This window comes from Arvicola amphibius, chromosome 5, assembly GCF_903992535.2.
Source record: "Arvicola amphibius chromosome 5, mArvAmp1.2, whole genome shotgun sequence".
Lineage (NCBI taxonomy): Eukaryota > Metazoa > Chordata > Mammalia > Rodentia > Cricetidae > Arvicola > Arvicola amphibius.
The window spans coordinates 72,649,525-72,774,544 of NC_052051.1; the positions used below are offsets into that span (position 1 = coordinate 72,649,525).

Sequence of the window (125,020 nt, forward strand, 5' to 3'; positions counted from 1 at the left end):
ATGTGCCAAAGACTTGATTACCACTAAAATTTGGACTTGGAATGTCCTCCTAAAGACCCGTGTATTCAAGGCTTGGGACTAATGGAAACCAGCGGAAACTCTGAAGAGTGGGTCTGGGGTAAGGGGTAAGCTCTCGAAGGTGAGTGAGAGTGGGAGCCTGCCTCCTCCTCCCTCTCCCTCTCTCTCTCAACAGGGTCATAAAGTGGGGAGCTGTGGACCCCATCAAGTGCTTCATCCTGAGTTTGCTCCACTGCCTCAGGCCCCAAAGCAATAGCATCAACTCACCTTGGCCTGTAAAATTCAGCTAAAGAAACCTTTTCTCTTTGTAGTTGGATTCATCCTGGGCATTTCCTCCAGGAACAGAAAGCCAACAGTCGTATTACAGAAGTCTTCAATGTCCTAACTCCCAGTCTACAATTGCTTCTCTTATACTTACCCCAGATTAGTTTTTTTTTTTTTCTCCTTGCTTCTTCGCTGGTGACAAAGCAGCACTTGGCTCACACAAATGGATGGATTCGCACTTTTGACACACGAGTGATGGGATCACGGTCCTACTCAAGTTTCTCCTTGTCTGTGTCATCCTTGGAAGGCCTGGCTGACCTTGGTTGAGTTGTATCTATTCTAAACGTTGAAATATTCCCCTTGACTCTGCTTTTAGATGTTTGCCATCTTAAAGAAAAACAGTAACCAGGAGTGTACTGTTCAGCATGCCTTCTGTAATTGAGATTTTGGTGACGTTATGCGTGTGAATGGGACCCACATTGTGCTTCAAGGGAAGGAAGCATCAAATGAAATGTTTATTTTCACCAACAATTTAAGTAAATTGTCAACATTTAGTGACAAGAATTATGCTGTGTCACGTCTATGAATTTCGATTACTTAATATCAGATATGCGTTCCTTTCCTCTCCCAAGAATGAAAGAGAACTAATCCATCCCGTCTATCAGTGGGGTGCAGTGTGAAACAAGAGCCTGGCACTATCTGGTGGGCGTTCATTTCATAAGCACCTCAACATGTCTATAGCAATCCTTCCTTTGAAGACCTTGAGTTTAATTTCTCGAACATGAACTTTTAATGCTTGCCATGCAATGCCCCAGGGATAATTGTTCTAATTCTCTTACAAGACTGAATATGATTGCTCTGTTGGGATACCAAGAAACTGTTTGACTATGTCTTTTATGGACTGTTTAAGGAAATCAAGGAAAAGTTTCATGTCCATTTTCTTGCCATGTATTTGATGAAGTTATTCTTGCTCCTTGAAGGTAGGCAGAGCTGTGCCACTTGCTTTGGCCACTGAATCGTGAGCACTGAGGGTGAGCATGGATTTTGTTGTCTTTCTTTTTACCTGCATTGGTAAACATGGAGATGGTCTCCCTCCTACTTCCTGTTGTGGTTTGTATGTAGATCTCTCCTACCCAAGGTTCATGTGCTAGAAGCTTGGTCCTAAGTATGAAAATGTTAGGGGATATGGGACCTTTAAGAGGTGGGATGCAGTGAGAGAAATGATTAGGTCATTTGAGATACTACTCAGAGACTACTGTCTGCTTATAGGCAGTGGATGAGGTATCACATAACTTGACTGGTTACCTTGAGGATGGGTGGTTATTGTGCAAGCGGGTGTCATATTCCTTGTGTTTGTCCTCTTCTACACACTATACTGACTGCTCTTGCTATCATTTCTCCTATGGAATGTCACCTGCTTTGGCATTATGTGGCTCTTGCTGACTGTAGTCACCTGAACTTGGACATTTCAACTTCCCAGAAAATGATCCCAAAAAACGGTCCTTTCCTCACAAGGTATTCATGTCAGATGTCCCAGAGAAGCCCCCAGTGGACTGAACACTCCCTGGATGAGGATAGCGAGGAGCAGTGTTTTCTAGCTGAGTAGGGTTGATATGCTGCATGAACAGGGCTTTTAGAAGCCTCTGAGGTTAGGGGCTAACCTGTCATGGCTGGTTCACCAATGACATATCCTAACACCCAGCTCCACTAGCTTTACTTCATTAGACATGACTATTGTATACTGAGGTTTTCCAAAGGGAAAAAAAATGTTTATTTGTAATACTATAGATTTTGGTCCATAATTTAGTGATCCTTTTATCACAAAGATCACTAAAGGTGTAACTAACAGTCTATAACTAAAAGAATAAAGAAAGAAATGAAGAATAGGCAACCACCAAGAGAAACTGGAATCCACATTTATTGAAGAGATATATATATATACACACAGAGAAGTTAAAACACTTAGTGAAGGATTGGATTCCCAGGTTATTTCCAGCAGATGGAGAGTATCCAGTTATTTTACACAGAAAATGTTACAGTCATCAGTCCACATCACAAAAAAATGCTGAAGACAAACATGGGAGACCTCTGCTACCCAAGATGTGCTTTGCCAGCAATATATTTCCTAGTACCATATATAAGAAACAGTCTCCAAATTAGTTGAGTTTCTCATCTTTTTCCATTCATTAGTCTTTAAATACCACGTGCTATTATAGATACACTATGCTACATGACATCAGACCAGCAGGGACTGTGAACTTGAGGGAAACCATTAATCCCGCCTACAGTCTACATTCCCTTCAGTACAGTTCTCATCCAGAATTTGAAGGACCCAGACACCACATCCCCTCACTCCACATATCTGGAGCAGCCCCTGGAAATTAATGTACTTCACATCTTCATCCTCTCTGAAAGAAGGAGGGGCTACGGGAAAGACAGAGCTCCCAGCATGGTATTCAGTGAGAATGAGGAGGGATGTGGTTTGAGCCATCAGCATCGAATTGTCCTTATTAATCTCATTCTCATGAACTTCACACAAGCAAGCAGAGCATACTGGGTAGGGAGATCAGACTCTTGTCACATACTTGGGATCAGTGCATCAGGGGTTGGTCCTCCGCCGCTGCCAAGGCTGGCCCCTGGCCGTGCTGTATTCTGTTGTTTTCTGACAAATGTGCAAATGCTGCCAGAACTGTGCTTTGGGGGGTGGGGGTGGGGGGTTTCACCTGCACAGCAGCTAATCAGTAAATGCACCCCTGTTTTCTGACTCAAGACGTCAAGGGGAACACGGCTCTTCAGAGTCTTAGGTCACGAGCATCATGTCATGATGAAAATCTGACAACCAGGAGGTTGACCCTTCCCCAAAGACATGATTTAAGCATGCCAAGGAGCAGATGGAGCCCCCTTCTTTTATCTCTATAGGACCAGCTCTCTGGTGAGGGAGGACAGGAGATGAGTGTCCTCATCCTAAACCTCCCTCTGCCTTGACAACCACAAGTTCCCCAGTGCACTGAATGGGAAGGATGCAGGCATAGGATGACCTTTCACTGTGTGGCAAGACACACATTCAACCCCATCCCTGCTCAGAGCTGTATTTACAAAGGTGCTGAACACAAAGATTTGCAAACAATCATCAGTACGGAGGCTTCATAGGTAAGTTCTTCACTCAGATTACATCAAGAAAGAGAAATAACCCCTAGAAAATACCTAAGATGACAAAAAAGTTTTCCAAACAGCAATCAACCTATCTATTGCATTTAGATAAACAGCAAGAACAACATTTAAATTAAATTACATCTATACACCATTTCACTGAAATTACACACAAATACCTACATTATCGCTACACAAAGTGCATAGGCACTGTCTTCATGCGTGAACCAAGTGTCAGCGTGTACACACAAGAATGTCATGCTCTGACAGATAGCTGTGCTTGGAAACAGGTACAATCTTAGCCAGTGGAGGGCACATCTAATCTGTTCACTTAATGAGGAGCAGGTTCAAATACATGCTAGCATGTGTTCTATTGTAACAGACCACCCTTTCAAACGCGGTAAAATACTAGCCCTGCCACCTCCTCAGAGAGTGTGTTTGGTGGAGGAAAGACACTGCGTGTGTTCCGTGGCTACCGGTTTACCTTGAGGGAAGGTTACATAGTTTGATGTCTACCTGAGGATAAGCTATTTGGGTTTATTCTAAATAAACTCAGTGTGACTCTAAATCCCACCTCCAGTCCCCACGTGACACAGTATGGATTCTGAGCGGGTACTAAAATATGTTATCTTTAATTTTCTTTAAAAATATATGTTCAATTCATGCAACAATGTGAGGGTTTGCTCTCGTTTTGCTTGGCAAGACTCAAAACTGCACTTAACCTGTTCCTAATTCTTGTCCTACCACTCATCCTCCGTCTTTGCTATTCAACATTTTCCTAGGCCAATTTTCACATAAGCATTTAGGAATGCATAGAAGATTCCGATATAGAAAAGATCCCACTGTTAGCACCAGCCTTTATCTTATGGGAAAGGAAAATTAGAACGGTCGATTGGGAAAACAAGGCCCAGTGCCGGGAGAAGAGAAGTTAGCCCCGTTCCTTGGCATTGGAGGATTAGCTGTCCAGATGTGCATCCTGAGTACCTAAGGGGGTTGAGCAATTCCTTGTGCCTAGTTTGCTCATGTTCCTCATTGCATCATCAAGGACCGAGTTCCTAAACTTCACAAATGTGGCTGTATGCTCAAGAAACAGCTGATAACCCTAAACTGCTATAGAAACTTGTGCTCAAATTAGTTACACTTCTATCTATGTGGTTGTATAGAAAATATCATAAGAAAATATCTGTCTGAAAAATTACAGATACTAAATACATTATTTCGGCCTACTCTGAGTCTTTTACGATTTTTGAAGAATAGATATAAACATGCGTAATAGTATTAAAGGCTAAATTAAGGTTAAACTTGTAATATCAAGGACTATAAATATTTCTCTTTATAAATAATAGCAAAGAACTTTGGGGATTCTTGTAAGAAAGAATGTAAGATTGGGCCAAAATAGCTTTGTAGACTTAGGGTGCAATACTGATCAGAGGGCAATATGCTGTCCCTAGTAACACAGGTTCTTCCCAGGAAGCTAAAATATATCTGCTGGCATCAAGATAAATTCAGTTCACAGTTTGCCAGCTCTCTCCTCAAGCTGTAGAAAACAAATAGAAAAAGAATATACAAAATTTTTCACAAAAGTAGGTTTGTTTTCATATATACAAATCTCTATATGACCAGATGATCTGGTCTGTGATGTGCAGCGTGAATGTGGGATGCTGAACTCTCACAGAGGAAGGAAGGAAGGAAGGAAGGAAGGAAGGAAGGAAGGAAGAAAGGGGAAGGGGAAGGAGAAAGGAAAGGACAGACAAGGGAGGGAAGGTAAGAGGGAGGGAGGGAGGGAGGGAGGGAGGGAGGGAGGGAAGGAAGGAAGGAAGGAAGGAAGGAAGGAAGGAAGGAAGGAAGGAAGGAAGGAAGAGGAAAGGGTTGAGGTGAGCTGTAGAAGAATCTGGGTACCAAAGACTCTTAAGACCAGGAAGGGAAATATGGAGGAGTAAGTCACCAGGGAGCCAAGTTTCGGACTGTGTATCAGAGAATTTGCTCCAGCGTGGAGGAACCTTGGGATCTGTTTGACCAACTTCCTTGGCTTCTGAGTGTATCTTTCCCCTAGGAAAGGCAGCGGGCTGTTTCCAGGCAGAGTAAATGGTTGCCACGAGGAGAAACAGAGCCCAGAAGCAGCAAGGCTCTGACTGCATCATGCCCATGTCCCAGAGGGTGATAACAAGGAGAACAGTGGTTGTCAGGTTCCAAAGCTCATCCAGGGATTGGGTGTCTCCAGAGGAACCCATTGTCTAGGTTACATACTGACTGCAGGTCTATTTCAACGGTAGATTTTGTTCTCGGCACGGAAACTCCTCAAAATACCACCAGAAAGACTTCTAAAAAATACCAAAATGGGTAACTGGATCACGGGATAAAAATTAAAACAAGACTGGGAGATGGCGTAGGAAAAAAAAAATGATGATGGGAAATGATTTCGGGTGGTAGTGTGAACCTTATTTCCCAGGAACCTTATCTCTCGCTTTTCGACAGTGACCTCAAGTGGGTCAGTTAAGAAGCATTATCTTTCTTCTCTGCTCCCCGGTCTTCTGCTATCTCAAGGCTGGGGCAGGGGGACATGACACCGGGAGCGGGGGAGACACGGGGATGGACACGGGACACCCAACCACCATCACTACCACCAGCAAAAAGTAACCCTTTAGACCTGGTTTTCCATCTTGTGCTCCCAAATCTGAAGAGCTGAAATCTTTTCTGGCAAGAACGAAGTCCACTGCACTAGACATATCAACTCCACTCTAGCAGAAATTTGGTCAGAGGTCAAACACGCAAGCTATGGCCTATTACAACAGAACAGGAGAGGGTAAGCGGCCTTGCAACATCCTAACTAGACACTCTGGGGGCACAGGCAAGGGCTCGAGCAAACCGGAAAACTCTCCTGTTATAAGTGACAGGGTCCGTCCCTACAATGTTCTGTCCGTTATGCAAGCAAACCAAGAGGAAAACTTTCGAATGAAATCAATCAAATCCGCCTGCACGTCCCTCTGGAGAAAAGGCTCGGCTCCCTGCCTCAGGAATGGATGTACGTGCATGCACAGCATGCATGTGGAGGGAAAGGTACGTGGAGACGGTTGCTATGATTGTGAGAATCTCGCACCAAATGTCAGGAGTGTTCAAGCTTGTTTGCCAGAGCCTCCCAAGTTCCCACACAGGTTTGGCAATTAGGGCTGTTTGGGGAAAATGGTGTGGGCTGAGTATTTGGAGTGGGTTCTGTTGCCACAGCATGCATGATGCAAGAGCATCTGTGAGGTGCCTGGTCCCTCACCATGACTCTAAGGGCATATCCCTGGGCAGAACCGCCACTCCTGTGAGAACAGTGAGTTTAGGTTAAAGGAACCTTTACAAAAAAATATTTACCGTGGGTTAAACTATGGGTTAAAATGGCCACTCTCCAAGCTTGTTGTAAAGAATGGGATGAATAGAGGCTTGAGCTGGAGTCGCCCAAAGAGAATGAGGGGAAAAAAAAAAACCATCTAAACCAATTATTCATTATTGTGGGTATTTACAACTTAAAATGCAGATGAGCCATGCTTTAGAACAGGAAGCCTCTGAAGATGGAAGAAAGTAAAGCAGAGGATCAGAAAAGCACATGCGCAGAGCTAGAGGGAGACCAGTCATTTGGTCCAATCCCTTCCCTTCTCATACGGAAGAGAGAAAAGCACAGACAGACAGTGGACTGTGTAAGCCACCCGGCTACAAGGGGGCAGTGTCTAAATCAAATGTTTCCTCTCCCAAACCATGCTGTTTTTAAGCATCCCTGTGCTGTTGCCTAATTATGGTTTAGGCAGTGAGACTGGATATTACTCAGTTAAGATCTGCTGTCTCCTCCCCGGCTAACCCCCGCATAACTACATGGCCATTTACCACCCTGACTGTTGAGCAATGGGATGGAAAGAAAGGAAGGAAGAGATCAGTGAACTGGGAAGAGAGTTTTAGGGGAATTCCTAAACCGATGGGTGTTTTTGAGCAGATTTTATATCACTTCACCCGTGGGAAGATAGCTGTCACCTTTGCCACCTGGCTTGGTTGGCACGCAGTGACCCTTCTTTGGGGGTTTAGCCAGAAATTTCTACTGATGCCAAAACCGTGAATATTCAGTGACAACTTGATTTAGGAAACCCTCACTTGAGACATTTTATCTTCTTACGGTCCTTGGCCCTGGGGTCCCATAAGTATCCCAATACCGGAAAATCCCATCTGGTCCTTCTTCTCGGCTTATAATGAGTTAGGCTGGAAAATAAGCAAAAGTGTGAAGCCGGCGACAGAGAGCAGAAGCTGTGCGAGCTGCCCCTGGGGTGTAACTGCTGCAGTCTCAGGCATCAAAGGTCAGAGCTGCTCAGACTTGTCTACCCCAGTCGCGAGTGTGGGAACTCCTGTTTGGATTTATTGCTCTGCTGCATGAGAGAAACAGCGCAAAGGCAAGAGCCTGGATCCTGACAAAAACGAAAAGTTATAGTAATTGGCTTTAGAGGACAAACGGGGGATTATTTCTACAAACAAGGCAGGATTGGGTTTTTTTTTTTTTTTCTGAGGACCCCAGAGATAAGTTTCCCAATCTCTCAGCGAGAGAGGCCCTCTAGATAATGGTACTTGTGTGCAGCATGATTTTCCAGCCACCGCAGGAAATTACCCGAGACCTAGTCAGCTGACCACTGAGATTCCCAAATTGTCCCCCACACTGAATTCTTCCTACCCACTTCTCCGCTTTCTTAGTTTCCATCCGGGGACATTTCGGTAGCCTTTCGCTCTGACTGTCCGAGCTGACCTGAGCCATTTGTCTTGTATGGAGCATGAAAACTTCTACAGGCAACGAGGCCACACAGGCTTTTTGCTATACCCAACAGGAAGTAAAAAACAGAATCTGGTTGTGACCTTGTGGTCCTAAAATTACCTCCAGGCCTTTACTAAGGTTTTGTGTGCTTATATCCTGATGACTGTATATGGAGAGGCCACCCTTCAAAACAACCATCTTATTCACTGACTGGATTGGCTTTGCTGGGTTTTACACAATAGCTGAATAATAATTCTTCTTGCTTCTCAAAGGGAAAGGATGAGAAATGGAAGGCTGAATATCTGCTTGGTTGGTTTGCTTCTAAAATGATTTTGTTTCCTAAGAAGTAACAACTGAATCCATTTAAGGAATAGGGCTACCAAAGCCCCAAAATACAAACCTCCCTAGAGTTAGTGTATGTGATACTGTGTCGCATTCAGTGTGTGTGTGTGTGTGTGTGTGTGTGTGTGTGTGTGTGTTTGAGAGAAAGGGAGTGACAGAGAGAGAGAGAGAGAGAGAGAGAGAGAGAGAGAGAGAGAGAGAGAGAGAGAGAGAGAGAGAGAGAGAGAGAGAACTACACAGAAGAGATTGGACATTCAGATCTACAATTCTTGTGAGACCAGGTATTTATTCTGAAATCAGCAAAACCTGACTAGGGAAGCAGTGTCCCTTGGCTCTCCTAAAAACACTGCCCTCTGACATAGGTTAATGGGACACCTAGGGACAAGCTGAAGACAAAACACACTAGAAAGGTTTTCAGGCAGACTACAAAGCCACAGCACACATTGTCATTATGTGACTGCTTTTGAGAAAAGGTCAGTGTATAAGTAACGAGATGGCCTTCCATCTGGGGAGAACCATTGTATGGAAAGACCTCCCCCAACACACATAGCAAAACCCAGCATGCTCCCGGATGCCTTCGCTAGATACAGCTACACAGGTAGGAAAGCGTTTCCTACAGGAGTAGTGGGTACCACTTTCAGGCTATCTGGAATAGTTCCACAGCTACACCAAAGACTGTCATCCTGGTCCCTTTTGTCTTCTATAAGGGATTCATTGCCTGTCACGTCTACCCTGCTAACTGTCCTTCAAATAAAGGTGAAAACAAACAGCACTCAAAAACCATCTGCCAGCTGGTACGCTGGTGCCCATCTATAATCTTAGAACTGAGGCTGAGCAGGAAGGCTGTGAGTTTGAAGCTAGCCTGGGCTGCATAGCAAGACCTTGTTTCAAAAGCCAAAAACCAAACCGAAAAGATAAATAAATAATTCAGTTAATACTGCTCCATGGTGGTCCTTGTTTAAAAACAATTAAGGTTTATGAGATTAACACAAAATAAAACAAACAAACAAACAAAACCTAGGAATCTCTTGTCTTTTGTATGTTTCCAAGCTGTCTGATTTGAAGGAGAGAAGTCACAAGAGAAACTAAAAGGAGAGGCAATGTCGCAGTACCCTTTCTTAGAGACACTGTATCCTACTATTATTTATGAAAGTCTCCCCAGCTCTACTTGCCTCGGAAGACACATGTACTCTGACCTATAGACCGGGTTCCATCTGCTCTTTAGAGTCAAATGTGTTCTGTTTCTCAGTTACTCAAGTTCCCAGCTAACTCTTAAATGCAGGAATCTTAGGAAAATACTGTGGGTTATTCATCAGAAGATAATAGTGGAGACATTCAGAATTTTAGCTTGCACAACCGATCATTAAGGAATCATTGGCTGCATATCACAGGCAAACCACCACACTGTGCCAATTATATTATTTCTTCCTTCAGACTTTCACAGCCCTTGGAAAGGATTCTACCTGGGAGGTTATGTGGAGTCATTCTTTGTCCCTACTTGATGGTTCGAGGCTGCCTGCACTCTGTCTTGGGAATATCTATCACCTTTATAGGATTTTATATAGAGATTGGCTTGCTGTTCCTTTCTCCCTGAAGAGGAAGAATGCTTTTGTGTCTTGGGATGGCTTTCAGGCCCTTTATAAAATGGAACACTTTCTACATATTATAATATCAAAATGATACGAAAAGAGGCATAGTCAACATGTGTCCCTCTGTGTGAGGAAGCTAAGATGCTCAGCAATGTAGACAGGTGAGAATGTGGTGGAAGCAATTTGGATATTGAAAATCTTTTTGCTAAAAACGCAAATGAGAATCTTATGCATGGAACAAATAGAAACAGATCCGACAATCTCACAACTTCACTCTACTGTCCGAATGCAAATCAAACAAGTGTGCTTGAACATTTAAGTCTGGTTAACAAGTTAGACTGACTATGTTCTTTTACTTTTCTCAAGGTATGTAGTAGTTATGCACTGATAATTCCTAGTTCATTTTCAAATTTTAAATTCCACATTTTTCATTTTCACACACACACACACACACACACACACACACACACACACACACACGGAAGGCAGAGCAGCTGTTGATGGGCTCCAGGGTCACCTGCCTTCCAAGAGTATGGGCACCCACAGAAACTCTGAAACATTTAACTTAGACAGTACACAAATCGTAAGTCGTCAGAGTTCGCTACAACAGATGCTTCCCATCAACGCAGGTGCTGACTCTACAGGTTGGAGAGGAGGAACTTCTAGAAGCTTCTAGCAGAATCTTTAGTGCAGAACCATGAGCCATGAACACTTTAAGGAATACCATACTGTGTGTGTGCTCACTGTCTCCAGTCCCTGGCGTGTACCACACTGCTTTTGTCCTGTCTCCCTGGGGAAACAGCACACACAGGTCTGCATCGAGACACGGGGAAGCTTGCGAGAACGTGTCTTCTTTTCAAAGCGGTTTCTCCAGCAGCATCCATCCAGACAATAACACAAGTAAGAAAATTAGACAGTTATGAAGCATTATTTGGCAAAGACACAGCACGGTGCCTGTCATCACGGTGCACAACAACTCCTCTAAGCCTCGGCTAACAGATTAAGTAAACATAGAAATATATGCATTTTTCCTTTTGCAAAGGAAGCCTGTTTAGAGCATCTTTTACCATAAGATACGCTGGGGAGTTTATTCAAGAATTGGCTGAGAGTCAGGTCATTATTTTTCACGTTTCCAAGGCTCTTCCTCAACACTGCAGTCAGCTGACTTTCCATTGGCCGCCAGAGTTACCTGAAAACAATTACCATCAACATCCAACTTACAGGCCACGAACCACAAGAAACACTACCCATGGGTCATGTGGAGAAGCACCAGATCCAAGCTTACAGTGTATGCTGAAATCATAGTTTTAAGTGGTATTCCTTCAAAATTAGTTTTGAAGCCATCCTGGTGTTCAATAGTGGATAGAGAATTAAATTATATTTGCCTGGAGGGTATTGAGGGATCACAGATACTCAGCATTGCAGAGACAGCTTCAACAATATTTATAGGGTTGTGGGGAATCTCAGTGCCCAGAGATTCATTACATATTACTGTAATCCTTAAATTACAGTGAGTGCCATGTGCTACTCCATACAACCATACAGAAAGAAATCTAGAATTAGGCAGCTACTTCTACTCATGCATGTGAAAGGTTCAGCCACAGTGAGGCCAGGTGAATTTCATACATGTTTAGTCTTAATTACTGAAATGATGATGTTTTGTCTCTACTAAATACGTTATCTTGACTTTACAAATGAAAAGGGGGAGGAAAGGTTTAAAAGTTGGAGATCAGTAGCAATGTACTCCAAATCATTTCAACGCAGACACCTAGGGACCTATAATTAGCAAACTGTACATATTTTTTTCTGGCCCAGAGCAAACTGAACCTTTATGCAGGAGGGAAGTCTTCCCATCCACTTCTAAGCAGATTTCCTAGCTTACCTTCTGTCTGTCTGTCCTCAACGTCATGTGCAAACTTAAACCCAGGACTGATATTCCACATAATGAAGAGACTGGATTTATGGAAGCATTAGAATATGGAGACATGACAAATGCAGCAAAGTTTGAGAGAAGTCTGACCTCCTTTTTACCCAAGTGGAAATGAAATGCATGCATCTAGAGCATGCAGCATGCTAGGAACAGAGAACCAAGTGACCTTCGTGAACCATGCAATGAAAATAAAAAACTACCCATTCTTTCAATTCCCATTAGCACACCCAGCCCCTCCCCCCCCACCATTAAAAAGCCCATGCAGTTAGCAGGGATGCCTCACATGCTGTTAGTCCAATGAGAATGAATAGACTATTACATAGCTCCAAACTACCATTAGGAGGTAGAGACTGGCATGACATAACAACGCTTGAAATGTTTTGACCAGAGCTGCAGCAAACTAGTTTCCCCTTCAACAAACTGTCAATAAAGACTGCCATAGACAGACTGGAGAATCCTGCCCATTCCTGGTGTCCTTGAATGTGCTTGTTTGGCTCTCAGTGGTCAATCAGATCAACAACAGTACATAGTTATCAATGACAATGTGGCATCCTGGGAGAACCATACAGCATGTGGGATGTGTTCCCTTTTTGTGTGTAAATACTGGGACCTGTATTTCAGAAGTAGTGGGAACAGTGGCTTTTCTGGCACTTGTCCCCCTGCTGAACCAAAGAAAGCTGAAAGTCCTCTCCCTAATCCACTCTACACCTGTCTTGCTCAACCGAGGGTAAGGCCTTGGCAATAAGCATTGATATTCTTCCTGCTAGGCTCTAAAAACTGGACCTAAAAGGTGATGAAGCTGAGAGCTGACTGGAAAGAAGTTCAAAGAAATGAATGAGTGCAAGCTGGATACTCGTGGAAAGGATGTGCATCTGTGCACATAGCTCTGGCTGCCTTCTACATCAGTGACAATCAGGTAACTGACAGAGGGAGAAGACTGAAGATCTGCTCCTCTTCAAAGAGCTAAAGTCAATCACCGCCCTAAAAATGCAAGCACCTGAGATACTTATGAAACCGGTACACCCAGATACATTATCCTCAGGGCCTGCTCAGATTGAATATTGACACCATCTAAATGCTAATTATCCAAGACAGATGCAGGTGGTTGATAGGGCAGTCAATTTTATGGAGAGATTGAGCAACTCGCTGTACGATACTGTGCAATAAAAAGGCTATCTAAACACGACATGGAATCAAGATGCTAGTGGGGTTTATTCAACAAATATGCATTGAGTGCCTACAACAGCCCAGGCACTGTTGGGGAGTTTGGGCACGATAATGCTGGATGGAGACCACATGCCACTATGTATGGGCTTGTTATAGCGACAGGATCAACTTATTCCCTTTATTTACCTTTGCAGTTTTCTTTAAAACATGTAGTAAATACTCTGGCAATATTTTGCTTTGCTTTGTTTTGAATTTTGTTTTTCAAGACAGGGCTTCTTAGTGTAGCTCTGTCTGTCCTGGACTCAATCTATACACCAAGCTGGCCTTGAACTCAGAGATTTTCCAACCTCTGTCTCCCAAGTGTTGGGATTAAAAGCTTGCACCATCACTTCCCAGCTTTTTGCAATCTTTAAGAAGAGGAAAGTGAGTCTGAAAAAGAAAGACGTTTCCATACCTCTACTCCTTACTTTTCAAAAAACATTCAGTACCATGAAGCCCTTTGAAAAGCTACCCAAAGGGTCCCTGCATTAACTGGGATTCTTCTTCACATAATAGCGAAACAAAAAATACATATGGTTATTCCACTGCGTCTCATCCTATGTTCCTTGAGTGAAAATAATCTGAGTTCAAATCTTTTTTCTTGTGTCATATTGCATGTTCTTGTTTGCATAGCCCCAGGGTGTAATCCTTGCCTTACAGGTACAGGCACTCAGTAAACACTAGGTGAATGACAAGAACATGCGATGTCATGGGGGAGGGGGACACACACCACTAAATCATACAAGGCACACAATAAATACCTGATAAATATAAGATAAAAATCATTTCATGAGAATGCTGACCCTTTGTGATCCAAACTAACGTGTGTGTGTGTGTGTGTGTGTGTGTGTGTGTGTGTGTATAAAGGAACTTAACATCTTCACTTGGATGTGAAAAACACTAACAGTGCAAGAAAATGGATTATTGACCCAAAAATTTGTCTGAAATTTAAAAAATAGACATCACTTTTGCCTTGCCAGTTGATCAATGAGTAGTCTCACTCCTCAGTGTATAGCAGAGCCTTGGCTCACCTCACGTGTACTTGATGTAGGGGGAACAAGCAAGGCTCTCTGGTCTACAAGTACTATGGACCCATCATCCAGCCTGGTGAATGGAATTGCTCCTGTAAGCCTTAGCTCTCTGGCAGAAACCATGGAGTTATTTGGAATAACTCAAGATTTACCACAGTGAGAAGATTAAGCAGTATCTTCCAGCAGCAGTCAAAAAGGCAGCAGGGATCTCTGTTGACTCAAACCGGCCTCAGCCACACACGCAACCATTTCAGCAAGCCAGCCCTTCTCTCACCACCAGGGTCTCCAGGTTTGCATCGCTCTGGTCCCAACAGTATACCTTTAACAATGTCAGCTTAGCTACAGTGAAGGCCAGCAGGGACCCATCAAGCTTACAGACTTGACACCCAACAGCTTGGAGGAGAACCCAGAACACCCACAGTGCAGGAAAACTGGAGTGTGTGATACCTACTATTTTAAAAAGACTCTGGGTAACTGTTTGGAAAGATGGTTATTCTTGGAACTGCATCCCTATTTGGGATGCAAAAAGAAAAAAAAAAGAAAAAAAGCCAGACTAAAACTTACCCTTCCACCCAAAAACAAAAAATAAAAGGAAGACAGCCAGTCAGACTTTTTTTTTAAAAAAAAAAAAAAAAGAAATTTATAATACAGAGTAAGGGGGAATACTCATGCTACATAAAGTCAATGATACTTGATCAACATTTTTGTTGACCCTTCCTTTGAGGAAGAGAATATCTGAAGGCCATCAAAGTTCTAACGCTCACAAATTCTTGTCTCAACAAGTAAAAAAAATTGGCCAAATTAGAGGAGTGAGGCAAATGAGGGAATCTGTTGAAACAAGCAACTGCTTGGTTCTTTTGGTGTTAGATTTACTGATTTCTCCACCATGCAGAGTGGGATGGTCTGGGCCCCATGGAAGCTTGGGTTACATGATTCCTTACAAAAGCATGGTAAGCATGGATGCAGGGTTTTGTGTTTTGTGTTTTTAAGTAGTCCAGCATGCACTATTTATATGCAGGTCTCGATATCCAGGAATGGGAAAGGTACCTTGCATTCATCTATTATGACAGAGTTGTGTGCAGCATAGACACACTGATTAGAGTTGCTTTCCCTATGGTTCTTCGTGTCGTCGTAAATGGACTGCGTTTTGGTCATTTCAATGTCTTCATGCATCCGGTGTTGTGAGTCAATGGTATCCAGTTCCGACTTGGAGAGGTGATAGACGATCCCAGCCCCAAAAGAATCACCCACAACATTGACTGAAGTTCTCATCCTGTCCCTAGGGATGAAGCAAAGAAGTTCAGTGAGGAATTGCTCTTTCTATGAACCTAAGAAGAATATTTCAGAGTGTTTCTCCAACCAGCAAGTATCCAGAATATCTTTCCTTGTGTCCTATGCTGCAAGTTATGAATTTTTTTAAAAAGTGGTTGTTAATAATATATAAACTCACTTCAGGGAATAAGCACCAAGAAAGCTCACTGAGTTCTTAAGAGTAGTTGTGCTCGCTCATCAGAAAGTACAAGCCAGTCAGTGTGAAGGAACTTTTGACTACATTGCCTACACTTCCAAAGTCCTGTCAATGAAGGTGCCGGAAAGCTACTAAAGAACTAAATAAATAAACAAATAAATGTGAAAAAGGAAAGAAAGGAGACAAAGTAATGTTGTTGCCAGCACAGTAGTAGTTGAGGACACTCGCTTGCCCTTCAGATTCTATGAGTATGATTAAGGTACAGGAAGAGTGGAAACCTTAACTTTAAAATTCGAGCAATGACTGTGAAGAAATCCTAATTGCTGGGATGCAGTCTATCTGTCATCAGGAAGTAGGAATAATGAAGCTACACTCGAAGGAACCTGACATGGCTCCCTTGCAAGTCTGGCTTCCTGATTTCAATCAGGCAGATCTGCCCACGGTGCTGGGGGCGCCTGTCAAGTGATCAGCACTAAACCTGAGTTCTTGGGTGTGTCCCTGTCTTCAAATGTGCTGGTCCCTCTTCTGCTCTTGAGAATCTGACTAAGGGATGCTGGAGTCTGTATCTGAATGAAGATTTAGGCCTGAGGACATCCACGGGCACCTGAAGCTGATAGTGAAGAAACCGCAGCATAAGTGTCCAAGAAGGAACATGGGACAGGAGTTGCCAAGGCATTAGAGACAGTCAGATGAGAGTAAGAAACCCCGCTGTGCTGTTGCAAAACAGCAGAAATGCCCTGTACATTTCAAAGGTAAAAGAGGGATGTAGTCAGTTTTAGCATAAAGAAATTAGTTCTGAGAAGACATATATATTTAACTTGACAAAGATACTACCCTATATATATTTATATTTATATATATATACACAATACATATACATGCAATATATACATCAATATACCAATATATATACACCATATATATATATATATACATCAAGATATTATGTGGTACCTTTCTAATATGTGTGTTTTATATTTTAAAACATAAAATTACGTGTATAATTTTTGTATACAGCAGAGAAAATAAATTACTGGGCTGCAGTTCTGAGACAAAGGACTTACCTAGCATGTACAAGGCTTTGGGTTTTATCACAGCATAAGAAAACTCATATATTCCAGGGTAGCCTGGACTGGAGTCAAATGTGATCTTTGTCCCTTACCTACTGGCAGCTCTGAGCATCTTATTATGTGTGGGCCTTTTCAAAACTGAAATAACCAGAGATGCACAGTGCACAGAGTTGTTAGGAAGATAAAACAATAGAACCAAAATGCTTAACACAGTTTAAGACACTTCCTAAAAACTATAAAAAGTTATTTAACCTGATGATGACATACATGTAATATCACTACAAGTTTTACTAAGTCAATTCAAATGTATCTTGGCAGTTTCTAGGCGGCACATCCAAATATGACTGGTTAAGCTGCCATCTCCCCCTGAAAACATTAACCTTACCTTTACCCCAACTCCTATAACAGGCAGGATGTGGCAGACAGCGCCAACTACCACCTTGAGTCCACAAAAGAGAAAAATAGCTCTAGGTTTTAGGAACAAAGAGACTGCAATTGATCTACCAAGAGCAGTCTATAAGGACAAAACGTGGCTTTTACCAGTTGAGAGGAGTGGGCACATTACGTATATAGAAGCACCTTCTCCAAAGGTGGAGAAATCAAAAGGAATGGTTGATTAGAGAGGCAGAGAACATGGGTTGTTTTTATTCTAAAAGCAGAACACTTGGAGTTGATTAAACATTAAGTGAAGCCCATTGAGACGGCAGGACTAAAGGATGGAGAAAAGATGATGCTCTCTGGTGACGAGTCCTGGATAGATTTAAGAGGATGGGACCCACAGTGGAGATGACAACTGTATCTTTTGGTAGAGGGACTCAACTCTATACTATGGAAAAAAAGGGACATAGCACAAATTCATGAAGATGGGTTCCTCAGGAAGACAGCAGGAGGTAAAGGATGTAGGTCAGACAGCAAGATGCCAATTTAGATTAAGCCCCATCTTGCCAACTTCCCAGGATACCCAGTCAGGAGATCAATCATGGCCATTCTGTTTATATGGTTTTTTTAATTAAATAATTTTAAAAACACTCTATCTTTTCTCATTTTACATATCAATCCTAGTTCCTACTCCCTCTCCTCCTGTTTGTATGTTTTTTGCTCCTCCAAAACTGCAAAGTCAAGCAACTTCCAAACCACCGGGGAAATGTCTTACTGAGACTCTAGAGAGAACTGTAACTCTGGCCCAAAAAAGGATATGAGAATTTTTGGTTCATACGTGGAAAGTTTTCTACAAGCAAATAACTTTCATTTTCTGTCATGGACACCACTGACCTCTTGGTAAAGTAGCCTTCCATGTTGACCCCAGTAGTAGAGAGAGAAAAGAGGGAGAAGGGGGAGGAGAAGAAGGGAGGAGGAAGAAGAAGAAAAGGAGAGGAGGAGAAAGAAAAGAGGGCAAAAGAAGAGAGGATTTAAAAAAATAAAAGGAATAGAATTATTTATGCTACCTCTGGGATTCTGTCTGCCAGGAGGGCAAGAAAACAAAAGAGGCAGGAACAGAATTTTGCATTTAATGAATTCACTACAAATGGCACAACTCTTCCTTCTGGGCTGGCAGGAGCCAGAAACAAGAGGGGTCTGAACAGTCCTTCACACCAATCACTGGACCTGGCTTATTTGAAGAGAAATAATTGCCAAGGTACTCTGGTTCTTTTTTTGTCTTGGTCCAAGTCCTCTGGCAGGAAGATGTGAGAATGTCTAAAGGTCCAAGTTCTCACAGGGATTGCTGGGTCATCCTGCTCTTCTGGGTCTTTGTAATGTGTTGAATCCTGAGAAATGGTTATCACTATAGATGTAAAGGAACCCAAGGCTGGAATCTCAGAGAACTTCACCAAGTAGAAACTAAGCATAATGTGAGCTCTTAGAAGACAGGGTGTTGAGGGACTGTCTTGAGGGTCTCTGTGTGGCAGCAATGGGTCACATAGGGTTCCTGACCAGGCTGGCATTGGAGGGCTAAAGTCACCTGGGGTTCAGGAAAGAAGGACACTCACCTAACTGTTAGATGAGATTGGATTCCATCCTGCATAGCCATCCTGTTCTAACAGGTTTTTCCAGTACAGCTTTTTCATTTGTTCCAGTCAGAACGGGTATGCCAACCAGTGGAGAAGATACTAGCTGCCGACATGCCATCTGAGAGGCTCACTACAAAATCCTTTGCATATGAAAGGCTGATATGGCAGAAAATAAGTGCCATTCCATTAGCTGCTCATGGTATTGCTATTATTAGTCAAGTGATGAGTTTATTTCCTCTTTAACCCCCCATGAGATGCACACTGCTCATTCTGCACTGAGTATACTGTTGGGATTTCTTGAGCACACCACATCTGGTTGCTGTTTTGAAACATCTTACTAGAGTGTAAGTTCTCTGAGCACTGAGACCATGTTTTATAATTTCTATGGAGGAACTGGTTTCAGGACCACCCACGGATACCCAAATCCATAGATGCTCAAGTCCCTTACACCAAATGTCCTAACAGTTGCTTATAACCAATAGGCATCTCCCCACATACACTGAACCACCTCTAGATCACTCACTGTGCCCAATACAGTAGCAACACCACATCAGCACCTGTGCCATTTTGTTTTGAGAAGACTCAGAAGACAAAAACATCTGCACATGATCAGTTCAGATGCAATTTAAAACAAATAGTTCCTAGCTACATTTGAAGTCTGAGAACATAGAAATCAGAAAGGGTTGTGAGCATTCAGTGTGGTCTGGGGCAGGGTGGGAGAATTGGGAAGTAGCTAGGAGCAAGAGGAAGAACAGAATGGATTGTTCATCTGGATTAGAAGCAGATGAATTTAAGAGAAAGAAAAGATTGTTTGTTGTTTAGCAAAACATCTGGCAGGATTTGCACAGTGAAAATGGACGATGCAGGCATCATTCAAGAGGAGGAGGAAGTCACGGAAATCCAAACTGAAAGGGGTGGACAACGAGCCGGGAAAGACACAGAGAAGAACAAGAGGATTCAGCAAGACAAAAGATGGAAAACGGTCAAGACAGGAGCAATCACGAGAGGTGTGGGTGCTGAAGAGTTGTTTTTCCTAAGGAAAGAGATTCTCAGTACTAAAGTTTTCATTGCTGACATAGGCTTGGCAGTTATGAGCCTGAACTGCTCTTACAAAGAACCTGAGTTTGATTCCCAACACATTTTTGAGGTACATCAAACTGCTTGTAATTCCAGCTCCAGGAGTCCTGAAACCCTCCTCTGGCCCAGGAGACCCCACTCATATGCATATACTTACACACAGACACATACACATAAATAAAAACGAAGCAAATCTCTTTTAAAATTTAATTTCTAGGCTGATATATCATATCTGATCTATCATAGGGTTCAGAGAACACTGAGATTCAACTGCAGGTGAAAGAGACTTTCTATTTTTATTTTCTTATTCTCCTTAGCTTTTGTGACCTATCAAAACTGGTCTCGCTGTGTGGAGTTTTATGTGCAACCAGCTCCTGGATCTGTGATCGCCTTGCCTTGTGTTAGAGACCCACTGGTTAGGAGGGGAGACCTTGGTGGACCATGGGTCACATTTTAAAGTAAAACTGGCACAGGTTAGAAATAAGGTAAAAACGAAAAGAGGAGAAATCTATGTGCGTGAAGAATGAAAGCCACAGACTGACATAAAAATGGGCTTCTAGAATCTTCAAAGACACGGCAATATAGGAATTAGTTTTCTTTTCCATCAGGATAGAAGTGGAAGTTAAGTATGTTTTGTAAGTAGTAGTAGTAGTAGTGTGTGCACGCACATGTGCTCATTCATATGAGCACACACTTAAAATTATGCACATGGCTTAAATAAGGATCAGAGAAATCATCTTCTTGGGCCTAGATCACCCAAGAAACATCCAAGCTGTCTGTATTTGAATGAAAGCTTAGTCATTTAATAGCCACCAAACAGGATAAATTATATCTCTGTTACCTCAGCTACATGGGGCATATACTATTAGATTCCTTAAAAATTGCTATAACTTTTAAGTGAGCAACTGCTAAGCGATCAGAACAATGGCTAATACTTAATACATTAACAATTTAATTTCGTTGAATGGATGCATAAACTGTCACCAGTCATTCAGTATAGAGTGCTTAGATATTCACAGTCAGGAAGATCCTGGCTGATCACAAACTCCCTCCCTCCTCTAGCTTGTTTTCCCAGATGTGAGACCCCTGGACCCCATCATCAGCACCGCCTGGGAACTCAGAAGACATGTCAGTTCTCGAGCTCCATCCTATACCTCCTGAATCCACATCATATTGGGTGCAGACTCCGTTTGAGAACCAAAGCTCTGCTCCCTCCAGAAAGGGGTGGTAACACATGGAGTGTCCCACAGGGTGGAGACCATTTTAGGTAGCATTTCTAGATGTCATCTCGGTCACACCTACCCTTGCTTAGTAAATATGAGTCCAGAAAAGATCCTAACCAAGTGTCTTCTGAGATGTGGAGCACACATGCATGTTGATGTCACTGTATGTGGTTAACCGAGTGTCTTCTGATACGTGGTGCACACATGCATGTTGATGTCACTACATGTGGTTTTCCCTTTATAGCTCTTGCCAGGCCCAGGAACTGATTTTGGTATTGGGTCTCAGTTTTCCCTTCATCTTCCATCTTTACCATCCTCTGACAGTTTCTTATAAATATCTGAGTTTAAATACAAAGGTTTCCTGGGTCCCAGGAGATGGCTCAAGTATTAACCAGGCCTGATTTTTTTCATACTTCAGGACCTAGGCATTTGGAAATGCTCTAGAACCTTGGTTTTCGCCATGACATTTACAGAGCAGTTAAGCTTGCCCACAGACAAGCGCTGGGGCCTAGTGAGCTGTAAGGAGGCTGGATCAGCTCCAGCAATTGGCAAACACTGTGACACATTAAATGTCTCCACAGGCTCTGTTTGGTTTTAAATTGAAAAACTGCTAGCAGGAAAAAAAAAACCTTACAGATTTTGCCTAAAGAAGAAAACACCACTGTCTCTTTTTCTTTGCTCTTCCTCCATCGACTACTTTTCTAAGGACCAGACAACCTCCCCTTACAACCCTATCTCAACCCAGCCCCCTGCCCCTCTTAAACACCAGTAAGCAGCATCCAAAGGATGGAGCTTAGCAAGTACGGGCGTTTGTTTCCAGAAAGCTCTCTGACAGAAAAGAATGTGGCATCAGTACTGATTGAAAGCAGATGTGGCCCAACTCCGATGCCCATCTTCCCAAGATCCTCCACTCTTCCTTCTTCTTGGCTTCTTGACCACATGGCCTTAGTCCCTCTGAGATTAGAGCCTTAGAACTAGAAAAGAGCTTTCCATTGGTGCATTGGTGCATTCAGCTCGGGAAGGTTTGTTTGTTTGTTTGTTTGTTTGCTGCATGATTTCCTCAAGGAAATAAAGCCAGATGGATCATTATTTTTGTTGGTCAATATCCTTCCTGCTGGCACACTGCAGGGATACAGTAAGGACACCATACCCTCCCACACAGTGTGAGCAGGTGGACATTGCATGGGGTGAGCAGAGAGAATCCAGTCCTCCTATTCCATTTGCTAACATTTAGGTCAGACATAGGCAGGGTCTTGAATATCTCATGAAGTGACTCTCAGACAACAGGCTTGAGAGCAGGAGACTGTCAAGAACTCCAGGGCTCAAGGTGGTAGACTTGATGGGGCTGGAGAATTTGGATTGTAAGAGTAGCTAAGGCCTTGATCCTACGTCACTGTCCTACATTATTAGGTTACTGGTTATAGTTTAATCATAGGAGGGAAAAAAGAAAACAGGGAAAACAAAAGGTTCTTGGTTTTTAGTACATAGACTCAAGAATGTCTTTGTCCATTTGTAGTACCATAACAAAATACTTGAGACTGGGTAATTCATAAAGAACAGAAATTGATTTTTCTTGGAGCTATAGAGCCTGATAAGTCTTGGATGAAGGCACCAGAGTCTGGTGTGGCTATGCTCCTGTGCCATCGAATGCTAGAAGGTGACAGGACAGATCAAGAGGAAGAAGGGACTGAACTCATCATTGTATGGCGCTACCAGTGCCACTCTTCCTGGAGCAGGCAGATCTTAACGTCCCATCTCTCAATTCTGCTCAAATGAAAGTGAAATGCCAATGTGAGTTTTTAAGAGGAAAAACAATAAAACCCGTGGGGGAAGACCATGTAGGAGCTCCATCTTCTCCAGCTTTCCCCCTCCGGGCCTCTCTGCTCCCCTCTCCACCGACAGACTTTGTGATGACAATTAAGAAACAACAGACATAAAGCAAAGAAAAACCAACCTACAATTCACAATCCCAGAGAACCTAGACAACAGAGAGGACCCCAAGAGAGACATACATGGATCTAATCTACATGGGAAATAGAAAAAGAAAAGATCTCCTGAGTAAAGTGGGAGTGTAGGGAATCATGAGAGAGGGTAGAAGGGGCAGGGGAAGGAACGGAGCGAGCAGAGAAAAATATACAACTCAATAAAATAAATAAAGAAAAAGAAGGGAAAAAAAAAGAAACAGCAGAGAGACTGGGTGGTGGTGGTCCACGCCTTTAATCCCAGCACTTGGGAGGCAGAGGCAGATGGATCTCTGTGCATTTGAGGCCAGCCTGGTCCACAGAGAGAGTTCCAGAACAGACAACAGAGAGTCATTACCTGTCCTGCTAATACTAGCTCTACTGTGACTCAGCAAGACACTGACCCTTGTGATTAGCAGTGTCCTTGTCTAAGACATCCTCCATAGAGCCGACACAGAGATGCTGCCATACCTGCCAAACGTGTGTCTCTCCCTCATTCCTGGTGATGTGACTGCTTACTTGCCACTCTAACACCCTAGCGTGACAAGGGGAACTGCTCCGCCAGCACAAATGTTTAAGAGTTGAAATTGTGTGTGCATTCGTGTGCACATGTACAAGCACAAGTGTCATCGTTCCTGTATGTGCAAGTGTATATGTGTATGGGAGACATGCCAGAAACCAACCCCAGCTCTCAGCCACTTTTATCACAGACCGCCAGGCTTGTTTGTGAGTCAGGCTCTCTTGCTGCTCACCAGCCTGGAACTCACTGATTTGGCTAAGATGTCTGGCCATAAATCTGCCTGTCTCTGTCTCCCCAATGCAGGGATTTCAATGCATGCATCACTATGACCAGTTTATAACTTTTTAGTGTGTGCATGCCACAACGATGCATATGTAGAAAGCAGAGGACCACTTTGTGAAGTTGGTTCTCTCCTTCCACTTTACATGGGTTCCAGGTGTGGAGCGTGGGTTGCCAGCTTGCGCAGCAAGTGTGTCTTTTCTCCCTGAGCCATCTGATGGCCCACACCTACTATTTTTTTTATATATTTTGGAGACTGAACTCGGGTCCTCAGGCTTGCAAAGCAATTACTACATGAGCCATTCCCTAGCCCTGAAAGATTAATTCTAATTGCGGATTTCAGGCTTCAGAAAAAAAAATACAAGAAGAGATGAGGCAATGGAGTTGCAGCAAACAAGAGACTCCACATCAGAAACTGAGGAGGCTCAAGAGGGAAAAGCTAGAAGAGAATGAAAGCAATGAGTGACAGGGGAAGGGGGACAGAATTGGGTATCTCCTTTGTCACATCTTGTATGGTTAAGGTTAGCAGACTCCTACTATGTCCTCTGTCCCCAAACACGGACACTGTCTTCCTCTCCCCTTGGTCCTTTTCCTCACCCACATCTCACCTCACACCTTTGTCTCCTTCATCTGACTCCCTCCTAGTCCTTCTTACCCTGGGCCACCACAGCCTCATGGCTGCCTCACTTGAGTAGATACCACAGCCAACACAGGGCACAGAAAAAAGGAAATTGTCAGAGAAGGGCTGTCCATCAGAATATGAGAGGCTGGCAGAGACAGACATGAGGTCCTAGTCAACATATCTCTGACATGAAAGAGCCAACCAGAAAGTGACATGGCTTCCTGGCAGCCCCATGGGATTGAACAGATTGTGTCCACCGAGCCTCTTCTTGCCCCAAACCAATCCTACTATTCACACAAACATCAGGCACAAATGTGAAGAGACCAGAGTTCATTCTAGCCTTCCCTATGTCCTTCAGGTTTTGCATTTCTGGAACAGTGTGCCTATGAAGGATATACACACTTAAGTCTATAAAATGTGGCTTCTTTATCCTGAAAACTGAAAAGGAATTGCCGGCATTTTGGCTTTCCATCTCTGCCTGCGCTTGTCACAGTACACCTCCCATGTTAAGGCTGGTGACTCTGTCCAACACTCTGTCACTTAACTGCAAAAGTGGATGTGATACCTTGGTATGATGCTCAATGAACAGCAGTGTCCTTTAAGGCCTTAGAGAGACTCTATTCCAATCTGCCTGCTTAGAGATGATCTAGCTCGTCCACATTTATAAATGGGCTATGAATCTTCTACACTAGTAAAATGTTCTTCATTGGGAAATGCAGCCTGGCTAAGTGCACACAGTCAGATTCAGCCTCCCTACATGGTCTTCAAGGGTGTTGTCCACCTTACCTCACCTTCTATCACGTAAGTCTCCACACAGTTTGTAGCCCCATGCCTTTGCACAGACGGCTTTGATAGGGATGTCCTGTTTCTCCTCCACCCAAGGAGCTCTGGGCTTCTTATCAGTATGATTCTGCATAGCTAGCCCTGCCTTCTGAAACTTAAATCTGACCAGGAGCAAGAATATGAAGGGTTCCAGAAGCAGGCAGGCCTAGGGTCAAATCTCTGTTCATTCCTAAATCCAAACCTCAGCGTTCTGACCTACAGTATGGCAGTGATAACAGCAAACTTTCAGGACTGGCATAGCCTGTTACAGACACATAGCGTGCACCCAAATTCAGCAACCACTTTACTGCTTTCTGATAGCACCTTTCTGCTCTTTCATTTTAGACTGACATAGAGAACTCTTTCCAACATTGTGCTTTTAACTGTGTGTTGTCTTAAATTATGCTTTATTTAGTTGTAACTTATGTACATTAAAATGTACCAACTTTTTAAAGCACATAGTTCAACCAGTTATGACAAATATAAACACCCGTGAATACTGGATATTTCTATCATATCCTTATGCCAAAGTTTCCTTATGCCAGGGAACCAATGATAACTTGTCACGGCTATGGCTTATAGTGTCTTCCCTGGGAGTTTCATGTAACTGCAGTTACACAGTGCACATTCTTTTGTATATGGCGCCACTCACTCAGTAGAACGTCTTGATATTCTTTGCATATATTATTAGTTGGATCATCACTGATACATTTTCTTTTTGATACAGGGTCTCCCATAGTCCAGGCTAGCCTCAAACCCACTATGTAGCCAAGAATGATCTTGGCTTCCTGATCATCCAGCTGTGTTTGCCCTGTGCTGGTATTGCAGCTAGGAACCATGTAACCTGGTTTATGCAGTGCTGGGAATGGAAGCTAGGCACACACTCTGCCAACTGAGATGTAGCCCAAGACCCTCTCATTGCTATATTTTATTCTTGTATTATGATTTATCTGACCCCGCCACTAGACTACAACCCCTCAAATTACTTTTTAATCCTTTAGACCTCCTGTGTAGCTGTGTAGATGATGTGGGAAGTCCTTCTGTATATGGGTTGCTTTTATTAGTTAATGAATAAAGAAGCTGTTTTGGACTGTGATGAGGCAGAGTAGAGCTGTGTGTTGGGGGGACTAAACTGAATGCTGGGAGAAAGAAGGTGGAGTCAGTGAGACACCATGTAGCCTCCACAGGAGACAGACACGCTGGAACCTTGACAGTAAGCCACAAACCTCCTGGTAAAATATAAAATAATGGAAATATAGACATAATAACTTTTATAAGAGAGGGAAGAGGGAGGACACCAAGGGAGATTGGCTAAAATCTTATCACAATCTCGTCACTTGTCTACTCCTAGAAGGCAGCACTCACAATCCCCAGAAGAACCCAGCCCACAGGCACTTACAAGAGCCAGTCCACCGCCACCAGCAGACTGATATCCTCTGTTGGCAGGCCCACGGCTGTTAGGATGAGGAGCATGGTGACCAACCCGGCACTGGGAATACTGGCTGCACCAATACTCGCCAGGGTGGCTGTGAGGCTGCAAGGACAGAGAGAGCCAGGTCAGGAGAAGAAAAAGAGACTTGGCAAACTTACCTTTGGCAACCTTGCAGATAAGAAAAAAAAAATCTTCCAATTTTCCTATGGTCATTAAAAATCTCTTTCTTTCTCCAAGGAACAAAGAAATGTGAAATCCAGGAACTGAGCTCAACGATAATGAAAGCTTATAAATTCATGGATTGGAGTCGCATCCCCTTTGTGATGCCCAATTAGCTTAAGGTATACAGTATGAAAGAGGTCAAAGTTCTAAAACAGGCATGGAAATATTAATGATGAAGAAATAAATCACCCTCAGCCCTCCTGTGGGAACACAACTGCATTCATTTCTGTTTACGCCTCCATGTGTCTGTGAGTGCCACAGCTCTTTGGACTGCGTGGCAAGAGTCTAAGGAGATCGTTGCCAATATTAACACGAGAGCTGAGGTTAGAAAATATCCAGAACCGACTGAGTGGACATCAGGGGAAGCAATCAACACATTCCAGGAGACATTCAGCTTCACTTGCCTGGACATGTCGCCCAAGGCTGGAAAAGACATTATTCAGAAAGAGGGTGCCACGTAACGATAATGGAATAAAAGGAAATTTCTCATGCACTTTCCATCAATGTTTCAAACAACATCAGGAGTATACATGGTACCATTTTGAACTCTCCCCAGAGTTCAAAGGTTAATCTTGGGTTCAAGTGTCCCATGTCTACATATCATAGGGTTCTTGAGGCTGACCAACTGGCAGTGACTTTTTATTTTTGTATGTCATTTTATATAAACAATCATTTCCTTTTTAATTGCCTAGGTGTGTGGGGGTGTACATATTCCTGCTAGTTCATACACACAAAGGTCAAAAAACAACCTTGGATGTCATCTTCAAGGACATCACCAAGGATACCACCGTTCCCTTTGAGGCAGGGCTTCTCATTGGCTTAGAGTTCACTGGCTAGCCACTGTGTCCCAGGTACCTGCCTGCCTTCCACGTTCCAATACTAGGATGAAACACACTTGCCGCCATGACTGGTATTTTTATGTGGGCTTGGGGATCGAACTCAGGTCCCTGTGTTTATCAGTTAAGCCATCTTTTGGGACTTGGAGCTGCCCCTTCTTAATGGAATGTTGTTTCTTAAAGTAAGCCTCCCCAGTGTGATTTTGTGACTGCTGAAAAAAATGGTGGCTGCTTGCTTCAGTGTTAAAACGTTAGAATGTTTCTAGAACAGGTACTCAGGCCCCAAACCCCAGGCTCTCAGAAGGCTTTAACCAAGTCAGACCATCAATGTGACCAGGCCTAGAATCCCAAGACCTGTAATTGAGAGGGACGTGAAGGAAAGAAATGTCCTTGGAGTGCTAGTGGGCTGGCATATTTGTTCATGGTGTGATCTACAGAACATGTCTGTGCCCTTTTTGTCACACCAACATGGAGCTGGTGTTGGGTTTTAGAGAACTACATGGCTGAATTCATTTGAGAGAGCAGATGGTGTATAGTAACTCTTTTTTCTTTTTCTTTTCTTTTTTTAAAAACATCCTAGGTTCAAATCCTAGCTCCATCACTTGTCAACCACATGACTTTGGGCAACTGCATTTCTTTGTACCTTGACTTCCACATCTGTGCAAAGGAGTGAAGAGAGGATCTCACTCATGAGGTAGCCAGCAGCTTTTAGGAACCAATAAGTGCAAAGGCACTTAAGAGAGGTTGGGCACATCACAACCTCTTGGCCAACAAACTGCCATTCTTATCAAGAGTTGTGGGAGTGAAACTTCCCCGAAGCCCCAACAGCTGGAAATCCTCAGACCTTCCCTAGTAAGAACAGAACAGAAGGGAAGAGGGGATTCCTGGGTTCCAGTCATCCTTAGCCTTGGTTGTTTGATGTACAGCATCGGTTGCTTTGGTCATGAGTCACTCTTATGAGTACTGTGGCCATTTCGATCTAACTAGCTTTTAGGTTCTGTGAAACAAAGTCTTATATGTACATAAATTCTTGTTGGGAGTCAAATGTTAACAGTAACTTTGCCCTCCTACAGATAGTGTTCTAGAGAATTCCCAACCTGCCCCTGGTCCCTCGGCCTGTTCTGCTTTGTCTGATATCCGACTTCCCTGGCTGGTTTCTCCAGAGGCAAGTTCCTGGAGGCTGTGCCAAGTTCTATGCACACAACATCAAAGCGGAACCTCACAATAACCATGCAAGGTACACAAGCATGTTATTTCCACCATAAGACAACCAGGGATTGGATGGGCAGGGTCACTTAAGGTCACTAAGATCTAATGTGGTCTTCTGGGATTTGAACACTCCTCTGCTTGATACTGTTGCATGCTGACTCTTGAGGACCCTGGGATGTCGGTGACTTACTAAATATACATAAAGTTCTTGGTCATTGCTCTCACACATGAGGGAGAGGAGAAAATGAAGGATTTACACAACAGCACAACATAAAACTACACATGGCTACGTTTTCCCCAGACACATTGCAGGCAGAGAACTGCATATACGCCTGTGGGAGCCTGTAGAGGCAGACCTTCCGATTTCTACAATTAAGGAGGATTTGACTTAACTTGCCCAGAGGCCAAGATTTAAACATATATGGCCAACCTTATCCAATTGCTCAGTGAAATTTCCAAACAGTAGCATTGTTAATATAAAATAAATCCCAAGTAGATTAAATTATGTAATGCCGATGAAATTCCAATCACTTAGTCATTGCTCTAATTTTAATCTCACATTGTGCACTGGAGGGTAAGCCTGGTTGCCATCAAGGCTAAGAATGAAAGAACATGAAGCCATCATTGCTTGGCCAAAGGCTTCATTAAGGCAAGAAGCCCTTTCACTTAAGAGTTTCTAAGCACGGGAAGTTGGAAGTCTCAGGTGATATCTATTAAAACAAGATCCATGTTTGATACTCTGATCTGAATCAGGCTTCCCATTGTGGTTAATTTGTGGTACTCATTGTGCCGTAGCCACATTTTCACTTACTATAATACTGTTTGACCTTATTGATTGTCATTAATAGGGTGATATGTGCCATGTATGATGCTCCCAACCACCTCGATTCTGTGACTGCTGCCTTTGTGGTACATATGAGGATGATGGAAGTTCTACTCTAGCATATACAGCAAAGGTGTCTGTAAGGTCAAATAAATCAACACACAAAGGCAGTCCAATAGTATATGCCAATTATAGCAGAAGCAGTGTGACCCACTTTGAGGTGGCCTGGGTTCAAGTCCTACTTCACCAGTTATAAACATGATCTTGGGAAAGTGTTCTTTTCTTCATGCTTTATTTTCACCAGCTGAGATACATAGACCCCATTTTTCTAAAGTTACCCCAAAAGCCACAAATTAATCTTTAGTAAGCAGAAAAATAAATCCAAATTTGGGAACTTGAATTTTAGCCATCCTTTGGATGACTAGAGTCTTTGAGTCTCAGGTTCCTCATCTGCCAGATGAGATGGCTTCACAAGGCATTATTTGTATTTCCAAATCATATGTTAAGCCTGGTAAGGTTTCATTTTGTTCTTACTTAGTTGTTCAGCCAAGATTTGATATATATGGAATGTTCCTTAAAATATTCTGTAATGGCTATAAGGAAATGAAAGGAACTAGTAACCCAACAAAAATAGCTCTAAATTGGCTAAAAGACTCCCAGATATATAAATGAGGCAGGGCCCTGTGGTGGCGACTCTCTGGGGTGTCTGGGATGTCAGCCCCTAAAACACTGCGAACCTCAATTTCCAGTGCCTGAGCCTAACCTTTCAATAATCTCAACATGGGGAGAATCAGATACAAATGACCCCCCCTTCCCCGACTTACGATTGTCACCTAAAGTGATCCTAAGACCACCAAAGGCCTCCAAAAGAATGAGCTACAGGCCAGACACCAGCTGTCATTCTAGAGTAGAGAAGACCTTATTGTCAAGGGTTTGAAGGGCAGAAAGTCCACTGCGTGAATCTGGACACAAAGGGTGTGGCCTCTTGTTAATATGCAATGGAGGCAAGACCAACAAAACCATTATTCTAACGGCTACATTTGAGTTAGGGAAAGGGAAGGGGTAGGGAGTGCCAAGAGGTTGCCTCAGGGGTGAACAATGGGGACAAAAGCCATCCTTCCTTTGCAGATTGCTGGAATGTCTGAGATGTGACATGAAGAACGCCACCACAGGGGCACCACATGATGGAGGAGGGTCATCTATGTGTTACTTTTATTGGTTAATAAAGAAACTGCCTTGGCCCTCTGATAGGACAGAAAATTAGGTAGGCGGAGTAAACAGAACAGAATGCTGGGAAGAAGGCAGTGAGGCAGATACTTCGGGCAGTCGCCATGATTCTCCAATCCAAGATGGGTGTAGGCTAGAATCTTTCCTGGTAAGCTACCCGGTAAGAAATGGGTTAAGCAAGATATGAGAGTTAGCCAAGAAGAGGCTAGAACTAATGGGCCAGGCAGTGTTTAAATGAATACAGTTTCCGTGTAATTATTCTGGGGCTAAGCTAGCCTTGCGGGAGCCGGGCAGGACGAAAAGCAGGTCTGCCCGCAGCTCCTTCTACAACCACAAGCCTGGAGTTCTTCTCATTATAGAAGCTGAAAATTATTTCCATGTCAATCTAATCTTTTCTCAAAAGGAATCCGTGGGGCTGTGGTTGTTACAGTTCTTTGGATTTTCTTTTGTCTGCAAGTACCTTAATTATACAGAATGTGATCCACCTAGCCGTCACATTTACCAATCTCACAGAATCTGAGAGAGAAAGGGAACGTAATTCACAACATCCCAAAGTAATCACTTTAAATGTCTTAAAGGGACAGGCACTGGTGGTAGGTGACAAGGTCAGGTCTGGGTGGTGAGGGCCAAGGGTGACCAGTCAATGGAAAACACCTGTCTGAAGAGACACTAACATTCTAATTATTTTACAGCACATTACAGAACAAACAGCAAGGCTCCCAGCTGGCTTCAGCCCACCAACTGCCAATTCAACAGTCCTCAACTCTGAATGTCTTCCTCATTTGTAGATGGGAATTCAAGACACTGCGAGAGGGAGTGGGACCAGGAGGAAGCTCAATGGATTTTTGTTGTGTTTTCTATTTTAACTAAAGCCGAGAACTGGCTCCTAGTAAACAGAAGTTCCTAGTTGAAGTAGCAGTGATGATACTAAAATGATTTCATAGAATGATGTCAGCACAACATTGAACAGTTTGAAGGCTGAAGCCATCAATGACTCTACCTACAAATAAGATCTTTGTTTATGGAGAAGCAATGCATTTTAGATGACCTCTCGGGACCACATTCTCGCTGTCAAAACAATAGTAAATACAGGCAATAAATGAATGCACTAGTGAAAGCACAATTGTGTGCTACTTATTTACACTAACATGTCCTATGTCATACTGAGGAACCTCAGTAGCTCATCATGTGTACCATCATGCCTTGGAACATTGAAAAGGGAAATTTAAAATGTTAATCTTGCATGTGTGTGCAAATGGTACATATCTGGAGATCAGAAGATTTGGTTGTCTCTTTTCATTGTGTTGGGCCTGAGGATTGAAGTCTAGGGGCAAGTACCTTTATCCAATGAGCTAGCTAACATATTCAGAAGGGAACATATTTTAATGACAGAATAATTGACCCAGAATTAGTAAATGTCACCCCAGCCACAGCCATGCCAGCTCAGACGAGTCGTATAGCCTGGGACAAGCCACTATCCTTCCAAGCCTAATTCTCCTTGTGTGTTGAATGAGCATACAACTAACTGGTCACATCACATCTGGTTGAATGAACTAACTGGTCACATCGCGTCTGGGCTGTGACGTGAGTGGGCATGTGTACTATACCCCTAGCCCTTTCCCTTCCTGTCACAGTCTTTCTGCTTTTGAAGTCTGCCAGTCGTTCTTTCACTGTGCCTCACTGGAGCGGCAACTCGAGCAGCTTCCATCAAGTGGAGTTCGCACGGAGTGAGAGCAAGGAAGATGGATGTTTCTCCGTTCCTTCCGCGGGCGCTTTGCTCACCTTACAGTCACAATCTGCCCTCCGTCCAGGATGACACCGTTCATCTGGGCTATGAAGATGGCAGCCACGGCTTCGTAAAGGGCTGTACCATCCATGTTGATGGTTGCTCCAACCGGGAGGACAAACCTGGTCACACGCTTATCAATCCCTAGATTTTCTTCCAAGCAACGGAAGGTGACAGGCAAAGTCCCAGCACTGGGGGCAGTGGAGAGAGAGAGACAGAGAGACTCTGCTTTAGAGACAGGACAAAGCCCAAACCAGAATGACACTGCAAATTTTTGCTCTGTTTTCTAATCAGTGTGACATGCCAAAAATAGTAACTAGAAACATTGTTTTTAAGTGAGTTGGGAGTTTAAATTCAATCTTAGTAAGCTGCTGATAGGAAACAAAATATTTAGTTGGTTCTGGTTCCTCAGAGCTACCCAGTGCCTGCCAAGTCCTCTATTCTTCAGTTCCTATTTCCATCTTAGGACAAATCTTCGAGCACATCTGATTGTGCACATGAACTGGGCTGCAAAAGAATTATGTCAGAAAGCAATCAGCTGTCAACAGCAAAAGAGAATGAGGAATTTCTGAATGGCCCATAACTTCATGCCAGAAATGCTGTTCCAACAAAATGCCTGCCTGGACTGCATCAAGCCCCTGGGAACTGTCTTGCGTGGGGCTTACTCATTTGGAGAACGCTGGGCAAACTCGGTATGTACCCTTCATCAGGAACACAAGCTTTACAATGGGGAATTTGACATACAGTCAAACTCCCAGAGACAGGGCCACCAGCCAGCCCTAAGTCTCTACAAGGACAGGGCAGGAAATCGTGCGATCTGTAGACAAAGGCCTCAAAGAGTGACTTCACTTTCACTCCTCCCAGGCATGGGCTGGTGATCCAACCACAGGACCTGCCCTTAGAGGCGAGAAGATCTGCCATAGTCCTACATCTAAGATAGAACACCTCAGAGAACAAGGCTTCCTCAAGGCCAGAACATTACATAGTTTTAGACGGTAGTGCGAAGGAGATTGGGTGGACTTTTTCAAAGTTTAAATAATGTTGAAATCAAAAAGAAAGAGCCAGACAGCATGGGACTGTGCTGTGGTTTGTCTTGCTTTGACTGTTTTTGTCCTGTTTAAGTGAATTGGAAATTCTCCATCGCAGGCAACATTTGGAGGTGCTTTCAAGCCTTAGTCAGAGTTAAACCCTCATGCTAGTTACAACTGGGGCTTCAACAAGACTGGACGTGGGAGAAAAGGTCAGCTTAGGGATGTGCTGGTCTCAGGACCTACTCTGGATCAATAAATCTGAAAGCTATAAAATAAGAGACACCAAAGTCCACACCTTAAGCTGATCCAGGAGTCATCTTAGCAGTCAAAACATCCTTTGTGGTTACAGACCAGGGCTCTGCTGTGCTTCCTGCTGGTCTTGGGGTAGGAGAAATCAACTAATTGGGCCAGGGGGTGTATGTGTCTCCTTTATAAAAGCCTTATAAGTCCAAGGAAAAAGTGAGCCTTTGTTCTCATTTGCATGCAGGAAATGCCATTGTTCTTGGCTTGCTGCCTCAGCTGCTGGAATTAGAAGCTGGTGTCCTTGTATTCCTCACCCCCACCACATCTCCCCATTTCCTGGGACTGTTTCAAAGGTTTCCCAGATACCGTAACTGATCTAAAATGGATACTCCGTCATTTTTGGTGGCTGGGATTCTGGCCAGAGAGCCTGGCACAATGGTTTGTGAAGCATGAAAACAAAAAACAGTTCTTATTCTTCTGCTGAGCAGGTTTTCTATGTATGCCCTCCAAATCCACATAACCTCAGCTAATCCAAACTAGGACTTGAGATCTTCGGTGGCTTCCTGTGCTAACAGACTGGCACTCCCACATCGACTGCTTTCCCGCTCCCATCGGAGAGGTCCTAGGATGTTGCTAATAGTCATATCTAATACTTGAGATTCTTCCCATGATTAATGACATTCACTGAAGCCAGAGAACTTCTCTGATACCAGCCTCTGTGTCCGCCAAGAAACGCCAGTCAGCCACCCTCGGTGTTGCTATGGTTTGTTGTGGTGGCCCTGTTTGGGACGGTTTGGAACCTTCGGGATGGAAGGCTTAGGTGGATATAGGCCAGCTGGATGGATCGTGAGGCTTTTAGCCTTGGCTCTGCTTCTGGCCCCACCTCTGCTTTGTGATTGGCACCAGGAGAAGGCATCATCATGAGCTCCTGCTGTCGTGAACAGACCTCTTCCAGCTTCCTTGTCCTCCGCCCCATAGTGAACTGTGTCTCCTTAAACCCTGAGCCAGCATAAACCTTTCTTCCTCAGGTTGTTTCTGCCAGTGTTTCATTACAGTGATGTGAAAAGTAACTAGCCAGGGTCTGCCTCCAGTAGAGCGAGGCAGGGCAGTATTTGATGAGCTGTTTCTGAGTGTTGGATATTTCCCCCTTGTGCCCATTATGGAAAGACACCATGACTCAATTTTTGGAATGTGCGTCTTGCCTGTTGCCTTTTAAGAAAGGGAAACTCCACATCCAGGCAAAAGCCACATTTTAAGTGAAGATGAAAACCATATTTTTCTCCCTATAATACGGAACAGGGGAGGGGAATGGGTCTAACATTTGAGGCTTTCTTTAGATAAGCATTTGAGTTTGATTTAATACCATCCATATTTCCTGAGGATTTGTCTTGCCTCTTAAAGTTACTAGGATAATGGCCTGACTGTTCAAAGAACAATAAAAATAATTTTTAAAACAATTTAATGACAAAATTCACAAGAGTACTAGAAAAATGTGAAGCCTTATGTTATAATTCATATAGAAAAAACATTTTTAGCAAAATTGAATTTCTAAATAAAAAAGGGTATTTACAGCTTTCGATGTATACATATAAAAAACCTCCCAGTATCAAACATCATTATTTATTTTCAAGACAGATGTCTAGTGGGGAGGCTTCTTAGCTGTCGTGTGTGATGTAAGAGTTAATAATATGCATGCATAAAGCGAGTCTGAAAGCCATCCAGGAAAGGATGAATATCCACAAAGGAAAACAACGAGCTGGCTCACACATGACTCAAGAGGCAAGGAATGGGGAGGAAAAGGCAATAGGAAATAAAAAAGATGTTTTCCCTCGTCTGTAATCAAATACATGCAAATTTGCTGAGTAGCTTTCCCATCAATAAGACTGGAATGCATCAGAGCAACACATATGCGGACTAGCCAGCTCTGGTGAGTGGGTGGGGAGAGACACTCTCTGAAGCACAGTCGGTGGGGACATTAAATTCGGGACTTTCTGCAGTGTTGACTGGTGATGCATCCCTAAATTACCAGTGTGCACTCCTTGACTCAGCAAGGTCAGGTCTAGACTATGTCCTGAGGGGACCATCAGAGAGCCTGACTGGGGTGCTTGCCGAAGTCCTGTTTGATGGGCGTGCTTCGGATTGACACCTCTGCACACCGAGTGCACTAGAGTAAGGTGCTTCATTGGTATTTCATGTTATTTTACGTGCTTGAGTGCTCTGTCCACATGCATGTATGTGCATGCCTGGTACCTAGGGAAAGACAAAAAAAAGAGTGTGTTGGATCCCCTGGAGCTGGAGTTACAGGTGGCTGTGAGCTGCCATTTGGGTGCTGCGAACCAAACCCAGATCCATCAAAGCAACACAGATGCGGACTGTCCAGCTCTGGTGAGTGGGTGGGGAGAGACTCTCTCAAACACAGTCGGTTGGAGCAGCAAGCACTCTTAACTGCTAGGCCATCTCCCCAGCCTTTCATATTCTGTATACTATAATAAAGTTCACAAAAATAGTAGCAAAAATCTATTATATTAATAGATAAGATTTTCATGATCTCTTGGCCCATGGAAAAGAATAGAAGTTTCTAGAGCAGCATATATACTTAGAAAAAAGACAAGGTTATTGCAAACTGTTATTATCTGAATACCTACTTTGCCTGGTGAGGCTCAGTGTCTTCCTCAAAATTTTATTCTCTGTCTGAACTTTGTCACTAAAGAGATATTTATGATCAAATAACAAAAAGAAGATAAATAAGGTTGGTTTCTATTTGGGGGTAAATGGTTGCTTTTTCTCTGAAGAGAAGTGTTTTCATGGATACAGACATTTATCTACAGAAAATTTAAAGCATAAGGAAGTAAAAGGGAAATTTTGAAGTGTTTCCCTTCATCTCGCGAAACAGGATGCTGAGTCTGGTCCCCAGTACTGTTCACATTTGAGCCTTTTCTGAAAGTTCACATTCTAGTCTTACTGAATTCCTGCTGGCTTCCAATATGCAAATATAATTTGGCTTCCCGTGTGGCTGCTGGGTCACTTGAGGCGACTTTGACTGCCTGACTCTCCAGCCATGCTATGCCACTGAGTGGGAACCTCACTAGCAGGACACAGGCTCAGCAGCTGGCCCTGGTGGCTTTCCACTGCAGGTTTTAGCATATGCTAGACTCTCAGTTAGGATCTTGGGCTCAGTTTTATGATGCAAAGACAGATGTCAGAAGTAAAACATCAATTTCAGTCTGAAGAATAAAACTTTCAATATTTAAAATTCTACAATTCTATATTTTTTTAAACTAGTTTTTGCTGTGTTTTTTGCTAACTTTGGTCCAAGACTATATTCAAAAAATTACTTTTTGTTGCCTAAATTTGAGAACCCTATTGATTTCCTAGGCACTAGAAGTAGATAATGAAGCAGGAGCTGACTTTCTATCAAGGTCACATCAATTAAGCTGGATTTGAGTAGGGTAAGTTAGGGTAGAATTGTCCATTAAGAGGTTTATGCTAAAGTCAAAGAATTAGCTGGTTTCTGCTTGTTAGAAAGGAAAAAAAAATCACCATTTACCCTGTGAGAATTGGTCTGTCTAGTGCTGGTAAGACAGCTCTGCAGTTGTGCAGAGGCCCTGGGTTCATTCTCAGCACCCACATCAAACAGCACACAACTGCTTAAGACTCTCTCTGCAGGCCTTTGAGGGCACCAGGCACGCATTGAGAGCTGCATGTGTGTGTGCATGTGCGTGTGTGTGTATGTGCACGCACACACTTTTGAAAAATTATTGATGAAAACCTCGAGCTACTTTTTTTTTAAAAAATAACATTTTCCAAATTACAGGTGGTGTGTTAAGTGAATGACATCATGCTATGACCTCTGAATAATACTGAAGGCTACATTACATTAGTGCTTCAGGTAACACATTAGGTAAATTCACAGCATACAACCACCCAAACTTATTGTGAAGTTCTATTTCTAGTGCAGTTGCCAACCAGCCACAGGGCTAACCAGAGCTTTAGCACTGCCCAGGACAAACCAAAAGTTCAAAGTGTCTACCGTCTAGAAAATATTTTCATATGACGTGAAAGGGGTTCTCGCTGAATTTAGGGAAGGTCTGGGGAGACAGGAAGTGGAGACAGGAAGTGGCCTGATAGAACAAAAGAACCAACATGGAGAAAGGTGGTTTCTCCCGCCCTCTACCTGGAAGCTGTTCCCAGGGCAGTGATCCAGGCTTGGAAAATACCAGCAAAAAAGGAGAAAGGGTTTTTTCTGGTCACCACAAAGTAAATCAAGGGGAGGAAGATGCCCCCGTGGATGATGAGGCCCACGATCACTGTGATCATGTACATCCCCAGTTGCCTAGCCACCACTTCTAAGTCCTTGATGGCGATGATCTTCCCACAGATCAGGCAGGCAATACCCAGCGGGGAGTACCTGGAAGACACAAAAGAAAACAATAGCATTGAAGAGGTTGTTAAGCTCGGGATTCAGGACCTAAATCCCACCTGGGGACGGCACCTGGAGGAAACCCTCCCTCTTTTTATTTTTGTATTTGTTTGTTTGTTTTTCTGCACACACACACACACACACACACACACACACGCATACACAAACACACAGTGCTTTGCTGAGGGTGAGCACAAGATTCAATACTTTGAACTGAGCGGCTTAACTGTTTTATGGACTGTGTGACGCACGCCCTGACCATTTAAGCGCAAAGGCAAACTTTATTGCTATGGTGAGTTCTAGGAATAAAGGAGGCAGGCCTTGCGTCTTCGAGCTTATCTTTCTGCAAACACTGAGCTGAAGGCTGAGAGAGATGAATTGTGCCTCTGAAATCTTGTTTGACATCCTTGTTTTTCAATTCCTTCCTAGAATTGGGGGACTAACTTGAGGAACTTTCTGGGAATGTACAAACTGGGATTTGTAAATGTCCATCTTTTTTTTCAATATTGGATGTTAGGAAATATATTTAAAGTAATGGAGAAACCAGGAAAAAGGAAAGGAAAAAGAGAGAGGGGCCTGCCAAAATAAAAGCCCCTGAACCAAGGAGTGCATTTAGAGAAACGTAGTTTGGTGACTTTTAAGCCTGAAAGCCTTTCTCCCCATATAATAGCAGTAATGCTGGCACCGTTCATTGTATTTCAGTCACTATAGCAGGGCCTGCACACTCAGAACCTCACTTAACCTGACCACAACCCTAAAAGCTGCGCGTCAGTATTACCACTTAGTAATTAAGGAAATAGTCCATTGGAAAAGAGAATCACTAGTCCAAGCCCACAAAGCCAGAAGGAGAACCATTCCCGCTTATGAAAGCCCACACCTTGGGGCTTTTCTTACCAAGCCAAACTGCTTCCCTTTAGTGCACCGCCCCAGTTCCTTGTAGGTAAGCGTACAATTGCCATATACCAATAATGCCATGTTGACCTTTGTACACTGTCGTTATCTTATAGATGGCTTAGAAACTGTTCTGTTCCTCTTCGTGGGAAAACGCTCTCACCTTGACTTGGTTTTTGCTTGTCCAAGACTATTCTTTATTATAATTAATTATAATAATAACCAGTATTAGTATTATTTAATAGAGGCACTGCTGGGCATGAATTTGTTCACACTCTGATAGTGTCTGTTGAAATAAGATATTTGTAGGAAGATTTATAACTCATTAACAATTAAAGACATATTTTTGAGAATAACTAAGAAGAAAATAAAATCCCCAGATAGGGATTCCAATGGAGTGGGGGGCAGATGATGCCCACAATCACTCCTTCCTTCCTTCCTTCCTTCCTTCCTTCTCTCCCTCCCTCCCTCCCTCCCCCCTCCCTCCCTCCTTTTCTTCCCTCAATCACGCCTGGCTCCAGTCCTTTTCTAAGTTTAAGAAGGGCTGTGGAGAGCAGATGAAAGTCCTTAAATACAGAAAACATGGACTTTGTCCAGCCTTTCATCAACTACTGGACCTCATTGGGGACATATTCTCATTTTTCTGCCATGGGCATTGGGGTTAGGGGCTGACTCCACCATCACCTAGAAGCCGTGAAGCTCAGCGCAAATGTGCATCCATGTACACACTGCCAAATTCCCTCCCCCATCCTTCTCAGTTTGATTCCTGAGTCTTGGAAACTTTCACAACAGCTTCAGAAAGCACAAACCTGGGCAACAAGGCCTCTCCTGCTCCATGCCTTTTCATCCAAGTCTGAGCGAATGAGGATTTCTAAAGCCTCTCGCAGGCTGCCAGGTGGCAGACGGTCTTCTGAGCAGACCTTGCTCAGAAAGAGCCAGGTTATGTCTGACAGCAACAGAGTAGAGCTTTAGGGTAGCTCTGCTCTTCCTGGTGGAACTTCCAGCCTGATCCTCCCTTGCTCTCCCCTGGGGTGCAGGCTGGCCACAGTTGGGGACAGCTTCCCTACATGTTAATAGGAGTGTGAAACAAGCATTCTGTCATGTCATTTAACCCTCGTGTTTCTTCCATTTGATATTCTTCTGGTGTGTCCATAGTCACAACATCTCATAAATCAGCTATGGAGCCCCAGGGGTCAGCACTTTGTCACTGAGACTGTAAATAACGGGACAGAATGCCTTCCTATAAAGTCCTGAAGGGTTTATCTTCATGAACCAGGAGGTCAGTTCTTTTCCCAACACCAATCACCCTTTAAAGCTGTCCAGAGAAACAAAGATATGAGCTATTTGAGATGCTAGTCAGTTCTCTTTCACCTCCCCCCCCCCCTCCCTTGCTCCTCTCCCCAGGTCAAGTCATCTGCAGAATGGAGGAAACACGTTTTCAAGGCACTTTACCACGGAAGATCAGCTGCAAAATTCCCCGGGGGCAGTACATTTGAGCCAAAGGCAGATGGGCTAGAGAGAGGTTCGGAAGGAGCACCCAGCAGGTGGAGTTTGGCCAGTGGGGGTAAACACCAGCTCCCATTCTAGATAGAGAACACTAACCAAATGCCACAAGGTGAAGCATAAGAGTTTGAGAATACAGAAGACGGAATATGGAGTAGCCCTTGCTACTCCAAACACTTGCCCGCCCCTAATTGGATAAATATTAACGGGGGTATAAAAGAGCCTTTGCCCTTGGACCTACGGCCCTTACTTTCCTACGCCTGACTTGAGCTGTATTCCTGGGCTTCCACTATCAATGCATGAGCTCACTGTAGATGAGAGTCCATGGGAAAGAAAGGGGGAAATGCCCAAAGTCCAAGGCTACCACTCAAAACGCCTGAGCTGAACCAACGAAGACCATAATTAAGTGCAAATAGAGGCTCCAGGCTCCACCCAACAGTTCTGAAGCCAGTGACACCCAGTAATTACTGGGTCCGCTTCCAATTCAAGACACAGTCATTAGGACAGAAGTGGGGAATGATTCCGTGTAACCCACAGGTGGCTTGTTTTCTCAGCTCTGCATTCTGTTTACAAGGGCACTGTGCCCCCCCCCAAGCTTCCTGTCACAAATCAATTAAATCTAAGCCATGAGTGGCCCCCAGAGCCCCAGAGGCTCTGACTCCTGCCTGCCTCGCCACCATCACCCCCTCATTCGCCATTTTAGCCATTCTCACTCCAGTGGCTCCACAGCTTGGTTCTGCTCCTCAAATGCCTTCCCCTCCCAGCTCCCCCTCCTCAGAGTCCTCCTCGCAGTTCACTGTGCTGTCTGTCAGGTCTGGACTGTGTCTTCTTCCCACACATCCGGGTCACTCAGGCCTACTTCCTTCACTCTTGACCCTGCACCCTGCTTTTGCTGTCTATGTCACTAGCTGAATTCGTGTTTGTTTCTTTTTGTCTGGTTCCCTTCCCGCCTTTCACTGGAACGTGAGGCCCACGTAGGCCGGAATCCTCTGTGGTGTTCACTGTTACACCACACCATCGTCAGTTTAGAAAGGATTAGTTATTGAGTGAATGAGCAAATGGACTGAAAGAACTTCTTCGCTTTACCAAACTTTAGTTGGATCCCTCCATCATTAGGCTCTATTTGTCTCCTTCCTTTAAAACACTGTTTCCACAAAGAACCCCACCAACTCAGCTTAGCAAGCACCCCATCCTCAGTGTGTGGCTCTCCATCTATGACCAGGTTCCTCATGGTCCACCACCCCCTGTGTGGTATCTGGCTAACCTGGCCTGATTTCAACAAGAATCCTGCTAGGCCCTTAGCAGAATCCCTCTGACTCTTGATGTGCCCCCACTCGATTATAAATTCTCAACTTCACAGTACAGTTGGGTCTGAGCCCAGCTCCTCTCCATCACTGTAAAAGCACATTGCTATGGTCCCTATTCCCATTGAGGCAGCCCTGCAGAAAGCTACCCTCCCTGGCTCTTTAACAGTATGGTTGGTGAAGGACCAAGTCAAGTCAAGTGGTAGAAACAAAGAAAGGTCAGATACCTTTTTCTCTAGTAGAGGAAGACTATGGGAAGTTTTGCTTCCTGTTTGAGTTTTTCAAGGGTTTGGAAAAAAATTTTAAAGAATTTTCAAAAAGTTAAGTTATAGAGCTTTCAATAAAACCAGGGGGTTTTCAGACTTCTTAAAGACTTAATACACACAGCGATGCAGGAGATAACGGTTAGATTGATGGTGAGAATGGTCGCAACAGAATAACCGCAGGCCGATTCACAGAAATGCTGTGGTCCTTTGGGGACAGAACAGTTTCAATGACTGGGGTCACCATTTTACCTAATTCTTGAAGCAACTTCATGATATGGAGTTTACAATTATTTTTGTTTACTAACCAGAATATTAGAATTTAAATGGGTCTAACTTGCCTACATAGCTTGTAGCCAGAAGCTCTTAGATTTCATCTACATCGGACTCGAAAAGACATTGAGTTAGACACAGCTGGACAACAGAGCTTTGCAACCTTTGTGATTAGTGTTGGCATCTGGAAAACGGGCTACTGAAAGCATCTATTTTGTTAGGTACTACTAGGGTGAAAAGGGGTGAACGTGGAAAGTTAACAGATTAATTCCAAGCATACTGAAAAAAAAACTGGAAAGTCTTAGCTATAATTTAGTGATGATAATTTTTTTAATAAATTAATTTGATAATATAATAATTGAAGTTGAATACAAGACAAGATAAAAGTCATCCCAGCTTACATTTTAATGGTCATAATTTTAAGCCAGATATGGAGGTGCATACCAATACTCAGAGGGAGGATCAAGTCATGATCTTCCTCAGCTATACAGCAAATTTCAGCTGGCCAATACTAATAACACAAATTATATTATCTTCACAATGAGTTTTTCACAAAATAAATGTGTAAAAATTTAGCATCGCCTGAGGAGCTGAAGACCCAGCACCACTACCGATGGGAACACTATATTTTATCGCCATCCTTTTATCCCTTCTTATTTTAAAAGTAAAATGAGGTGAACATGCCAGGACTAATATTTTGTTATCTTATTAAACTGAAACCTCAAAGCCTCCAGTTGGACTCTCATTCCTCAAGTTTGAATGAGACTCAACCACCAACACATCACTACATTTGGCTCTGGGGAGATAATGTGAATTTCTCTTAATTCTCCGGTTATGGAATGTTATCATCCTATTGATTTTGTTTTTTGTCACTTAGTTTTATTTTCTTAGCCATTTCACTGAACTGAATATATTGCCTCCCCCCATTTAAATGTTTAAATCCTAATACTGGGCATGTAGAAGTGGACCTTTTAGAGGTGATTAGATAGCACTTGAATGAGTAAGACTGGTGTCTACTAAAGTTGGGACGGTTCTGTCCCCCAGATTCCTGTGTGTTGAGTCATAACCTCAGAACGGTGGTTTAGAAGACGGGTCACTTGGAGGTGAGCCTTTCTCAATGAGATTAGTGTTTAATAGAAGAGCCTTGGTGAAGCCCACATAAAGAATCAACTACAAGGACCAGCCCCACACCAGATACCAAATTTGCCAATGACTGATTTTGTTCTTACCAGTCACCTGACCTGTGGTTTTAAAAAACTCCTTTGTTTGTAATTTCACCTAGCCTGTGGTATGCTGTTCCAGCAGCAGAAAGAAGCAGACTAAAGCAATGCTCTAGAGAAGAGACCTGGGATGTTCCCTCTTTCTCCCCGGAGCTGTTTCTTTTCCAATTCAGATGAATGTGTTAGGAGTTGATCACACAGACAGACACCTTGATCAAACTTCCAGTTTTCTGATCTGGGAGAAATACCTGGGGTGCACAAGTCCCTTAGTGTATAGCATGCCGTTACAGCAGCCAGAGCTGGGATGAACATGGCAAACAATAAAACCCGCGCTCAAGTCAAAGGGCAAACGTATCAGATTTGGCCCAATGACTATCACTGTGGGAAGAAAGGGAAGCAAGAGGGAGTGGAGGAGAATTTCCACCTTCTCTGTATCATTCTGGTCCACACCCAGTCTTTTCGTACTGGGAGGAGGCCACTGTCTTCTGGGGGCCAGGCTCTGCCTGGCACCATCACAATGTCAGACCAAGCAGACTTACCACATGATCATGATCACTAGCTTCATTACGATCTCATTCAGGATGTTGAAGAACTCCACCATCAGTTTGGCCTGCTCGCCCATCTTCCCCATGGCAATGCCGAAAGCAATGAAGAACCCTATCAGACCTGTGGGCAAATGACAATGCGTCAGGACAAATGACAAAGTCTGTGCGTCCTTTCCCTCACTCTTCAGCATGAATGAAAGGGGGTCAATTCTGCCTGCCAGTCACCCTTGAGTAAATCAGGAATTAGAAGGGAAAAGCATTCCATTTCACACCGACAGCCACCCAGCCCCGCATCCTATAACTGTTGCTTTTCTTGAGATTTTTTCACATGGGCAGGCCAAACTCTAAGCAATTCAAGTGTGAATTCCTTGAAGAAAATGAATTGATTTTCATTCCAAAATGAAAGGTGCCATCCTCTCTTCCTCCTCACTTAACAAATCCTGTGGGAACAGCTCCCATTATCACCCAGATTAACCGAGAAGAGCCTGTTGACACTCAGGGACTGCCATGCAAACTTTGGAGCCACTGTTGAAACAGCAGAGACCAAACAGTCCATAAAGTTCTTGTTGAGATCATTTTGGTGTTGTTCTGAGATGACACATGGCAGGAACACTTTACCCTGGGACTATCCTCCAGCTACATAGCAGGTAGAAGGAAGAGGCGATGAAACAGGAGACAAGAAGCCCAAACTTGGTAGGAAACCCCAACTAATTGCCCTTTTAAAATTCAACTTGTCACGCTTTCTTTTCTCAATCTGTTTCAGGATGATAAAGCCAGAATGTAGAGCTGATTGTTAGATCTTGCCAATATCTACCCTCTTGGCCATCTTCTCTTTTTACTTGACATCCTAGTTCAATCACACATCAGACTCCAGGGTCAATCCTAACCTAAGGCAGGATGGATTTGAGGAGCTCTCTCCCTGCTCCTTTCTCTTGATAGAAACCTCATCTCATCACATCCTGAAGCAAATCCAACACTCAATCCCAAGCCTTTTGCATCTGCACCTGTCTAAGGACCTGGTGACCTGCCCTTGTTCTTTAGATCCTCAAAGGCCAAGCCTGGAGTCTATTTCCAGAGATTCACCCCCCCTACTCCACCCCCAGTATCTCACCTCACACACTGGAGACTGGGCCCACTATGTGGCTAACAGTAGATTCAGTACTACTGTCCAGTTGCTCGGCTGCAATCAACATGTCCCCCTGGACCCTTGACCCATCCCCAGTCTTGGTGACCTAGCTCTAACTGCATACACAGAGTGTAAGTCACAGTTATTCTCCCAGTGACAGAATGTTGCTTGTTCATTTGGCTTATTCTCTGATTCTGGGGCACTGGCCATCTTTTAACTCCTCTCTCTCCATCCTCTTCTTGACCCTGCCCTGCCTCACTTTAGCAGGACCTAATTCCAAGTCTTCCCTTATTATAGCCAATTATTCCTAAATTTTGGTTTATGTTGGGTCAATCAGAATAATCCGATTCTCCTAGACATAAACTCCTTCTTTCTGAACCTCTGACTTTACCTATTTCCCCCTCACCCCCCAATGCCACCCTTCTTCTCTACACCAAACATTCATCAGCCTCGTTAACTACACTTGCTAGGATCCCATCTCTCTTTAGTGAAAATAATGCAGCCCTTGTATTGAGATGGCTAACATTTGAAATTTAATATCTTCCCTTCTTAGCTCTTGACCAGAGAGATTGATTAGTGACTTCACAATTGAGTTATTGACCCCAGGAAGTTGCGCCTCGATGAAGACTGAATGCAGGATAGAATGAACTAATTTTGCAGTAATATGGAAAACAGGGTCCCAGCTCTTCCTCCACCCATGCAGGGCAGCTTGCTGGGTATGATGACAAAGAGTTCATCTGTGGAAACTCAGGCTGAGAAGTCCAACTATTTCTGAGTTAATACTGTTGATAATGTAATATACAAAGTCTTAAGGTCCCAAAGAATTAGAATGAAGACTCTCCTCAGAGACAGCGGACACTTTAGCATCTATGACTTTATAGAAAACAAAACAAAAAGATTTTTAAAGGAGCAGCTGACGCTGGTTTAAGCAACTGGAGTTAAGTTGGGGATTCAGAATTCTTTTGGGAGTTCATCTGTTTAGCTGACTTTTGAGACTAGTATTGGTTTGTAGCTCAAGTTGGTCTTTGACTAATCATTCTCCTGTGTCAGCCTTCTAAATGTTGGAATAACAGGTGTGCGACCACACACTGTAGCTCTCTGGGTTTCTTAGGAGAAAAACCCGTCCTTGAAGAAGTGGAAGACAGAGCCTGGGCTCTATCTTCATGTACTGCAAGGCTCAGTCACTGGGACTTTCCAAAAATCAAAGAGCAGAAACACAGAAAAACAAAACAAAAAACAGAGTCGCTACCTCTGCCCTTGCAAGGCCACGGAAAGAACCTTATTTCAGCTGTGACTGGCAAATGGGAAGTTTCTCAACAATCTAACTTGCCTTGGCTTCACAGTGCCTTGCTGTGTACTTGGATGGAATACCGCCATTCAACCTGCCATTTCCCTGGGTAAACATTGCCTCATTGAAATTGCTCACTGGAACAGGGGTGTTTCATTTGAACAAAGCCTTCTTAGACTTGGTCGTTGGGGTTGAGTGAGTTGCCAGTGTTTTGAAACTCCCAGGGCACATCCAAAGGTCACATGAATTTCTAGAATTCATCAAGACTCTGGAAAAGCGAGGACTAAATGATTCACTCCAAAATATCAGCCTGTTAGACCTTCAGCCTTCTGGAGAGGAGGGCTTCCTTTGTCAAGGAGGTGGGATCTAAAGTTATGACACACCAGAAGGAACGCAGAGAGCTGAGAAGCACCCTCCCCCAAGCATTGTGGATATCTTTCCGGCGGGGACAGAGAGAGGCTGCTGGCATACCTGCAAAGCCTCCACCTCACAGGGCCTCCCACACTTCCTCCTCCTCCCTCCAACCACCTCTGGCCTCTCACTGATTCACCTGTGCTTGCTGATCACTGGTTGCCTGGTAACCCACTCAGTTTATCTCCTCCCTCACTCTCACCTATCCAGCCTGCTTTCTTCCAGGTCAAACACAAAAAAATCACTTCAGCCTAGCAGTCACAAAGCTGCTCCGCCACCTGCTCTCTACACAGATGTCCATGGCGAAGGACCACCAAGCACAGAAAAAATCAATCAAGCAGAACTCCAACCATGTTCTGAATTTCAGATACATATCAGTGTTTTTTCTTTGTTTTAGAATAGCCCAGGCACTTGGGACATGCTTACACTAAATTACTGTTATTGCCTTAAAATTATCATTTGTTATTGCCCTAAAATTTAAGTTTACCTGACAACATTCCAAGGAGACAAGGGCACTGATCTCTGAGATGACAAAGGGACAGCATCTCCGAGCTCACCCATCTAAACAGTTCTTCCCTGAGTCCTTAGAAACCTTGTTTGCAGGACCATGCTTACAAATTCCTATCTTTCCATCTTCTGGATAAATGTCCCATTTTCTTGACATCATAGTATTGATGAGCGGTGAAATTTGAGGTGTGTGGGCCCAGCCTGAAGCCCTATGGTGCTTGAGTGGGTAGTTAAACTGGGTAAAATTGGAGCCGATCCCATGAGGGAAACCTCACCCCCACACTTCGGGAGATGTTTTCTGGTTGAGTTCTTCCTCGGTTCTTCATCTACTTTTCATAATGATCAGAGCTTGTCTGAACAGAACTCGAGGCATGTGCTAATGTGCTCATTCCACAGTTACAACGGCCAGTCTACGAAACACATGCCCATGCCATTTCAACTTTCCTGCCGAGGCTCAGAGAAGTGGAACAACTTGCCTCGGAGGTAGACAAGCTCAATCCTAAACCCCACATCTGTCCAGCTGAAGAGAACTTCTGGATGGGTGGGGAGAAGGCACCAAGCTTGAGGAGAGAGGTTCCTGAGATCCTAGAAAGTTAAAACACGATGCTCTACAGTAACCCTTTGTTCCCCAATCTAATGCTGGCCAATACCGGTAACTTTGCATTTTTTTTTTTATAGATAGGAAGCTGGGATGGGGCAACCAGCAAGGCATTATTGCACAGTGACATCTAAAAAAAATTCTTTTTTTTTTTAACTTTTAGAAACTGGGATTGATTTATTTGTGAATACTAAAAGGAAATCTATTTTGGAACTTCTATTACTCATACAGTTTTCTTTATTTTATTAAATTATATAATTTTTACAAATTTTCGCCTCCTCCCCTCCTCCCATTTCCCTTTCCCTTTCCCCCATTTCCCTCCCCCTCCCTCTCCAGTCTAAGGAGCAGTCAGGCCCTGCGCTGTGGGAAGTCCAAGGACCTCCCTCCTCCATCCAGGTCTAGGAAGGTCAGGATCCAAAAAGACTAGGTTCCCACAAAGCCAGTACATGCAGTAGAATCAAAACCCAGTGCCATTGTGCTTGGCTTCTCAGTCAGCCCTATGGTATGTACTCACTCATTAGTGGATTTTAGCCATAAATAAAGGATATTGAGCCTATAATTCATGATCCTAGAGAAGCTAGATAGGAAGGTGAACCCAAAGAAAAACATGTAGTTATCCTTCTGGATATTGGAAATAGACAAGATTGCCAGGCAAAATTGAGAGCTTGGGGGTGGGGATAGGATGGGGTTAAGGGGAGAGGGGGAGAGAGAAGTGAGAAAGGGAGGATGGGGAGAGCTTGGGGGAATGGGACAGTTGGGATGGAGGAAGAGTGGATATGGAAGCAGGGAAGTATATATCTTAATTAAGGGAGGCATTTAAGGGTTGACAAGAGACTGGACTCTAAAAAAAATTCTTAATAAACCAAAGATAAGGATATCTTATTTCATAAACTGGTTAGTGCCATAATGTGAGTTGACGACACTAGACAGAGTCAAGGAATGCGCCTGACAAGCGTCAGCCCCTTCCTCTGTTCCCATTCCTCCTCTCTGACTGCCATGTCCCTTTGGGGTCTCCCTTCTGGCCATCCTTCTGTTCCTCTTCCTGAAGGCTCAGCTCAGTCTCAATGACCCTGATTTCGTTCCCCAGGTAGAGCCTCCTGCGCCACTTAGAGGTCAGCAGAGTTACTGCGTCCTATGAGAGGAAAGCTTGGGGAAAAAAGAGCTGAGGAAAGAAGGCAACAGCGAAAGACTGGCCACTGTCAGCAACAGAGGTGATGGGCACCAGCAACCAGTTTACCTACCCAAGACATTCATCCCGTCTTTGAACTCCAGGCCCTTCTTTATAACGATCTTAGTTTCTTCAGGGGCCTCGTTCATGGTTTCATTCAACATGGAGATGACGGCCTTGGTAGTATTGGCCTCCTCGGCCTGAGGTGCCACCAGGACTTTCTTTGTCACTGTCTGAATCTAATGGAGCAGGGAGGAAAAAGCATAAAAGTGAGGTGTGGTCTTAAAGGTCAACAATGACCCAGCCAACCACATACTTTAGGGTTCCCAGGAATGCCAGAAGGAGGCTAATAAAAGTGGGAAATAATTTATGTTTATGCTCAACAGAGTGTTAGCTCATTGTATACGCAGTAGGGTGCAACTGTCCTACTGGCAAGGCTGTTAAATGATTTGTGAAATTCATTTGCACCCTATGCTCCCTAAACAGTGCAGTTGCTGAAGCTGGGGGCTATGTGTCCCTTTTTCCTCCCATGATAACACCTTGCTGGGGGATGACATCATGTGTCCAACTTTGATCCTCCTCCAATTTGTGAGACCCAGCTAGATATTCCTTCTGCTGTACAACATCACCAGAAGCCTGTCCTGGGCCTTCGGTCCTCCCAAAACCAGGCTCTGCTGGAATCTGGACATCAAGGATGACAGCTGCCAATAATCCAGGATCATGGGATTCATATGTAAGGTGGGAAAACATTCCCTTCTTTCAGACAGTGAATCCAGCTAACCCTCGCCCAATAATCTCCAAGCATCTCTCAGGCTATTCCTCGACATCCGTGAAAGTGGTTCTAATTTTAAAGGTGTCAGGCATCGTGCATGCAAAAATTCACATCTTTGCCTCAAAAAATATCACTTTCGAGGGCATTAAAATAGAAATCATTCAACATCCTAGAATGTGGGTGCTGGCACATAGAGGTGACAGATGGCTGAACTTTGAATAAATACAGAAGAGGATGCATGGAGAAGTCAGCTGACTTTTCAGACGTCATAGTTATTAGCAGAGCTGACACCTGAACTCAGATGGCCTGACCACCATTGAGTTCCGCCCGCCTCCTGCACCATATGCTGTTATGTGGACTTGATCCTTCTGTGGCTGGGTTTGACAGCTAGCCATGCAGAACTGGGATGACAAGGGTAGGAGAAAAGGATGGGCAGGCTTCTATAGGAGGTGCCAGGGGTCTTCCATGTTAACCTGGCCACAAGTGTAAGGGGTAAGAGGACCCAAGACTGGCTACACAAAGAGATGCTAACCCAAGTCCTGAGAAATAGCAGTGTGAAGAGAAAACACAGACGTAACCAGAAGGGACACTTCTGGATGCAGCTGCCAGGCTCTGAGCCACGAAGGTGGTGACTCATTCTGCGCGTGGTGAAGACACCAAAGCTTGGTTAATCTGAAATGATTATCAAGGACTAGGTAAATCGTGACCATCAGGATCAGGTAGGAGGCCAGAGCTAAAGGCTTAGCATCAAGTATGTCCTATAAGTAACCCAAGGCTTGACTTTCAGTTAGTCGGTGAAGCTAGATTCAACAGGAATCACGTTTGACTCCAAAATCTGCTTTCAAACAGCACAGGAAGGGGTTTCAGTTGAAGCCGAGGAGACAGGGACACTGGTCAGGTCTTCCGCCTGAGGTCTCACAGAGCCTGCTGTGCTTGGGCCATCTGAATACCTGCTGTAGGACCTGAGCACAACTTCCCAGCATCCCTCACCTGAAAGCTGACACATGCCTCCTAATTCACCTCCACACCTTCCTTCCACCAGCTTCTCACATTCAGCTAACCTGTAGCTTTTTCTGTACCCACAGCTGTCACTCTGGGTATTTTTCAAGAGAAAACCAGTCATTCCATGACTCAATCTTCCTTAGAATAAGAATGTGAATTTGACCTGGGTCTACTAGCAACTGCTTGAGCTGAGTTCTGCCCTCCTCCATGTGACAGGAAACATGTGGAAACTTAGGTCCTCTCAGCCATCCCTGAACAATAGGCAGGGGCCACCTTGCTTTTACGCACACACAGGGGCTGACTCAAGCAAATCAGGATGACCAAAAACTGCCTTCAATCTAGGAACCGGTCTCCTTCCTCTTCACATCTGTTTCTAATTCTGGTCAGGAATCCCCCTTCACTCAAGACAGGCAATTTTAAAATACTCCCTGCCAGGCCACAGGAACCCAGAAAGGACTAGTGACACCCTTCTCATTTCTGTCAATGTTACTCTGTAGGAATGGTCCCCTCTAGTCAAGGCCCTTGGAGCCAGGGTAAGGATCTATACCCACTCTCCCCTCAAGGTAGAGGACTATTCTTCCTCACACCACCCCAACTCAAAGGGAGCTTGACCCAGGCCTTAGCTGGGGGAACCAGAGCCCAGTGACCATAGGAAGAAGCAGGATGATGGCAGCTGGGAATAGATCCTGATACGGTCTTCTATCCCCTAGAGTTCAGATAGTACCCTTTGCCATGGGGTAAAGAACATCATCACCCAGGAACGACCCCAAATGTGAATATGCCCAACACCACAGAAGCTGAATCCGATAAGATCAGAGCAATAACTCCTTGTTCTAGGGCTTTTTGGTCTTGTTTTCCAGTCTGAAATGGAGGTATCTTGCATGCAACCAGGCACAGGCAGGAGATCAGTTCTGTTGGATCTCTCATACATCCCCACCTGCCCTTTCTTAGCTAATTTCCCAGGATTCATAGGTACAAAACTCACATCTCAAAATGTTCAAAATAGACTCGGCTGTCACTTGTATCTACCACTCCAAAACAAGCAACTTCGTTTTCTGTTGGGAGCAGTGAGACCCCAGATCCTGAATTTCTTGTAATCCCCTGATCTGAGTGCCTACAGCTGCTCTGAGCACGAGACCTTCAGGAGTTCCGGATGGCAGGAGAGTGGTTTCTGGTGGGTTTGGCTGGGGCGTGGCTATCTCTATATAATCTGCCCCTGAACCAATAAAGGGGGCATTCTTGGGGAATTCAAGGATGACCCGTATCACTGTCTCTCTGTCTGTGTGTGTCTGTGTATTTTAACCTCCAGCCCCTTGCTCGAAGCTCAGTAACTGGGTAATAGCGCACAGAGCTCAGACACAGGGGCGTAGTGCGCGGCAGTTGGAGGTCCCCACAGAGATATCGGCAGTTCTCCTAGATGAGGCTAGGAAGCAGATGAACGGGGGACCCTCAGTATGGTTCCTTCCTCAGGCTGTAGTCACTCTACATCTACTTGCCCTGTCTGGAATGGTCTTCTTTAACATAGGTCCATATTGACTTAACCATACATATTCATGGTGTGTAATGGAATATATCCGTACATGAATAGACACTGATAATGATCCATTCAAGGCGATGAGTTCATCTCTCATTTTAAATGTTCATTTCTATATCAAATGACATTTGGAAATGAGAAAAATCCATCCCAGCCTGGTGTGATGTGGGTTCGGTGGGACTTGGCATTGCATTTGGAGGGCTGAAAATCCAGGATTTTTTCTAAGCTGCCTGTCTCATAACTTCATTCTTCAGGGATTCCCTGAGAAGGGCTGAGGGAGACATATATGGGGTCCAGTTTAGTATTTTCATGAGTTAAGGGGCTTGAGGTATGTGCCCACCTAAGCTGGCCCTGCAGAAAGAAAGCAGGGCAGTGAGTGTCGCCTTGGCTGATAGCTCCATGGCTTCACTAAGCAGAATTGCCTGTTTTTAAAAGAAATAAGAGTGTGTGTGTGTGTATGTGTGTGTGTGCGCGCGCGCGCACATGCACACGTGCATGTGTGCACATGTCCTTGTATGGGTATGAAAGTGCATGTGGAGGCCAATAGTTGATATGAGCACCTACCTTGGTATTTCTCCCTCTTCTGTTTTGAGATCCCAGTGAACCAGGAACTTGCAAATTCAGCTACCCTAGGGATCTTCCTGTCTCAGCTGCCCCAGGGATAGGATTATAGATGCATGCTGGTTTCATAATTTAAAGGTTATCCTAAGTCCTCTGTTCATTTTGAGGATGGATTACAGCTTTTCATTTTGTAGGCTAGATTAAAACAGTATCTTTTTCTTTATGGAATACATAGAGCTTTGAGATAGTGTTGAGAACCAGTGGGCAGTTCAGAAGCTTATGAATAAGACTGGTAAGAATGTGTTCATGTGCAACTCGAAGACGGGAACAAGAAGGAAAAAGGGAAGGGTGAGTCTCAGAGTGACAACAATGATTCTGGAGCCATTTGACTCCAATGCTAGAATCCTTCCCCAGAGCACTTCACACAGCACTTGGGCATGGCAGAGGTAAATAAAAATTAAGAAAATTGCTCTTCAGAGTTGAAACTGTCTCTGCGCTACCACGCACTAGGTGGGAGATTGGGCAGGAATGACACGGGGCTTTGGGTTACCTGTTGGAAACAGGCTTGCACCAGGTTCTCCGGGAAGAGATTTCTAATGAGATCCAGGAAGGCATCCAGGCTAGACACCTCGTCATTCTTCTTCCCAGGCCCCAGCTGCTTCTTGAGTTTGGGATTGCCAGGGTGGATGGCCAACACCAGGATGACCCCCAACACAGCGGCAATGATAGTCGTGGACATGTAATATACCATGGCTCTCGTACCTAGGCGGCCACTGGCTTTCGCATCCAGGCCTGACAACCCTGGGTTTAAAAGAAATTCAGAAAGATCAGTTCTGTTCTTTTCTACCCATGACCTCATCCCTACATATCTGCAATCCCCGGTTTTCCATCGTTCAGTTACATTAGTGGTCAACTAACATTCTTCCAACTAAATATGTAACCAATTCTACGCTTTACATTTCTATTTTCTAGCGATTTTTTTAGATGCTTTTTTTTTCCAAGACAGGGTTTCTCTGTGTAGCCATGGCTGTCCTAGAACTCGCTCTGTAGGTCAGTCTGGTTTTGAACTCACAGACATCTGCCTGCTTCTGCCTCCCAAGTTCTAGGATTAAAGGCATGTGCCACCATCGCCTGGCACATTTTGCGATTCTTGAGAGCTGGGGAGAGTTGGTGACAATTGGCTCACAGTTTACAGATAGCTATATGATGTATACACGAGCACTCAGTATCACATATGTGAGAATAACGTTGAAGAGTTTTCCATTTTTTAATTCCGGGGTACTATATTTTCCATTTCTGTGACCTTAAGTATCTTCTCTGGAGTGATGGTCTAGCTGAGGCTAGTGTTTCTGTGTTACTATTGCTATTTATTGTCCTTAATAAGGAGAATCAAAAGCTGGTACATCGAGGTCATGTTCAAATGTCTTTAGAATACATTACTAGAGCCTTAAATGGAGAGTCAGCACCACCCTCCCATCTCTCTGTGCTGAAACGTGGTGGCCTCATGTGTAACCTCATGTGGCTCTGGGAGAACACGTGTAAGAAGCAGCTGCCAGCAGCGTGTGCAGCATCTGTCCTGAGTGAGGTGAGAGGAAACCCCAAGTTAAGTCACCCAAGCCTCAGCCCCCAGTGGGTTTTTCTCCAGATGCCTTTTCAGTGTGCCCACTTCCTAGTTTCAGTTCCTGCCTCTGCTGAGCAGAGAGATTGAGCCCCTTTCTGGGGATAGGGACTTTAACACATGGGGGAGGAAGTTGGTGTGAATTTCTCTGAATCAATCTGACCCATGTATGACCCACTTCTCTCTACAATCCCAAATCTAATTCTGGGCAAAGGAAGCCAGGTCTCTCCTAGCTGGCCTGTACGAGATTTGCTGAACAGGTCAGGAGAACATTTTCTCTGGTTCAGAGAGATTCACAAAACCCAGGCTTGAATGATTGCAAACTCACTAGGTCCCTAAACACTTGAACCTGAGACCCAGTGTTTCTGGTGTGAGGCTGTGGGGCAACTGTTCCAGCATCCGAGTCAGCTGAAATTATTGAGCCCTGCTTCTACAAAGTGCTGAGGACAGCTCTCAAGGTCACCTGGCTCACTGATACCTAACTACAAACCAGCTTGGCACCTCTCACTCCTTTTCTTTGTTTCTCTGTAGCTTTGGAGCCTGTCCTGGAACTAGCTCTTGTAGACCAGGCTGGCCTCAAACTCACAGAGATCTACCTGTCTCTGCCTCCTGAGTGCTGGGATTAAAGATGTGAGTCACCACTGCCTGGCTGACACCTATCACTTTTAATTCCAAAGTAGTCACTAAGCAATGCAGCATACCTTGTTTCAATAATATTGTCTGGTGGGAAGAAAATTATCAACATGAGTTCAAACACAGGAAAAACTCAAATTAATTAATTCTTTTAGCCAAAAATGTTAGAGAGTGCGTTATCACATATTAAGGATATAATCTTTGACAAACCCTCAGCTTTTATGCCCAGCATTTAATCTCTTCCCAATTCATATCTTCCCATATGTCCAAGTAAATAATAAAGGCACTTTTTCAGTTCCTATACCAGTTTCTGAATAAAATATATTTTTGAAAATATTAAAAATGAAACAACAAGATACCATCACTGTTAATACATAGCTGTTTCGTTATATCCTTGTCTGTTAGAAGGAAAAGCAGAGTGAAGGATAGATGGTAGTTTTTTCTGTTTTAGGACCAATGATTCATAACTTAGAAACAGTAGGAAGTTCAGAAATGCAACGATCACATCTATTGACTCAGGCAAACAGAAACTCTACTTGGAACCCAAAGCCAGGGCAGGGCTATGCTGCACTTTGGGCAGGCACCAGGAAAGAGCTCTCACCTGTGATTAGACTGGAGATGATGAGGGGGAGGATGAGCATCTTCAGCATCCTCATGAGTATGTCCCCCGGGAAGGCTATCAACATGACAACATCGGGGTGGATGGGAGATGCCAGGCGAAGCAGCCCGCCGCATACTGCCCCCAGGATGACACCTGTTGAAGAGGGGAGAGAGGAAAGCTGAACTCAGTTTTTGTCCTTGTCAGATGAATAGCTCCACCGACTCCTCTCCCTGACTATCTTTCTCACGCGTCTGCCTAATGGACTACAAATACCACAAAATAAAGACATGATACATGGGGAACCGATTTTAACAACTAGCAGGATCCCTCTCGGTGACAGCTCCAACTATGCTAACACTAGGGGAGTCCAGAGAACATTTTCAGTACTCCACGGGAAGAAATAAAGACTCCGAAATCTTTTGAGATATTGATTACATGTAGCATCACAGATTCTCAGAAGAACCAACTCCCAGTAGATGGTGTCCTTTCTTCTCTCAGTCGGATCTGGCAATGTCATCTGGTATTTGGTGTGTATATTCCTTTTTTTTTACTGGAGGCCAGAGGCATTCAGGGCTCTAATGATCTATAATCTTGGAGGAGCCAAGTTGAGCGAAGATGCTGACAGAGATGCTGTTTGCTGCACAGATTCCTACATTCCACAGAAAAACCTTAGACTGTTGAAAATGGGTGGCCAACATAAGCCACAAAAGCAAAAGCTAGAATCCAGGCCACACCCCCCTTAGTTATGGGAAGAGAGTTGCCAGTCACATGGGTCAAGGAGTTAATTCTGGGGATGTACAGAGAAGGGTGCAACTCAAGGACAGATCTCTTTTCCTGGATCTACAGGTTAAAAGAAGTCAGTCTTCTTCGAGTCCTATGATGAATGAGACTTGATTACATAGTGTGTGGGTCTTAAAATAATGTCTGTGGTTCCCTATTTCTAAGTGAACTAAGGCAATCCCCAGCTTTGATTCAGGTCCACCGGAATGAGATGTGCTGAGATGGCACAAGGCATGGGTGCACGGGTGGGTGTGAGTGATGGGGAGGAGGTGGGAGGATGAACTTTAGTTGCTTCTCTGTAGCCTAAATGAGAGCCGAGGAACAAGGAGAGAATCGAGAACAGAAAATGTGGCTGTCATTACAAGAAACTGCCATTTACTGTTTTCAATACAACTTGTAGAAAACCCAAAAACGAGATTGTATTGACGCCTCAGACCAAAGAATCACCCCAGAACGAGGTCTCTTCCATGCTTCCCTTGCCAGCTTTATCAGTTAATCAAAGTCGGTGATCTATCTGGCAAAGCCCTGATGGGGTTTTCTGGCCCTGTTGTCCTTATCTTGAAGCAAGTATTTCTCTAAATGTTGTCTTCTGCCTGTCTGCTCAGAGATCACTCAGGTTTACAGCATTGCCGATTCCTTGGCCTCTCTCCTAACTGCTAAAAACATAGTCTTCAAGAGTGTGGCCTGGAACGTGCATTCACACTCACGGGGAATATACGCACACGTTATTGAGAACCACAGATTCCGGAGGACAGCAGATGCCTAGTTGGGATAGATTTGCCTCTGAGGCAGCAGGCTTCCTTTCCTGGGGGAAGCACTCTCTGAGAGGCTAGCTCCCCCACAAATGAGGCGAGCTTGGGAGAATGGGATGGGGTGAACTCAGGAGAAAGGGGAGGAGAGATCGCGGGCCACCCACCAAACACCGTCAGCGAGAGCAGGAGGTTCTTCCCCAGCTTGTCGCACATGCGCAGGCCCAGGTTTCGGTGCTTAGGCTCCTCAGAGCTGAGGTGGCTGTCGTGCATGCGCACTTCCACCTGCTTGGGCATATTGTTGGCACTGCAACAGAAAGCAAACTCATGATTAGTGATTCCCCGGGCTGAGGTAATAGGGGTCTCCTGTAGGCAAAGCAGGGGGACAAATTAGGAGTGATGACGGCACAACAGGATTCCAGTTGACGTGTAGAGCAGATAGATACTTCTACCACCACCACCCCCAGTACCTTGTATCCTCATCTTAAGAAAAAGAAGCACCACAGAAAATAGCAGGGTTTCCCAAGAGTCACTCCCGTGCGACTCTGGGATGGGAGTGTCTATTCCATTCTGTTGGGATAGGCTTTAAAATCTTCAGGACATTAAGTTTCAAATCCAGATATGTCAAGTTCTAAAAGTTGAGCTCTTTCATTCTCTTAATGACAGGGGAAGCAGTATTTTATTTCCAGGAAAGTCACAACTTTTTAATTTTTGAATTACACCAAAATTAGAATGCCCCCAAGTTCAAATTTTCCACATCCTACACAGGTGAAAGTCACACCTGCTGGTAACCCAAGCCTTCCCTCTGTCCTGGAAAAACCACATACAGCTAAAAGAAAGTTCAGTCAACTGTGGTTTTATTTATTTTTTTTTTTTTTTGAGACAGGGTTTCTCTATATAACAGCCCTGACTGTCCTGAAACTAGCTCTTGTAGTCCAGGCTGGCCTCAAACTGACAGAGATCTGCCTGTCTCTGCTTCCCGAGTGCTGGGATTAAAGGCATGCACCACCACCGCCCAGACTGTAGTTTTAAAATGTTTTAAACCAGAGCTCTGCTAAATTGCCCGTGAGTCAACACCACTAATAGTCAAAGCAGTATGGCAGCATTTTGGCCACGATCATCTGAGATGCAACTCAGTCATTTTCCAGATGACACACTTTAAATGAACACAAGCTGTCTTGGCAAGTCTGATCCACAGAACCCCTGCTGGGGAAGTGAGAACCTTGCTCCCCCTTCCCGTACCCCCGGCTACATCACTTCCTAGGCCAGTAAGATTTTGAGAATGAAACGTGCGCATTTCCACTTTGATAAACTGAGGGCACATTTGGTAGCTCTGTTTACGAACACCATCATTTGACGGGTGAGAACAAAACAGAGGGAAAGATGGCAACAGCCAAAAGGACACGTCACTGTAGGAGACATGACAGTGCCTTCCAAAGAAGGGTGCTACCCTTGCTCTGGTACTCTCAAAGGACTCGACAAACCCTCGTGGAAGCAATGTCTGCCTGCAAAGCACAGGCCTGGCAGTGTCTGTGGTGGTAATGGGGAGAGGTGGACGTCAGGGGTCCGGTCCTCACTCCGCACCTGCTAGCTGTGTGATCTAATGTTTAGTGTGTCCAATTTTTTAAACTGGAGGCCAGAAGCCAGGGCTCTAAAGATCTACAATGTGGGATGAGTCAGATTATATTATAATCCCAAGATTATAATATGGGAAGAAAGGCTCTGATACTCCTTCATGAAAAGTCAGGGGACTGGAGAAATGGTTCAGTCAGTAAAACACCTGTCCTGTAAGCAGGGAGACTTGAGTATGGTCTTTGGAACTCACTTAAAAAATCTGATTGTGGAGCCGGGCGGTGGTGGCACACGCCTTTAATCCCAGCACTCGGGAGGCAGAGGCAGGCGGATCTCTGTGAGTTCGAGACCAGCCTGGTCTACAAGAGCTAGCTCCAGGACAGGCTCTAAAGCTGCAGAGAAACCCTGTCTCGAAAAACCAAAAAAAAAAAAAAATCTGATTGTGGTGGCATGTATTTATAATGCCATCACTTGGGAGGCAGAGACAAGTAGCTCCCTAGGGCTTGTTGGCTAGACAGTCTAGCCTATTAGTGAGCTCCAGGCTAAATGTAAGGCCTTGTTTCAAAAAAGAGAGGTTGATAGATGGCACCTGACGAATGGCCTTTGACCTCCACATGCACATGTAGACATGTGCACACACATCTGAACATGCATGTACACCCATCCACCGGGACAACAATCATATACACATAAACAAAATGTTCAACAGAACACACGAGTGTGGTGCCGGCCCTAGGCAGTTTCTTTCTCCAGGGGGCAGGAGGAAGAGACAAGACTCATCAAGCTCCTGGCAAAGATGCCAATACGTGGAAGGACCTACCCAGCTGCCCCAGCATTCCAACAAGATATTGACAATTTAGCTCAGAGCTAAAACTTTGAATCTAAACACTACGGCTAACTTTTCATAACAAGCTGTTTAATGTATTTGATATCAAAATGCCCTAAAAATTAGAAATAGTACTTCATAGTCTGGCAGGATACTCAGATGAGAATAAGTATCCAAAACCTAAAATGTTCCTAGTGGCCCTATATTCTATTTACTACATTGATATTGTAGGCAACTTCTGACTTCCTGTGACATGTGGGCACTTAGGACCACTCTGACCACTACAAAAAGAAACAGTATGGCTGGCTCCTTGTATTCATAAGGATCGCCAAGCAATCAGGGCCACTTCCTTCACCGCCAACTGAAACAGACAGCCAGGGCTTCACGCGGCCAGCAGGAGAAAATGCCCAGAATAATCTCTTTAAACACAGACAGACCACATTTCTAGGTGTGCATGGGACTCTTTTTCTATTTTTAAACAATTCTCCAGACAGGACTTCAAAGTAAAATGAAGCTCAAAACTTGGAAAATGACCAGTGAGGACCAGCGGCGGTATGAGTTCTGAGATAGTGAGCATGCTCCCTCAGCCAGTCCCTCCCCAAACTCTGGCATCTCCCCGCCCAGCCTGCCCCGCCCGAGATCATCAACCCCCTTGCCTTCTACTTCAATTGTACCCTGCTTTCATCGAAATTAAAATCAGACCCACTCTCTCTATTAAAATGAGTTTAGCAAGTATTGAAAGCAAACATTCTGGCAAGTTCCACATGGTCTCACGAAAGCGTTAGGCATCAAAACAGCCATGGCAAAGTGGAAACACACAGATAGTAGGCTCACATCTGCACCCGGCCCCAAGAAGGGCTGGGCGCCTGTTGCACACATTTCTTTGCTATACAAAACGGTTGTTGCTTTCTTAATGTTTGCTTTTTTGTCTGTGACAAAAATGTCCCTGGAGCCCTAAATCAAAACAGCCACATCAAAGTGGCAGCATCAAGATGTCAAGGATCCACAAGTGTTTACTCAGAATGTTTCTGACTTGCTTTCTTAGAATTAAGCACATGCTCCAGGCATGTGGAAAATAAGTTTTCACATATAACTTTATTAATCTATTATTATTATTATTATTATTATTATTATTATTATTATAGGCGCATCACGGCACTTATACGGAAGCCAGAGGACACCAGTCAGGGGTCAGTTCTCATTTTCCCCATAGATTCTGGGGTCTAATTTCAGGTCACTGTGCTTGCACAGCAAGCCTTTTTACTCAGTGAACCATCTTAACACAGAAAATAATTTTTAAAGTAAATTAGAACCTCAGTCGCAGTCAGGGATACAGGAAGCTTCCCAAACTATCTGCAAAAATTCTGCAACCAACTGTTGCGTTTCTCAGACCACAAGGGTAAAGAAGAAGATTCTAGAATATTACTATGAAATATTATTAACAAAGGTGATTATATACCATTGCGCAGAGCTGCTGTGGAGCCTGTATACCTTCAGAATCTATACATAGGCTGGTTACTTAGCAAGCACTCAGGTAACAGGCATGGATTCATTGGCTATTCTTCATGCCATATTCTCACACTATGCTCCGTAGTGAGCGCCTTCGCCTGGAAAAAGGGAGGAAGTGGGTTGGATTGTAATTATCTGCTTACATCTGTGCTATGATAGAACCCTGCATGGGTTGCTACTGGGAATCACGAGAAACACGCTAATCCAGGCTAGGCAGGCATAAGGAGTATTCAGGAAACATCTCTCGGAGGGGCTGGTTCCTGACCTGGATCTTTTTAAATCCCTGCATCCTTTACTAGTCTCTGAGCCGTGAGCGAGCAAGCCTGTGACATTCCATAGAAGCACCAGCCAAAACAAACTGGGGGATGAAAAGAGCACCGCTTTCCCCTAGGAAGGAAGCTTTTCTAGAGATGCCGGCAGCGTGTTTCGGCACCCTCTGTCCATTCTTGCCTTTAGTCCTCGGATTTCTTCTGGAAACAGAGTATAGCCCCCACTCTGTAAGAGCCGCCGAAAATGGGGCCGTGAATAAAATAAACTCAGACCGAAAGCTCTTGCTCTCTTTGTGCGGACATGTAGTGAGTGGGAGAAGGAACAGATTGTGATGGCACCTGGCAGAAGAAGAGACAGGAGGAATATATGATTTTTTGTCACGTGGTCATGGCAGGTCTCACGGGTAGGGGACATATGAACATCAGCCTGGAAGAAATGAGGAGCCCATTTGAACTATTTCTGAAACTTTTCATAGCTTAGCAAGTGAAATAAATACAGTATGACAAGTACAGCTATCCTACAACCTAAAACTCCCACCAGATGTAAATCGTTATGTCTAAATGTTAGATTTTTACCACAGGCACTGATTCAGATTGATGTCAAATAAGTAATACTAGGGCCTATTACCAACGTGAAAGTGGCAGGGTTTTAATGACTGTCCCAGCTCCTACTGGGATACATGTCTCCTAGAAGGAGGGAAGATTGACAGACAGGAGGCCTAGGGTTTCAATAGTGTAAGGATTTCCTTCCAGGGGAACGGAGAAACAAGGCAAAATCTGATCTATGTACTTGCCCTGAGTCAGCGCAGTCGCTTCAAATGTGTGCGCTCATCTTTTTTGTAGGTGTCCACACACTGTGCAAACAGAACAGGGCAATGAAGAGTTCAATCACTAAGGCAGGAAATTGGGGTACACCGACTCCATAGTGTTCTTCACCACTCCTACCCCATCTCCTGATCTGCAGCCACAGACACTGTTAGTCACCTCTGTTCTTACTTGGGGACATCCTGGATGAAGGAGCTGGCAATAACTTGTGAACATTTGAGGCCGGCTCAGCCAGACCTCTCCCGTGGCCTCCATTGACCAACAAAGGAAGGCCACGTGACAAGAAAGCTGGGGTGGAAGATAACTAAACCTTTACATGAGCTTACAGTTTCTCTCAGCCTTTAGTTTCTCCACCGTGTTATTTAAACAGGTTGTTAATTTTGCCATCGCTGCCCAGCCCCATCTCACACATATGCACGCAAGCCCTGTTTCAATGGCAAATTCAGCTTTTCTTGCAAACTGTGCTCCGTGACTCAGAGGGAATGCCTAATGGAGCCATGCGAAGTTTTCCCTGTACCTGCTTTTCATCAGTGTCTAATATAGCAACAGGCCCCTTAGATGTGGTGGTGGAGTCTGATTTCCTGCTGCACACTCTCCTGTCATCTCATGTGGCACCAATTCCTTTTCTCCTCCCTTACTCTTTCAATGAAATGGCAGGAGAATGCCCCCACCCTGGCCCAGAAGCCGGAATCAGCTGGTGCATTTTGCCTGGAGGTTGTGAGGTCTGCAGTGCATTCATTCAATGTCCACTGCCAGGCTTGAGGGCCCAGGAAGACACGGCGAGGGCAGAGACGTTCCCACATTACTTTCGTCCCATGAGACTTGGCTAAGTGACATAGTGGGAGATGCTCATTGACCAAGAAGTCTCTTTCTGACAGTTGCTGTGTCTTCACAGACCCTGCACAAACCACCTAAAGGGTTCCAGACTCCAAAGGCTCCTCCAGTCCCTTTTCCTAGTCCTTTTCCAGCCCGTGTCATTCACTAAGCCACAGACATGCTTTCTGGAAAGGTCCTGCTGAGCGTGGATTACTCCAGACTCCTCCAGGGGAGCACTTCCTCTAAGCTGCCTGAGTATCTGAGGGGTGAGGGGTTGACTAGAACACATCTTAAGCTGTCCCAAGTCAGGAGGCTAAAACCTTCCCGGAGACAGTATTTGGGAGGGCAGCAGCAGAGTATTTGATACATAGTCAACACTGAATTTGCTTTCTTTTCTTTCACTTAAACGTCTCTGCTGGTTCAAGAAAACCATTCCGACAATTTAGCCAAATTTGAGTTTTAGGAAGCCCACCAGACTAGAAAGAAAGCGGGGCCCAAGCAGTTCCCCCAGTCTTTGGCCCTGTTTAAAGAGGAGTGACCGGATAAACTCCTGAGGAACACAGGAAAAACCGAAATCATTGTCCTAGCTTTCTTTCGCAGGGATAAACTGTGACCTAAAAGCAGCATGGGGAAGGAAAGGGTTTATTTCATTTCCACTTCCAGGTCAGAGTCGCTGAGGGAAGCCAGAGCCCGGACCAGGAGGCAGGCCCATGGGGGATGCTGTTTACTGGCTTGTTCCCTCTGGTGTTCAACCTGCCTTTTTATTATGTCCAGGACCACCTGCCCAGCGCAGCATCACCATAGTAATCTGGACCTCTCACATCAACCATCAAAAGAAACCGCCCTACAGAGTTGCATACACGCCAATCCTATCGATGTATTTTTCTCACTTCAGAGTCCTATTTCCCAAACGTATCAAACTGGCATAAAACAAAAATAAACAAACAAAAAAAAAACCCAGCACAATAATCAAACCTCTATACTTCTGGGAAGTCCTCTCCGGGAGAGACACCTAAGGTTGTCTTGACCCCACACATCTGCCATTTCCATGAAGGCTTACTCACCACGGCACAGTTAGGAGTCTTTGGCCATTCCAAACTGGGAATCACTTCTAGAAATAAAAATGATGCCATGGCCTGGAAGCACGTTGGTCAGCCCAGTCCCCAAAAACACACTTCCAGAGTAATTGCTGCCCACCTCTGGCTCTTGGACCATGAGGATATGTCTGAAAACTTCACTTAGCTCTCACAATGTAGGGAGACCACAGGGCATGTCCTGAGTCACAGGGCACTTGCCCCACTTCCAGGTGAATAAAGGCCATGTGACTTTCAGCAAACTGTCTCCTCTGGCTGAAATACCCTTTGCATCGCTCCATCCAGCCCAGCCTTCTTAAGCCAGCATCCACTTCACCTTCAAAACCCAGGCATGCTCTCATCTAGAGGCACTGAGTCCTAGGATCAAGGTTGAAATCCCCCCTCTGCAGGTTGCTCTGCAGGTGCTTTTAAGGCCTCTTTCACACTTTGGGACTTATTTTTCCCCATGAGAAGATAAATGCTGGAATAAGACTCTCATATATTAGCTCTCTCTCTCTCCACGTGTAGCATGATTTCTGGGAAAAAAAAGTATGTTTAATAATTATTTGTTGGGAAGATGGATGGATGGACGGATGGCTAAATAGTTCTGCGTGATACTCAGTTTTGAGAAATAGAGTGATCCAGAAGTCTGAAAAAGGGATGAGAATGAGAGAAGTGTAGTTTCTATCCACGTCCTGGGTATCTATGGATGGATTCTGGGACTTTTGAGGATAGCAAAATTTGAGGATACCAGAGTCTCTTATATAAAATTGCCTAGTATTTAACATGAAAACCTACACACATCTTCCCCTGAATCATGTATAGCACTGTGAATATGCTATGAGGTTAAGAAATAATGACACGCAGAGGGGTAGGGTCTGTACACATTCACAACAGGCATAATTTTTTATTTAAAATATGTTTTTTGCCCATGGCTGGCTGAATCCATAGATATGAGATCAGCATTAGGTGTGAGGTGCATGGCTGCAAGCATTTGAGGGAGCAATGATTTAAGGGTGATGCAGTGAGCTGGGAGATACCTGCCAGAGGAAGCAAGAGTAGGAATGACCTTCTGAGGTCAAGCATGGAGTAGCAGGTTCCTCTTATGGTCATGGCTTCAGAATGACACATAGACAAAGCATGAGAAAAGATGTCTGAAGTCCCTTAGCCTACAAGTACAGCAGGAGTCTCAGGTGGCATCTTAGGATGTTGCCTAGGGCAACCAGGGCTTTTAAATGTAGTAAGAGGCCATGACATCACTTTGTTCGCACATCCTAAAGTTACTCTAACAGAACCACACACCAACAGCCCTAAAGTGGTTTAAAAAATCTCCACCATAATCGATCATCAACATTTGACTCCTAAGCATCCCAGTAAAAAGGTTTTCATTTCCAAGTGTCCTAGAAGAAAGATTTTTCTCCTGCTCAGTTTATATAACCTACTATTTAGAGTGTGGCAAGGTTTCTTCATGTGTCAGTGGCTTACCTGGTTGGCTCTTAAACTATGGCACCCAAGCTAAGATCACATCTGTCTTTGCAGAGTCCTCTATATTACAGCATGCACAATATCAGGCATCTATTGGGTGCTGAGTAAAACTGGGAGATTGAATTAAACATTAGGACAAAATACAGTAGTGGAATTAAATGAAGTCTACAGTATTTCTTGAGTGTAGACATCTGGGCTCAAATACAGAGCAGGCTTTGAGTTAAGACAGAAATGTCAGGCTTTTTGTGCCTTGTGCATTTTTTCCTTCTTCCCCCACCCACGCTCTCCCAGTGTTTCTGAGGCTACATTCAGCACACACTGAGCCTTTTGTACCTTATTTCAGAACAGACCCCCAACTCTGCCTTCCATTAATAAGAGTCTGGTTTTTATGGGAAGAAAGGGAAGAGGTTTATATCATACACAACCCAGAAAACTTCCGTGGTAAGCTTTCATTTGGAGCAGTTTGGTTCTTTCTTTAGGCCATTGTGCCATGTTGGATGCAGTCAAGGGTGCCATGTTGGCTACTGCAACATCAATGCTTGACTCCCAAGCAACCAGGTTAAAGAAACCAGGCCTTTCATTCTAAGTGTTCTGAAAGAAAGTTTTGCTCCTTCTCGACTTACAAACCTTCAAGTGGAAGCAAGGTTTTGCCTTGAAACAATGTCTTATCTGGTTGGCACAAGGCTATTGCTTTTATATTTGAATTAACAACATACAAACACAGGTTGGTTTCATTTTTAAAAAATCCAGATTTTACCTCTCTTAAAACGTGGAAAATAGAACTACTCTGTGGCACACCTCTGAGTGGTTATCAGGTAGAAATGAGAAGTGAATATACTTGAATCCACTACCACAGTTCCCACTAGTCCCTATTGCCTTCCTGACAAAAAAATACCAAGTGTCCATTAACATTTACTAGAAATCACCCTGTGTTGCTTTCCTAACAGAAAATAAGTTGCCTCCTGCCTGCCTCCTCTGAAGCTGGGGGCTCTTTCCCTATTGAGTTCTGTCATTGCATGGGTGAGACCATTCTCGGAGTGCTTAAACAAAATTCCTGCACACAAAGTAAGTATGTACTGGACAGGAGACAAAAGTTATAACAGTGAATCATCTTGATTTTACAAGGATGCCACATAATTTATAACTCTGAGTAGCTTCTCTGGGGACAAATGTGAAAACAGAAATGATCTCACCTTCAGGGCAGTGCAGAAAGACCAACATGTAACAAGCAAGTTCTAGGGAATGGAGGAGCCTCCATCTTCTCTGCCGGTCCCCTCGTTATCAATGATCCAAAATTAGATCTCTCCAGAGTAATGACTCAGTGTTCTGAGACACCCAGCCATGACATCAGCCTTTTCTTTACAAGTCTACAGTGAGGGTAGGTGCTAAAGATTGTGGGCATATAAGGACGACGTATAAGGACTGGCTTGGCAGCAGGAGTTTGTAGCATCTTTGAAGACAGTTGGGATGAATGACTGTTAGTCATTTCATTGAAGAGGGAGCAGGGCTGACTAACTTGCTTGTGGTCAAGGAGCTGAGAAAGGAGAGAGCTGGGATTCACAGCTCCGCTCTGTCTCCATCTAAGCCCGATTCTCTTCACTGTAGTATGGTGGCTACAAGAACCTAGAGCTTTAAGGTGAGAATAGTATGCGCAGGTGTTGCTTTAGTTACTGGGTCACAGATATGACCTCAATCTCTCTCATATCTGTGTGTGTGTGTGTGTGTGTGTGTGTGTGTGTGTGTGTGTGTTTGTGTATGCATGCTTGTGTGCATGTGCACACGTGTGCATGTAAGGAAGAAGTGCTTTGTTTTATTTTACTGATCTCGAGCAAACTTCTCATTCTCTGGTCTTACTAAGACACCCAGACTCGCTCTCACAGCTGCTAATTCACCATAAACATCCAAAAAACTTACTTATGAAAAGCAGCTCACCTATTTCTCACGATGACAGCCATTTAGGTGGCTTCAGGGCCAAGGCAAGTGCTTTAGACCTAAACACAGCAACTGTGTTTGCACAGCTGGTACAGTTAGGTGAAGTCACCGGGACTGAACCAGAGGGTCCAGGGCTACTCTGACCTGTAATCACCCCTCACCTTGGCTCTGAGGTGATGCTGAAGGGCTTGGGTTAGAAGGACATTATATTCAGCTTAACCCTTGCTAAGAGCAAAGTTCAGAGGATGGGTTCAAAAGTGCCATCTGCCTCTGAATGATGGAGACATCATGTTTTGGAGAAAGGATGACAAACTCACCCTAACTTAGTCCCAGCATTCACTCTACAGCCATGCAAAGAAAATCCCATCCAGTCTCTTCAGCCCTTCCCAGACGATGCCGATGACAGATTTCTTGGTGCTCTCAACACAGATCTCTCTGAAGGAGACCCGGATATATTCGTTCATTAACATGTGGCCTTTTATTTAAATTTATTTCTAACAAGATACATAAACACATAAAAATCATACAAACGACCATGTGATATCTGAATATGTGGACATACTGTGAAATGTGCAGACTGAGTTCAGCATACCTATCTTCTCAAATATTTGTCATTCCTTTTTGGGGAGAGCATTTAAAATTTTTTCTCATAGGTCCTGAAAACACGTTGTACATTATTGTTTTTCTCTCATGAATAGATGTTCTCACTCAGTGGGTTAAGAGGTCCTGATGATGCTACCAGCATCTAGGGAGTTTGGGAGACAATGCCTATTTTCTGCTTTATCCCCATAACAGCAGCTTGGCAGGTGGGCAGGGGAGGGGTGTGTCTCACTATTATAATCCTCAACTTATAAAGAGGAACTGGTAACATTTAACTTGCTAAAATCACCTACCAAACAGCCGGCCAAGGAGAAACCTGTATCTCTCCAACTCAAAAGCTCAGGTTTTGATACTAGAGTCAAGTAACCGGGCAGCCATCTCGACCACACTTCTCTCTTCTGGTCCTGTATTTAAACCTTCTCATCTCCTGGGCAGGAGCTGCAAATCATAGCTCAGCATGGAAGTGTTTGCTGCCCCCGGCTTAGAGGAATGGCAAACCAAATCCCCAATGCCACCTAGTTCTCTACAGCACTTGGGGACCAGAAGATTTTAAAGTTTGTTCTCTTGACTCATGACTCTGTCTTTGCACTGGAGTTTGTAAGGGGATGTGAGCGGTGGCAGTGGGTGTAACTTGAGAGGGGGGAAATAAGAGCACAGGATTCATCCAGGGCCTGCAATCACTGCAGAGCACCTACTTAATCAAAATCCAATCAGTTTGCCAGAGTAGTCGAGAATTTGATGAGCAAATCTTGGGACACACAAAAGCTCCCACAGGCCGTTCTCTGGCCACGGGGGACTAGGGGAATCCTTACACCAGCAAGCAACCAACCTGAAGACTAGCAGTTTAGGAGTTTTCTGCTCACTAAGCCAATCAAACAGTAGCAAACCGGGGAGTCAGCAAGGCAGTGATCAAGCAGCCTTTCAGTCCTTTGTCGTCAACTGCATCGAGGGGCCTCTCATAGCCTCTGCGTGAGACAAACATCTGAGTCATGTCAGCAGCAAGGCGTTCCCCTGAGTCGCAAAACAGCCGCCAATCCCGAATTAGCTCTTCCCACGAGCTTGAGCACCTGTCAAGACTCTTGCCAACACTACCACATTTCCCAGCCTGGATCCAGACATCAAGGACTATCCATCTACGCACACTTGTATCCAGAAATTTACTATGCATACCAGATGCCTGGGAGGTGGAGTCCTTCAAGACTGCAAGAGGGCTGGAGAAAACAGACACAAACCCCAAAGCCACTCCCAATTTGTTATGTGAACTTGTCGTGTGATGCTTTTTATTTGAGCCTTGGGTTCATCTATCTTTAAGGGGTGACAGGGTGCATGCTGTATGTGCTCAAGTGCAGGCCAGGGGAGGATGCTGAGTATCTTGCTCCATCTCTCTTCACTCGATTCTCCTGAGGCAGGGTCTCTCACCAAACCTCAATCTCATCATTCTGCTCAGCTAAGTTGGCTGGTTAGTGGGCTCCAGTGATCTTTCTGTCTTGTGCTGTGCTTACAGACCAGCGGATATGGGGGGATCTGAACCTCGGCCCTCCTGTTCATGCAGCAAGCGCTCTTACCACAGGGAGCTATCTGCCCAGCTCTTAGGGCTCACCTACAAGTGCAGTGTTTGTGTAGCCCACCTGGGCACTGCCTTTTGTTCATGGTAAGAAAGCATCCTAGCACACACGACTGACATATGATTCATGCTTCATATGTCTAATTGTTGTCAGTGCTAGTGTAATTATCACCGAAGTTAGCTTGTTGTTATCCTTACAGCATGAATAATGCTGATAGCCAGCGTCCATTGAAGACTCTTTACATGCAGATGTGATGCATTGAGGTTTCTAGATTATATGGGAGAAAAAGATTCTATGCACTTCATAGACCAAAAATCAGTAAACTACAGTTATGGGAAAATCTCAGCCCAGTGACTGTCTAAATAAACAAATGTTTATTAAACTCAGCCACGACCAGCGTTTACCTATTGACTAGGGATTTTTTTTATTCCATGAGCATAACTATGTAATTAAAAGTGAAATATTAAAATAGGTGCTAACTGGCCCTTTATAGAAAAATACTTTGACTTTATATTACAAACCCATTCCTTTGACCTGTCTAGGGCCTGATGCCGCTCCTTTGTATCTAGCTTCTCGACCATCCTTCCTCACCTCCTGCTCTTGTGGCTGGGGAGGAGCTGAGATTATGCCCACCTTCGGTAGGGTACATCAGAATGTTCCACTTAGGACCACAAAGATGCACAGGTAGTGCTTAGGTAGGGTTACTATGGCCATGATGAAGCACCATGGCCAAAATCATTTTCAGGAGGCTTATTCCACTCACAGGTCCATATAACACTTCATCATCAACAGCAGAGAATGCAGAAACTCACTCAGGGCCGGAACCTGGAGGCAGGAGCTGATGCAGAGGCCACGGAGGGGTGCTGCTTACTAGTCTGTTCCCCATGGCTTGCTCAGCCTGCTTTTCTATGTAAATCTGGACCACCAGCCCAGAAATGGCACCACCCACAATGGATTGAGCCCTCCCCAATTGATCACTAAGTAAATGCCTTAATTTTTTTATGGAGACATTTTTCTCCTATCTGATGACTCTAGCTTGTGTTAAGCAAACATAAAACTAGCCAGTATAGGTCGTACTGAGATCAAGTTAATCCAGCAAGGTTCAGTCTTAAAATATTTTGTAACATAAAAAGTGGGGATGAGAAGCTCTTGTTTAATGAGGTTTCTGAGCTGCTAGAATGTAAGAGCAGGTCTTTCAGAATATCTAGAAGCCCATATGGAAGTCAGCCCCTTGTATTTGAAGACAGAGAGGCATGGAAGAGAAGGCTCTGATGATGAGATTTAGCCTCTGGACCTAACAGAGTCTAAAGTTACCTCTAGGACCTCCGGCTAATAACCTAAAGTAGCCTCCTTCATCTAAGCCAGGTCAGGCTAGGCATCTGCCACAACTAAAGAAAACAATCTCTTGACAGAAATGGTATTCTCTAATTATTTCCTCCACTAAGACTTAACTGTTAAAAGTCAAAGCTAGTAAGGTACAGAGGCTAGAACCTACTACCAAAGGGGCCAGTGTCCAGAGCTTTCTGGAACCTGCCAAAGGGGCCAGTGTCCAGAGCTCTCCAGAACCTACCAAAGTGGCCAGTGTCCAGAGCTCTCTGGAAGAGCTGGCTTGGATCAGGGACACATCAAACAGGTTATTTTCACGACTTTGAAGAGGAAGCCTTGCAAAAACACAGAACTACTACACCCCAACAGCATACTGGCTTCTCATGGGTTAATTTAGAGTAAGTTTTAATAAAGAGTGTGGTCGTGCCACTTAACTGGGAAAAAAAATTATGAGGACAAAGTTGACTGCCTTCTGGTGGATTGTTTGGTTATCCAGCAAGTTATCTTATGTAATCATGTGGTGATTAACGTTGTAAGTAGACACCCTTCTGTGGTAAGGAATGAGTTAGGGCAGACTTCCTGAAGCCCAGGTTCCGTGGACTAACACCCAACTGGAACCATCTTTGCCAAAGGGTATCTTCTTATACGTTACATGGAAGAACAGGATCCAGGAGATGAACCGGGCAGTTTATGTAAACAAAGCCATCAGAGACATCTTTGGTGTACAGGTCCGTGTTACTCCCTCCCAGCTGAAGGACTTTATAATGATGTCTGGGTCCCAGATGGGATGGGTACCCAGAAGCTCACAAGGTTCTCTGTTAGGAGTGTGCTCGTCCTGGCACAACCCCCAACAAGAGAGTAAGCTTAAGCATTCTTGCATATTTTCAAACACAATCAATTAGTCTTAAGAGGGATGGCTGACAGGCTGTCTGTCTGTCTGGATAGTTGCAAAAGAAATAGATGATGAGTAAGCATAAACATATTTATTGTGTATACAAAGATTAAAATCAATATTAGTCATAGTGCAATTGATAGTGGTGTCTCCCAGGAAGAATTCTAGGGGTGCTGCATGTGAAGAGAGGGTCTCACCCATCACTACACTTTTACAGGCTTCTAACATTTTTACCATGCAAGCTTATTACTTTGTAACATCATGGTTAAAAACTCATGGGAAATTATCACGAATATATTCAATGACATACCCTCTTCATGGGGGTTAGCCATCTCTCAGTGGTCTGGAATGTTACATAACCTTAACACCATTGTCTCAGACTACCTGGGTAGGCTTTTTTTTCCCTTTTAAGTTTGCTGATATCTGCTACTGTAGATGGTCACATTGATGAGAGTTCTCTACCCACGTGTTATTTCCCCAAGCAGAGAGAAAGAACCATGAGACCCAGCTCAGGCCAGGCACATGTTACATGTGACCTGCTCCTTTGGAAAATACCCCAGCTCAGTGCCAAGCCACAGCAAAGGATGGGAAAAATGGCATTAGGGAGTCCAAAAGTCCAGGCACAAAGACCCCCCCTCCCAGTCCATCTGGGCACACCAGGGCCAGGACAGAGCCTTGGCACAGAGATCAAAGCACTGGCCACTGTCTGGCCTTTGGTGCACCTGCTATCAGAAATGCCCAAGCTCCATGTTGCTTTGCTGAAGAAAGTGGACAAAGTCTAGACTTCAAGAGTATGGGACATGAAACTTGCTAGCTATATGGCCTTGAGGAAATTACTCAATCCACAAAAGGAATTTTCTCCTTTGCCCTAGCAGTGGGGGAATCTGTTGGGAGGGTATGTTAGTAGATAAGTGTGTGCTGTACAGCAGCCATCAGCCCGGTCCTTCCTTCTCCTTTCCTCTCCCATGGCCAGCTCTGCATTAAGGGGAAATTCTGTGAAAAGTAACTAATGAATAGAGACAATATGAAGCCCAGTTCAGAGGAATGCTCAGACTTCCTAGAAAACTCCGAAGTGGAACTCTGGACTCTTACAAAACAAATGGCATAAGGGTCATCTCAGTGTCCGTGTGCCTTCTTGAATTATAGTGTGACACCCTTGGGCACACACAATCCTAGAACATTAGCAAACACGGACAGGAGCAGCTCAAGCAATGGGTGAATTAGAAGGCTTCAGTGAATGGCTTAGAAGTTAGGAACCACTAGGCAGGATGCACGCTGGGTATCTGGTGGAGAGAAGGAGAGGAGATTGTAGGAATAATTCTGAATTTAAATGACATCAGGTTGTCAAATTATCTGGATGGAGGTGGCACTCATTCTAGAACAGGATCTGGCAGATCCTTTGAAGTGCTGTACATTAGCCCCAGACAGCTGACCAGAGGAGGTCTGCAAGCCCAGGCCACAGAAGTAGAGGACAGGGTAGAGATCCTGAGGCTTGAGACAGACAAGGAGGGGCAGAGGTGAGCCTTGGATGGGGGATTTCAGTGGCAAGATGATTCTGGAAGAAGCTATGTGAAGAGAATTATTGCACATTTTCTGGGGTTTTAAGTAGAACTGCATTGTGCTTTTCTTTGCTTAGTTTTGAGACAGGACTTTGTTATGGAACACTGGATGGCCTGGAACTCACTATGTGGACCTCGTTGGCTTCAGCCATCCTGCCTCTGTCTCCAGAGGGCTGGGATTTCAGGTGTTCACCACCATACTCATCTGGGCGTTTTCTTTGGAAACAATGTTGTTTCTGCATTGTGCCGCATAGTCAAGACTTCTGTCGAGAATTGTTAAGGGATCATCTAGAAAGGAAGAGGACTTCCATTTTGAAAAGGAGGAGCCTGAGTAGCTTCCTATACGGAGGCAGAGGCTAGCAAACCCTAGCTGACGGATGCCCTCCTCCCTCCGGCTCACTAGGTCCAGATATTGACCAAAGATAACCTTCTGCCCCAACAATCCAGAGTTTGTGTGTTTGAGACTCAGAGCAAGCAATGTGTCTCGGGGAGACAGAGGGTATTTTGTGCCATACCCTTGGCAAAGAGTGCAACCTCATATTCTCCTTGTTTAGGAGGAAGCGTGGTGTGCTTGGTTTTTTTTTTTTTTTCATTGACTCCTTTTAAATTAGAGAAACTGAAAAATCGTTCACTGAGCTCAATTCCATGGTGCCTTAGCCAACAGAGCTGGCAACACCTGCCCATATGGGAGCTCCAGCATCAAAGAATGTTTGCCCCAGTCTTGTTCAATCACAGCACAATTTCTGAACAGGTAATAATGACTCTAGAGTGTGATGGGGTGAAGTGGGACTCCTATCCGTGTCCTGCTCTGTACTCATCATGCAGCCTCAGACAAGTCACCAAAACTTCCATGTTCATCATGTCTGTGTATCGGTAATGGCAGCATCCGAGCTGCAAACTGAGATAATCTGTTGTCTTCAGGACCTAGCCTTCCATTTACACAAACACACACACGCACGCGCACACACACACACACACACACGCACTCACACGCACGGGTGGTTGCAGTGGGGAGTACTCTCCAAGTTACCTTGTGTATTAAGTACTGATGAGATTCCCAAACACTGAAATCTCTCTTGAAGGCAGCTATGCAAAGATGACCAGGCGATCATTTCCTAGCAGTGAAAATGTTTGGGACAGCAGGAATTTAACTGAGAAGTGGTCCTGATAAGAATTCAGACCTTCTTTGTCAACCCATAGAAAAGTGTGAAACCCAGATATGATGAAAGCTGCATTAACCAACATTATGATAATCTCTGTATTCATGGGCCCACTCAACAAATATCATGGGGTGTCTGCTATGAGTCTGACCCTGTTTGGCATGCCAGCATGGAACACCACAAAGACACACACCCCATGGGAGTAAATACCACAAAGAACACTAGATGGATGGTGAGTAAAGTCAATGGCTATGAGACTATGAGAGGCTGGAATGAAATTTAAGGCACTACATGAAGTTCCCATGCAGCATCTTGGAGAAAAGTAACAGAGTGCAAAGACCCCAATGTGAAAGTAGGCTTGGAAAGATCTGCAGTGGCCAGGGAGACCACAGGTCAATGGAGCCACTTCTTTGCTCAGTTTCTTGATCTACCCCTCATGGGGCAAAAGCAAAACGAAAGGAAAAGGCCAAACTCATTCTGCAGACCAACTAGCAGGATCTCCCCCCACCAGCCCTGAACACAAGATCCTTCCTGCTGTCTAGGCTAGAGGCTAACCCAAAGTAGTGAAGACCCTGTCCAGGGTCAGCCCCCTGTTCTCTTCTGCAACAGGAGAGGTGTCTGGAGTGCTGACCTCTCTGACAGCAGGGTCAGATTCCACTGCACTGAGATGCAAGTGACCCTGAGTCACTTGTTGCCTCTGGAAGGAAATGAGAGAGTTGGACCATCTCACTGGGCTTAGCGGCTCTGCTTAGAGCAAATAACTGACCTATAATTTTATTTTCTAAGTGGAGTGAATACTGCAAGAGTTAAGACGATGAGGAGGAGGAGGAGGAGGATGGGGCTGAGGAGGAGGATGTCAGTTTAAGTATCATGCACACACTACTTTAAACATCATGCTGAATCTAAGCACCATCGCGGTACACACCCCAGTGACGCAGAGCTGCTCTTCATGCCAATGTCATGTACAACTTCAGATGCCCGGTGCTAAGCCTCTCCCACCTCATAACTCTCACTAAATCCCAGGGTTCCAATTACAGCTTCCCTGTAAAACACCCCATAAACAGTGCATGCCTTGCTGCTGTTCTCACACACACAGCCATGCTTCCCCCTCTTCTCCCTCTAAGCCAATCACAACATTATTTGGGAGGGTTGGTGCCTCCACTGGCTGGCAGGCGAGCGTGACAGAGGCAGGGATGCTGAGGACTAGGAGTAAAGACCTGCTCCCTAAACTAAGGACATCTGAATTACCAACAATGGGCAAAGAAGGAAGCTGGTAGGGTCAAAACCACACCCCTTTCCAACCAGACTCTGTCCCCACTTCAAAAACAGAAAATAATTGTTCATTATATGGTCTTCAAGGGCTACAGATCATGTGCGTTTTTCCCTACAGAAAATTGTACACTTGAAAGTGGAAATCAGTCCTCAATCCCATTTGCCAGGAAAATTTAAGTCACAGTCAATGTTTGTACCATTGAGTTACAGTGTTCTGGACTCATTTAAATTCATTCATTCTTTTAAATCTCACAACCAGTTTAGAGGCTGGGGTTGTTCTAAGACCCACTTCTCGGACAAGAATGCTAAGATACTGATTGTAATGAAAAGTTCCCAGCAACAGAGCTCGAGCATAAATCTACACCATGTTCTTAATGCATCTTAGCTCCCTGCTTTCTGCGTGAGGCACCCATCCTTCACTCCATCTCCTGCTGCCAGAGGTCCAGCATTGCAAAGAGGACCTATCCCCAGGCTCCTTGGCTGGTTCCTACTGCCAGCCCTCCAGCCTCAAGGGAGCCTTTCTAAGAGCAACGTATTGTAGGATGGATGGCTATCCAGACAGGAGGAAAAGCCACTTTCCAGTCAGCTTCAGGGATATACACAGACCCGAGGGGATTGGATGGTGTGCAGCCAGCCCAGACCACGATGGGTCTGGTGTGTGGCAGAGGAATGCACTTAAACGAGAGGATAGCAGAAGATGCGGTCAGAGTCTTGGCTTGATTGGGACCTGATTGTCTCATTGTCAGCAGGGGCTCATAGGATGTACCTCCTAACCACTGAGTGGCTATGGGAGAGAAAGAACCACGGTTAGAGACACGGGCTTCTTCTGAAAGGCATAATGGAGATAGGAGAGGCTTTCTCAGCGAATGATAATGAGACTCATGGGCTAGACTCATGTGACTAATAAAGTGGAGAAAGGGTAGTGACAGTATTAATCCAGTGGCCGTTAACTGACACCATACAGTGGACCCCCAGCAGAGTAAGGCCAAGTGTTTTAAGCAGGCTGAGGAGAGAGCTATGAAGGTGAGTAGGCTCAAATGGTGGAAATGACCCAGTTCCAGAAGGAGTTTTGACTTTGGAAACTCAGTTGCTGCTCTGGACTGGGGAGTCCGTGCCATTGGCCTCTAGTTAAAAATAGACAGAAAGCTATCAATGAGAGCTTTTAAAAATTGAAATGTCATGCTCCACAGTTGATGGTTTCTGGTGGGGGTGCAGGCGGGGAAGGACTCAGTTTTCTTTAAGGGGCTGGCCACTGAGAGTTTGATACTCCAGTGAGTATATGGGCAACATAAATTATTGAACTTGTAGTATTTTTTTTCTTTCTTCTTCTTCTTCTTTTTTTTTTTAGAGGATGGGAGTACAGACCTGGGAAGGTTGGAAATAAAATATGGTTGGGGTAGATTAAGTGAAATTCCCCAATAATAAATAAAATTATTATGTTGGGGGAAAAGGAGAAAAAAGTCATCTATCAGCTCTCCAACTGAAAGAAGTTAAAGGGAAAAAAGACCTTAAGACAGGCAAGGCCTAAATCTTAGGAAACAGCTATTTCTGAGGGGAAAACCCACAGCAGCCAGGGGAAGGGAGCGGAGGGAGCTAAGCATTGGGGTGTCTCACAGATCAACCATCTCTGACTTTTGAACACCGCTGAGGGATTCTCCTCATCTGCCCTGGCCACCCTGAGGAATTCATTGCACACTGTCTTTTGGGCCTTTTTTGGCCTTTATATCACTTCAGAGACAAAAAAATTGCATTAGTAGCATATTTCTTTTCTCAGGGGAAAAATCCAGTTCACTAATAGTGGCTGACAGGAGTAGAGTGTTGAGAAGGATTCTGGGGTGTACTTCAGATTCATGTGAATGGGCCCTACAATTGATTAGCCAGGTTCACCATACATACAGCTTTGAGGGAATCTACAGGTGGGCCCGTGTTGACCATGCTTGCTTTGTGGAGGTGAGCAGATTATTATTTTCTTATTGGCCATCCAGTCTGACTTTTCTGGTGACTTTCAGGCTACTGAGAAATTCTGTCCCTCATCCCCAAACAAACAAACACACAAATAAGGTTCCTATGAATCAGCACTTGAAGGACAAGAGCAGAGGTAATCCTCTGGTCTCCACATGCATGTACATACATGTGCACACTTATGTACCTGCACACACAGAAATGAGAATTGTGCACACACAGAAACGTGCATGTGTGCACACACAGAATCCTCCTCATCAGACACTGGGACAGATGTTTCTGCTCTCAACATGTGTCTCTGTGGTTTATTGGCTGTGGGTTGGGAAGAGATAGAGAAGAGAAGAGAAGAGAAGAGAAGAGAAGAGAAGAGAAGTCTTGGGGTTCAGGAAACTTAGAGGCGAGCATATAAAAAGGTCATTCTGTCTAGTTCATATTTATCTTTTCCAGCCAGTGTCAGAAGTCACACATTGGAGTGGCGGCAAATATCAACTTCATAATGTAGCTATCGTACAAACCCCAGCTCTCCCTCCCATTGAACAGAACTGTGAGCGAGCCATTCAGTGTCTCTGACTCTGTTTTCCTCCCTATGAAATGAGAGCACTGGATGGGGCCGCCTGCTCCCGGGGCCGAGTATTAAGCCTTGCGCCTCATAAGCAATGTCTGAGATGAATCAGGAAATCCTGATGGCTCATTCCTGTTTTCATCAAGGTATACTGATGGTCAGATCACTAGAGAACATGCCCAGGTCCTAGAGGCTGAAGAGACTCTGCTTTTAATTCTGACTTTAGTTTGTTTTTCACAAACGAAGGGCCTAGGCGACTCTCCTGCCCTGCCTTGCTTTATCTTGTATTTGTGGGAGACAGACAGGCATCACCTTCATTATCTGTGAACCCCAAGTGCAGAACGATGCGCTGTGCTTCCCAGCCTTCCTCCTTTCACGTCTTCACCCCAACATACATAGGTTTACTCCAGGTTAATTGAGAACACAGGAAGGGTGGCGTTGTGAAACTTGTTCAAGGTCAAATTGCAGAACTCGGTTGCAATTCTGGGATTCTTGGGCTGTCCCATGTTCTGCCCTGGCTTCTGATTTGAGCTAGACATGAGCCTCAAGCACCTGGGGATCTTGGCAGAGATACACACTGTGGTAAGATTGCACAACTTAGAAAGTTTGGCTTGGGCAACAAGTCCTTTGATGATTGACTCCAGTAGACTTGGATGACTGGTCAAGCCTGATTAGAAGATGCCTGGGCTAAGACTCGAACTTCCCTTGTATCTGGACCTACTAGCCACCGAAGCCATCAACTCTTAACCAGAAAATGTTAAATAAGGAATTGAAGGTTCCATTATTTCAGCCACACTGATCTTAACCCTCCCACCCTCTGACCACATACTCAAACCAGCTAACAGAAATTTGTTTTTGTTTTTTAGGATTCAAAGAATAACCTCAATGTCATTTAATTAATTCTTTAAATATTTCATACAAGTGTGCAATGCGTTTTAATTGCAGTCACCCTCCCACTCTTCCCCAACTCCTCCCAGAGGATCCACTGAGCCCCATCCCTCACGCAATTTCATGTCTTTTTTTAAAAAAAATAAGCTACAAAGTCCAATAAATGCTGCCTATATATTCATAGATGTGGAGCCATTCCCTAGAGCATGGTCCATCTTCTCTTAAATAAAACTGACTTTCTCCTTCCCCTGGAAGCCATCAACTACCAATAGTTCCTTTTCTTGGGGTGGGGGCTCATGAACCCCTTTCCCTCGGCCAGCTAGCATTTTACATCTCTTTAAGTGTGGCTCTTGAGCAGTGAACTGATCTTCCCACTGTCCTAATTCAACTGAAAGCAATCTGCCAACTCAGTCTTCTTCTGAGCGAGGGATAACAAAAGCATGTTGACGACAGCTACCACTTATGTGGATCTGGCATTACCTCCAATAACTCGGCAAACTAATTCCTATCACCGGTGCTATCACTTTCCAGACAAGACCTCTGAGACTCTGGAAGTTGAGTGTGTTACTTGTGATCCGGTAATTGGTAAGGGGCAGAAACAGAACCCATTTCAGAGACCCTGGCTAGGAGCTGGGGCTCCATGGTCTGCGCAGTGCCATCCCTAGGAAGGTTGGGCGTGATATTTCCATTCCTTCTCCATTTCCTAGGGTGATCAGAAGCTTTTAATGTCCCTGATGGGACCTCAGTTTCTCCAGAGGAGGCTGTGAAGTCTGTTTGCAGAACATGCCAGACCACAGAATTTTGATAACAATATAAACGTGTGTTCCCCCAGGCTTTTCAACCTACTCAGCCCTGGTTCCAACCAAATTTTAAGCTGATGTGCAAACAATATTTAGTGAACCCGTGAGATGGAGTGCCTTTGTGAGGGTGTTAAATGTGTATTTAAAAGGCAAGATAGGAAGTTGTACAGGCCCCATGAAAAGAGACTTCAAGGGCTAGGAACACCAGGCGGGACAGGCATTTGCGACCAGGACTCACTGTTTACAGTAACTTAGAATTTTAATAGCTGTTGGTTTGTCCGTTTTAACATTTAACACTTCTAAAACTTTGGTTCACACAGACACCATAACTACCTACTGTGGTGATTCTCCTTATTCCTCAAAAGTAAATTCAATTTCAAGTGCACCTTACCTGCAGGGCAGTGAAGCTGAAGAGCCTTCCTCAGGGCAGGTGGGTGAGGTGGCCCTGCTTGACTTTCTCCTTTCCTGTCATCTTGACGATGCAGGGAGCAAAGCTGCAGACATCCATACAAATCCTGGCAAGCAACACACCACACCTTCTCTTCTCCACAAAGGCCCCTATCTATCCTTCTTCCCAGGGGTCCAGAACTGCCCCCTCTTAGAAGCCCCCCTGACAGGACTGCAGGTGTAACTCCTCTGTCTCTGTGACCATCTATTGTCACTATTGTCCCTGCTAGACAACACTCCCTGTGAGGATAAACTTAGATCTTCCCCCATTACCACACAGAGCTATACAACAAGCATTTGATTCCCACCTTAAATGACCAGAAGTTTCTTTCAGTAGTCTCGGCAAACATCAAATAGAAGGCCAAGGCACAAATCCATTATTAGGTGACAAAGATGTGTCCTGTGGGTGGCATCCTGGAAAGAGAGACCTCCTATGGATAGCAAGAGCCTAAGTCAAAGAGCGTTTGATCAGTCATCTTTCCAGAAGTTTCTCTTCTGCCCTGAAACTGGCTCTCATCAAGGTACAGTTTTGTAACGAGCTGCCCCAGCTAGGGGAAGAGATGCTACGGTGATTGCCAGTCAGGAATACTGATAATCATAGCTGCCGCGCAACTGAGATTATCTGGGCCCAAGGGCAAATAGCGCCAAGCAGAGAGATCCTACTGGGGCAGAAATCGGGGGAGGCAGAAGGCATAATGAGCCCTACAGAAGTCCTCAGACCCCCATCTCATCACTGACCCCCAATAATACATCTGTAACTGTGCACCATCTACTGAGGTACTTTGCCATCTTCAATATGCATACACCCATGTATCACAAGATTGGCCTGGTATCACTGGAAACACCAGATATCTTCAGAGAATAGTTTTTGATTCTAAGATACATACTTTCTTCTCGGTTAAACATTTCTCAAAATGGAATGTATCTTATAATTTATGTGATTTTTCTAAAAAGAACTGCTGGTATGAAATTTATGGAAACTCTTATAAATGATTACACATTAGGATCCAAGAAACATGTCGCTGAAGACACGCTGACATAGAAATAAATAAAAATCAATGATAGAGTGGGATATAACATTTCCAAGAATCAAACAAACCAAGGCTTCAAAGAAGCTTCCCTCTCTGTTGGCTGCTTCGGCCAGTGTGAGATCACATCCTCTACTCAGTTGGTAGAAAGGCTTAAAGGGCAGACATTGCCTTCAGGATGAAAGAGACCGATGACCAGAGGACTGTGGATGGCATTGACCATGGCAGGCACTGTCAGAACTGCAGTGCCATGGAACCCTGATCTTGTTCCTCCTGTATCCTCTCTCCAGTCACCCCAAGCCTCCTCTGTCTTCTTTCTCCCATAACTAGCACCAATCCAGGTGATCAGCCCATGGGCATAATGAGCACCCCAGAAAGACATGCACCCGAGAGTTCTGGCTGCCTATTGTTTCCTGCACTGCAAACAGCAGGGGTACAGACTCGGCTTCAGAGTGGGGCTGGTAAAAGACACACACTTGCACACCAGCTGATTTGTTTCCTTGGACAAGTAGGTCACAACAGGAAGTCACTGTCTCATGACATGTAGGAAGAGGGAGCACTACCCATTCTGGGTTGTGTGTTCTTTGCTTTTTAAGTAAAATATGGTATTTTGATATTTTTTTTTACTAAAAAATAGTGAGCATTACTTAATTTCTTAGCAAGCTTAATAAACATTTATTTAAGCCAATCTAATTAACTTACTTTTAAGTCCCTAGTAAGACAGCAAGTGACTTAAAACAATTCAAGGCACATTTGACACTGTGGGTAGCAAGTCTAACTGGGCTTGCACTCCCTGGAAATTGGTAGGGAATATTTTAAGTTCCATCCACAGGCCTAGGAACACAAGGCTTATTTTGCAAATACGGTGCATGCATATACCAAAAATGGCATACAAACAAGCACTTCCAATGCTATCTATGCATCAAGAAGACTAGGGAACCACCCAGTTCAATCTAAGAAAAGGTTAGGCAGGTGACGTGGGAAGAGTGAAGCACACAGCCATAAGGACAGCATCTGTTATCCACGTTTCCATGTGGCGACCGACTCTAGTGTGTTTAAAACTCTGAGCATGGAGCACATCTAGTATACTGTCTACCCGATCTAAGAGCGGTCATAAGAATAAGGCCCAAGGCTAGCATGGAGTTTAGGATAAGGCTATCTAGCAAAATGATCTAAGTTCATTTTCATTAAAATCAAATGCGAGACAACCTTCAAAGCTGGCATGAGAGCAAACCTGGAGAACACAATCCCCATTGTCTGCTTGTGTATTATGACTAGAAGAGGACATGGCTAGAGGTTTTGAATCGCATCGTCCCCATCCAAAGCTATGATATAACCCTTGCTCAGAATCCATGTGGTTCTTTTTGGTTTCCTGAGCCACTGCTGTCAGCGGTTTCTGTTTCATCGATGCCTTTTTAAAAAAACACTTTCTTGGACTTCTGAAGCTATAAATCAACATGTTTAAAAAGAAAAAGACGAGCCGGGCGGTGGTGGCACACGCCTTTAATCCCAGCACTCGGGAGGCAGAGGCAGGCGGATCTCTGTGAGTTTGAGACCAGCCTGGTCTACAAGAGCTAGTTCCACGACAGGCTCCAAAGCCACAGAGAAACCCTGTCTCGAAAAACCAAAAAAAAAAAAAAAAAAAAGAAAGAAAGAAAAAGAAAAAGACGAGGTGTTAGAATGTTGTCCTAATTACAGCGATCCCCCTAAAACTGTACCAAGAGCCTAGAAGAGATGTGTGGCAGAAGCAGGGAAGCCCAGCCATTTTCTTTGTGCATCTGGAAGAAGAGGGGTAACCTGAAAAGGAGCTGAGGGACTGAGGTGGGCTGCTGATTCCGGGAACATCCACACTGTGTTGTACGTAGTTAAAGGCGCACATTCTACAAGGTTCCAAAGATACCGTCGGACAAGATACTTCATGGAGTTGGCAACGCTAGGAAGATACCTTTTCACCACCAAAACCAAGCCAGCTGCTCTTTGCCAGAACAGGGAGTCCCTCAAACTTGGCATCAATTTTTGGCCTGTAAGAAAGGTTAACTGACAGTCAAATTCAGCACCATCCCTTGCTTTACCATGTCCTTTCAGCAGAAAGAGAACTATCATGGGACAGACAGACAAGACAGCAGATTTTGGATGCATATATTTCCATCTGACCCAGTTCTTCAGTAGTGACTGCTGAAGCTGTTCACTTTCTAATCCCTACCAATAATCCAGGCTTCAACTCAGCACACATCCCCGCACCTCTGCGTGCTGAAGTGTTAGACGAGAAAGCCATGGGTGATGGTTTGGTTAAAGAGCCAGCTTTCCCAACTCAATCACGGAGCATCTCACAGGCATGCAAGTTAGGCGTCTCCCTTAAAGAGGGAGAGCTCCGGGTGGAAAGATGAACATCAGCAGACGAGATTCAGAGCCAACGGACAAGCGCTCACTGAGAAGTGTGTCGTGAGATGCCTGGCCCATCATGGCACACCAAAGTTTGGGGACTTCCATGTCTGACACACCATCCAGAGACGTTTGGGAGGCACAGATTGGGCAGCCCCCTGTCATCCTTTCATTCACAGAGCCTCTGCTTTCTAAGCAAGGTCTGCTTGGCTGGAGGAGGCAGATGTTGCCAAGGGCCAGCATTGGCTCTCACACACCTGTAATAGTACACCCTCCCTCCCATCCATCTTGTTTCCCTTCCTTCTATCCACCCTCCCTTCCATTCCTCCTTCTTGTCATTTATCTTTCCTGGGTACACAGTCCTTCTTCCCTCCTCATTCCCACCCACAGCCTACCCACTCACAGCCCACCCATGCCACGTTCACCCCTGCTGTCTGACCTGACAACTTGCTCAGCTGCAGGAATCCACTGGCTTCCCAGTTCCGGGATGAACTCAGCTGTCCATCCCCAGGGTGAAAACGGGTATTTTAAAGCCTACCTAGCCAGTGCTTTGATGTCAAAGAAGTCACATGCTGTCCTATTGATGGCTGTTGTTTGGCTTCATCTCCCAAGGTTGCTAGGTGTTTGTTTGTATATTGCATAACATACACGAATTGAAGTCCTCATGGGGACCAGTTGGGGCCTTTGATGTCCCTCTCTGCTCTGTGAGAAAGAGTCAGAGCTATCTCCTTTGTAGATCCTGTGAGTTTCCATGGACTAGCCCACAGTTGGGCAGCCGGCTTCTGAGTCCAGCAACGTCACGTAAGCCCTATAGCCATGTCACCGCATGCTTTATTTCTTCAACACACTCCTTCCGAGAAGCATCATGACCTAGGCAAACCCCCAAAGTCATGCTCGCTTGACTGTTACCCCTGACCTAGAATCTCCACATCAGTGCCGACTAGTCCAGCAGCTGAACCTCCCTGTAGGCTTCCATTCTCAGTGGTCCAGGGGTTCATCTACTCAGTAGATTTTGCCCAAGGAACTCTGCTTTGCATCCCAAGCACCTTCCATGTCCTCCTCTGGTAAGAGCACCTTTCCCCAGACTGTGTCCCTCTGAGTCCTACTAGCACCTTTAAGTGTCCCTTGATCTAAATAAGGGGCCTCTGAAAGGCCGGAAAGAGTTGTGTACCCTGGGTAATAATGGGAAACTGGGGATCAAAGGTTCTGAAAAGATCCACTGTGAAGAAACTCATCCAGGACCTTGGGAAGAGGCCCAATGGGTATAGCGCTCACCACACAAAAGCAGGGATCTGAGACTAGATCTCCTGTACCCATGCAGAGCTGGATGCAGTGGTGCCCGCCCTAATCAGAGTGTTCCTATGGTGAGACGGGAGGTAAGGACAGTAGGGTCTCCAGAAGCTCTAGGGCTAGCTACCTGGTGAATGTGGTGGCAAACAAGAGGCCCTGCCTCAAACAAGGAGGAAGGGCTTCCATATGGGTACTGTGGCATATTAGTGCATATATGCACACACACACACAAAATAGAGAAAGAAAGAGAGAGGGGGAGGAGGAAAGGAATGGAGAGGGTGAGCGGAGGACTGGAAGGGAGAAAGGGATTGACAGAGACTCTTTCAGCTTCACCTCATTTGGCTCCCAAGGTCACGGAGACCCAGAGTCTACCTACTTTCTTTATGAAAGAACTGAACGTATCCTATGCATAATGGGCCAATAAGCACACTCTTTAACATGGCACATGGCTGGCCTCCTGAGCCACAAGAGAACACCTCTTGGCATTGCTCCCGTAATCTCTGGCAAGCATTCCAAACTGTACTGGGGCAATGTTTCAGGTTCAGAGAGAAGCCACTGCAATGATCTACATAGTGGAATGCAGTCTTATCACAGAGAAGATACTGGAAGGATTTGCCAGAAGGGGGCAGGAGTCCACCTGCCACATGTGACTTTGATGTGGCACAGAGAACAGAGCCTCTGTTTCTGTCTAGAGGCACCCAAACTGGGGACATCTGCCAGTATGTGGACAGTGTGGACATTTCACAGATGAGCTGATGTGTCTGTCCCCCATACCAGGCTAAGCCTCCAATGGGTCCCCTGAGGTCCCCCTCTCACAGGTAGTCCTCGTATATGTGTGACTGTATGTCCGGCCTCACTGTGGGCCATTTCAGTCCCAATCCAAAAATTCCACAGGCAATATTGTGTCTGAGAAAGAAAGGTGCCTAGCTTGCCCCCCAGTCACAGCTATAAATAGACATGGCAGGATAATCGGAATTAGTGCACATGGTGACATCTGTTGGCGTGCCACCCAAGACTTATTCAGCTCTCCCTTTGAGCTACATGAACTTGAGCAAACTGTCTTAAGAACACTGAATCTCAAACGCCTCATTCACACGAGGAGTATTTCTGGTAATAATAACAACACATGGTACTGTGGTAAAAAACATAATCAGCTGGTATATACAGAAATATCTGGAAGAGAACATGGGACACACTGTGACCACTACCACCACATCTAGTATGTATTTGGTCATTTCAGAAATATTTCTTGGACAAGAATATTCCCATTCTATTCTAAACCCTTAATTCCCATGGAGCGTTTTGCTTCTGAGGATTGCTATTGGAAGCACAGCAGAGGCATGGCAGACTGGCCTTTCTGCTCCAGGTTGCTTAGAAGCTTGACTCCACCCATATCTAGCCACAGCCTCTCCATCCTCTTTGGCTGACATTCATCATTTTGGGCCATTGATGCTAGATGACTATCATGGAAGGCTTTCTATATGCTAGACACATTGAAAAATACTTTGCAGGTATCTGATTTCTTTAAATCTTTTCACGTCTGTAAGTGGGGACTACTATATTCCCATTCACAGAAAAAATAAGAAAAGAAATAAGAAAAGAAAAGGCCCGGAGAGGCTGGGTAACTCTGTTAGTTTGTAGTAGGCCAATGGAGACTCTGATCCTGATTTTGAGCTTGTGTTGAGCTGTCACAACCCCTCTTTTATTGGGAAGTGTGCTGCCTCCCCAGACAAGGGAGCGGGCGCAGTGTGAGTAAGAAGAAAACACGGACGGTGGAGGAGGCAAGAGTGGGAAGGCGAGGGAGGGAAAAGAAGTCGTCTCTGGGAAAGTGCAGAGATGAAATCTGGTTAAGGGATTAGTCAGGCATCACCCAAAAAGAACTGAGTGGCACTCAGATTCTGCCCTGGAGGACAGAGCCAGCCTGCTTTCCACCATGCAGGTCTGAGCAGGAGGCGGCCAGCAATCTGACAATAAGGGAAATGACAGGGACAGGGAACACCCAGAACTTGGACAAGTTGCTAAGAGCAGCCCACTCATGGTGAAGGGGTCTCTAGTGTTCACATTTCGTCAGAGATACTCTTGAGATGGGAGACAGATTGTGGACCCCTCCAAGCAATGGGCTTCTAGGATATGGGTTCCTCAGGGATTCTGCTAACTAATCTGGCCATCTGGAAATGGTGGGCAGGACTGAACTTGAAAGCGGATGCTTTATAGGAATTGCTCCCAATGCACAGAAAGAAAGGAAATTGCCCCAAACACACTTTGCTGGTAGGGTTTTAAGTCAGGGTTGGAGCTGATGCAGGAAGAAAATCATGTACTGAACAGATGTCCCCATCTGTCATTTGTTCATCCTTTCCCATCCCAGGCTATGGAAGGAGCAGGGCTGCAAGGCTGCACAAAGCCAGCAAGTCCATGGTGCCTAGGAGCTGTGTTTCTCTTCCTTTAAAGAAGAGAGCCTCCAAGACTGAAGGTTAGCAAAGGATGGGTAAGGCAGGAGGGCATCCTTAGTCAGGGGACCTTGTGTGGCTTGTCACTGCCATTCTTACATTGCTACACTGGTTTGGATGCTAAACCATTGACATTCTTTTAGAGGTGAGTGGAAACGCTGGGCATCACACAATCTAGGCACATGGAGACAGTCACTGGAGTCTGAGTGCCATTCACTAGCCTGGCATTTGGGCAAGTGACCAGACTCGTTCATGCCTCTGATTCTCCTATGTAAAATGGAAAACATGTGAACACCTCTTGTCCACTTGAATTAGGACACTCAGATCCCAGGACAGTGCCTGGACACTGTTATCTGCCCTCCATGCAGGGACCAGTTCCATGGCTGTCATCTTTCTCTCTCTCTCTCTCTCTCTCTCTCTCTCTGTGTGTGTGTGTGTGTGTGTTTGTCTGTCTGTCTGTCTCCCTCTCTATGTCTCTCTCTGTTTCTGTCTCTTTCTCTCTCCTTCCTTCTCTCCCTCTCTCCTTTTTTTCTTCTCTTTCCCCACCACTCCCTAAGTATGGCCAGTGTGGATGTACAGGTATGTGGGTTTTGCAACCCTCAGTCCTTTGACATGGACATCACAGAGAGCTGTTGAGACCAAGCCCATCACAAGATACCACCAGGGTGGTATAGTCTCATCATGTGGGTACTATAAAACTGAAGCCATCAGCTGGTGTGGGAGGTCCTTCTGTATATGTGTTGCTCTTATTGGTTAATGAATAAAGAAGCTACCTTAGCCTGTGATAGGATAGAGTACGGCTAGGTGGGGAAAACTAAACTGAATGCTGTGAGAAAGGAGGCAGAGCCACAGAAATCATGTAGCCACCACCAGAGACAGATCTGCTGGAACCTTGCCAGTAAGTCACAGCCTTGTGGTGATGCACCAAATAATAGAGATGAGTTAGGTTGGATATAAGAGCTAGCTATAAATATGCTTAAGCTATTGGTCAAACAGTGTTGAATTAATATAATTTCTGTGTGATTATTTCGGGTCTGAGCTGCCAGGGATGAACAAGTAACCTACAAAAATTGGTGAGCCAACATGGTCAAATATATCTATGTACAACTTGAGAAAGTTTAAAAAGTAATTCTAGACACAAAAGAACAGAGTTAAGCATGACTTTTTGGTAACAGTATTTTCTTGGGTGGGCTCTGTTTGATAGAAGCAAGCAGATGCACGATATTTTTTTAAAGAGAAGGCTTCCTGACTCAGTGGTAGCAGCAAACATTGCATGGCTCCTTTAAGAAGGCTTCCTGGCTCATCAACACAAACAGCTCTGGCTCTTTCAGGAGGTCTGGGTATAGAGCACTTAAATGGGGTCTGTGAGCAGAGTGATACAACTTGCTTACTGGAAACATGGACCTGCCGTATGCCTAAAAATGGGGCAATTTACATGGCTCTCGCAGGCAGCAAACATGCCTCCGCCATGTTGGCCTGGGCAGAGCCAGCAGGCAGGATCATGTTGGCCCTAGTCATGCTTGCTTAGCATAAAACAAAAACAAGCAAAAACAAACAAAAACCCAAAAGGTGCTTCTGATCAGAACATACACACAATAAAGACAGATGTATATAAAGACAGCTCTACATGGGTCACAGTGTTGGATAAATTTACATAGGCTTGAGAAAGAGAGGAAGAAGAACATAAACAGTTACAAAAAGAAGTAAATGGTTTAAAAAGGGTAAAGTCTTTAAAGAGACATGGTACCAATAGTCATAGATTGAAGGAGTATAGAAAAATAAGCCACGTAAAGATGAAATATACACAGAGAGTTTGGACTATGCATACTATTGTGTTTCCTTTAAAATATTTGACTGTGAAGGAGCTAAGTACAGAGAAACATTTCACTGTGCAGGCTGCTAAGCTAAGCCAACATATACAGTTTAAAGATATCTTGACTTCAATCTTTGGGTCTAAGGATTTGTTGCTTTGGAAAAAGGGGTTCTCTACAGAGGATGAGAACCTGTCGAATTCTTCCAGACTAATGTGGTTTGATGAACCAAGATCCCCCCTGAAAGGTCACTATGGACACCCCCAAAAATTACTTCACCTAACAAAAAGAAGGAAGCAGTTTGGAGAGAATTATGCTTAAATTCCCAAATATTGTTTATAAATGTTTGTTTACATGTAAAAGGGAATATGCTATAAAGATGGATACTTTGCATTGGAATGTATCTTCATCTATTGATACAAATTTAAGGTCAATTTTGTTATACTGTATACATGTATTCCTGCTCTTGATTAAAGATTCGTATTTGTGCAGCTCATTTAAAAAATGTAATGTATAATTAAGAAATACAGGTTAATAGATAGTCATCTATAATAGTTAAGCTTGTAGTCGTGTGAGTTAGGTTTTCTAGATATACAGAGATGTATTTCAGTTAGAATGAACAAGTGGCCTCCTATAACAAGCAGCAACAAGAAAAATTTATGATCTCTATTTCACAGGTGACATCACTGAGGCAGAGACCTGTGGAACCAGAAAGCATATCCAGTTCCCTTTGCACAACTCACACATCAAACATTGGTGGGACAGGAAACAATACCCACAAAGGTCATATCCTTTGGTTCCCTTAGAAATCATGGGGCAAAGACACGCTTGACCTCTTGGGCTGGGATCTGTCAGAACCTCTAACCCTAAGCACCTCAAAGGTCTTAACATTGCTCCTACTCCGTTATTCAGAAGACAGTGTAGCAAGCTTATAGACAGCTCTATAGTCAGACAGTGTGTGTATAAGAAGGCTAAGACAGCACACCCCACACCAGTTGCTGTAGTATCCCAAGTCTCCCACCACTAAAGATTGCATTCAACTTCCCATGGATTTCTGGGCCTTGGTTGTTATAGAGAGCAGTATTCAGAAGTATTAGAGGCAAGGAATGCCACTAAGCATCATACAAAGCATAGACAAGCCCCACCCCTAGGTCTACATGGCCACTCCCTCTGCCCACTAAAGAGTTCTCAGCACTTAGCTCCTCAGAGTTCATGCTATCTGAAGAAACTGCCTTCGTGTTCACGTTTTCTGTATCTCTATGGAAGGATCACATGTCCCTAAACACATGTTTTGCCAAAGAAATGTCCGCAATCTCAAGCCTCCAGTGTTTCTGCCATATTGCACCAATGACCCCAAGTCAGCAGTCACCTGCTGGCATCTCTAACTGACTTCACCTAAGGCCCATCAGAAATGAGAAGGCCAGTCTGCCTATGTTTGCGCAGCCTGATGCACTGCAGAGTTGGCACCACCAAAACAGCCTCAACATTAGCCAGCAAGCCTAGACTAGTCAACACAAAGCCCAGGGTGACCCAGAGCTCTGTGGCCCATCAGTCTCAGCTGCTGGTCCTTCTCTGGCTCACTCCCTGTCACTTCATTACTGGGGTTTCCTGCAAATAAGCTAAGTGAGCTCAGATTCTTGTCCTAGAACCTTCTCCTAGGAACTCAATAAACACACAAGTCACACCTGTCTACTGCCAAGCAGAAGCGTTAAGAGTCTTCCCATAGTTCTGTCTTCTCTCTTTGCTCCTCGGTTATAAGAGGCACCCAGGCAGGGATACTTTTGGTATGGATCCCATTCCTAGAATACACATTCAAAACCTGAAGTTCTCATTTCAGTTGCTGGGAGCCATTGAAATCGGGGGAAGTTTGCTCCCGCAGCATAGCCCGGTGGAAGCTGACTGATGCAGGGCCTCTTACTCTTTCAGAACCAGTCTAGCTGGCTGTAGTAGACCCAGGCCCCTTACCTTCCAAGTGACACTCTCTACAGGGAACATTGGATAGCACAACCCTGCTAGAAATGAGGCTTTGGAGACAGCCATCTCCCCCCTGTCTCTGCAGACTCTTTCTGTAACTCATGGTGTCCCGTGCAATGGTGAGGCACTGGGGAACTGTCTGCAGGCTGGGCAATCTGACTTTGAGCCAGCATGTCTACTGTGACTCAGTTTATACTTCACGGCATGATAACGTGGTCCACTTACTACTATGGAAAGAGACTCCAATGCTGGGGCTAGGGTAGAAAGGAGCGGAGGAAGCCACCCCAAAGCTGCCCTCTGCACTGTCATCATGGGCAAGTCCCTACCTCCCCACAGTCCCAAGGCAGCCTCTGACCCCAGAGCCCATCTCAGCGGCATGACTCAGACTCTGTGGTTCAGTGAAGACAGAAATGAATGTCCACTTCTCGTGTCCCTGATTGAGCCACCAGCTTTCAGAACAAGCTTGACTAACACAGTTTCAGGGTAACGGTTAGTTTATCTAAGTCCACAATGGCTCACTTCTTGGAACAAAAGAGAAGTGGGAGTGACATTGTTGGCTCCCCATGACCTTGACATGAGTTGAGTGTGAACCACAAATTCTGCACCGACTGGGAGCCTCCAAAGGCCATCTTTCACCCAAGTGCAGCCTTTCCAATCCCCGTGTTGCAGTTAGTGTCAGAGCCACCTCAGCTGCTATTCCCTCCAGAGGGGACGGCACAAACTGCATTCGAAGGGACAGCTTTCATTGCCTCTGTCATGAAAAGCCAGTCTGTCCTGCCATGACTTCAACACGAAAACAAAGATAACAGGAAATATTTGTGTTGAGACTGGCTACATATTCTTATTTGCTGGATGTAACAGCATGTTAGCAGGGTTTGATCTATTTTGTGATCGGAAAGATCAAGAGAAACAAAAGGCAAGTGCTCTCAGCATGTGATATGACTTTGACAGTTCCTCACGAGGGCACCTCAACCATCTGGTGTTCTTCTGACATCAGCTGTCACTCACCAGGGCAGCCCTTTCACACTCAGGGCGGTGGTATTGTGTCCACAGATCCTTAAAAAAGGACGGTTGAGAAACCAACAGCACCAGCCTTACAGCCTGCCCTATGCAGAACTTCATCCTATTCTCCTACCTTCCACCTGTGTGACTTTGTCTAAGTCGCTAAGCCTCTCTGAGTATTTTCCTCACCTGAAAAACAGGGATGACTATGGCGCCCAGTTATCATGTGAAGGCCTTCAGAAAGTTCTTGGCCAACAGTCTTGTTTAGTCAGTTATGGCTGTCATTACTATTTAGTACCATCAAGTGCTTTTGGTGTGTATGTGTTTCTACCCATGCATGTGTGTGTGTGTGTGTGTGTGTGTGTGTGTGTGTGTGGTTGCATGTGCACACATGCAATGCATGCCTATGGAGGGCAGAATCAACATGTCTTCTATCACTCTGCACCTCATTTTTTTGAGTCAGGATCTCTCATTGAAGCTGCAGCTTACTGATTGGCTAGACTAGCCTGCTAGTGAGCCCTGGGAATCCTTTTGTCTCTGCCTGATCAGCCCTGAGATTACAAGGGTGCATCTCCGTCACCACTGAGCCATCTCATCAGCCCCATGCTGGGCATGACAACACCCAGTCTATAGCTGACCAGTGAGAAAGCCAATCTGTCCAAATCATATCGTCTCACTTCTCCCATTCCACTGGGCTACTTTCTTAAGAGGCAGCAAAGGTTGCCACTTGTAAAGTTGGGTATTGGTATTCAGTCCTGCATCTTTCCTAACTCTGTGGGCCTGCTTCCCTATGCCACACTATGGCACAAAGGATACGGGTGCACGGCTGCAGGCAAGCCGTCTGGGTAGGTTCAGGTGCAGTTGGGATGTATGTGCTATGCCTTTGGTCCCATCGTAGGCAGGTTGCCCTGTAAACTGCAGACCTGTGGAGGAAGTGAGAGAGGGCAGTGGCTCCTGGACCACCTGAAGGAGGAGCAGAGCCCTGCTGTGCATCTCATGGTAGAATGGATGCAAACAGAGCCGGTGTCTCAGGCTTTTATTTTTAATGTTCCCACCTGCGGCTCACCAGCTGCCACAGACACATTAAGAAGCACAGCGTAGCACAGGACGCTACAGCTCTGGCTCACACTCCTTTTAGCATTTCTCTTCCAAGGCAGGACAGCAACTTTTCACCTCTCTCCGTGACTCTGCCATCTACAGTGTTCACAATTAGGAACCAGGCAGTTGAGTTAGAACAAGAAAAAATGGTTAAAAAATAAACAAACAAAAACCCATAATGTTTTAAGTTCATTTACCATTTCATATGGTGCTGCATCCATAGCTCTCCTGGGGTGCATGTGGCACACAGGCTACGGGTGGGACACACTGACTGACGACAAGGTGTGCTCTGGACTGGAAGTTCTTGACTGGAAGTGTCAGTGAGGAGTTTACTTCTTAGTGGTGCTAAGTGGGAAGCCACAGGGTTGACCCAAGACCTTTCTATGTCTACAGAAGATGCCATTGGAGAAAAGCTGAGTCAGGGGCTGGGGAGATGGCTCGGTGTGGGAAAAGGACTTGCTACACAATATAAGGCCATGAATTCAGAACCATGGGACCCATGGAAAAGCTGGGAATGGTGGTGAGTGTCTATAACTTAAGTACTCAGGGTTGGGCAGAGATACGTGGATTCTACAAGCACTCTGACATAGCCTAAGTGAGCTTCTGGTTCTCTCTCTCTCTCTCTCTCTCTCTCTCTCTCTCTCTCTTTCTTTCTCTAACACACACACGCACACACACACACACACACACACACACACACACACACACACAGTGGAGCACCACAAAGGGAGACACCCAACCTTGACCTCTTGGTACACATACAACCAGATTAGGAGAGAAATGGCAATTCTTTGGTATGTCTAAAATGATCTCAAAATAAAATAATTAAGTGTTTAAAAACAGATGCCAAATGACAGCAAGAACCATACCACTGCTGTTGTCAGTTTATGAACTTACACGTTTATCTTCAAAATTATTAACAAATTATATTCCTTCCACTTACATAAGTGCGCATCTTGATTTAACTTTAAGTCTGTTTTAATTTATGAATGATATTTTTGGAAGCTGGCAGCGCTTACGCTGAGCCAGTCGGATCTGCCTCAGCAGGACAGATTCTCTCACATGCTTCATGGTGTGGCTCCGTGCCTGTCCCTCTTTTTGACTCACACTTCTAGCAAACCTATGTAACTGCTACAGGTCAATGGAGCTGTGAGGAAAGGCAGGAGAAAGGTCTCTTATAGGCAGGGAGAGGCTTTGAGGAATGCAGCACTAGTATAAATACTGGAACAGGTGAACGGAGGCGCCAGTATCCTGATGGGATGTGGAAGGCTAAGGGAAGAGAGGGGGCATCAGTGCTTACACACTGATGTGACATGAGACATGCTGGGGGAGTCAGTTAACCCATGAGTTCATTCATCACAGCCCTAGGAGAAAGGGGCATCTTCATCATTCCTGCACCACATACCAGGCTGCACAAGTCAGCAACAGAGCCCAGGTACAGCACAGAAACTAAATTTCTTCAACTTTCTCTTTTGTTTTTTTCAAGCAACATGAGACTCAATACTCTGTCACTCATCCTGAGATGTCCTCAAGGCTGAGAATGGGTTGGGAGTGAAACAGGCTAGGGCTACAGAGCACACAGTAGGTGTCAGTCAGAGCACACAGTGGGCATCAGACAGAGCACACAGTGGGCGTCAGACAGAGCACAAAGTGGGGGTCAGAGAGAGCACACAGTAGGCGTCAGACAGAGCACACATTGGGCATCAGACAGAACACACAGTGGGTGTCAGACAGAGCATACAGGGGTGTCAGACATAGCACAAAGTAGGGGTCAGACAGAGCACACAGTAGGCATCAGACAGCACACAGAGGGTGGAAGACAGAGCACACAGTAGGCATCAGACAGAGCACACAGGGGTGTCAGACAGAGCATACAGAGGTGTCAGACAGAGCACACAGGGGTGTCATACAGAGCATACAGGGGTGTCAGACAGAGCACACAGGAGGTGTCAGAAAGAGCACACAGGGGGTGTCAGACAGAGCACACAGTAGGCATCAGACAGAGCACACAGTGGGTGTCAGAGCACACAGTGGATGTCAGACGGAGCACACAGTGGGTGTCAGACAGAGCACACAGTGGGTGACAGAGCACACAGTAGGCGTCAGATGTTCAGCATGCACTGGTCCATGAAAGAGGAGGTGTGGAGATGGGCATGAAGTCCCTGAGGCTCAGAAGGGCCAGCTGTTTCTCTGGTGCTACACTCACTGCTAAGTGGCCAGCACTCGACGCTGCCACTCTCCTGCTGACACCATCTGTGTGTCTCCCTCACAAATGCAGAGTCAGAAGCTGAAAGGACCACACAGGGACCAGGACCTGAAGCCCCAACAGCCTCTGGGAAGGAACCCGCCAAGGCAGGCCTGTGGGCACACAGAGGTATGGATTTGACCATTGCCCAGGTCGAGCTGCCTGACCAATGTGTCTATCAGTTCAGACTGTAAACAAGCAGAAGGCCTTTCTTTATTTGACTCTGTTCTGGCCCTTAGTCACCCACCTGAGATACCTACATGTTCTAACTTTCCTGGGGGGGGGGGAGCTGTAAACACCCATTTCTTTCTTTCTGGTGTGGGTTTTCTTTAAGAAGATTTCTGATAAGTTTCTGTAATTGGCCACTGCTAAATGTGGAATACATGTATGTGCACATGACAGGCAAGCAGAACGAGCACTGTACATAATGTGGATGTTCGTTTATAAGTTTTAGACAGAATAGAGACACACTAAACCTATTAGTGCCTATTAGTTCAAATTCAAGCCTTCACCTGATTTTATATTTGAAGATATGATCAGTAACACCCACAGCCTCCCATTCCAAGAGCCCATTCTCAGCTCAGAACTCCAATTTTTTAATAGTAACACAATGCACAACAGATGTAGGAAAAGGCAGAACCCCTAGGCCCTGTGAGGCAGGCTCCCGCCTGTGGCTGGATGCCTCCACAAGACTTCCCCTTGGGACCCGTTACTCTGGAACGTTGTTTGGGTGATGGCTCCCAGAACGGCGGGGGACCTTGGCTCCTGGGAAGCCTTTCTCTCTCCAGCCCCACCAGAGGCAGAAGAAAGCCCAAGAGAGCGTGGCTGCAGGCCATTCCAACCAGAAGCAACTGGGCTCCAGTCACTAAACCCAGCCCTCCCAGAGAACTCACCCTTTGCACTGACATCAGCAGTCCAAGCGTATGAGAAACGCTGGACACCCGGTGCCCCTCCTTTTCATGAAAACTGAGATCAACCAACACAAAATTAAACCATTTCTAATGCACTGATGCAAGGGTCAGAAGACTAGCAATTCTATTCCTCTTTAACATATAACAGAATCTCTCAAATGATTAAATCTCGGGCCTCACCCTTAAGTCTCCTCAAAGAACTAAGAGCAAAAGAGGAGGATGTCTCCAAACATACAATCCATGGCTGTCTTCAATTAAACTCTATTAAAAGCCAAGCCTGGATGAGTGCAGTTGGAAAGAGCGCTCAGCCAACCGACCTGATTTCAGCTCGGAGAAGGAGAAGGCAAACAGAAAAGTGTGGCTATGAAACCTACTGTCTGTGGGTTAAATGTGCTGAAATGCACACTGCACACAGAAGCAACCTGGCACACAGGAAGTGCTTTGTAAAGGCTAGACCCTCCTGTTGCTGCTGCTGTCACTGTTATGATGCGGTTGTCCTAATTTACAAAACTTCTAAATTCTTTGCCACATTTAGGCAATACAGATTAAGTAGACAATACACTGCCGCTTTTTCTTTCTCTTTCTTTCTTCCTTCCTTCCTTCCTTCCTTCTTTTCTTTCATAGTCATAAGCTCCTGAGAAAGAAACTCCTACCCACAAAGAGACACACACCCCTGCCTCTGCCCTACCCCTTGGGAGCGACCACCTAGCAATTTGGAAGCTCAGATGACTTCACTTTAGGCTTGAAAAGATGCCAAAGGCTCTCCATGAGAACAAGCCCTAGGGAGACAGCTATTCGACCGAGTTTTCCAATGAGAAGCATATGTCCAGGGTACGCACATACTCTTCCCCTCACGTATGGAAGGAAACAACGCAAAGTACATTTTGTCCCAAGGACTGACTCATGTTTATCCTCTGAGACTTAGCTTTTTCATTTAAATCCTGGGATCCTGCCTTCAACAGGCCAAGGGAAAGACTGTTCTGAGAACAACGTCTGGGCGATCTATTAATCGAGTGGCGATTACCAATGAAGGCATGGAAGTGAGGTGAAGCCCAGGCATCCTCAGACTCAGTAAGAAGTCACTGCCTCTGTTTCTCCTGTCTCTGACCATCTCTTTAGCAGCATCAAGTCAGTTCCATTCAATTAGGCAAAGCCGTGACCTGCGTGCTCTCACCAGTAGGGTTCATTATATTGTTAAACAGACACAGGTGATTCCAGACAGTCTAGGAAAGGTCAGATCTTTTATGAGTCACATATTTCCATAACCTAGCTGATCATATCATACAATCCCTTGGCTAGCTCTTGAAAACCCCCAAGAGCTCACTGTCTTGATAAGACAACCCACAGCAAGCAGCCTCTCTGACTGTAGCTGTTCAGCACGGGATGCCAAGACATGGCCCTCTTCAGACACACGCTTGAATTAGGAAGACCCTGGCTCCTTGTGTGGTTCAACTCTGTTCAACTCTACTGAGTTCTATAGAAAGACGCTTGGGTTTCTCTTGGTTTTTGAGGAATAACGCTGGGTCATGGCCCTGTTCGGCATGCACACTAACCTTCTCTGAATGCTGTGGTCCTTGGGCCTCTTCATGAACACATGCAGGAGGGTTTGTCTAGGTGATTTCTTGGTAAGGAGTTTTAGTTTAAATTCCAGCTAATCTGCGCTGCTGCTCTGATCTCTTGACACATCTTAGTTCACATCTACAGAGAGCAGCCAGTCAGGGCAAACAGTTATCAGTTTCCCTCATTGCCTCTCTTCCACCAGCAGCCCCCTTGTCTCCCGCGTCAACGGGGTCTTGGCAGAATCCAAAACCCAACCCAGGGAGGAGGCAGATGAGCCAGCGGCTGTCCCTGCAGAGCCAGAGCTAAAACAGCTTAGTGGCTGAGTGTCCGTCCCCAACGCCGGCACACCCTGCTTGTTTTCAGTGCTCTGGGTATTTTTAGCATCTGTAGGGAAAAGCTAAGCCACACAGGGTGGCTGTTATGCCACTAATGACACCCTGAGCTCCAAGCACCAGCAGTCCCTGCAAGCGCTGAGGCTTCAGGTGTGAGAAAACAACACTTCATTGAAAAACCACACCCACGAGGAGGCGGAGGAGAGAAAGGAGCTGATAAATTCAGCAGGGATGAGCTCTGGTGAGAATTACCTAACTATGAGAATTTTCAAGATTGTAGTAGCCACACATATTTCTCCTTTTTCTCTCTCTTTCTTTCTTTCTTTCTTTATTTACGTTCGGTCATGTAGGGCTTCTGGAGGGACCAGGGCAGGACGTCAGCCTGTCCATCCTGCCTATCTTTCTTTCTTTCTTTCTTTCTTTCTTTCTTTCTTTCTTTCTTTCTTTCTCTCTCTCTTTCCCTCTCTCCCTCCCTTCCTCCCTCTCTTCCTTTCTTTTCCTTTCCTTTCCCTTCCCTTTTGTCTTCTCCAGACCTCATTGGAGAACCACCTATCTCTATGTGCTCCACAAAATTACATACAATAATTCACATCTAGCCAATCAGAGTGAGCTTTTCCTCACTGGTCATACCAGAAACAAATGGAATTGGAGTTCTCCAATGAGACTCTTCCCTGGGGCCCCTTCTGAAAGCATCAGGGAAGAGGCAGGTGTCATTGCTGGGATGGACTGTGAAGGCACCAGATGCCTTGAACTGTCAGGACCCATTGCTGTCTGAAACAAAGATAACTCAGAAGCAAGCCCAGCTAAGAGACTCAGTAACACATATCAGCCCCAGGGCCTGCTGTATCTAATCCGGCACAATCCCTGAACACCTCAGGTACGTCAGCTGATAAGGTTTCCTCCTCTTTCCTTTAGGAGTGCCACCAAGATAACTTGAGGAAAACTGTACAGGGCTGTCATTAAATGTCAACTCTTAAAATCTTTAGAGCATAGAAAGCATAAGTAACCCACAAACCAGTCCACTGACATCCACTGTGTTGTGTCAGGGGCCCCTAAATTGCTTTGTCTCCCAGAGGAAGTAGGAGACTCTATAACCTCCTCCTTTGCACTTCCAGAAAAGAATAGACCCCATAGTTGTCTTCCCAAGAGAAGCTAAACATCCCTGACAGCCTTTAGGTTCTGCGTGCAGTGAGTGAACACGGGACTCTTCACGGAGGAGAGATGCTTATGATGACAAGTATAATGGTATAACTGATGATGGGGGCCTGCACCCAGCAGCCCACAAACTCACGTTCTCAAGGTTAAAAACACTCACCGCGACTCTATGAAGCATGTATCTCAATGGGCCCATTTCACAGACGGAGACCCTGGAGCTCAGGAGTGATCGACTTGTGCAAGATGGCAGTAACTGAGATGTGAATCGAGCTTCCAGTTCAGCCATTTGTGCCACAAAGCAGGTGTTCAGCCACTGCGCTGATCTTTCTGCTGTGTCACCTGCTGCTCGTGGGTCTTTCTTGCTGTCATTTCACACTGCCCACCTGACCTGCGCAACCTTTAATGTCCTCGCCACAACAGAGCGTCAACTTCTCAAGAAGCATGTACTTATCGTTTGTGAAAAGTACAAACCATACATCTTAACATTTATCCCAAAGCATGGGTGAGTGGTTAAGATCTGCCTCACTTGAGATACTTGTTTCTGGTGATAAAGTAGTGAGAGATACCTTGTGGTCGGGTATGGGGGGGGGGGTTGGACTTCGCACACCCTAGGGCAAACACTTGCCCTGCCCTTCAATGTTTCCTCTGAGTCTTAGTCTTCAGTCTGACTCAACTGTTGCCACCAGGACACCATACAAGCTAAAAATCTACAGCTAAGGAAACCATCAAACACATAGAGGAAAACTGTGTGCTAAGAGATTTATCACAGTGCTGCACATGATGATGAAGTCTTAAAAATAATATAAATGCCCAACAATAGGGGACTTATTAAGTCAATTGCATGTTGTAGATATGATTTTAAAACATATACATTGACTGAGTTATTAATAGTGACATCAAGAAAGAATGCAATAAAAAATATATCTGATTGTTCCTAAATATAGCACACTTCATAGAGTATGCATAGGTTTTTGTTGTTTTACTTTGATTTAACTTGGTTTGGTTTGGGGTGAGGTGATGTTGTGACACCTCACTGGGAGGTTCAAGCATGTCTAGAACTTTCTAGTAATTGTGATAGTTAAGGCTTTTTTTGTCTCTATAACATAAGCTAGAGTCATCTGAAAAGGAGGAAGTGCAGTTGAGAAAATGTTTCCATCAGATTGACCTGTAGGCAAGTCTATGCAGCATTTTCTTGATAGACAGATAGATGGTCGATGTGGGTGGGTCCAGCCCAGCATCAGTAATGCACCCCTGAGCAGGTGGTCCTGAGTGGTATAAGAAAACTGAGCAATCTGGGGCAAACAAGCCAGTAAACAGCAGCCCCTCCATGGTCCTGCCTCCGTTCCTGCCTCCAGGTTCCTGCTTTGAGGTCCTGTCTTGACTTCTCTTGGTGATGGACTATGACCCAATGTGTAAGTAAAATAAACCGTTTCTTCCCTAAGTTGATATTTTGTTTGTGATCTAACAAATAAAGCCTGCCTGAAGATCAGAGTGCAGAGCTAAGACACTAGTTAGCCATAGAAGCCAGGCGGTGTTGGCACACACCTTTAATCCCAGCACTTGGGAGGCAGAGGCAGATGGATCTCTGTGAGTTCAAGGCCACCCTGGGCTACACGAGATTGATCCAGTCTCAAAGAAAAACAGAGCCAGGCGGTGTTGGCTCTCACCTTTAATCTCAGTACTTGGGAGTCACACACTTTTAATCCCAACACTAGGGAGGTGGAGACAGAAAGGGATATGGCTGGGTGGAGAGAGGAATATAAGGCAGGAGGACACAGAAGGCATGGCATTCAGTCTGAGGACTTGTAGAGACAGGATACCCCATTCAGTCTGAGGATTTCGTAGAGGCTGGCTGTTCTGCTTCTCTGATCATTCAGCTTTTACCCCCTAATATCTGACTTCAGGATTTTAGTTATTAAGAACAATTAGAATTTTTAAAGTTGCTTTTTGTCAGTGTTTTATCATAGCAATGGAAAAGCAATCGGGACAATACTGGGCGAGCCCCCAACTCTCAGCCATCCTCCCATCTCACCCCAAGCATGGAGGTCACAGGGATGAGTCCCCAAGCCGTCACACAGCTCTGTACAAATGACAGTCACAGACTTAAAGGATGCAAACAAAACTGACAGCTTAGAGATTTGGGTGGCTTTTGTTTGGGTTTGTTACTTTGTATGTATGTATGTTTATTACTTTTGGACAGAAACTCATATTTTTCTTTTATTTTGAAGGATTATTTTCAAAATGGCATTGTAAAAGAAATAAGCCTAAATGTGTTTTAAGGCCTAAGGAGATGAGAATGTTATGAGGACTTCAAAGAGAAGGAATGGTCAAGCTGAAAGGGCCAGGGCAGGTGCAGATGTCAGAGGCAGGTGCTGGCGTGGGGCCTGGTTCCCTGCTTAGTAGCTGTGAATCTTGAGCTGCTCAGCACCTCTGGGTCCTCCTTTTCCTGTCCACTAAAGGAAGATGCCACAGTGGCCTCTCTGCCTTCAACAGCAGGGCTTTCCGTAGCTTGCCGCCCATAGCCTACCCAGGTGTGGAATTAGAGAGATGTTCATTCCAGAAACAAACTACTCATAACTTTCAAGTTGTCACCCTGAGTAGCATGGCCACATCTTGTGGCAGCCAGCCCCACAAGGACAGACAGGAGTCATCCTTCATCCCATGTACGCATACGGTGGATGCTAACCACTTTGTGTCCCTCAACAGCAACTCAGAGAGCAGTAGATTAGAGTCATGGAATCCCAGAGCCTTTGCTTAAATAATCCTAGTTCTACTTAATAATGGCCCCAAGTGAGAGCAGTGGTGCTGGATGATGATTATTACAGATTATGATGGTATATTATTATATATTGTTAGTTTCTTACAAGCCAGATTGAGAAAGTATTTTCAAGGTACAGACATGTAGGAGAAAACATAGTTTGCCTAGGGTTTGATACTGTCTACTATTTGGGGTATCACTGGTATCTGGTGTCTTGTAACACAGTCCCTCACAGATGGCGGGAGTGGTGAGGGATGGAACACTACTCCTCATTGTGTTCTGGAGATCATGCAAACCAACGTATTTGATGTGTTTTAAGAAATCCCTGACACAGATTAAGCTCTGCTTAAGTCACAGCTCCCATTCTGCAGCAAACTCCTCAAGATGAGCACAACCAATTACTTGTCTCTGAATGCCCATTGCCTACCAACAGATTTGACTCTCAGTAGGGGTCTAATGAGTGTGGTTTGGTGTCCACTAGACTGTACAAGATAATGCTGAGGTTCTAAAGAACAGCCACCATGATATCACCTCCTAGCAGGCACACTATATACCCCATCTTCTGACAGATCCTGTCTATAGGCTCTCTAAAGCTGAAGGGACGTGTGTGGGGCCTTCACAGTCAATCAGATGGAAGGGGCCACTGACAAACGATTGTCACAGCACATGAGAGTTCAGGCAAGGCCTGTCCTTTCCTCGTCTGTTCCAGTCAACACTTCTGCAGTGGCCTGAAGAAGAAACACACGCCCATATAAAGGAGAGTGTGGTGTCGCTGAGCACAGCTCTCTCATGGAATCTCATGGACATGAAGCAAAATGGTAACAGAAGCTCTCTTGTCAAATGTGATTTGTATCTGTGGTTAGGTTATAATCAACAGAGCAAGTTAGAGCTGAGAGTGATTTTTTTTAATGATACTATAATTTTATAGATATTTGAGCTATTCAAAAACCATTCATCTGTCAAACTGTGGATAAGTTTGGATGTCACAGGGGACTCGGAAAATAACCATCCTCTTGGCTGATCTAAGTTCTGATCTCATCCTTGGGCCCCAAGATTCTCTGAGAAGGAATGTATAGATAACGAACGTGTGTCTCCACCCTCCCAAATAATACAGACCCACATCTGCACAACACATGGCCATAAATCAAAACAGCAAGTGGACCCAGGAGTCTTAAAGAATCTCAGAGCTTCAGCTTTCTGGCCTTTGGATTAAGGATATTGGATCGTCAAGTCATGGAAGATGCTTGTCAGCTGACTAGAGAGGCCTAGCCTCTTACTGAGGTGGTAACTTCATCCCCATCCTCATTCCCAAGTCTCAAGAAAGGGAAGAACATTACCATTCATGAAGTTTGGTCCCTTATTTATTTTTCCTCCTGGACAGCTACACAGAGATTTTCAGCTACAGAACTGGAGAACTTAAGAGGATTTTAAAAATCCAAGCCTTACCCTCCCAAAGCCTAGAGGAGAAAAGGAGGGAGTTGTTGTTGGTGGTCGGGAGGAGATGGGGGGGGGATGGGGAGGGGGGGTTGGGGGGGGGGGAGGGGGGGGGGGGGAGGATGGGGGGGAGGAGGGGGAGGGGGGGAGAGGGGGGAGGGGGGGGGGGGGGAGGGATGGGGAGGGGGGGTGAGGGGGGGGGGGGGGAGGGGGGGGGGAGGGGGGGGGGGAGGGAGGGGGGAGGAGGGGGAGGAGGGAGGGGAGGGGGTCTGGGGGGGGGGGGGGGGGTAGGGGGGGGGGGGGAGGTGGTGGTGGTGATGGGGGTGGTGGTGGTGGTGGTGGTGGTGATGGTGGTGGTGATGATGGTGATGGTGGTGGTGGTGGTGGTGGTGATGGTGGTGGTGGTGGTGATGGTGGTGGTGGTGGTGGTGGTGGTGACGGTGGTGATGATGGTGGTGATGGTGATGGTGGTGGTGGTGGTGGAGGTGGTGGAGGTGGTGACGGTAGTGGTGGTGATGATGGTGGTGGTGGTGGTGGTGGTGGAGGTGGTGACGGTAGTGGTGGTGATGATGGTGGTGGTGGTGGTGGTGAGAAAGTGAGATAGAAATCTCTTTGTTCCTTTCTAAGTTGAAAATTAGAAAAGTCAATCTTCCAATCAAATTGGGAAAATGGGCAGCTTCTCCAGAACATAGAAGGGAGGTAACAGGTGTTACCAACCTCAGATTCCATAGCATGACAAATATTTGTCACATGAGTTCCCATTTCACCCTCCAGACAACCCTGCAAGGAAACCCATATTGTTCACTCTTCCAGTTGGGCAGATGGAGGCTCAGAAAGGTTGAAAGGGTGAGCAATCTGCCCAAGGTTCAACTCTTCTGCTTTCAGCTCTACATAGAGGGTTACAGGCCAGCCTGAGATACAGTGAGACCCTGTCTCAAACCCCTGCCTCAAACATAGATGTATCATGAGATATATCAGGAGCTCATCACTAGAGGAATGTTGAAGAATGGTCCAGGGATAAGTCAACTTCGCAGCAATGGCTGAAACACAGAGGAGGTTCTGGGCATTGATTGGTAAAGTTCTTAACCACTGAAATAAATTTTTAAATGTAAACCCATCTTACATATGTGAAAACTGAGGCTTGGAAAGCTTAAGTAAATTATCTTAAAATTCTCTTGCCTGGGAAACTTACCCTTGGCTAAACTCCAATTCTTTGTATTGTTAAATAAAACAAGGGGCTGGAACTTATAACTCAATACATCTCAACGCAGCCTCTTTCTTCTTCCATTGCCTTTCAGAACTAGTGCATGAACTTGTTTCTGGTCAGCTAATCACTGGAGATGATGGCCTTAATCTGTGGGAGAGGGTTATCTAAGCAGGGGTGAATCAAGTCCTTCCGAAGGACAGAGGAAAACAGGGGGTAAGGGGAGGGGACTGGCTCAAACATCCTACTTCTGGAAACATGATTCAGGGCACCAACTTTTTATGCAACTCCAAAATGCCAGGGGAACAGAGTCCTTCACCAGCGAGGAGGCCCCAAGGACTATGCCTGGCCCCTGTAGATCTTTCCCCACCAGATGGATCAGCAAGGAACAGTGGCCACTTCCTGAGCAGTGACTACAATTTACCTCGTCCGGAAAATACTGGGTGCTTATTAACTGTATGCTGGACACAACTCATTGATAATTCACTTTAGAACGACTGACAGGAGAGTACTTGGCTGCCGTGGGCACAACAGCAAGGCCTGTTCGTTTGCTTGCTGGCTTTAAACCACAGTTGTGTGGTATATCTGGGATGTTTTTTCATGAATGTTGAATTCCTGGAGACACTGCGTGTGTCTGAATGAATGTGGTAAGTGCAGAAGAGACGTCTCTAAAATGCAGTTTACGGGCCACTAAATGGCAGGACATTGCAACAGGAGAAGCTAAATGTCTTTCTCAGCTTCATACTGCACCCTTCTGGGAGGCAAAGGAAATAACAGAAATGCATCCTATTGCTGGATGCCATTAGCTGTTATTATGAAACTTTAACCATATCAAAAATTCTACGTAAAGTATACTCAATCTTTTTCTTACATTACCTAATATTTATTTATTTTAACGATATAAATGCGTGTGTGTTTGCAGAAGGGTGACTGAGGGTCAATGATGGAAGGCAGAGGTATCAGATGCCCTCGAGCTGGAGTTACAGGCAGTTGTGAACCTCCTGAGAAGGATGCTGGGAACCAAACTGAAAATATTCTAGCCACTTCTGATCTTATCTTGTATGGACCTGCAAGACGACATTAAAAGCTTGTCTTTGCCTCACTCCGAGTCCCTTTGACTTCCGTCTATAGAAACACAGATGTCGTCTTCAAGGTGAGCTGATAGCACATGGACCTGTGCCTCTCTGTCTGTGTGTCCCAGCAGCCCCATGCACAGACCTGTGTCTCTCTGTGTGCCCCAGCAGCCCCATGCACAGACCTGTGTCTCTCTGTGTGCCCCAGCAGCCCCATGCACAGACCTGTGTCTGTCTGTGTGCCCCAGCAGCCCCATGCACAGACCTGTGTCTCTCTGTGTGTCCCAGCAGCCCCATGCATGGACCTGTGTCTCTCTGTGTGTCCCAGCAGCCCCATGCATGGACCTGTGTCTCTCTGTGTGTCCCAGCAGCCCCATGCACGGACCTGTGTCTCTCTGTGTGCCCCAGCAGCCCCATGCACAGACCTGTGTCTCTCTGTGTGTCCCAGCAGCCCCATGCATGGACCTGTGCCTCTCTGTCTCTGTGTCCCAGCAGCCCCATGCTCGACTCTCAGCCCGTGTTCCCCAGTACATGACTCTCCAAAGATGCTCAGAGTGTTTCTGGAAGGAGTCAACAAGAGAATCTGGGCAAAGCAGTGTCTCTTAAGTCTTGGCTTCCTCTGTTCAAACACTTCAGGTCTCAGTAGCTCATGAATCTAAGTCACCATCTGACTCAGTTTCCCATTGGAGTGTCTAGAGGAGAGTGAAATACGCACGGAGGGGCTCGTCTCCGGGCTGGGCACATGGGTTTCCTCATCCTTTTTAAGTTTCTCTCTGGGGTTTGGGTCTTTCTTAGGCCGTCAGCTGTCCAGGCCTCAGTTTGTGTTCTGTAAAATGAGAATTTTTTTTTCAGACAGTGACATTCACACCTTGTGATGCTGATTTGTAATTTCAAATGGCCACTGCGACTTTCAGTAAGTGGTTCGGCTAGTCATACACATTCATTTGGTCAGTAGGTGAATTTGGCCCTGCCCCAGCAGAGCCCAAGAGGGAAAGACAAGAAGCAACTCAGGCAAACTTAAAACTCAGAAAACAAAGAAACAGTTAACACTGAATTTTAAACTTTTGGCCACAGTTCACAGGAAGAATATTTGTGTTCACTTTTTCACTGTGATCCAGACATATACATGCACGCACAGGAATGCACACTTGAGTGTGCACACATCGACCTGCAGAAGCAACCCCTGGCCTTTCCACACATGGTGTACACTGGGTACATACTGCCAGTTCAGATATATGGTGTTCTTTCTGTACAAGAATATCACTGACAGAATTTAATTTCTCAGTTAAACACACCAAAATAACTAATAATAAAGAACAAACAGAACAATACACTGCAAATACTGTAACAAAATGGTCATCATCACCACCCCCTTCACACACATCTGGGAACAGCTGTACTTTAGTCCTTTCTATTCTCTGCCATTTTGTCTTTAGAGTTTGCTTCTGAGGTTTTTGGAGTTTTTTGTTTGTTTTTGTTTTTTGGGTTTTTTTTTTTTTCAGGTCAATCACCATATCACCGCGCAGCACAATTTTGGGGCCCACACTTTGAGAAGCACTAGTTGGAGCCGTCCGTGCTCCCCAACTGCACCCATGTGATGTTGGAAGCACACAGCAGATTTCAGAAATAATATCAAGACTATGTAAGGGCCTGGGGAGATGGCTTGGTGGGTGGGGCGATTGCTGTGCAAGCGTGAGGGCCAGATTATGGATCCCCAAGAATACACACGAACTTCTGGTAGGTGCGGTAGTCATCCTGTAACCCCAGCTCTGGAGACAGAGACAGGGAACCACCAAGCGGGATAAGTCGGACTGACCAGACAATCCAAAGCCAGCTCCACACTCAGGGAGAGAAAGGTGTTCAAGCCTTCACGCATGAACACACACACCTGCACACGCGTGTGCCGAAGCACAGCAAACACTCACCCTCAAAAAGTAAAGCAAATAAAAAATGAAAATTAAAAAAGAGTCATCCATGGTTCTTCATATCTGCTGCACACTGGAACAACAGAAGTTTCCGTGCCGAGATAAAATCCTCTTTCAGAACTAAGTTAATTTCTTCCTTTATTATTCTGGTTCTGAGAAAAATCAGTATTATGTATGTGACTCTGTTTTATTTCTATTGGACAGAAATGTTTTAAACTTTTCTTTTTGTGTATTTTATGCATGGAGTCCCAGTTTACATATTTTTATACACATATATATTTTATGTTGGGTATCTTCCCCATAGGCCCTTCTGTCCCCTTTCTTATCCCCCAACCCTCCTATTAGTTCCTTCTGTCCCCCTAGGTAGTTTTATTTCTACTTTTATGATGTCATACAGACAGGCATGGTTTTATGTATAACATCTAGACGCCAACCACACTTGAGAGGACACACTAGATCTATCTTTCTGAGACTGATTTAATTTGCTTAGCATGATTATCTCCAGTTGCATCCACAGTATCATCTTACCATGGCCCAGTAGTCCAACACAGCCTGTCAACTGCTTATGCAAATAAAGTTTTATTGAAACACAACCACAGTCATTCATCGGCATAATCCATGGCTGTCATCCATACTGAAGTGGCAGAGTTGAACAGCAACAGCATGAATGGTACTGCCATGCACAAACCCTAAAATATTCACTAGCTCTTTGAGGGAAAAAGTCAGCTCCTGAACAGAACACTAACTCTGCTGGGCACTGGCTCCAGGATCTACCATGGATGCCACATCATTTGTAGAGCTAGTCACCTACCACCCACCTGAGCACCCAGAAGGAAAGGGAAACAGGATTAGGTAGCCCCAGGCATCTTCCAGGGAACTGAAGGGTTTAAATGGCATTTCCAGGTAAAAGTTCTTGCCTCCCCCCCAGCATGCCAGCAAGTGCTGCGGTTCATGCCACACTTTCGACGATCAGAGTGGAAGCTGTCCACACCTGTCCATGCTCACATCAAGGGTTTTCCTTTTTCAGCCCTCAGATCCCAGGCTTCAATCTCAGCTATCTCAGTTATCCAAAGTCACTTCGACAGCAATGGCTGGAAAAGGTTTGCTGGGCTGGTTTTGAGGGGAAATGCAAGCAATGTAACTGTTTGCAGAGTGAGACCTTATCTCAGTAATCAGATAACGATCACTCACAACCATCCCTGTGTGTGTCTGCACATGCATGTACTGAACACAATTCTCAGAGGGTGAATGAGAGTCTTTTTCCTTACGTCTATTTTAAAATTTTCCTATTGTGAAAAGTCAATTGCTTGTGTAATTTTGTGTTCCTGGTTGAAAGAGCGCATTTGTCTGTGTGGGATTCTGAGCACATTGCCAGCCTCCTACTGACTCCTATAGGAAGACACACAACATGACCTCAGGCTAGTACAGAGGAGGACCCGGGATGGTTTAAGGAGCAGATGGAGAGACTAGCCAGCCAACTTTGAGCAAAAGAGAGGCTACAGCGCCCCCCTGTGTCAGGGCAGCGCAAGACCCAGGCATAAAAAGAAGTCTGCTTCTTGGCATCTTCAGAGGGCAGGCCCTATAGGACAATCCTGTGCAGACTGGGATTTCTAGAGCCAAGAAGCAGTTAAAGCCTTTTTGAGTTTGCTGTTCATGTTTCCTCTTGCCAGATCAGACATGTGAAATGTCCAAGGTTCATCCTGTGACTGCTCAGAGAAGGGTCCAGCGTTCCCACACTCATTTTTCCCAAGGAATCTGAGGGTCTTGGGAAAGCCTACTGAGGGGGCTGTTCTGGTCCCTTCAGTGTCTGGTCAGCGGTGGCATCCTCACAACCCCCTTTTCTGGAAGATTCAGAATCAGTGAGGAGCACACATTTGCTTGGAGAGGGTAATAAATGTGTCACTGACAGGTGTGGAAGGATATTAACATTGGAGGGCCCGATTCTGTGTGCTTTGGGGAAATATAAGCATCATTGGGCTTAAGTGGTAAGAGGTAAAAAGTTAAATCAGCTCTCTTTTCTAAGCACTTACATGTTCCCACTCAATAGGAAATAGCAAGAGACGGTTATTTCATCCTCAAATGCCGTTGTGGTTATACCTAGTCTACAGTAACTCTGGCTAAGGAGCCTGAATTTCCAGAAGACCGAATCACATGTCCAGGAAATAGCCTGCACTGCATTCAAACATCTTGAGGCTCCTCATGGGTGCCAGGTACCCTACACTGAGGTTTAGGCCAGAGCGTCATGTCATGTAGCAGAAAACCCAGGATTTGTTTTCTGACCACACAGGTTGCTACGCTCTGTGTGGCTGCCAGGGGTTGAGTAGCTGACTGTAGTCCCGAAGGCCTTCCTAGCACCTAGCAGAGGCCAGTCGATCTACAAGCATCTGCTGAGTGACTGGCAGATGCCACATTTTATTGCCACCTGAGTGATCCGTGTTACAGTCCAGAAGGGCTCTCTGTGTTTACGGCCCCCACATTTAAGGCATGATCTCCCTCCAGTGCTAAGAGCGGGGTTCCTTCCCTGATCACTTCAAAGACAGAGGGTTGAAAGTGGTCTCCGGCACGCACAACCCATACAAAGGGCTCTGGAAACCCAGCACCTTCAGCCCTTTCTGCAGCCTCGTTGGTCCAGACAGTGATGGCAAATCAACTCCAGAACCCGAGTCCATGATACAGTCTTGAATTAAACTGGGATTTGGCAATGAGCAAGGGGCATTCAGACAACACATGAAAGGATTTAGAAATATGGGGGGAAGATACCCACCACTTTCCCTTCCCAATTTGAACACTCCCTTCTGGATTTTATGCTTCTCCAGAAATACAATCAAATGCAATTTATGAATAAAATCAAAAAGATGATATAGGTGCTCCAGGACTTATAGTGGGTAAATTGCCCAATTTACCCTCAGTAAATTAAAAAACCTGTCATTTGAACATTCACTTAATAGATCTGACACATGCATATCACAGCTAAAATAAACATATTGTAAACGTGCTGGGAATTTTACATTGGCCTGCAGTTGGATAAACTCATCCGAAATAAGACCTATTCTAAGACTCGGGTTTCCTACAAATACTTCCCAAGTCATAAGTGGAGCTAAAGTAAGGACTTTTAATTATTCAGTCCAATTACCTTGCCTTGGATTTACCCAGACTACTGAACCACACTGCCCACTGCACTGAAAGAGAAGAGGAGAGTCCAAGCACGAGTGTGTTCTCACCATCATGAGGTCAGGACATCTTAAATCAGGGACTACTGTCTACCTAAAAGGGAGCAAGCCCCCTCCCATTCACTTGAGTGTGAACCTGCTGTGTTTAACTGAGTGCTACCTCTTCGGTACCATCCCATCTCTCTTTTCATTCCCACTTTCTGCCCCCATTGAACACTTCCATTCCAAGATCAGAAAACTTTGCCAAAAAGACAGACCTTCTCACTCCCCCCTGCTCAGGTAGACCTGTTATCCTGGCTTTCCTGGGACATTGCAGCACAAGTATTAGGTAGGCATCCTGTCCCTAATGTGATGTCAGTTGGGCATAGGGGACCAAAGACTTCCAGGTGTCTAAAGCCTTTATCTGCTCTACAGGCACCACACGGAGCAGGCTTCTTGTTGTCGGCACCCATAACCTTGGTCCTACAGATGGTGGATATGCAGATAAGAAAACTGGAACTTGAACCTGCTGGACTGGAAAGGTACCTTACAAGTACATGATATAGCTAATTGAATTACCCTGATTGAGAACAACAACAAAAAAATTGTCTTCAGTTCAAAGAGTGTGAACTTTGCCTCATTAACAATGTCTGGATGATCCAGCAATAACTGGCCAGATGGGCAGACGCCTGCTTGTCTCTGGAGAGTGCATTCTATTGTCTCACCTTCCCTTATTTCCATAGACGCTGTGAGGTGCCAGTCAACTGGCCATGAGCACGCTGGAAACCCAAGTGAAGTAAAAGCTAGAGACTGCATCATTTCTATTAGGAGTGACCAGAGCCATTTGTTATCCCTGGGGACTGGAGAGGCCCCGTACTGTGTTTCAGTTCTGTTACACAAGAAGACATTGGCAAAGGAAGAAAGGGCTTCACACAAATGCATGGGTCTTCTTTACGATGCCGGAGTAACTCGGATGCAAGCTACATTGTCTCCCTTGAGGGCTTGGAGGATACCCGGCTCCTGAGGAGCACCCTCAGAACCTGGGCACCATGTGGTAAGTGATGGTTTCAGACAGACGGTGAAAGAAAAGCTCCCACAGGAACCAGAGACAGCCCCAGTGGCTGGCTGACTCCCTGAAAACCATTAGGCTTGGCTTCACCGGCAGCCCAAACCGAACAAGCATAGGCTGTTTCTGAGCAGTTAGGATGCTGAGGAGCATTGATAGGTCATGGAAGCTTCTACTGGACGAACAAGAAGAGAGGGGCAGCCCTGTGAGGAGGACAGAGCTCAAGTCAGACACACAGACTGAGTTATCTCTCTGGAGACTCCCATAGAATGTTTCCAAGGGTTTTTTTTTTTTAAAAAAAAAAAAAAAAACACTGAATGGGCTGGAGAGATGGCTCAGCGGTTAAGAGCACTGACTGCTCTTCCAGAGGTCCTGAATTCAATTCCCAGCAACCACATGGTGGCTCACAACTATCTGTAATGAGGTCTGGTGCCCTCTTCTGGCCTATAGGTAGGATACTGTAGAAATAAATAAATATTTTTAAAAAAAACCACTGAAATTAGCTACTTTTATAGTCGCCATTACTTTATTTCATTTGCCTTCAATAGGATCTGTACATTGGCACCATCCCTATATGCCCGGGAAACAAAAGGCCAGGGAAGCAAAGCGAACTTGAACTTTCCCATCTTGCTCTGTCACTAAGACATCCAGAGGAGCAGGCATCTAGCCTAGAAAGAGGCTCCAGCCTCACACACAAAGAATGGGTGGCCCAAGGTGACGCAAAGACACAGTCGGCTAAGAGATTTTCAAAAGCATGTGTACTTGGCAGAAAGAGGGAAGGCTCGGGGCTATCTGAAACACAGCTGGGAGCTCTGGGCACAATAGTGTGAGCTTGTGTGTACAACCCTCCAGAGTCTACCTGCCGAAATCCTAATTGCTAAAGAGATAGCATCAGGTAGTGGGTCACTGAGAAGTGGGTAGGTCACAAGGACGAGCCCTCACAAATAAAATTAGCACCCTAACAAAAGAAGCAGAGGGAGCTCATTCTCCCCTTTCTGTGGGCACAGGGGAGAAATGCCAACTATGAAAAATGGTAAGGCCTCCCCAGACACCTGCCTCCATCTTGGACTTGGACTTCCCAGCCTCCAGAGGAACAGAAAAGAAATTTCTATTATTTATGAGCCACTCGGCTTATGGAAATTTGTGAAAGCAACCAAAACAAATTAAGACATGAAAGAACCTCATTGTTTTCTTTTGCCCAGTCTTTAAATCTCAGAAGGTATATTGTGACATAGATTGGAACTCTTTCTGGCCGAGCAGCCAGTGAGGCTCAGGATCAAAACACTAGCCTTTCCACTGACTTTTATCACGAGCTTCAGGATAATGAAGAGGCAGGCCAAATGTTCTGGAATATTCTGAGTCCATGTTGACCACCATTAGAAACACCATACTATCTCCAAGAGTGTATAAGTCAGTTTGGCCTCTGCTTCCAGCTTCTACATGCACGGAGCACTCGCAGTTTTGCAAAGCCAGAGACGAGATGGCACGCTGGTCCAAGGACACACAGCCTAAACTCAAAGTGTCACCCACAGCAAGCATGCCCCTTCCGAAGGTTTACTGTTATGTTGGTGGAGCTTCTCATTCTGCTAACTGAAGGCTGCTTCAATAGGCTTGTCAGGGTCTCAAGTTTAACTTATACTGTGAGTGACCCCATTGTCTGACTGTATCTGGGATGTGATGTGAATTACATAATCCCTCTGTGTGCACGATTGTGTGTGTGTGTGTGTGTGTGAGAGAGAGAGAGAGGGGGGGGGGCAGAGGACAACCTCAGTGTCATTCCTCAAACATTATCCACCTTATTTAAGATGGGATCTTTGTCACTGTCCTGGAACTCATCAGATAGGCTAACCTGGTATGTCAGCGAACCCCGGGCCTGTCTGCATGTCCCTGCCTCTCTAACTCTGGAATTACAAGTACACACAACCATTCCCAGTTTTTGACTTGGGTGCTGGGTCCTTGTGTAATTCAGACACTTTGCTGACAGAATCATCTCCCCAGCTGTGCCTTGTTTTAGGGGTGTTGGGGTGAGGTAAAGTCTTCCCTCCCACAGCAGTAGGCTTAAGCCACTCAGTCAACTCCCAGCCCCATGAATGTAAGAAGAGGATCTTTCAAAAGAGTCACCCAACAGCCTCCTGGGTGGGAGGGACGCCTGCCTAGCCCTGCAGCACCTGCCTGCACCTGAGCCACCTTGCTCTAGGAGACACGCCGTTTAGCCAAGTGTATTTCCGTCAGCCTAGAAGTTGCTTCCAACATGTAAAGGGTTGGCTTGCAATCTGTTCCTCCACTGTGGAAAGGGCAGGCCACCCACATTTGCCTTTAGCTTGTCCTTATGTTCCCTCCCCTCCTTCTCCTACCCCTCATCCTGCCATCTGACCGTTCGTCTCCCTTTATCCCTAAGAAAGCCAACAGCTGACGTTTAACAGACTCGGGTTTCCTACAAATACTTCCTAAGTTATAAGGGGAGCTAAAGTAAGGACTTTTAATTATTCAGTCCAATTACCTTGCCTTTGATTTACCCAGACTACTGAACCACACTGGCCTCTTTCCTCAGTTTATTTGGAAGATTTTTTTCAAGTCTTCACCTGAATTTGTTATGTAAATATCACTACCAAAGACTCCCATACAAAATATAGACGGCCATTACAGGAGGCAGTGGGATGTCTGTGGAAGGGCAGAACCAGGTCATAAGACATAATGGCTGTGGTTGGGTGATGGTGGCTGTACCTCAAAAGGGACAGTTCCTTCTGACCACATGTTACCTCTCATGGATGGATGGATGGATGGATGGATGGATAGATGGATGGATGATGGATGGATGTGGAGTTGGATACTCCTTGCTTGAAGAGACTCTGATATTACAAGAAGAGTATATAATAAAAAATAAATACTTGATTTTTGTCTCAGGTTCCAGGCACACAGGACTAAAATCTTTAAAATTCCATTGGAGTTCTAAGAGTGTTCCTGCTTTGGATCCGCTTGGTGTCTGTGTATGCTAATGAGATATCTGGTGGCTGAGGGGCCCATAGACAGCTTCAGGTAAGGCTGTTCACTAGGAAGATCCAGGATTGGAACTTTCAGCACCACCCCAAGTTGCCCAGGGGAGATTGGAGGTTAGTCACCGAGGATCGATGATTCAGTCAATGGTTTTATATTGGTGAACCCAATAAGTTGTGGACACTCTGAATCCTACTCCTGTACCCGGTCTATTCATCCTTGTATAGTTCTTCAGAGTTGTATCCATTACCACAAACAAACCAATAATTTGAATTCTGTCTATCCTCAGACCTGTTCTAGCTATGAACCATAAAGCAGAGCTTTGGGATCAACCTAGATTTATGGCATCTATGGTAGGGGTGGACCCTTAACTCTGATCAGGATGAAACTTTCCGCAGAATTCCCTCTTGGTGTTGGCAAAGATACTGTGCATTTGGAATAAGGTGTGTAGCAAGTAAAACAAGTAAAAAGCTGAAAGCATAGAGAAGGGGGATCTTCCAGCAGCCCACAAGCACAAACATGTCACTCACACCGTCAAAGACACCTGGGCTGCTTTTCTAATCTTATCATCAATGGCTTCATGGGAAAGACTTAGCAAACATACCTGTGGGTGCACACCACATGTTACCAAGTAGTCTGTAAAGTCAGGAGGCTGATGAAAGCCCATGCTGAACACAGCAGTCTGCAGGTAACCAGAGTTACAATTCCAGAAACAACGACAGTGACCATTACCGGGAGTCAACCATATGCTAGGCACTGTGCCCAGAGTGCCCACACATACCTTGTGTGCCCAACCCTGTTGAGTAAGTGGCATTGCACCTACTTAAAGAGGCTCATTAACTTGCCTGAAGTCTGAAGCTAATGAATGAAGAGACAAGAAATTTTTCTTGGGTTTGATGAGGGATTCAAACTTCTTCATAACTGTGCAGCGTTGGCTCCTCAAAGCTATTTCATGCCAAGTATTTCATGGTCGACTCCTCTAGTTTATAGCAAGATAGCAAGTGTCCTCGAGGTCTACTCTCATCCCTTTCCTTGTTCGCTGCCACCAGAAGGAAACTTTCACGGAAGCTTGTTCCTGCATGACTCCCTGTTGGAACTGGCCACAATATTTGCAGGGGACGGTGCAAACTAACAAGTTGAAGTCACTTGTTACTAAAAAGTTCTGCCAAGCACTCCATCATATACCCATGAAGCTGGCTGGCCTTGCTTCGCTGTTTATGTTTGTTCCCCCAGTAATCTGAGATGCTCTCGACAGAGAAATCAGAAGTTCTTATGATAAAGACTTCTCTGAGCTTCCCTCCAAAGACTCTCACTCATTTATCCATTCAACAAACATCTTGTGAGCCAATGACAGAAGAACCCCAAAGCTTCACTTCAAACCCTCTCCATGAGACATTAAAGCCAACAACTTCTCTGCTTTTGGAAAATGTGGGCAAGTTGCCTCCTCACTGACTTGCCTCTGTAGCTCAGCCACAGGCAAAGGGAAAGCCCTTTAGAGGACATATGGACCGGGGAACCATCTTGGGCTCCTAAGGGAATGTATCCTTTAACTAAAACAGCGTTTGCATGCCTCCTTTAATTTTGTTGCCAACTGGCTTGAAGCACAAGCTAGTCCTCTGGGGTGCCTAGTTAGTCATTTTGAAAAGAATATCTGCTTTCACGACTCCGTTCTTGAACTGTTTACTCTGGGGTTTCTCCAGCCTTTCAAATGTTCTCTTATTTCCTCAGGTACCTTTCCGTTCAGCCTTAGAGCACACTTCTGTTCTAATCGATACTTGCCCCTTCATCTTAAAGAAGTCTGTCAATAACCCAGACAGAAACAGTTTGCACATACTTGAATCCAGAAACAGGGATCTTTCTCAAACTTTGCTGAGGAGAATCCAGGAGGCTGAGAACAAGGTGATAAAGAGGATCCAGGTCCAGGGTAGGCAACGAAAACCAAGACTACCAGCTTCCTCGCAGCCCCAAGGCTATCGGTTGGGTGTAGCCCCCAAAGAACTATGGATCTCTGGATGACTTGACAACTCAGGGTGACTTGGAATGTATAAAGTCAAAACATCAGGGTTTCCTTTCGTTAAAATCCAGGCAACAGCTGGTGCTGGCCTGGGAAAGGACAATTTGCCCTCTGGCTTGCTTCAGAGTGTCAGGAAGATGGCCATTGCCCAATCTGTGGCAGTACAGCTCCATTGCGCCCCCTTCTGGGAGAAATGCTTCGGCTGCTTTGGTGAACAATGGTGCAGGCGTTGATATGCTATGCTATCTGGAGCTGACTCAAAATGTGTTAAGAGTCTTCTGACAGGAAGACAGTGAATGGGGAGTGCCTGGTTCTCAGAACTCACAACAATTTCTGTAGCAGAGGAAACTAGAAAATGCAGAATGTATGATTTCATTGCATTTTCACATCAAAATCTGCAACCTTGTATCTGAATCTAGCAGCATTCACCCCACCTATAAGAGAGGGTGGCTGCAGCTAAAGAGCTGGCTTATGACTGGCTTCTTGTCCTGTCGAAAGTTCTAGGAGTGGTTTTTGTCCTCTTATTCCAACAGAACGCAAGTACCATCAAACACAGCGAAGAACCAGAAAACTGAATCAAAGGAGTCCACTACAGGGCGTGCTGGGGGATATGTATGCATGCATGCATGTATATGTAAACATTCTTGTTCCGGTTAGCAGCAAATGCACATACTACAGATGTCATTTCTCTCCCTGTAGGAAGTCACAGTAAGGGAACTCCACTGGGAATGACTCTGAAATGCTTCTTGGCAATCAAAAGCAACAATTTAACCACATCACCAGCAGCTTCTGGTAACTGTTCTTCTAAATCAGCTTTATAAGCAGTTAAACTGTCAAGCCTCAAGTTTTATGCACTGATGAGATTTAAAAACCAACTTTGACTCAGACCCCTTCTTCACATCTGAATGTCTAATCCATTCTAGCATCTTGTTTCCCTTTGCAAAGAACAAGGAAAGAGAATAGACAAGATTCTGAGGGGAAGCAGGTGGTCTCAGGAAACCAGAGACCTCAGAGATGCCTATCTGACCAGAACCCACTGTGTTCTGAAAGAGGACCAGAGAGGGGAGTTTATAGTCTTCCCAAGCAGCAGAGCAGGGACACAGTGGACCATGGTAAATCAATTTTTGGCTTCAAGAGATGAGTTGCTGCCCAAATGATGGCATTTGTAAGCTACTTGAACCCTGCTAACTTTTAGCCATCAAAAGGCTGGTTATTGACTGCTGGGCAGGGATATTTCACTGACCAGTACCCTATAAAGATGGCCACCTCCCAAAGAACCAAAAGACATCTTTTCCTAACTCTGGCTCCATTGCTGGCTTAAGCCTATTTCTTCTCTCTTCTATATGCCCTTGTGAGTCTCTTTCCCAAAGCAGACAATTCAATTACACCAACATTCACTGGGATGAAGATAATAAGTGGAGGTGAAAATAAATTAAGATAGTCCCGATCCTTGGAGAGGTCTGAAGGACAGGCAGACCAGGAAACACTTGGTACAATCTGATATAGTGATCTAATGAAGTGCTGAGAGAGGTCTGAGCAAGGCAGAGCGGGACAGCCTCCCTGGAGGAAGCTCAACTCAAATGTCACCCCTTTTAAGAACCTATCCTTATTTCCCCCAGACTGAGAGGGCCATCTATTTACTGACTGGATGCACTCACTATCTCAGGATCTAGGAAGATGCAAAACCAACTGGTCCTCGATATTCTAACAACCCATGAGAGCCAAACAAAGAAGAGGATAAATAAGCAAGGCATCTGAAAGCTATGATTGCCGCAGAGAAGGTAGAAAACTGGGAGGCCCGAGACAGTGCTAGGAAAGGGAGGATCATTCCTAATGGCATAGGGAGCGGGGAGAAGGCCCTTCTAGGGAGTGGCATTGAAGTTGATCACCAGAGAAGGCATAGCCAGCTTGCGATGATGGGAGCACAATGGGGAGAAGCAGTCTGGGAAGGAAAATGGGTGCGCAAGATGCAGGTAAGGAAGATCTGGAAGGCTGGGAGCTACATGCCTCCAAGAAAGCACTGGCTATTGCCTGGGATAAAGTGATACCTGTGGCTACGGAGGGAAAGGGGCCAGACTTAAGAAACCTGGAGAGAAGGACAGCAGCAAGCCTGTGTAGCAGAACTGAGAGAAGAGAACAGGACAAGGACGAGGTGGGTATTAATGACTTCAGGTCCTAGATGTGTGGGCGCATGGTTGGCTGCGGTGGGCAGACTTGGAAGGGAGCAAGTGTGAATCTGCAGAGGAAATACCAACGGCTCCACTGTAGCACACTCATCCCCGTGCACCCATGCATTTGTGCTATTTGCATGGGTGCATGGGAACACCAAGCAGGCCATGAGATCTGGCAGTCTTTGGGTAGGAAAGGACCTGAAATAGTACCATTCTTATGAAGGTATCAAGAAGACAGTAGTATAGAAATGTTCTAGAAAGGATACAAAGAGAATGCAGAGCCCAAAAAATAATATTGAATCCAGGTCGTGTAGAGATAGCTCAGTGGTTAAATTGCTCACTACACAAGTGTGAGGAACAGAGCTCAGAAGCCCAGCATCCACATAAGCAGTCAAGTGTACCAGCATGTCTGTAATCCTTGCACTGAAATGAGCAGGGAGGGAGAGACAAAAGGATCCTGGAACTTGTTAGACAGGCAGTCGAGCAAATTGATGAGCTTTGGGTTCAGTTAGAGACTCCGCCTCCAAAAATAAGGTGAGGACTGACAGAGAAAGATGTCTGATGCCAACTTCTGGCCTCTACACACACATACAGGGATGCCAGCATTCATGTGTGCTACCACTCTCTCTCTCTCACTCTCTCTCTCTCTCTCTCTCTCTCTCTCTCTCTCTCTCTCTCTCTCACACACACACACACACACACACACACCACTGAGTCCAAGAAAGTCTACACAGACATTACATAATGACCTGGCTTTAAGGGGAGAAAAAGAACAGCTCCAGCTAAGGAGACATAAGAAGGCTTATAAAAGGTGGCTGTAGAGGAAAATGGTACCCACTGCCCAGCAATGATATCCTAGCCAGCTGCTGACAACAGAGCTATACAGGCAAGATAAACTGATTGCCCACATCCTCAGGTCATTATGATTGATGATAGGAATTTGCCCATCTGGGCAGGGAGTGTTTTTCTTTTTCTCTGCTGTGATTCATCCTCCCTATGTGTGCCGGCTAGCCTATGTCAACTTCACACGAACTAGAGTTATCTGAAAGGAGAGAATGTCAGTCAAGAAATCTGTTCAATCCAGCTGTAAGGCATTTTCTTAATTTGTGAATGATAGGGGAGGACCCAGGCCATTGTAAGCGATACCACCTCGGGGCTGGTGGTCCTGGGTTCTATAAGAAAGCAGACTGAGCAAGCCATGAGGAGCAAGCCAGTGGGCAGTAATGAGCCCTTCCATGGGTTCTCCACCAGCTGCTGCCTTCAGGCTTCTGCCCTGTTTGAGTTCCTGTCCTGATTTTCTTCTGTACAGGTATGGAAGTGTAAGCTGAACAAGCCCTTCCTCTCCAAATTGCCTTTTGTTCATGACGTTTTGTCACAGCAACAGAAACCCTAACCAAAACACTATGTCATTGGTTAAACATGGATCCGTTGAACATGCTGTAGGAAGCCTCGACCAAGAATTCCCAGAGACACCCTGCACTCCCTGCAGGAAGCCAAAGCAAGCCATAAGCTGACTCCGGCTCTGATTCTTGTCTTAGATACAGTCTTGCAAAAAGATGAGTCTGAATGCCTTCACTGACCCAGCTTTCCCTCAGAATACACACACATGCTGTGCTCACAGACCCTCAAACTAAGACCGAGGACCCAAGGTTCACTCTGCTGCCCTGCGTATCGAATTTCCTATTCACCACCTCTTCTTGATTACCACTCAAAATTACAGTAACAACAATAACAATAATAACAACTTTGGTGTGGAGGGATGTCTCAGGCAGTAAGAGTATTTGATGAACTTTCAGAGGATCCAAATTCAATTCCAAGCACCCATATCTGGCAGTCCACAACCACCTGTAACTTGAGCCCATGCGAGCGCATGCGTGCATGAACACACACACACACACACACACACACACACACACACACACTAAAATAAAATTAAAACAAACCTTAGAAAAGCAACTTATATTTTCTCTCTACCCGTTTACAGCCTACACCAGCAGCATTACACTGATGATTCTGGGCTAGCAAAGGTGGCCTTGAAACTGATTCATTTAATGTCTGCTTTGCAGAACTTGGCATTTCAGGCATGTCTGTGACAGGCGACAGACATTGTCAGCCACTCTGAGACACCGGGTCCCTTCTGATCCCTCTCCTTACATCTCGGCATGCCACAGGATTTAATTATACTCATCTCTAACCTTTACAGACATCACGGCTCACCAGGATCCTTTCTCAGCCCCATGTTTAATTCCTTTTATGATCAGCCCGGGGAGTTTGCTTACCTCTTCCCTTAGAGTAGCATTCCGTAGAGACTCAGATTCTCACGTGAGAGTATCTGCCTGGTGTCGCACACATGCAAAAATTTTAACCCCGCACGTGAGATAAATTCCTTATCTTCTTCTTCCTTTAAGGTGTCACTCCTTCCCTGAATTTTTTCTCTGAACTCTTCCTATCCCCTATTGGCTTAAACTAGGAATCTGAGAGCTGGCTTTATGCTCATCTTGCTTCCATAGGCACTTGGCCATTGAGTAGTCCTAACAGGGCCAGATTATCTACCCCACGCCCTAATTCTTTCTACTCTCTCCTTAATTTGTACACCTCAATTGTCACTGTTATCTTCTTATTGGTCTCAATGACCACGTCTCACGCATCTACTCACTCAAAGGCCACCAATATTATTATAATAAGAAAGACTCAGCAATAACCCACATGTCTAAAAGAGACTGGTTAAATGGATTTTTATATAACCATTCTGTGATCTATTATTAAGTATTAAATACCTGTTTTATATATAGCATGTACCGCACATAAGTACACCTATATATACCACAAACTCACACAACCAAAAGTGCTGGGTGAATAAACAACTAGCTACAACAGTGTGTAGAGGATATCCCAATTTGCATACTAAGATTAATATATTTACTTATGCATAGAAACTGTTACGATCATGAAGATTTCAAGGGAACAGGATGAGAGTGGGAGACATGCTCTGTCTTTATGCCCTCCTATTATATGTGAGGCGTATATGTTTGTTTTTAAGAATGCCCATAATTTGTCTTATGGGGGGAATGGTAAAATTTTTGTTGCAAACAATTTTGACAAGGACTACCAAGTCCTTCAGACCTATATGTTATTTCAATATGCAAAATAAACTAAGTGTAGATTGAATTTAATCCGTGACCTCTTTACTGAAATACTGGAAAGATGCACCGCATCGACCTTCGTGGCAAATAGTGGGTGTTATTTATTTAAAGGAGATGTGCAAAGGGAAGGAAAGTGAGCTGGAGTGACCTGGAGTGAAACTGGCTGGCTTTGGTTTCTGCTGCCCTGCAGTTGTGCCCCTTGAACACAGTTGAACTGCTGAAAACACAGCCATGGTGAGCACCAGTGTCAGAGACTCAGAGCAGAGCCGAGGGCCTGAGAAAACGAAGGGGCGCACACAGACCTACAGAAGTGTTCTTCTAGCTCAGGAAACGTCTTAACATTCAGCAACGGGACAGAGGTGACAATGCACAAGTGGTTTTGTAGATGCTGGAAAACGCCCGGCGTGGGTCCCTAGCACAGCAGAGCAGATATTCCAGAAGGGGCTCCAGCTTAGTGCTCCCTCTCCTCAGCATGAGGACTCCAGGACAGCACGGGTAGGAAGAGACAAGCAGCCGTGGTCAACCCTGCGCGTTTCCATAGCAGATAGGGACACTCTGCTCTTACGATTACGGCTGCTTCTGGTCCATCCCTTTAAGCTCACGGCTCAAGACAGCAGTCAGAAAAACAGAACCAGAGCTGATGTCTCTCTCCAGGGCATTTCAGATAGACCCTTCCCACTGGACCAGGCTTGGACCTGAGCGGATGGCTGTGTGGGTCATAACTAAAACTAAGGAGGATGACAACTTCTAATATCCTCTATCCCTCCACAAGGATACACTTCCCTCCCATTTCCCCAGACAACACCCTGCTTTTAAGGTATGATTTGATGGACTGATTGAATCACTTTTAACTGTAATTAAAAAATAGCTCTATGTACTTATTATGTATATAATTTATATAATATATACATATATAATAATATATACATATATACATATATAATAATATATATAATACATATATACATATATAATAATATATGTATATATATTATTAAATAACTAACTCCAATTACTTAGCACACTTATTACCTTGCATTTTTCAGTAGTAACAAGAATTAGACTATAGTCCTCGCTATTTTTAAATAAACAGGACATTGTTAGTAGCCTTGATCCTCTGTGTTGTGATCTGGGAACTTAGGATAGGGAGATGGCTTAGCATGTAAAGTGCTTACCACACACACATGGGGACATGAGTCTGGACCCCCTAGTACACACGCTAATGCAGAGCAGAGCCGGTGTGGCAGCTCCTTGTAGTCCCAGAACTTGGTGGACCTAGTCAGGGGGTCCTTGAAGTAAACCGGCTATTCAGCCGAATTGGTGAGTTCTGGGTCCAAGTGGGAGATCCTGCTTCACTATATAGTGTGGAAAGCAATTGAGAAAGACACCCAGCATCAACCTTGGGACAGCATACAAATTTAAACATCCATAAACACATGTGTAAAGACACACACAGACACACACACACACACACACACACACACACACACACACCTTTGAACTTATTTATCCTATCTACCTGAAATTTTAGAAAGTTTTTATTCATTAACTGATGTGGCATATCCTTTTGCTACAGATGATAGCAC

The 125,020-nt window shown here is 45.0% G+C and overlaps 1 protein-coding gene across 2 annotated transcripts; it reads right to left on the reverse strand.

The window, feature by feature from the left end:
* Window positions 1-2,182: 2,182 nt before the first annotated feature.
* Window positions 2,183-85,247, reverse strand: Slc1a2 (solute carrier family 1 member 2). 2 transcript variants are annotated; one of them, XM_038331708.1, is made up of 11 exons: window positions 85,118-85,247; window positions 58,096-58,235; window positions 56,400-56,552; window positions 54,098-54,348; window positions 49,752-49,917; window positions 44,575-44,701; window positions 38,336-38,569; window positions 32,884-33,078; window positions 26,752-26,886; window positions 15,349-15,580; window positions 2,183-11,323 (listed from the first exon to the last, which is right to left on the reverse strand). In XM_038331708.1, the coding sequence occupies exons 2-11, from the start codon at window positions 58,223-58,225 to the stop codon at window positions 11,252-11,254; spliced, it is 1,695 nt and encodes a 564-aa protein (XP_038187636.1). In that variant the 5' UTR covers window positions 58,226-58,235; window positions 85,118-85,247; the 3' UTR covers window positions 2,183-11,251. The 2 variants fall into 2 exon arrangements, with proteins under 2 accessions (XP_038187636.1, XP_038187637.1); XM_038331709.1 differs by lacking the exon at window positions 85,118-85,247 and adding an exon at window positions 81,577-81,672.
* Between the last annotated feature and the right edge of the window lie 39,773 nt (window positions 85,248-125,020).

Coding starts and splice junctions, on each gene's coding strand:
- Slc1a2 (XM_038331708.1), bottom strand. CDS start 58,225: ATGCCCAAGCAGGTGGAAGTGCGCATGCACGACAGCCACCTCAGCTCT. Junction 15,581..26,751: donor GTGGCGGTGGACTGGCTCTT/GTAAGTGCCTGT, acceptor CTTCATCCCTAG/GGACAGGATGAGAACTTCAG. Junction 11,324..15,348: donor TCATAATAGATGAATGCAAG/GTACCTTTCCCA, acceptor AATTGTTTTCAG/GTAACTCTGGCGGCCAATGG.